This window comes from Pleurodeles waltl, chromosome 1_1 (assembly GCF_031143425.1).
Source record: "Pleurodeles waltl isolate 20211129_DDA chromosome 1_1, aPleWal1.hap1.20221129, whole genome shotgun sequence".
Classification (NCBI taxonomy): Eukaryota; Metazoa; Chordata; class Amphibia; order Caudata; family Salamandridae; genus Pleurodeles; species Pleurodeles waltl.
The window spans coordinates 797,687,798-797,831,976 of NC_090436.1; the positions used below are offsets into that span (position 1 = coordinate 797,687,798).

At 46.5% G+C, this 144,179-nt stretch overlaps 1 long non-coding RNA gene across 1 annotated transcript; it reads left to right on the top strand.

Annotated features, from left to right (window-relative positions):
* The first annotated feature begins 700 nt into the window (after positions 1 to 700).
* Positions 701 to 70,491, top strand: LOC138284610 (uncharacterized). The gene is made up of 3 exons (XR_011201433.1): positions 701 to 840; positions 45,102 to 45,276; positions 70,091 to 70,491. It is a non-coding gene; the product is annotated as an uncharacterized lncRNA (long non-coding RNA).
* Positions 70,492 to 144,179: the final 73,688 nt, after the last annotated feature.

Genomic DNA, 144,179 nt, shown 5'->3' on the forward strand with positions numbered 1-144,179 from the left:
AATTTTTTGTGGAGTTGACCTGTGGCAATTACTTATTTGGTAGAATGGAAACTATGCATTAGATTTGCTAATGTTCTGTTGTTCATTCCATTGTTCATTAAAAAAATAAAATTGCCCAAAACTTAATAATGGTGTACTATTTACATGGCACTTGCTGCCAAGTCCCATGTACACATCCACAGGTTCAAAGCTCTATTTACAATAGCATTACTAGTGCCTAAATCGATAGCATCCCTTTCTATAAACTTCTCAAAATGCCACAAAAAGTGGTCTGCCAAGTCTCGCATCGTGCATGAAATGAAGGCTGAACTCGGGAAGCCGTTCTCTAGTTGGGGCATTTTACCCTCACCTTACTTTTTCAACATGTTTCTCTTTTAGTGAGCGCTGACCCAGTCCAAACTCAGAAGAACATGAACATTTAAATAAAACAGAACCTCTTGGCAGGAGGTTCATCATGTTACAGTGCGGGGAAGGGCACTTTCTATTGGTGAGGTTTGCACCTTTGAGACCCGCCGCTCTCCCATCCAATAACAGTGCATGGCCTTTTGATTCACTTTTAATTGGCTCTGTAATGAGCAATTACAGTATACGGGGAGTCTCAATTTATTCATTACAAATTTTCCTTCTCGAGTCCTTTTGTTTATATCAAAACTGTTTTCAAGGGCTGCTTCTTCAAAGCAGTCAGTGGTGCATGCCGGCAATAAGATTGTTTACCAAAGGAATCACTCGGAAATTGCGGGGGGGCAGTGGGGGGTCCGATTCTGAAGCCATGGCTGAAAAAACAGCTGCTGAGTTGCCAGACCTGAGAGCATTTCGAGGCTTGCTGTATAAAACGAAAAGGTAAGAAACATTTCAATTTCTAAGCAATCAGCAAAGCAAACCTCACCTCTGGGCCTGTGGGGAACGGTAATTAAGAGGAATGGGGGAGGGGAGCTGTACCTTGGAATAAAGCCCTCTTCACACAACCCATGTGCGTAATTGGATCCTCGCGAGCCCCCTGATCTGAAGAGGTGAAGCCGCGTGGTGCTATTTGTCCATTTTGCATGAAGAGAAAAGTTGAAGTCAAGCAGAAAACTCCTACATTTGGAATGGGATTAAATAAACTCAGAGAGAGGTCCTCCCACCAGCTTCTTTGAAGGCCCTTTGTTTCCAAGTCTACAGGCAAAGCAAATTGCCGGGAGTGAGATTAGCGGGGAAAATTGTTTTTGGAACAATAATGCCCTTATTACTGGACTAGCGTGAGCTCCCTGTTTCATGCAGGGGAGTATGCGGAGGTGTGTGAGGACTTAATTGCCTACTTCTGATAAATTGGCAGTACGAGGAGAAATATATTCATTTGATTTGGTCCGGATCAAGTGCGCTCATTAATCAGAGAATAATTACTCTGTGAGCCCTGACAAGTTATTCACAAAAGAAACCCAGTGGCACGAATGACCTCATGTTTGTGGGGCTTTGCATCTTTCTCCATCCACTCCCTTCACTACGCACGTCCTATTTCAATGTACACCCCTCTGAAAGTTAATGAGGTTTGGGTCAGGCGTTGGCAGCCCAAAGGGCTTGAAGGGACTGGAACAACAAGTGCACATAAACGGACAACTGGGATGGCTCAGTACTTTGGCACAGGATTAGAGAACCTTCTAGCTCAAGGGCACAGGTTCAAGGAATGCCTGGGTGGCATGTCCTGGAATCTGCTACAGTCAGGCGGCCATTTTGGTGGCCTCCTTGGAAAGAGTTGGTGGTCTCGAGCATTTTACGTGTAGATGTTTTCTTCCCTCCTGGTACCAGCATACCCACCAGCATCAATGTCTAAGAGGGTAGGAAGTGCATGGCAGTGAAACTGAGATAATACAAGACTCCGCAAAGACTTTCTGCTTGTGCACACCTGCATGACTCATGATATGTGTCCTAGGCAAGTGGAGTAGTTACTCAGTAGGTGTTTCTCAGATATTAGCTCAAGCGCTGAACATATTGATTTGGAAAGCTTTGTGTAGACAGAAAATAATTGTATCCCATAAAAAAGTTGTAAGCATTGATTTGCGAAATTAATTAGAAATTCAGGGCCAAATTTACTATTTTTATTCAAGCAGCACAGCAACAAAAGGTTCTGTTTTGTGTAAAAAGGGGAAACAGCACAAGACCATAACTAGTAAGGTATGCAGCTGATGCTGTTATCGCCTGCCCTGGTGCACTTTCTTCCTGCCAAGTGCCATGCACATTCCTTAATATAACAGTACAGTGGTGTCTGTGCGAGTCTAGGATAGGTTTGTACTGAAAGAGTACCTTCTCAGTCCAAAAGACTAGCCTCAGACGTAGTTTAAACCTGTCCCAACTTTGTGTGTGTGCTGTATAGTACAACATGCCTACAAAGTTAGAAAATACTGAAGAAAATACAACTTTTCTCAAACTTTGCACCTGCCTTAAGGAGGTGTATAATTTTGGTCCTCAGTCCTGTCTACAAGTGTCCTTGGATGGGGCTTTGCATTAAAAAACCAAGGGCGTTGTTTGGTAGTGCTCGTGTACCTCCATTGTTATGCCCTCTTGGTGCAAATTCTGCAAAGTAGCCTAAAGCATCATTTTTGTCACTTTTGTTAATCTTACATGTGCAAATGACTTTGTGAATCGTGTGTGTGTGTGTGTGAGTAATTATAATATTGACATAGGACAGGACGCAGCACAGACTGAAACGTTTATTGGATCGTTATTCGCGCACCTTCTTCATTAGCTCCACATGGCTTTTCGCTTTCCTTTAAGAGTTATTCACACTGGTATTTATCATGTATTTGTTTCGGAACTTTTAAGGTGCGCTTTTCTCGCAAACCGCACATGTGTAAAAAGTTAAAGAACTGTTTTTGTCCGCCTTTGCCGTGGGCTGTGGTCGTTATCAAAGAGATGAATGGCCCTCTTAATCAAAACAGGTCAGCGTCGTTGCCTAGCTGCTTTCTCCACTTGATTTATATTTTTTGCCTTGCATCTACAGTACAATGCACCATTGAACATCTTATGAAATACATGTGCCACGATAAGTACTCTCCCATCATTAACTCCTGGGCACACTCGATCAAAAACAAATCTCTGGCAGCACCGTTCGACGGGTCATTTTTTAAAACAGAACCTGAAACAGTTCCTGAAGAGGTCAACCAAACCTTTTTTTTCCCCTCATGATCAGTGTAACCTAAAACAGATCACGGCTAGTACCCACTGCCTTTCTATATATTACATCATACAGGACTGGCGGGGTGAAAGCCAGGCCTCAGAAAAGGTGACCTTTTGAAAATGGCGGACGCTTCTCCCTCTCGATGGATAAAACCAGGGCTTTGAGTTGGATGAAAAAAATTGCGTGTGTGAAGGAGGGTTGGGAGGACATGAGGGAGAGTCCCGAAAAGGGGCGTGGTCTGTATAATTAAAGGCGTGGCTTAAATACCTAATAATGTCTGTGATTCCCACACCCTACCACCCAGCCAGTATGTTGATGCCTTTCTTCTGTTATTTTATCCAGATATATAACAACAACTAACATACACCTAACACCAGCTAGAACTATTGGCTTTGTCAATGGTTGTTAGCTGTTTAAGATAAACGAGTGATAACAATGATTTTTGTTGTAAATAATATTAAACATGTTTCACTTCTGAATTGGAGGCCATAAATTAATGATTACTGAAGCTTATGGAAAGGATAGTGGTCTTCAGGGTGACTCAATCCCTGCAGTATGTTCACTCTATGTTAGCTATGTTTCGCCCTTATTTCTGTACACACCTCTCTGCGCATTTTACACTTCACCTCGTTCCTCTTTGGCACCCTCGTCACTCTTTCCTGAATGCACTTTCTCCCATCTCTTGCACTTCACCACCTCCAAACACACAACACACCCACTCACCTGTATGCACCTTTTCTACTACTTTCGCCTTATAAATAGTTTTACAAATGTGTACCTTATTCACACACACGAACAAATCGCAATTGCAACTGGAGTATGTGACAGTTGCTCTGTGCCCTCTGCAGGGGTGCCAAGAATTGAATGACCAAATATTCTGAACACCTTTTTTGAACCACTAACAGACATTGTGAGAAAGAAACTGACACTGCCTCTGGCCACAACTCCACGGTTCTCAGTCGTGGCTGTTATAAACACCTGGAGTCAACCTAATTCAAAGTATGCACTATATAAGTGTAATAGGCTACTACAAAAAACACAGAAAACACAACATCCTGGAAATAGCTTACATAATCTTACAGTCCCTAATAGTGTTAAACTTGTGAATTATATCCAGAAACTAAATCGCTGAAATGGATTGCTGACATGGATTACTGTAAAGATTTTTTAATTCATTGTTCAGAAATGTACCAGTGTTTTGCCAGTAAGGTTAAAGACATGAACTTAGGGCCCGATAGGAACCCGTTTCAATGTTAGTTTTTAATTACTACGGGCCCTGAGACCCGGACGGACCCAGCCCACTTAAAGCACTACTTAACACATGCCTTTTCACTTACTGACTCCATCCATATACACTGTACTACAGTGGGTTGGCTTCTAATAGTACAAATAGGCAGCAATGAAAGGGACTTCGAAAGTAAACACTATTTGAAATTGTGTACTTGAGTGCTCCCTCGCCCTGATTCTGAGTCATTTGCTCACCTAAGTTGAAAGTAAGTGGCAGGTGTCTCGTTACCTGGTTTGTAGCCACAAAACCTGAATTTATACTCGCAAAAGGAATTACTCAGAGGAAAAATATTACATCATTGTGGTGTAATATTATGTAGAAGCAAATCCACTCCCAGGGACAGGAAGTGGGAACCCTAGTCAGGAATGTTTTGTAAATATGGAAAACACCTCTGAGTTTGCAGAGATTTACTAACTTTCAAAGACCTATTATCACTCTGGTTACTCCTGTCAAGGCAGGACTAAATCATTGTCCAAGGTTCCCTCCCCATTACCGCCATTGGTGGGGATGTAAGAAAAGTTATCTCTCTAAGAAAAGAGATATAGCTTCCCCTTGAAGAGTAAAAGGCATAAAAGTTATGAATCGCAGATGCACATTCCCTATGTGAATAAGTACATTTTGTACCTTTGCCCACTTGAAAATGTATATAATATATATCATTGAAACTGTCAAAGCAGCTTTGAATTTATTGTAAATTTCTTAAAAATCGTATCTACTCAAAATAGCTCAATAGTAAAGCAGCAGGAGTAAATTCGCGATTTTTATTGTAAATAGTGCTGAAGGCAGATCACATTATGTTACGTTTGTGCTATTTTTGCTGCTTACATAATATGAAAAGCAAAATGCGAGCCTAGCACCAAATTACTCCCTTTTGCGCCAACACTGAAAATGTAATCATTGGTTTTGCGCTGTTTTTATTGTTTTCACATGAAAAGATTTTTGGAAAACAAATGTCAAGTTATTAGCATTTGTGCGAGACTAAGTACGAGGTAAAATAACAGCCTCTCCTTCTTAGTGTGCATTTATTAAATAGACAACTTTGCTTCATCTTTGCACAGATTAGTTAAGGCCAAGGTTTTTGAAGCTATATCACACACTGAAAATGATTTAGAAACAATAAATATCACATACCTTTTCAACGATTTCCCATTCCATTGTCTCCATAACTAACAAAAGTTATGAATATTCCCTTAATATTGATTGGAGCAAAGTCTTGTCCTTCACTTCTCCATTACACATGCAGAAAAGTGCTTGAAAATATTTTTACATCAGTTCAAATGTTACATAATATGGCGAATGAATGACTGTTCAAAACATGGGAATGAGACAGTTTTTCTGCTTGCATTATAAGGTAGAGCACAAGCAAGGTTTGCTCCCAACTAATGTAATATGGCAGAAATATAGCACATGGATTTTGTGTGATTTGGTTTGCCGTTATACGAACTGAAATAATGCAGATGCATTTACCTCCACATAGGAATTTGTGAAAGGTGAGAAGAAATTTAAGGTAAATCAATTTCTGGCCGGCTTAAAAACAGTGGATTGTCCAATTCGCTTTAGGTTTTCGCAAAGGTTTTATAAGGATCATGAATTCTTTGTTAAAAATGTACCCACGTTTTGCAATGGTTTCACAAACTGTGTCCTCCGTTTTTCCGTTTTCGCTATATGTACATGTAAAAAGACGTGGACGTCAACTAGGTTGTGGAATTTCTTTATTTTCTGTAATACAGGTCCATACGAAATCTGTATGCTACATTCCCTAGCGGCACACCAGCAACAAAAGTTATGAATAATGGAGACCGATATACACAAAACAGCCCAAACCGCAGCAAACGTGTCATTTACAGCTGTGTTTCACCTTTAAGGAGATAAAAAAAAAAATGTCCTGAAGCCATCGAACTGCCTCATTCAACTGAGTCTTTGCTTTTGTCGTGTTGTTATGTCACGATGCGCATTCACAATCCTGTTTGATCAGTCCACCTGCAGTAAACAAGGAATCTGGCCTCTGCATTTGGATGACATGGCCATAGGGATCTGTTGCTTTCCTTTGTTTTATTGCATAAACCCCAGAAGCCACCCTTCCTAAAATGGGTACTGCGTGTCAGAAACTCATGTTGTGGTCATTTACGGACATATTCTGTGATAGAATTTATAGAAATTTACTCCGAGAACCCATAAATTGGGGGTCACGGTGTGGCGGAGGAAAAGGAAGGGAGTCATGAGGGGCGAAGCTTGAAAAGCAGAGTCTGGCAGTCACCCTATACATTTAATTTTTTAAAATCGGATGCAAAGGAATTGGCACCAAGCACATATGTAACAGTGAATAGTTTCTAGATTACTTAACTGGTCACAAAGAGGCTGCATGTTAAAACATCTTACATTGTTAGGACATCTGCTGCATAAATTGTGTGTCCAGGGATTTTGAGAGGATTCTAATAGCAGTAATATAACTCTAGAGGTTAACACTCTTCTTTGTTTTGAGCAGTCACGGTTTTGACTCATAATGTAACATAGATGTCGAATGTTCCTGCTACAAAGCACATTGTATAACATGCAGATCACAGATTTAAATTTTATTTAGATAGATAAGTGAGCCACTGCTTTTGACACTGAGATCATTAGTTTCAGTTCATAAATTGCAAGCATTCTAATGAAGCATAGTGATCTATTTACGTCATTCAGGTGCTGCATGCAAACTGTATGTGATGGGTTTAGATACTTAATAATTTTTTTCTCATTCTTTTGTTATTCTAAGATTGCAAAGAGTGCTTCATACAGGAAGTAATGTATTGTTGGTATAGACAACTACAACCACTGAGTTATGGTTTATATTCTGACTTTATGTTTCTCCCAACCATTCACTCATAACATATAATATCTACAAGTATGGATGATGCATGATTTCTACACCTTATAACCCACATTGTTTTATGTAACATTTCCTGTACATCGATTTGAACTCTTTTATGATTTATTGAGCCTCTGTTTGTGATGCAAAGCACTGTGTATCCTACACTCGCATGTGTAGCACTGTAAAAGGATTGAATAAAAAATAGCTTCATTAAAACTAATAATTGTGTAATTACTCACAAAGACAGATACATCTTACATTCTTACAGTGCAAGCACATCTCTTAAATAGGAAGTTGAACACATTTAAAAACCTGCCTATAAATCATAGTTTCTCCTAAGTACTTGTGAAGTGATAAAAAGCAGTGCTCCTTTGTTTCCTTCCATTGCATTGGCATCTAGTTCTTAGGCTCCACCTTGCTCCCAGCCAGGATAACTTGAGCAAAAGGAGGGCTGATGGTACTTTAAATCAGGCCTTTGTTAAGGCCCAGCTGGATGTTAAAATAAGAAACCTCTCACTGCCTGCAGGTTTCTGCTCTAGTCTGAATGCAGACAACATGGAGGCACGGTTGCATTTTGTCCTGTGTCGGAAATTGCACAAGGACAAATTCAGCATCTTTCCCTAGAAAGTAGGTGCAGGAACTGGGATCTGGTGAGTTCCCCCTACTTTCCAGCAGTGGCCGTATTACATAAACGTAGGGCCTTATTACGACTTTGGCGGTCTGACAGTAAGACCTCCGTGGTGGTGGCCGTTAAAAGACCGCCATGTTGGTGGTCATCCAACCTGCATATTAAGAGGCACACAACTCAGACCACCAAAAAACAACCAATATTCCAAAACCACCAGGACACTGGCGAACGGAAAGAGGTGGTTCGATCACCAGCACTGCCAGCAAAAATCTACCAATCGAATTACTATCCACAAATCACAAGAGCAGTTCTTCCATGGCGGAAAGCCATTGGTGGTGCGAAACCCGGCGATCTGAACTCACATCAGTCAGAACACTACACCACATTGGATAGTTTAAATACCCCACACCTGACACACATTCGCACACCCAACACACCTACACACTGCACTATGAAACACACCCCTACACAACCCACAGTCCTTTGCAACCAGACCACCTCTCACAGCCAGAGACTAGCAAAAAAATATGAATAACTAGCTAAACAAATCATAGGCATCCCTACACATTTCATTCAGCACTCACCCCACACTTGCACAACATACACAACACACAATTTTGCAACCCACACAATACACAACAACCGTCACCCACTCACATCACAGCACTCACACCTCATCACTAACATTTTGCCATCCTTTTTTTCACTACTTCACCCTCTTTACCACCATTACCTTGTACCCACAAAAACATCCACATTTCACTGATGATGAGTTGAGGGTCATGGTGAACAAAATTGTCAGGGTAGAGCCATATCTATTCGGATCACAGATCCAGAAAACATCAATAGCCAAGAAAATGGAGTTGTGGCAAAGAATAGTTAACAGGGTGAATGCTGAAGACAGTTACCCGTGCACAAGGGAGGACATCAGGAAGAGGTAGAACGACCTCAGGGGGAAAGTATGTTACACGGCATCCAGGTACCACCTGGCGGTCCTCAAGACTGGCGGTGGGCCCCCATCTCCTCCCCCACAGTTCACATAATGGGAGGAGAAGGTTTTAGACATCCTGAATCCAGAGGGCCTGACAGGAATACCTGGGGGAGTGGAGTCGGGGGAGTAAAAACAACATTCATGTTGCCATGTTTTGTCTTGCATGCTACCATGTTTTGTCTTGCATGCTCACTGATCATCTTTCCCCACCCCAATGACCACACCACCCACTGCCCCCTGTCCAAATCTCCAAATATGGCTCTCTCTGCCATGCCACATGTCAAGTAAACTCACCTTGGGCCACAGTGTTTGGGAAGGGCATGTGAAGTCCTGGGAATTGACAGCACTACAACTCCCAAAGGCACTGTTCCACCATTAACAAAACCAGAACAGTACACTAAACTTGAAATGTCTTGCATGTGAAACTAACAATCAAAGTAATCCATCCTGAAAGGTCCACCATTTAACAGTTCATGACAATGACAGCTATGCAGTGGCCCACTATCAGTATCATTACAAGCAAATCACAGCTACAGCTGTGTCCCATACCAAACTGGCCTCAGAGAAAACCTCCCTAATATTGTCATATACTCACCTGTGGGAAGGGACAACTAAATAGCAAACTGGAGCACTTGCAGTACACCCAGACAGAGGCCCAGGCCAAATAGTAACTCCTATATTGTGTGCCAGCTCTGACAGTATTGTGCAATGTTCAGGTTCTAGTTGGCTCAATGATGCCATACACCTTAATAGGAGATAAATGTGCATTGTCAAGTCTTTACTCAGACAAGATGTGAGGGTACCAGCAGCCATCTCAACACCAACATACTCAAGGAGCTTGGAGCATTCTGTATCCAATTGCAAATCTCTGTGTCCCACACTAACACAGATTTAGTAGCAGCTATCATTGTCATTTCAGGGGATCATGTAAAGGCAGTGTGTGCATCTCACATACTATGTTTAGTTGTCTAATTTATACATCACTTGTTGTATCACTTACAGCCACTGTGTGTTCCACTTCTCCTACAGGTAACCTTGCCATCCCCAACATGGAGAGGACACCAGAGACTGACACTACCTCTCTGGATGAAGGCCCCAGTGAGGAACCCCCCCTGGATGTCTGGACACTGAGGATGAAGCTGGCCCATCAGAGACACGTGGCCAGTCAACAACTGTCAGCCTCAATCTGCACACAACGACTCCTCCCAGCCCTGTTGCAACTACATCACAGGCAACTATCCCCCCCAATCCTGTGTCCCAAGGACAGTCTCTTCCATCGTGTGCCCCCAGTACAGATACCTAAGTCTCCTAATGTCACCCCTGACAATGATGATCCTGCTAGCAGTGGGAGGGGAGGGTGAGTAGGAGGGATGGTGTGTGCCAGAGGATGGGGGCTCCAAGGGACACAACTGACCAGGAGACCATCTCCCAAGTCCTGGGAGCCTACCAAAATTCCCAAGACATGATGGGCCAGGTGCTGACCATGATGGGAGAGATCCAGTAGCTGCAGAGGGACAACCACCAAGAAGCCATGCAGCAGTGGCAGGCCCAAAATGCCATCCTGGCTTCCATTGCTAGGGTGTTGAGGGACATGAGCACTACCCTGAGTAAGTTTGGCACCCAGCATCAGTCCTCTTCCACTAGCAATGAGACATCAGGCCCCTCTACATCTGTGGCTGCTAGTGGAATTGAGGCCCTGCCAGGGGAAGGTAATGCCTCAGACATCCCACCCACTGAAACAGAAGACCTCCCCCCATAAACGTGGACATCCAGGAGGAGCCGATGCCAAGACTAAACCCACTGCCAGGATGTGAACCTTTCCTGATTGGTTCCCCTTGTGTGTCATTGATACGCCCTGTTGACTGTTCTGATACCTAACTCCATTTTCCTCCTATGGTGCATGGACACTGGACTTGTGATTCCAAATGGTGTAGTAAATACCCTGATGATTTCATCCACCATGACTGAACCATTCACTGTTAACTTTGTATAGTTTCTGTTTCTAATCACTCATTTTGTTGTGTACTCTCCAATGAATACCCTTTAACCACAGATCCTATGTAAGTGTGATGTATCAATCATATACCACTGTCATGTATGACAACTATTGTAGCAAAATGCTCCTCTCCAATGTTAAACTTTTGTTATGGACATCAAATATGTACTGGATAACCAGGATACATATTGCATTGGGATTGTAACATAGACATGATGCACATCACCTGCATTGTACATCTCCACATATTTATTTGGAGAATGGCAATCAGCACATTGTGAAGTCAGGCGTCATTCACTACCAACACACAGAATACAGAATTTAGGGACATGTCAGTCTTTCACCATCCCAGGAGGCAGACAGGTTGGTTCAATGTACCATCAGTTAAAGCCTTATCACATACCCATACCTTATCCTTCCAAATGACCATACCCCATGAAACAGACAGAGGTCAGTACTAATCTCCCCAGTCATGGAACCGTTCACTTACCATGGTCATATATGTGTAGCCTTGCCACTCACGTATGTCAGTCTTCAGAAACATGCACATTGGTTTGCAATGAGAAAACACACTGACAGCTATGCACAAGTTAGTTCACATACACCACAAACCATAATGATGGTAGAGGATCTGGATACCACATTTTGACATGTGTGAGACACAAATGGAGACACAGATGGCTACATTTGAGACACCTCCATTACCAAACAGGTCTTTTTTGTGGAAAAGGTCACATCCAACCCACTGTCCTGACAGCCTGGGCACAGAGCTCATACACCAGAAATCTCATGCTAAACAGTACCTGGTTTAATCCACGTCCACTTCTCATGTCAGTCTGCAGATCACATCTGCCTGTGACACGGTCTGAGATTGCCAAATGAGGATGAGCTGAACAGCCAATCTGCACATCGGTGATTGACAAAGATAAGCTATAGGCCAGAGTGGAATACATACATGACATTGTCTATTTATAACTACAAATGTGACTTTGATTGTGCATTTTCTAAGCAATAGACTATACACATAACAATTCTGTACACAACTCCAAGTAACGTTCTGCATGAATATCTGAGGCATGGGCTTTGGAGCCACTTAAGAACACACTGATGGGGGTAAAAAGAACACTACATTGCATGCATAGCCTCAACAATACCCCATGGAATCTCTATTGTAACATCAAATCACATACCTTGAGTCATATGTAGTACTGATTGATGACATCTGCCCTGATGTCTGCAGCTTCAGCCACATCATGCTTATCCTCACTTGGCAAATCTATATTCCCACCCACAGGATCTGCTAGCTCCCTCTCATCTGGTATGAATGGTATCTGACATCTCAGGACAAGGTTGTAGAGCATGCAACAGGCAACAATTATTTGACATACCTCTCAGGGTAATTAGAGGAGGGCTCCTCCAGACTTGTCTATGCTGCAAAATCTTGTCTTCAGGAGCCCAAAAGTCTGCTCTATAACACACCTTGTCCTTCTATGGGCCTCATTGAAGAGGACTTTCCCGGGTGTTGTTGGTTACCTCACTGGTGTCAATAACCAAGGATGATTTGGGTGGCCAGGGCCCCTGTAAGGTATAATGACACCAATCCTAACATCAGTCTTGGACATCCACATATATGGTTGCAGGAAAAAAGGTACGGACACACATGACATAAATGACTTACCAGCCAGCCAGGCCCTCTCTGTGTATAGTTGTGTCAACAGCAGGGGGATATTGCTGTTCTGCACGATGAAGGAATCAAAGACTGATCCTAGATACCTTACACAAACTTGTAAAATGTATAGGTCAGCCAAACAGACCAACATGGATCTATGTTGGTCTCTATTTATGGAGTGAAGTTTTTCCTGTTTCTACATACCTGTTCATTGGCACTTGGGGGAACCAAGGTTACATGGGTGCCATCTATGGCTCCAATAACATGTGGAATGTGTCTCAAAGCATAGAAATCTGCCTCCACATGGGCCAAATCCTCACGCTGGGGAAATCTGATGTAGCTGTCCAGGTGTTTCAACATTGCAGACAATACAGCCTTCAAAACCAGACTGAAATGGGCTGAGACATCCCTGCAGTTAGGGCCACTGTATTCTGAAAGGACCCAGTGGCCCGGTAGTGCAGCACTGACATGACTTTAACAATGGGAGGTATGCTATTGGGATTGCGAATGGCAGGCATCAGATCTGGCTCCAGCTGACAACATAGATCCATAATTGTATGCCTATCCAGGCGATATATTTGGATTACATGTCACGCCTCCATGGTCTGCATGTCTGCTAGTAGTCGGTACACTGGAGGTTGTCTTTTTCTCCTGAGGCCAGGTAACTATGTGGGACAGTACTAGAATGTATGTGAATGACTCAATCTATACATCATGAGTATGATCACAACAACATCAAACATCTATCTAAATTATGTCATATTAAACAGTGAATATGTGGTACTCAGCACATAGCTAGGCAAGATATGGAAGTGTACTGGATTCAAATCTCCAAAACCCTTGCATGTTCTCTAAATGGAGATACGTCACTGACAGTAAAAGTTACATCAACCTAGTTGACATTTAACACATATTTGTTGTGCCTATACCATCTTCAGATTGTCATTTGTAAGGTGGCAACACTGTTTCATTTACATAACCCAAATTCCCGCATTTCATTCCCTCTACTAATGACATGAACAATTATACTTGTAAACAGTAAGCCCTTACTACATTGTCATAGATATGTTTTCAGTAAGTGACGCAACTTTCATAACTTCATCATACATATATGAGCCCTAAAATGGCAGCTGCTTGACCTACTGTACAGGACATCAGAAAGTGACCTGACTCCGCCGGCAGATGTCATCATGGCAGTAGGCATTTACAACTGCGGTGAATATTGCCATTGGAACACTCTGCTGCCTTTGGCGGACTTGGGCCAATGGTTACGTCCACCGGTGGTGACGGTCCTGTATGTGGCGGATGTGACCGCCATCTTCTGCACAATCCCTCACTTGACTCCTGACACTACTGCCAGCAAGACCTCCACGACCTGAGCTGTTGTGTAGTGCCTCTGGGGGCAATCATGCCACATCCTGCAGGTGCTAGGGCCCCTGCCTTCTCTCTGGAAGAGCTGGACAAGCTGGTGGAGGAGGTCTTACCCCTGTATGAACAGCTATATGGTTTACCAAAAGGAGCAGGCGAGTCCAATGCAATACCAATGGGTGAAAGGTAGAGTGTATGTTGATGTGTATGATGATGTAGATGAAATGTGCAGGAATGAAGGACTAAGTTATCATGTGTGGGTAGATGGACATGTGCACATGTGCCTAGTAAGACTGTTATCCCTGATACATAGTAGGTAGTGTGTGATTTATATACCCTGATCCACATATGTATATTACAGCATTAACATCAATGTTGGTGTGACAAATAGTTGTAGAGATGTACCATTTTAAGAACATTTTTGTGGTCTGGTCATATGTTTCTAGCCAAAACCTGGTACTGGGTATACATGTTGTATGCAACATTATGTATACATTGTTAGGTTCTGCCATATATCAACATTGTGATGTAACTTCAACATACTTACTTTTGCTATTGTGGATATGTTTTGAAGGCTTTTTGTATGGAATCCTACTGTTTGTACTGACTTAATTGTGTTGCAGGTGTGGTATGTCACCTTCACATGTTGTTGGAATGGTATGTGTAGTCAGTCATTTGAATTGCCTCAAGGTGTATGTCTCTATCATGTTAAGCTCAGAAGAGTGTTGTTACATTGTAATGTTTTTATACAGATGTAAGATTGCTCATGTCTGAAGTGTGGATAATGATGTTGCACTTGTATGATGGGCTACTGATGCTGCCACTCATCATGATTACTTGTACTGTATGTGGTCTTCATGCATATTTCTGGTGTTGGTATGGTACCGGGGTTGTTTGTGGGTTACTACTGTGAGCTAAGGTGGCCCTTATAAGTGTACATGACTTTGTTTACAGGTGGAGATTGACTAAGATGAGTAGCTCCACAACATATGTATTATTATTCCTACATGGCTATTGGGACATGTATTGGTGACATGTTTAGACTCTAGCATACTCCAATTTATGAAAAGGCAAATATAATTGTTAAATTTTTGCAAATATAAATTGTGAAAGTTGAGGACTCTGACATGAAATGATTTTGTCTTTTATGCAACATGCTGTCTTGTGGTTGGCATATGATTAGGTTGCTTTCCTGGTACATTACATCAGTTAATAATGTAGGTATGTGTGGAATTTGTGTATGTGATATGTTGAAATGAATGTTACCACTATTTCCCATTGCTTGGTTGTTGGTTGACTATGTTGCTGTGGATAGGGATTTATATTGACAAGTCAGGTTGTCATGGAATGGTTATTGTGACAGCTCTACTGGTATGATGGTATTGTATGTGTGCAATAGGTGGCTTAGCTAGTGTGTTACATTGTAGTAATGTAGGGGTGTAGATAGTATCCAGTTGTGACATGATGTTGACACTCACCTGGTTCTACCTGGGGGTGTAGTACAAGTGGTGGTAATGTGATTGATGTGTACAGTGTGATGTTAGTGTTTGATAAGCATACGATCACCCTACCTCTCTTTCTGTTTCCAGCATCACCCTCGGCAGGCAAAGTAGACGGGGCACATCCGAGTAGGGAAGCTGGCTGCCATGGGACCTCAAGTCATGATACCGCCTTCGAGGAGGGACCCAGTGGCCTGGAGGGTGAGGGGAGTGCCACAAGACACACCACAAGACACACCACCGGCATGCACACAAGCAACATTCAGATGCACACACAGCAACTGTTACAACCTGCCCTGACACCCTCACCACCCCCAGCATCACAGACAGCATACCTGACATACCTGCAGACACCACGCCAACATTCACAGATCCAGCCATTACACCCATCCTACCCACAGACAGCACCACAGCAGACCCTCAGACATCCACCCCAATCATCACACCCACAAACACCACAACAACTGACACTCCTACATGCAGCACACCCACCATACCTGCAGTCACCACATCAACAGTCACCCAGCTACCACAGAATCTCCCAGCACCTCCACTTCCCTCATCCCAAGACACATAAACACCCTCACACACCCACCCAACAGACATCCAGCACCCACAAGCATACCTCCCGCAAACATGCACTGAAGACATCCATACCAACACCTCAGACAACCACTCCTTCCTTCTCCCTCCACAGCCAAACCCTTTTGCTATGACCGTCCCTGTGTGTCAAAAAAAGCTTTCCTTTCAGAGTTTGCCCTTTTTGCCACTCCTCTCACCCGTAAGACCCCAAAACACTCAGATTCCTTCCCCAAATTTGTCCCTTCCTCCTCCAAGGCCTCCCGAGCCCCTCCTGTAAGTACCCATGCCCCTCCTACTTCCAAGAAGTCTACCCCTCCTAAAAAAAGCCAACCCTCCCCTTAGTCTAAACCCTCCCCTCCCAAGCCCCTCTTAAACTTAAGCCCAAATCCCACAGCCCCCAGACAATCCATGAGGTGCCTGCCTGCCCCCTTGATGCCCCTACCTGTGGAGGTTACATGGCAGTCGGGAGTCACGTTTGGGGCACCTATATGTGCATTGTGAGTATAGAGACTTTTGTATCTGGACTGGTCTATGGCCTTTGAGTTTAGCATTTCTCAATTTTTAATATATTTTAACCAACCTGTTGTTGGTTTAGAGGTAACATCTTTGTCATGCATTTCTTTTCCTAGTATGGAGTTGTTCCTGGCTGACATTGTTTGTGTGTCAGCATTTGTGTGTGTGTGTGTGGTGCTTGTACTACCTGTATTGATTGTGCAGAATGTGTGGATATGTGCAATGCTTTTGTCCCCAAGTGATAGGGTGTGGGTTGTGTGATGGGCATGTGTCTGCTAGAAACATTTTATTGTCATGCTATTGAGTGGTGTTTGTGTTGACATGTGTTAATTGCTGTGTTGTGTGCCTTAGTGTGCTTTGACTGCGTGCATGTTTAGTGCATGGTATGATAGATACGATGTGCTGTATGTGACGTGTCTGTCAATTGGTAAGTTGTATGGTTGTGTGATTGTGTGTGTTCATTGCCTGTTGGTTGTATGTTGTGTTGTATGTGTAATGTGTCCCTAGATAGTGTTTTTTGTGTGTGCTTGCCAACATATTGATGATGGTGTAGTTGTGGTGTTGTTGTAATGTGTTGTGGTGTTGTGTTGTATTGTGTGTGACTGGGCCTGTGATGTGTTTCCGTGCATATGTGTGTTTTTTTTATGTGTGTGTGTGTGGGTGCTGGCTGTAGTGTGTGCGCACACTGTGCGTGCGGTTGTTTGTGTGGCTGTATGTGAGTCTGCAAGTCAGTGTGTAGTAGCGTGTGGTTGTCACCCTTGCACCCACTTCCCAATGGTATATTGTGTGACTGTACAAACATTGACAATATACAACAGTTACAGGTAAGTGTGTGTGTACTTATGGTTGCTGGCGGCGGCGGCGGCGGCAAAGATTCTGTAGTCTGCGCGAGCAGGAGCAGCAGGATGATGCCTAGTTCTGGTTCCATGGCGGCTCTGGACGAGTATGGCTTCCTGAAAGTGAGTGTCTCCTTTTATGCAGTCCGTTTCCACCTGGGTTTCAATAGTGGTGCGATCGCTGTTGAAAGCTTGGCGGTGTGCTGCCTTGTAATCTTTGCAGTGGAAACAGGGTATCTGCCGCCCTGAAAGTGCCTTCCGTCGTCCGTTGCGGTCTGACCGCAGTGGCGGTGCTGGCTGTGGTTTGGCTGTATTCTGTTTGAAATACTGCCATGGTCATAATTTGGTGGTCTTCTCCACCAGCCTGTTGGCAGTACATCCGGCACCGCCAGCATGGCGGTCCTGAGACCGCCAAACTCGTAATAAGGCCCTTCGTACAGTTACAAAAGATCAAAACAAATCAATTAGCTGATGGTCCCTGTCTCAGGGTATTTTGAAACAATAGTTGTCCAAGTCAATACATTTGACTTGTGCATTCTGCTTGCACACTTCCACAGACACGCTCCAGCCCATGTATACTCTAGCTTAGCGTTAGCACTCACTGAAGCTAAACTTTGGTGTGCTACATTAAGTGGCACAAATAGCAGCGGCAATCAACTTTCATGTGCAAAAAAGAACTTTGGGGAAAACATTGACACAGCTGTAGTGCCAAAAATGGCCTGCATTGCATGTTATGAACACCCTTGCTTAGGGTGCATAAGGGGGGCACAGGGGATTCTAGCACAGCCATTGTTTTTGACACAAAGCTACCAAAATAACATGATCTGTTAGTGTGTGAAAAACCAAATCCCAAATTAAACCATTCCCAAACAATGTAAAAGTGTAATATTGTGTGATAGTCCCATGCCTACCATGTGTAATTTAAACACTGGAAAACTAATAACCTTGGGTTCTGGAGTAGCATGCTACTCGACATAAAGTCCTTCAACACCTCATCAAGGGTAGAAATAGCTATATAAATACAATTGCAATATATTAGGTGGATTGCTTTTTGCTGGTTATCATTGTGTAGGAACTTGTACTCCATGGTGTACCTCATCCTTGCACCAAGACTGGTTTAACCATTAAGCAAAATAAGCACATGCTTAGGGCATCAAGGAAAGGGGGGCGTCACAGAAATTTTCCATTGCCAGATTTACAAGTGACCATATAATGCTAAACAGCAAATGGTGCAGCTTATGTTGAATTTTTGGGACGACATTTTACAACATTTTCATAGAGTAAACCAAGTTCTACGGAATGAGGATGTGAACTTAAAAACATGTGCAGATCTGTATGGATCACTTGCTGACCAACTGTGCACTTCACAAGATGAATTCGAAAGATATGAAGCAGGTACAAAGGAAATGCTACGATATGTTGATTACAATGCAGCGCAAACGCGTAAATGTGTCAGAAAGAAGCTACCCAATGACAGAGATTAATTTTGTATCACCACCATCTACACAATTGTTGCCAAACTTGAAACTAAGATGAGAAGAAGAGAGAGAGATTTTCTTCTCTAAATGATGTGCCACATAATGTCACTTCATCATCTACTAAAATTGAAAGGTATTCTCAGTGTTGTCAAAAGCTCATTGATGCTTACCCAGAGGACTTGAACACTAATTTCTCAGCTGAGTATCAGCAGTTTCACTCATATGTGCGTCATAAAGTTGGTGCAGCAAAATATGTAAAAACAAGATTAAGTCATGCTGAACCTTATAACATAATTGTAGAATGCGATATTGACTGTGCCTTTCCAAATGTAGCCATTTTTTCATATATTTTTTAACATTAATGGCCACAAATTGCTCACCTGAGTGTTCATTTTCTCAGATAAAGTATATTAAAAATCCCAACAGAACAACTATGCAACAAGGCAGGCTGGGTACCTTATCTGTACTAACTATAGAAGTAGATGTGTTAGGTAAGATTCGTTTTGAGGATCTGTTCAAAGACTTTGCAGTTAGAAAACGTAGGAGAACACTTTTCAAATATAAATAAAGTAGAAGTATACAAAAATAAACATTATTTTCCTTCTTACTGTAAGTTTTGTTTCATTTAAAAAAAATAACTTTTTATTGTATGATTTGTTATTGTTTATATTTTGAACTAGATATATATGGGGGCACCAAAATCTTTTAAGTGCAAGGGTCTCTAAAGGTCTTAATCCAGCCGTGCCTTCCAGTATTGCGTATCCTTTAGCTACATGGATAACCAGCTTTTTTTGGAGCTAGCAAATGACAACATTTCATTCAACTCTTTATAGATTGAGCCTGTAGAAAATGTCTGATTTGTGCAATGCAGTGTGAACGTGTCTTCCCTTATTATAATCCTTTCAACCTTAAGAAAACCCCAGGCCAGCCTGCTACTACAAGGTGAAAAACATGTTGGCTGATGTTTAAGTAGAAAAACCTTTAACCATTTGAATACTGAAGCCTGAAATGTCAACATGAACACTCCATGGTTTTCAAGTGTATTTAATTTGTGAGCCTTATCTGATATTTTTGTCATGTACAGCTCACTGTTTTAGGGGGGGATAAAGTACTTTTGCCATTTATAGCATTCTATGATTTAAGTATATTTGGAATTTAATACCATCCTTACAAAACTACAATTCTTATTGTCACTTTGTGTTTTTTGTGTTAGAAGTATGATCAGGATGGCAGGTTTGTTAGTTTTGTTAGGAATATCTATAACCATGTTCAATATTGGGGCCTGAAGTGGGACAGAGGGGGAGTACTATCATAGCATAGTGGTACTGTATTATTATTACGTTATTGTGTTAATTGTATTTCTGCATGGTTGTATTAGGGTAAGGTACTACTGTATTATTGTGCTCTTGCGCTATGGTTATTCTATTTACTCTATTTCAGTAATAGTTGTATGTCTTAGGTATAGACATGAAGTATCAAGGATCTTCTGGACGTTATCCTAAATCTGAATGTCTCTCTTTCCTAACCTGCTTGACTTTTTTTTCTGAGTGGTATTACCAGACTTTAAGATGTATGTTGTACAAGAATCTTGAAGGTTTGTTATGTGCTCTCTGTATATCGTTCTAGAATATGGAAATAAAAAATTACAACACGACAAATGTAAATCCCCTATTGAATCATTCTTAACTGGGGATATTTAATGATCTACATATGTAAAGGCGGCTTTCAAGCCTACTATGAGCTCAGCTATCCAGCCCTTCACTATCTACAACTGGTGTGCAGCTGAGGAAATAGCCAACACAATATAACACAGTCAATCCTTTCATGTCCTTGCTCAGAGTTTGGCAATGTTCCTATAGAAATTCAGTTTGGTTCTGATGTTGCCGGCATGATTGAGAGGCATTTGACTCAGTGATAGAACCTGCTACAGTAGGACAGGTGCTGTGCTGGACACAAAGGTACCAGTAAATGCTCAGCTGTTAAAGGGCTTGGTTGGCTTAAACAAGATGAAAACAGCCTGGTTTGACAATGGCTGGAAGTTGCTCTCTAGAATCAATGGGAAAACCAGAAGACTGATGCTGTCAAAGTTCATATACTGAGGTCAATTTTGGGAACCAGATCTTATAATGCCAGTGAATAGGTTTATTGCATGTACCTGTCGGGAATAACACATGCATGTCAGAAAAGGGAACCTCTTTCTATGAAAACCTACATAAGTTTTCCTCCAGTGAAATATTTGACATGAGTACAAAAGGCAGCTTTATTTACAGCAGGCGAACAGAGTACCGGGCCTTTTGGCAGATTGCATAATCCACCCCGTAAAGGGGGCTAAAACAAGATTCTAACCAGCCTGCATCCCCTAAGTAACTCCCATCCTCAAAATCCCACCTCCAACTTCTCCTGAGCTGCCCACAAGATTTGAGGTGCCATGAGTCCTTGTGGTCCTCGCACATTAATCACTTTGTGGTTCTCACACCAGAACCCACATTAACTATCTTGTCGAGCCTTGCCGTTCATTGGACCAGGTGCTCGTCCTTGCCCCAAATCTTGTCTCCATTGCTCTTTAATCATTCCTACACCCTGCTATTTTCTCCCTATCAGCTGGACAGTTTGCCTTCCTGTACCAGTCCTTCAGCGACATCAGTACACAAAAATAACAGCCCAAGAGCACCTAGCCGGAACACACATTAACCACTTTGTGGTCCTCACACTAGAACCTATATTGCCACCTTGTGGTCCTCACCCATGTTCACCATTTTGTCGAGACTGCCCACTCATTAGACCAGGGCCTCAACTTTGCCCCAAATCTTGGCTCCAGTGTCTTTGCTTGTTCTTACACCTCCTCCTCCCTACGCTATCCCACAATCAGTGGAACAGTTTGCCTTCCTCCATCACTAAAAAAGGCCCTCCACCGAAGTGTCATTTCTGTCCCCCCATCTCAGACTTTCGTTCTTCATTCATCCACTCTTCGAAGACCCTCATCAATTCTTCCAAATGTAGGTTATTGCCCTGCTCGGACAAATGCATGGTATCATACCTGAACAGGTATGGTGACTCAAACAGAATGCTCTGTTGTGCTGCCTCCCACACCCATCTCACCCTGTAGAGGCCCGTCATCTCCCTATTCAGTGCCTACATGGCTCTGTTTATCACATGCAGTAGCTATGCATACTTCAACACCCTCCTAGGCAGCAGCCTAGTCTAAAACACATATGTGGAATCCCATCTGACCTTCAGCATCTCAACCCAGTGGATTGCATCAAGTCATTCTCCTCCATATCAATGACTAACACATTGGGCTTGCCACACTTTGCCTTGTCTTTGTATAAGGCCAGCACCAATTGCCCACAATGCATTCCACCAAGGTCACACCAATGGGCCCTGGCACCACTTTTTTCCAGCCCCAGCTGGTTTCCTCCAAATTGTCTCTCGGCCTGCATTCCAGCCCACTTCACCAAGGAGTGCCCACATATCCCATCGGTGAGACTCTGTGCAAGTAGCACCTGCCAATAAAGTAAATAGCCCATTAGTATTGGTCTTGCTGAACATACGTCCACACACAATTGCTTCATCACCTCCCCAAACCCATATGTCTGACCCCCAGCACCCCATCCGGAAGCCCTCTGTTGCTGCACCTGTCCAAAACGAGTGCATGTCAAAGTCCCATGTCAGCAGGCTGAAGCCTGTAAGCATGTTCTTTTACCTCCCAACATGTGCCCTGGGCTTACTGTTGTCCAGGCAAATGAGGTCATCACCCCAGCCCCTTGAGTCCAGTAACAGCATCCAAGATCACATCCATGCCTCACCTGAAAGGTGTAGGTGCATCACTGTCCCCTTTCCCGTCTGGTAAGCCTTGGACTTCCTCAAAAGTAGGTCCAAACCCTTTGCCCTCCTACCAGGTTGACCAGCACTATCCTTGAACTACCTTTCCCACTTACCAACTCCGAAACCCTAAAAGCTCCAAAGAACATCAGCCTGACTGAATATCACTCTGAAGCAGTGTGCCTTCCAGTTGGAAGTTCATGTGACTCTTGCCTGCTTCACCTTTCTCCTCAGGACCCAAATTAATATTGGGTACCTTACCTGGGGAACCTTGCCATGCAGTCGGGACCAGCCATCAATGTTATCCGGCCCAGATCTCTACTGCTTGGGTCATGCCCCTATCACATCTTCCCATAGAATTCAATACTTGCCAGCTGGCCCACTATGATAATCACAAATAACCCTTTCTCTATTTGACCCGAATGAATTCCAGCATATCTTTGTGTCTAAACCATAGCACTGTCTGGCACCCAGTGCTATGAACTCCCTCAATCCTTGTTGGAAAGTCCTCCTCATTCATGGCAGAGAGTATTTCACAAGTATGTAAACTTTCAAAGCCCAATGTTCCACAAAGGCCTTCCTTCATCACATATTCGGCCAAACCACTGTGAACAAGAAAGCGCATCAGCCACTCCATTGTCAGACCCACATTGTGCCTAGTTCGAAACCAGATTTTCATCTCTAAGCATAGCAAGACCAGTTCTCTCTGAATCTTCAACACCCAAGCATCAGAAGCAGTCAATTTACAGCCATATCATCACTCTGTTATATATCTCAAGAACCATTTCCAGACCAACAAGTCATTCCTCACTAGGCTGCTAGTTTTATGATGCAGTTTCACAGTCCCCACATTTCAAATGCAATACTCCTGCAAAAAAAAGCACCCCAGGTCAACTTACCTGCAAAATTCAAATGACCCAACACCTGTTATGCCAGATCTAGCTCACACTTCCTTCTCAGCCGCAGCTCTTCAATCACCTCATTTAGCACATTCTACTTGTCACCTTGCAGCTGTGACTTTATGACCATTGAGTCCAACTCAAACCCCAAAAAAGTCAGTGTGGTTGCTGGCCCCTCCATTTTTTTGGCTGCATGCGGTGTGCCAAATCTGTCTGCTACCACCTTCCACTGCAAGGGGGATACCCACCAGGGGAGCTCATACCAGACATACTGCATGATGTCACTGAAGGTTTGCCCTGGCCATAACCCACCCCAGGGCTGGCTAGCTACGTTCTGTCCCCTCCTTCCAACTGCACCCTGGTTCATCCAGGACTCCTTGTTCAATACCTGTCTGCCCCTCGGCTAGCATCACTGTCTGTAAGCACAGCATCAGATTCCGGGTCAATGGCACTTCTCTCACACTTGGGGGTCACAACACAGGCCAAAGTTGAACCCAAAAACATCTATGGAGGCAGCACAAAGGGGGTGGCCACCCTGAGTGATCAAGGCCAGGGCGAAGTTGCTACATTGCTTTCAAAATTGCAAATGCACACTGAATTTCGAGTTTTGTCGGGGAGATAGTAGCCATCTAATCACAGACAGTGTTAAGAATTAATGTCAATCTGGTGTAATGAGCAGTGTTGCACCCAAAAGAGTAAAAATCTGCCACTTGCATCCCAAATTAGGCCTTCCAAATAACTGTGTCAGAAATTCGGCAGCTCAAGGGATTTGCTTACACTCAGTGACGGGCGCAACACAAAGTGCACCTGCAGCTATGTGCACTGACGCCACGTGGGGTGGTCCTACAGTCGCCACATTACAGTGTCATTACACCCCTTCATCTCAAACCCACTCCCAAGGGGAAACACCCGGAACAACGAGTCGTAAACCACAAAGTTGTTGAAAACGAAAGCGAAACAACGCTTTTCCACAACTTCCTTGTTTTAGGGCCTTAACCACGCATGTGTGAACCACGTACATGCGTGGTTAAGGCACAGAAGAAGGGAGTCGACGCGGTCAAGGAGGAGGTAAGTTGGGCTGGGACTGGGGCTGTTTTTTTGGGGGTTGGGTGGGGGGCTGGGGGTGATTAGGGTTTAGGGGTGGGGGTCAGGGTTTAGGTTTTAGGGGTGGGTTGGGGTTTTGCGGTGCTTTAGGTTTTAGGCGTGGGGACTCGGGGTATTTTTAGTTTTTGGGGTTGAGTGGGGGCTCGGGATGATTAGGATTTAGGGGTGGGGGTCAGGGTTTAGGTTTTAGGGGTGGGTTGGGGGTTGGGGTGCTTTAGGTTTTAGGGGAGGGGGTTGGGGTTGTGGTAATTTTGGGGGTGGGGGTTGGGGTGGATGTGGGGGTGGGGGGTCACGGTAATTTTTAGGGGTGATGGGCCAGGGGGGACGCATGCTGGAACCGTGCATGCTGTTCACTAATGCCTTTACCAGGAATGCCTTTACAACGAAAAATCATTGTTAAGGCATTCGTGGTAAAGGCATTAGTGATAACAACAAGGACGTTGTTCCGATCTCGTTGTTGAGGCATGGGTGGTTGAAGCACTCATTGTTTCAACATATAATCACTCCCAAGTGTTGAGCATCTAAGTGCCACAGCTCATAACTGACAGTGCGACTGCCAGTCGGATTAAAGTGGTGGGCTAATATGTGACTAGCACATACCACAATCAAGGGACGAGGTGGTTGGCCTCATTCTGGAACTGTCTGTATAATACCTCTACCCTTTGCAGTTCCAGTGACCTTGAGATTTAAAGTTGGCACTTAATCCTAGTTCTCAATTTGTGGGAACAGATGAGTCCCTTCGGCAGCCCATGACCCATAGGCGATCATCCACCTAAAAAGTTATGACAGTGACCAGTCATTTATTAAATACAGGTCTTAATATCTATTATTTCAGCAGTGACTTATTATGGGTGCTAGCTCATTCTCATCACTAAATATCCCAGTGTTGCAACATTTTCCATCGGAGACTAGTAGGAGCAGTAACAATTTTTCAGTGCTTCTGTCACTGACCAATAAAGTCTTAATGTTCGTGTTTGCTGGACATTAGATTTGACTTCAGAAACCAGTCCATTGTCACCCTGAAATCATCATTTGTCTGTGAGTGAGAATCCCATTTCATAGTTAGTTACTTGTGGGTGGATGACAGCATATAAGCTTACTGCCCAGCCTTCTGGTGACACAGACCTGCAACTTTATTCGCACCATAATTTTTGCTCCACGCCTGGGTTTCAGAGAAACCTGAAAATGAACAAAAGGAGGATGAGATGTTACTTCTGTGTCATGATTCATGTACCTGGGGATGCAGGTGACACACTCCTGAAAATCAATATGTGTAGAGTACTGAGGGTCGTACTGGCATCAGTGGCCTTTTGGAATACTCTCCTATTGTCAGTTGCGGGCAGGATTGTGGTGGCCAAGATGGCATTCCTACTTAGGTGTATCTACATGCTCCAGAACACATAGGGGGTCATTCCAACCCTGGCGGTCGGTGTTAAAGCGGCAGCCAACCCGCAAACAGGCAGGCGGCCAAAAAAATGGAATTCCGACCCTGGCGGGAACCGCCAACACAGCCCGCCACTTTAAAACTCCGACCGCCACGGCGGTACAGACAAGCAGCGCGGCGGTCACCGCCAACAGACAGGCGGCAGACAATGTACCGCCCACCCTATCACAACTCACCAATCCGCCACCTTTTCCGGGGCGGGAGCCCCGCCGATAAAAACACGGCGGAAACAGACTACGAACGGGAAAACGCTCACCTCTACACACTCCACGAGGAATCTGGACAGCATGGAACCAGAACTACACATCCTACCAGCTATTGTCTACCTGCTCCTCTACCAGGAGCACTAACGCCGGCACAGAAGACAACGGTGAGTACTGCACCTACGACACACGGGAGGGGGAGGAGAAAAGATTACGGGCACACACATACGCGACCCCCCCCCAACTACCTACACACCAATGCAGAGCAACAACTCAGAGTGACACCCCCTAAACCCCCCGGAAGAATGCAAAGACAAAATAATAAGTAATTGTAATACAAATATATTGTAAGGCAAAGTAAATAAGTAAGACGAACATCCCATAACTATATACACATATGTATATTGTCCCATCAGAATTGGCTTTCTGTCATTGTACGTGGGCCAATGGTCCTCAACACATGGGCAAAGCCCACACATGAGACCCGAATCCATTGGAGAGAACACTGCAGGGGCATCAGATAGGAAAACTACAGGCACCTCAGGGGGAAGGGAAGGGGGGCCACCTCAGCCACATGAGTCCACAACGCCAGATCCACGAGGGGCCTCCACGGCCAATGTTCAATCCTGGGGAGTGCAAAGCCACAGTCTCTCAAGTCTCTACAGTGGGTGGGTTGCCCACTGTGCCATCCTGGGGAGTGCAAAGCCACAGTTTCACAAGTGGATGACAGACTCCAGCGGTACTGGAGGACTCTTGGTGCCCAGAGTGTATCGTGCAGCCCTGTCCGACACTGATCCGGGCCTGCCCCTTCTGCCAATGTGTCAGCGGCGCTTGAGATGAAGGGCCAAGCGGAGCGGTGCAGAGACGGCGGTGCCCAGCGGAGCGGTGCTTGAGATGAAGGGCCCAGCGGAGCGGTGCTTGAGATGAAGGGCCAAGCGGAGCGGTGCAGAGACGGCGGTGCCCAGCGGAGCGGTGCAGAGACGGCGGTGCCCAGCGGTGCGGTGCTTGAGATGAAGGGCCAAGCGGAGCGGTTCAGAGACGGCGGTGCCCAGCGGAGCGGTGCTTGAGATGAAGGGCCCAGCGGAGCGGTGCTTGAGATGAAGGGCCAAGCGGAGCGATGCAGAGACGGCGGTGCCCAGCGGAGCGGTGCTTGAGATGAAGGGCCCAGCGGAGCGGTGCTTGAGATGAAGGGCAAAGCGGAGCGGTGCAGAGACGGCGGTGCCCAGCGGAGCGGTGCTTGAGATGAAGGGCCCAGCGGAGCGGTGCTTGAGATGAAGGGCCAAGCGTAGCGGTGCAGAGACGGCGGTGCCCAGCGGAGCGGTGCTTGAGATGAAGGGCCCAGCGGAGCGGTGCTTGAGATGAAGGGCCAAGCGGAGCGGTTCAGAGACGCCGGTGCCCAGCGGAGCGGTGCAGAGACGGCGGTGCCCAGCGTAGCGGTGCTTGAGATGAAGGGCCAAGCGGAGCGGTGCAGAGATGGCAGTGCCCAGCGGAGCGGTGCTTGAGATGAAGGGCCCAGCGGAGCGGTGCTTGACATAAAGGGCCAAGCGGAGCGGTGCAGAGACGGCTGTGCCCAGCGGAGCGGTGCTTGAGATGAAGGGCCCAGCGGAGCGGTGCTTGAGATGAATGGCCAAGCGGAGCAGTGCAGAGACGGTGGTGACCAGCGGAGCGGTGCAGAGACGGCGGTGCCCAGCGGAGCGGTGCTTGAGATGAAGGGCCAAGCGGAGCGGTGCAGAGACGGCGGTGCCCAGCGGAGCGGTGCTGGAGATGAAGGGCCCAGCGGAGCGGTGCTTGAGATGAAGGGCCAAGCGGAGCGGTGCAGAGACGGTGGTGCCCAGCGGAGCGGTGCAGAGACGGCGGTGCTCAGCGGAGCGGTGCTTGAGATGAAGGGCCAAGCGGAGCGGTGCAGAGACGGCGGTGCCCAGCGGAGCGGTGCTTGAGATGAAGGGCCCAGCGGAGCGGTGCTTGAGATGAAGGGCCAAGCGGAGTGGTGCAGAGACGGCGGTGCCCTGTTCAGCGGTGCTTGTCTTGAAGGGCCCTGTTCAGCTCTTCTTGAGACGGCGGTGCCCTGTTCAGCGGTGCTTGTCTTGAAGGGCCCTGTTCAGCGGTTCTTGAGGCAGCGGTGCCCTGTTCAGCGGTGCTTCACATGTGTCTCCAGGGCACCAGATCCGGCCAATAGATGGTGTTCACTCGCCATCCGACTTCTTGCTTGCTGGGCCCTCCTGTGCTGGTGTCCCGTGCCCGTGGGTGTCCTCCTTCACACCCGGAATGGGGCTGGTGGGGCCCTCCTGGGCAGCTCGCCTGCTGCCGGACTTGTCGGCCGTGCTGCCCTTGCCATCCTTGCCTGATCCTCTGTGGCCCTTGCCTCCCTTTGGAGATGTGCCAGGTGGCACCCCACTCCCTGACGGTGCCAGGGTGGTGCCTGTGGAGGCTGGCGTCTCTGTTTTCTCGCGTCGGCCCTTGGCTTTTTTTGTTTTTTTCCCAGGGGGTGGGCTGGCTGTCCCTTTGCTGCTGGCCGATGTGGCTGCCCTCGAAGGTGGGGGACTCCAATATCCCTGGACTATGGTCCTTGTAGGTCCAGGGGTTGTGGTGGCTGAGGTGCAGATTGGACTTTTACGAGATGGAGGGGGTGGGTCAGGTGATGGAAAGAGGTTAATTTTGGAGAGGAAAAACTTTTTAGGAGCAATGGGAATTGTAGGTGCAGTGGGTATGGGAGTGGAGGAAGAGGATGTGGTTGTAGGAGAGTCAAGTGTGCTGTCTATGGGTGCAGATGCTTGTGACGGAGGCTGTCGTGAGGTGGATGGCTGTTGGGTGGGTGGCTGCTTGCGTTTGTGTGGTTTGGAAGAGGGGGTGACAGACACACTGGGAGAGGACACAGGGGACGTGTAAATGGCAGTGAGGGGGGTGACTGCACGTGTGCGGAGTGTTCTGGTGGGTGTGCTGGTGATGGACGTAGTGGCTGATGAAGTGGTGCATGCAAGTGTGAGTTGGGACATCACAGGGAGGGAGGAGGGAGACGAGGAGGAGGGGGACACAGAGGAGGCAGTGGCTGTTGGCATGTCTGCATGTGGATGTTGCTTGTGTGAATGCTTCTGTGATGTGTGGTGCTTATGTTTGGATGAGCTGACCTTGGGTGTTGAGGTGTGTGCAGGCTGGTCTGTAGGTGTGTCTGGGATAGGCAGAGGAACAGGGGAGTGGGACTGGGTGGAGGGAGTTGGAGGAGGGAGGCAGGAGACAGGGACAATGGCTGCCGTCAGTGCTGAGGCCAGAGCGTTGAACGATCGCTGATGGGCAGCCTGACCCGAATGAATGCCCTCCAGGTATGCATTGCTCCGATGCACCTCCCTTTCCACCCCCTGGATGGCATTCAAAAGGGTAGACTGCCCAACAATGAGCGTCCGGAGGAGGTCGATGACCTCCTCACTGAGGGCAGCAGGGGTAACTGGGGCAGGGCCTGAGGTGCCTGGGGCGAAGGAGATGCCCGCCTTGGTGTGCGAGCGGGCACGGGGCGAACGCTGAGGGGCTGCTGGGAGGGCGGAGCTGGTGCGCTGGGTGGCGGCTGTACCTGTTGTTGCGGTGGCCACGGATGTTGCCGCCACCACAAGGGAGCTCCCTTCCGAGGACGTGTCGGTGTCGCTGATGTCTCCACGTGTCCCCGTTGTGGAGCCCCCCTCGCCCTCCGTCTCACTGGTCAAATCAGAGTCCGTTGCATGGCCCTCCGGGGCCATGTGAGATGCAGCTCCCTCGTGCTCCAATGCCACTTCTCCTCCGCCAGATGATGCTAATGCACACATGAACAGGAAGAGCAGACCAAAAAAAGGGGGGGGGAGAATAAAGACATGTTGAGTGCATGCATTGGCAACACAGTTAGCGGAGAGGACAGACACAGAAGCCCCCTGCACTACGCCGCGCACTTGGGGTACACTACTCAATCAGTGGGACATGGCCTACAAGCCTATGGATGACAACTGCACACATAGGTGACACAGGGCCATGGAAAGCTGTACTTGGCACCCTACAGAGGAGGGGGGCGGGGCACAGGGCCATGCCTTACGGAGGGGCCTAGCCTACAGAAATTGCCCTGACCTAGGGATACCCACAGCCCTCCTCCCCCACCCAGACACCTCCACTGCGCGCATAGTCAGCAGAATGAGAGTGTACTCACCCCCTTGTGTCTGCTGTGATGTCCTCACGCGCCCATCCAAATCTGGGTAGGCCACCGCCAGGATCCGAGACATCAGGGGGGTCAATTGACGCGTGGCACCCCTCCTACGTTGGGAGGCCATCCCCAGCAGAGCCTCCGCGGTCTTTCTGCTCCCGCGGCGGATGTCCTCCCACCTCTTGCGGCAGTGGGTGCCCCGTCTGTTGTGGACCCCCAGGGTCCGGACGTCCTTGGCGATGGCACGTCAAATGTCGACTTTCTGATGGGCGCTGATCTATGTGACACGTACAGGGAGAGAAAATACAATATCAGAATTTTCGGCATGCTCGATGTGAGTGTCCCCCCATCCCCACACTTGCCATGTGGCACATGCTCTCATCTGTCGTTTGATGCATGCCTCATACGCTCCCCTCCGCACCATCGTTCATTCACCCCACTCAACCCAGGCATTGCCCACAAAGCATGGTCCCAGTGTACTTACCTGTTGGTCTGGAGGACCGTAGAGTAGCGCATACTGGGGGAGGACCCCATCAACAAGTTTCTCCAATTCCTCAGATGCGAAGGCAGGGGCCCTTTCCCCAGTCGCAGCAGCCATTGTCTCTTCCAGACCGAGGTCACTGCAGCACTTGCAGTATAGGTCCTCTCCTGTGGATGATCAGGTCTCGAGTGATTAAGCAGATAGAAAATTGCGGTCACGCCCGCGGCGGTGCGTACCGCGGTGGTGCGTACCGCGACCGCCGGCGCACATCGTCATTGGCTCCTGAGACCCATAGGGTTCAATGTTAACCAATGCTGCTTTGCGCCGCGGTCTTCGACCGCCTACCGCCACGGTGTGCCACGCCAGTGCATTGACCTCACATCCCATTGTCACACTTCACAGGTCAGGCAGCCGCCATTTCAAGGGCCCACATGGCTTAATTTCTACTGCGTCACACAGGCCTAGGCGTTGCATTGCCACTCATACAAGCCATTCAATGCATAGCGAATCGTGTTCTGTGCAAGCTGTGGTTACGTACCTGTGGGTTGCTTGACTCTGTGCTTCATGTTGTCCTTCCTAGGCACCATCCGCTGGGACTTGCGAGGAGATGGAGGAATCTTCCCGTGTACAGACCGCTGGTGGACCTGTCGACAATGGAAGAAAGACATGTCATACTGACATACAGACTTGACCGAGACACTATACAGGAACTGTGTGCCCAGCTGGAGCCAGACTTGATGTCCCCCATTCGCCAACCCACAGGGATTCCCCCTCTGGTGCAGGTGCTGTCAGTACTCCATTTTTTGGCAAGTGGATCATTCCAAACAACAGTGGCCATATCATCAGGGATGTCTCAGCCTATGTTTTCTAAGGTTTTGTCCAGAGTGTTGTCTGCCCTGATGAAATACATGCGGAGCTACATTGTTTTCCCTGAGGTGGGCGATTTGGCTACAGTGAAGGGTGATTTCTATGCCCTTGGACATGTCCCCAACATCATTGGTACCATTGATGGGACCCATGTGGCTTTGGTTCCCCCCAGTGAAAGTGAGCAGGTGTACAGGAACAGAAAAAGTTATCATTCGATGAATGTCCAGGTGGTCTGTTTGGCTGACCAGTACATCTCCCATGTAAATACCAAGTTCCCTGGGTCAGTGCATGACGCGTACATCATGCAAAATAGCAGCATCCCTTATGTTATGGAACAGCTACAGAGACACCGTGTGTGGCTAATTGGTGACTCTGGTTACCCCAACCTGTCGTGGCTACTGACCCCAGTGAGGAATCCCCGGACCAGGACAGAGGAATGGTACAATGAGGCCCATGGGCGGACTAGGAGGGTGATCGAGCGGACCTTCGGCCTCCTGAAGGCCATGTTTAGGTGCCTGCATATGACAGGTGGATCCCTAATGTACTCACCAAAGAAGGTGTGCCATATCATCGTGGCCTGCTGTATGCTTCACAACCTGGCTTTGCGACGCAAGGTGCCTTTCCTGCAGGAGGATGGTCCAGATGGTGGTGTTGTAGCAGCTGTGGAGCCTGTGGAGAGTGAAGAGGAGGAAGACGACGGGGACGACACAGACAACAGGGACACAGTGATACAACAGTATTTTCAGTAGCACACAGGTACGAATCAACCCAGCCATTTTACATTTACTTAAAGTCTCCTGCCTCTCTACTGTCTGTGTTTCCCCCCAGTTCCTGTTAACTGAGTTGTGACTTTCCCTTCCGTTTTCAGAGCTGTGGGCCCCACTGCGTGACCTCTGCTTTGTTTGCCCATGGACTACAGCTGTGTGACAGTGGTATGTTGTCATCACAATGTAACTGAACATTTTGGCACCGTTATGTCTAATACATTTGTTCAAAATACAAGCAGACTCCAGATTTTTTAAGTGCAATAAGTGATTTTATTAAAGTGCTAAATTTAGGGACATGATTGAAAAACGGTGATGGGTTATGGTGGAGTAATGTCCATGGCAGAGTCCAGTTTTCAGTCTCACAGGTGCATTGTCCATATGCCTGTGGAAGGATGGAGCAGGGGCAGTTTAAGTTTGGATAGGGTGACAATGTGGGACAGTGGGATGACATCAGGGGGTATCCTTTGCTGGCGGGGTCTTGGCATCCTACTCTGTCTTCTTCTGAGATCTCAGGTACCGCTTGCGGGGTGGTTCTTCTTCTGCAGGAGGTGGGGTTCTGGTGGCCTGTCGTTGTGTGGGGGCCTCCTGTCCACTAGCACCGGCGGAGGTGGTAGCCTGGTCTTGGTCCATGCTAGTGACAGGGGCCCTTTGTGGTGCCACATGGTCCCGCAATGTGGTGACTATCTGGTTAAGAGCCACAACGTTGGTCCCCATTGCGGAACTAATGTTTCTCAGTTCCTCTCTGAACCCCATGTACTGTTCCTCCTGCAGTACCTGGATCTCCTGGAACCTGGCCAGTACCATAGCCATTGTCTCCTGGGAGCGGTGGTATGCTCCCATGATGGAGGAGAGGGCCTCTTGGAGAGTCGGTTCCCTGGGCCTGTCCCCCCCATTGCACAGCAGCCCTCCCAGTTCCCCTGTTTCCCTGGGCCTCTGTCCCCTGGACCGTGTGCCCATTACCACTGCCCCCAGGTCCCTGTTGTTGTTGGGGTGGTGGGTCAACCTGGGTGCCCTGTAGTGGTGGACACACCGCTGATTGACGTGTCCTGGAGACACAGGCATGGGCCCGCTGGGTGGGAGCTGTGCTGGTGTTCCCAGAGGGGGTTAGGTCTGCTGTAGCCTGTGGCTGTCTGTGGGGAACCGACTGTCCCGAGGTCCTCGATGGGCCGGGCTGGTCATCTGGGTCCAGGGAGACAGAGCTGCTGTCATCAAAGGGGGCTTCTTCTGGGGGTGGGATGGACATCTCTGGACCCTCCTGGGCGGTGTGGTGGCGTTCGGGTCCTGCAGGGGTATAAGAGTATGGTTATTGCTTCTGTGCGTGCCATTTCGTGTAATGGGTGGGTGGCCGTGTACCCCAGTGCTGGCATTCCCTTGTGGGGGCTGTTGTGACGGTGGCTTGTGGGGGAGATGGGTATGTGCAGTGGGCATGCTTTGGTGATGGGTGTCCATGCTTTGGGGACGCATGCAGGGCTAGGTTTTGGGATGGGTGGGTTGTGATGGTGAGCCATTTGCAAGGAGTTGGTGTGATGGGGGTGGAGGTGAGGGTGGGGGTATGATTTGGCATGCAGGTAGGGTGGGGGGAATGAAGTAGTGAAGATTTGACTTAACAGAGTCCATTACTCCTGCGAGGCCCTCAGGATGCAGGATGTGCAAGACTTGCTCCTCCCATGCTGTGAATTCTGGGGGAGTAGGTGGGGGTCCGCCGTCAGTCTTCTGCACCGCGATGTTGTGCCTTGATACCATGGAACGCACCTTCCCCCGTAGGTCGTTCCACCGCTTCCTGATGTCGTCCCGATTTCGTGGATGCTGTCCCACAGCGTTGACCCTGTCCACTATTCTTTGCCATAGCTCCATCTTCCTGGCAATGGTGGTGTGCTGCACCTGTGTCCCGAAGAGCTGGGGCTCTACCCGAACTATTTCCTCCACCATGACCCTGGGTTCTGCGTCAGAGAACCTGGGGTGTCTTTGGGGTGCCATGGGGTGGTGTGGATGAGGTGAGGGGTGGTGTATGTGTTGTAGAGTGTGGTGAGTGTGGTGGTGTATGGTGTTTTGTGCGTGGATATTGTGTGGGTGATGTTGTGATTTGCCTCTGTGTGATGGTCTACTCTATTCTGTGCTGTCTCTCTCTGTCCTTCAGTCGCAATTGTGGTTGTAAGGGTTTGTGGGTGATGTGGGTGTGTGTTTTATATTGTATTGGGTGTGTGGGAGTGGTGTGTGTATGTGTCTCAGGTGTGTGTATTTTGAATTGTCCAATGTGGTAGTGTTTTGTAAAGGTGTGTGTATTTTGACCGCGGCGTTGTGTACCGCCAATGGAATACCACGGTTGAAATATCGCTGCAGGGATTTGTGGGTCGGAATGGCATGGGCGTATTTCTGTTGGCGTGACGGTGGAGGTTTGGTCATCGCCAGTTTTTCGCTGGCCGTTGGTGTGGCGGAATTTTGTTGATGTCGGGTTTTTGGCGGTTTGCCAGTTGCGGGTCAGAATGACCGTGGCGGTTTACCGCGGCGGTGTTATGGCGGTCTTCTGACCGGCGGTAAGCGCCTTTTACCGCTGAGGTCAGAATGACCCCCATAGTGTACTTATAGACTGCCATACATTCCAGAGACTGGATAGTCTCTTGGTAATGCATATACAGGTTGGTAAGTGTAGCAGGGTCAGCTTGAAAGTCTTTAAATTAGATCAGGAAGAGGGGAGGCTTGGGCTCCCAAAACTGGAGCTCTGTTATATACTGACCCAGGTCCAACATGCTGCCAAATGATGTGCGGCTGGACCCTATTTATCATTAATCTGGGGCAGTGTCAAAAGCAATTGGTGTTGCATGAAAACGCCCACAGCAACACCCATTGCACGCCCCTCTGCAGCAGAAAACTGGGTCTGAGGGGCCCATATATACAAGCCAGCGTTAAGCCCCAAAAGTGGCTTAGCTCCACCTAGTAAAAATGGCGCAGTGCACAGCGCCGCTCCGCTGGGCTAGGGGCTGGTAAAAATGCCCCCTAGTACTTCGAACTCTGGAACACCAATGATAAACTACAGTGCCCAACATATACAATGCAAAGTAACAACTGACTGTTCCAATACTTAGAAAAAAAAACTTCCATTGAAAGCCATTGAAAGCTAAATTGCATTCCAAGGGCAAGAATTTTAGGGCTAGGTGTATCTTTTTTTGAACAGCGATTCCCTAATTGCAATTTTCTGTGAATCCCAATTAGGTAATCACTATCTGAATGTATGAAACTCCTGGAGTTTCATTTAGCATTTTCCAATAGCTCTCAAATAGACCTACCTCTTTAATATTCATGAGCTAGGTCGCAATTTGCGACCCATTAGGAAATGCTAAATCACAGGGACGAAGGCCTGCTGGGCTCAGCAGACCACCATGTCTGTGATTGCCTCTAAATAAAGCAATATATATATTTTTCAAATGCAGCCCGTTTCCCTAAAGCAAAACCAGATGCCTTTAAAAGAGAAAAATGAAAAGTTTTCTTTTCATTTTTTAAGAGTAGGCACTTAAAAAACGTTTTGCATGCATTCACAAAGGGGAAGGGATTCCTTGGGGACCCCTTTCCGTTTGCGAATGAGTTACCACCTAATTGAAGTAGGTGATAAAATGCACATTTTTGTTTGCCAACCGTATTTCGTTCACAACACATTGCTACATACCGTTGCAATTTGGTATTAATAAGGGACACCCTTGACACACCCCTTCCGAATACCAAATCGGTAAGTAATCGCAATTCCAAATTGTGATTCGGTAAAATGTTACCAAATCGCAAATTGGAATCCATACATACCAAAATGCATTTTTGCACTCACAAACGCCCATAGTTTTTAATGAATTGTGATCTGTTTCAGCAAGAAACCTTTTATGTTGGAAACTGCAGCAAGGTTTCAATTATATGGCATAGTTATGTGGACAGCACGTAGCCACACACTACATAATTTCAGTGGAACTGATCTATCCACAAAGTAATAATCTAAGGATGTAAAAGTCACAAACTGAAAAAGTGACTCAAAAATTTGGATGACTATAGTATCTTTCTATATTTCATTGCAGCCAACCACACTTTGTGTTAATGCTTCAGGGATTATCTATTGTTGAAAAGCAGTGAACCCGCTTAGGCAACCTTGATAGCTGCTTTCCAGCAACACTCTGAGGCCTATTAACAAATTCTATATGTTTAGAAGTACTATGAAATTACTACTCACATACTACAAAATGCTTTTCACAAAGTTATGTGTGGCATTATGGAGAAAGGTACTTACAAGAGACCCTCATAGGAAATGATGCTTCAATAAATTCATTTATTTAAACTTCATAATAATATATACATTTAATCTAATGTAAAACATGATATTTAGTTAGAAAATAAATATTATTTTATTTTTAAATATTTTAATAACCTTTTAATGTAAATACAAATGTAACTAGGTTTGTTTAAAAAATAATGTAAATGAAACTCAATACTTTCACTAATTTTTTATACAAAATAAATAAATCTAAACGACTTACTTTGGGTGGGAGTTTTTCTTAATAATTCTATAAAATATAAATTATTATTATTATTTACAATAGATAGATAGATAGATGGATAGATAGATAGATTTTTTCCCATGTTTAGTAAACTTTTAAAATTGTTCCCTATTTCCCTATATTTTACTATAGGGAGATTCCACATGTGAAAAGTTGCTATTTATAACTTTACACTTGTGAATTAGGCTCCACCCCCTGGTTTCAAGGGGCGGGGCATGTAGGGCTACAGTTTGCAGTAAATTTAGACTTGTAAATGGTGAATTGCCAAAAGTACTACATTTACTACAAAGTGTCAGAATAAATGTACATATGTAGATTTACCCACCTGTAACTTTACCTTTGTGAATAGCACCCTGACTTCTCAAAAACCTGATATCTTACAAATCTCTACAGGGTATAAAAAGTAGTTCCACCTTCTACTTTACACAGGCCCTTATAAGTACATGCCTTGCAATGAAAAATGCTACCTATTTAAATACACTGGATATTGCAAATGGGTTACAGTTCTAAGGATCAAGCTATATATTTTTTCTACTTTAAACAAATTACTGTTGTTTGACTTTAAAATCTCTGCAAAATTTAGTATATGAATAATAGAGTGACCTGACAATTCAACTATTTGAAATTGACTCCCCATGATGCTGCTTCCCACATGATGCTTGAATATTTTATTGTTAGATTTCCAGTAAATGGGAAGGGAGTTATACATAGTGTCGTGTTATTCAGCCACTTTACTACTAGAATTTCTCATTCAACCAAAATGTCTTTTAATTCTTGCCATGAGAAACCCAAGTTTGGATGAATTTAGCTCTGGTGTTCCAGCAGTTCCCAATGGATCCACTGGATATCCTCACTTCCTGAATGTATTAAACATCTTTGGATGGGGCTGGCTGCATTTGAGATTTGTTCTTCTCCCTAACTTTAAGCAACTCATTTGAATTGTTTCCCTCTGATCTGTTCTAATTATCATAAATACCTTTTGCTGACATCAAGTTTACCATGTTTTTATTTTTTTTTAAAAGATTTTAATCCAGAAATGTAAACAAATATTTATTTACCCTGCTCTTGAGACCTAAATCATCATAACTGGCTGCATATTTCAAGGTTATCAGAAAGCATTGCCTGAACAACTATGTTATCAGTATCAATTGAGAACACTCTAAATACAGTTGCTCCCACCTCAGAGTAACTTTCAAAACATTTTTTCACAAGAATCCAGAATATTTAAAAGAATAAAATAATCTTGCTTCACATTGCACCATTCCAGTGTCAGCACTTGTCCACCAAGGAGCTTAAAAGATTGGCAATACATGAACTATGTCAAGCTCACCTAGTTGAGAGTACCAACCAACTCACTGTGTGTCATTTAGGGATCCAATTAATACCTCTGTTGAGGTGGGTCGGGTCTCATCCACCTGAATATGCAACAGATGTTGTTTAGGCACTTTTTAAGAAATGTGTGACTAATGCACTGAAGTAGAAAAAATACAAACTGACTGCAAATTGACAATTCCTGCAGCATTAATGGTACCACCGGGAGGATAAACACTGAAGCATCAGACAATCTGCAACATCAGACAGTCTTGTATGAGACAATCATACCACAGAACCTTCTATGATATTAAAACCCAAAATTTTCAACATCTGTTGTCCCTGTGCATCTTAGGAAGGTAGAATACTTTGAAATCTCAACCCTGGATAGTTTTCACTAGTGTAGGAAAGTGCCTTTTTGGATGGTCACCTCCACACTTTTTCCTCTAGATACTGTTGGTTGTGACTCTGAAAGTAAACTGGAGCCTGCTAACCAGGCCCCAGTGCCAGTGCTCTCTCCTAAATTGGTACATGTGAATTGGTATCCCCAGTTGGCAAGTACTTTAACTCTCTTATCAGTCGCTGGCATATGGTACCAGAGGTACACAGGGCATGGGTGTAAAGCACTGTTTGTGCCACCCTGAGTGACCCAAGTAAAATTCTGACAGCAGGCCTACCATTGTAGACTACAGGAGCAATGCAAACTGCTCAAACTCAACTGTGCCCACACCATGTGAGGCACAGCCAAAGGACTGTCTTTAATATATATCAGTCACCCCTAAGGAAGGCCTGAGCTCAAAAGACAGGGTGTATTATTTTACAGGTGTGGACATATAAGTGCATGCTTATATGTCTCTATGGTGATCTTTTCCATTAAAGGCTATTGTAAGGTCCATAGGATAACATGGGCTGCCACCTGGGCAAACCTGAGGTCGCTAGCTCAAAACATGGGCCATGTTTGGCATCAAACAACTTGCCTTCTCACCCCTGACATGAATCTCATGTTGAGGGTGATGTGGCGTAGAACCAGAGAACAACCTTAGAGGCTGCCCATTGTGTTACCCCACTTTGCCTGTGCCCTGGCTGTCAGCTCGCAGTTGCTGCTGCCAAGGCAGGATTCTGACCCACTCTGCAGTGGTGTGAAGGCTCCTAGGAGTCAGAACAAAAGTCCAGACGGGAAGGAGGTCACACCTCCCTCGTTCCCAGGAAGGCTAGTGAAGTGACACATCAAGGTGGTAAGCTTCAAAGAGCACACCACCTCTGGCATGCAAGCAGGCTGTGCCCCAATGGAGGACAAAGCCCTCCCTGTGCCCCCAGCCACATTTGTACCCCGGCAGGCAGGAAAATTAGTGTGGAGGTGTACAACCTCAGAAGGCTAGTCACACCTCTATGGTGGGCAGCCCGGTCTATACCAATGAGGAAGAATTCTGTGATCTTGAAAGAGGCAGAATAGAGGGTTCTGGGTAGAAAAGGTGCCACAACCCACGGGATGTGTTCACCTCATTGGCAGATTAACCACTGGGGCTCATAGCCCATTGGCTACTTGCATTCACACCTCTAATGCCCCTAATCTAGGATTTAAGGGGCACCCCTGGCACCAAAACCTCAGATCTCTAGCAACTTGTGAAGAAAGGACACAAGAAGACCCACATTGACGACAACAAGAACATGCACAAACCAAAGGCGTGATACCTTGAACCTGTGGCAATCTTCCTGGAACTGCCTGACTGCGGCTTGTCCTGGATCAAAGACTGTTTCCTACAGCACAAGGGAATCCTTTGGAGCCAAAGGCAAGACCAGATTCATTCGAACTAGTGGCATTAGTCCTCTGCAAGTAAAAAGCCCCTACCGGAACCGAAGAATCGCTGGCCATCGGGCCTTCTGAGGGATCGTCGAAAAGTAGATAGTCCAGTGCATTGTAGGAATTGTAGTCCAGCTCTCCACCAAGCTACAGCCACCTACCGTTTTCCCCAGGACCTCCAAAAGGGGAGATAGATTATCCAGCACTTTACCGCTGCCAAGGCTTGTTGGTGTCCAGCCCGGTCATTACCACCTTTATTCGACACTGCGACACAAGGGCACACCATCACACATTCATCCAATGTCACCAGTGGCTGTGTTGTCGAGTTTTTGCATCCTTTTCCTCACCTGCACCATCACAGTGGTAAAACCAGAAACCACAGCTCCTATTCAGCACCACGGATAGCCAAGCACACCTCTGCACCCAATACATCAGAGCTCGGTAGATTTGTTCTGTCTAGTGAACCCTGGTCCGGGGACCCATACAAGCTTAACCTCCATTGAGTTCCCTGGAACTCGACCTCCAAGTGACCATTTGTCACAAGTAGTATTTTTCAGCACTGAGTCTCCCGTTTTTCAACACCAAGGACAGCCAAGTCACCTCTCCACCCAGGCCCCACAAGCCAGGTAAAATTGGACTGACTGTCACAGCTTGGTCCTGGGACCCGCACAACCTTAACTACACATCGGTTCCTCTGAATTCACCGCGCAAGTGACCGAATGTCAGTAGTGGTTTTCCCAGTTGACCGCAATGCTAAAAGTTTGACAGCTTGAACTGCATTAAAATATTTTCCTTTGAAAATCCATAACTTTGTTATACTTATCTGATTTACTTTGTTTTGGTGTCTAAATTAAGAATAAGATCTGCTTTATTTTTATAAATTGGTGATGTATGTCTTTCGAGTCATGCCAATTACTTATTGTCCATGCTAGTACTCTAAAATGCTTAACACATGTTCCTTTAGTAAAGCTTGACTACTCTTTGCCATACTACCAGGACTGAGCTAAGGATTTGTTATTGTGAATTCAAAGGACCATCTCTGGATTATTGTGAGAGTATTATATAGTGAAGCTTAACCAGCATCACTGTATAATATTCCACTTTCCTACACCTAGACAATCAAAAATTCAGTACAGAAATGTCCTACAATTGTCTCATAATAATGTCAGTCTTGGGTTTTTTCTGATCATTGTTTAAATCTAAATGCACTTGAAGCAATATCAAATCAAATCTATACCCATGCACCAAATCCATGCCCATGCACTGGCTAGCGTATCACCATCTAAGGTAGGTTTTGGAGATGTCCATTACAGAAATCTATGTAAGCTCTGACTAACCCTTTTCTTCATAAATATACTGTACACATACTGAGTCACTTAGACCAATAAGCATTGGTTAAAATGGACCTAAATAGAACTTGTACCCGTTTAAGCATTTTCTTCCATTAGGATATGAGGGAAGATTGAACTTGCTCCAATTTGTGCACAGGCCTTTACCGTTTGTATCTCGTGCTAGTTACCTAAAGAAATAGAGTGCAAATGGTAATTATACACCCAAGATGGCCGCAAAACCTCTTTGCAAATGTTATTCCCCTTTACGTAATCCATGGTCAACACAGTCCTAGACAGAACTAATAAATAAATACATAAAAAATACACCGTACAACAGTGTAAAAGAACAAAATATTGGTTTTGTAGCAAAATCATGATAAATAACAAAGAGTAAATAATGCTATAAAAACATGAGCCTCTCTCCTGAGAAATCCCTGACGTCTACCAGTCCATCAATGTTTTTATTCATCCAGCCACTAAGTACAGCAATTTTTGTATTTGGTTAAGGCTGGCTGTGGAAAGGCAGGTTGCCATAGAAATCCTCGCTTGTTTACCCAAGCATGGCCTTCATAAGTGGTTATTGCCCACAAGGGCAATCATTTATGAAGTACTATTCCCACTTCAGTGCTCCACCAGTATAAGGCACACTCGTTTTGGCCAACACTTTAAAGAAGAAGTCACTGGAAATTCTTATTCACCTTGCTGCAGGCCCAGTTTATTAACGTCAATTCATTTGGGCAGACGTTACAGTGTTTACGTTATATCACTTCAGGATGTTTGATTTATTCAAGCCCTATGCCCGTTTCTCTCGAGACAATAGGGAAAGTAAAGTTCCTGCTTTGGCTTTTCGCTTTGCCGGTCAAATTAACCAATTACTTCATCTGACCTCAGGGGTCTGCATTTCAAAGACAGTCTAGAGACAGGCTTGGGCCTGCTGCAGCGAAGAATTCCAAAATACCCAATTACGGACCTCAGAAGCAGTCAACATTTTTTCAGATTAGAGTCACAGGGAGTTTGCTTCAGAAAGTTGCACCTAATCATATGCTGTGCTACACACACTTTTAACCTGCTTGTTTCGGTTAGCAGATAAACCATGACTGGAGGCAAAATGGCGCCCACCCGTCATTGAACGAAATTACACCTTTAATTGGAAACAGCAACATCTGCAGGGAAAATAAACTATAAGGATTTTAAGAACTACAAACGTATAATGAATAATAACGGTCAAACAGAGAGGTACTTTTAGCATGTTATGAGATCACGACTTCAGAAATGAGGGCACTGGTGATTCTGACAAGCATAGTGCTTTTGAGGACCAGGACTGCTCCAGATGGTAAATGTTAGCAGGCTTCAATTCATAATTTTGGCGCAAAGCCCGGATACTTACTGGCAGTGGCTGGAGATCATATTCATTTTGAGGGCGATTTAAATTGTGGGACCACGTGATAATAGTCCTATTAAAGTCGAAGTCACATTTCACATTTATGAATGTTGATATTGGTTACACCAAGTTTGCTTCCCGGCCCGAGGTGACGTATGAAATGCATACATGCCAGCATTTTGGAACAGAAAAGTGGGAGATTTTGAAAAACAAATCGGGAAAATTTAATTTCACGATTGACTTCTATTAAAGCAGAAGCACTTTTAGGCGGGAGACACCTAAAATAAAGAGATTTTGTCTGCAAAAATCGAGAGTAGCCCCTATGAAACAAGTCTGTTGGCATGTATGGAAATGCGTCCCGAGTGTGTTGACTGATGGAAGACAAAATGGTTTTCTGTTTCTCTTCGTGATACGGTCATTTCCTACACTGCTCAACATAGGGATTGTAAGCGCTACACTGCTACTGCACTGCAATTTATGAACCCAAATATATTTTCTTAAGAAAGGTCTATCTAGTTTTTGTAATCTTAGTTTTCTTTCAATCAAACATTTAAAGCGGCTTTAATTTGCAAATGTTTGTACAGGAAATAGTGAATTTTCGAGGAGAGTTTCTAATAATAGATGGTAGAGGATTAGAATACGTTTGTCCCCACAATCTGGGTTATTTTCAAAGGGCATTCAAACTTGTGACCTGCAGGTCATACATACATAGATGTAAGCATCAAGCTTTGAACCTAATGAACTATTTTGTGAACATTAGCGGTTTGGAAATCAAGAGCACAATAGCTGCGAATTTAGTAGAAAATCTCAGCAGAAAATTAACCTTTACCCTTGATGCAGTCTCTTGCGAAGTTTAAATGACATTCTATGACAGAAGCAACATTCCCGAATCAGATACTCATTATGTGATGGTAAGCTTAATGTGTTTAATTGTTGCTCGTATTGGGAATAGCAGGGGAGAAGGAGAAGGAAAAGAACTAAAACAGATCGGGGTGAATTGTGTCTAGAGGAAAGGAAAGGGCTGTGTAGACACAAATACGAGAGGGAGGAAGGGATGGATTGGGTGCACAGCTTCACAAGTGAAGTTATACACATTCTAATTGAGAAACTAGACGCCAATATTCTTTATGATAGAGTGAAATCAGACACTACGAATTTTGTACACGAGCCAAGTCACAGAAACGGTCTTGTGTCTCTCTAAATTTGGATTTTGTGATTATTGGCCAGATCATGTACACAAATGTGTCAGCTGAAAATTTCAGAGGGCTTGATATTAGCAAAACATGACCCATAGACTGTCTTTTCCATTTTTAGGTCTTGCCTACCAACAGCTTTTCTCTGTCTGTTGTTTAAGACCCATTCTGGACAGTACCAATTGTTTAGTGTGTTGTGTCAATCCATTGCTTACTATTGTGATTCTCATTTTCTTGCATCCTATTCAATGTTTTTCTTTCCTATTCTTGCATTTGAACCTACATCGGAGTATATCGTCTTTACTGCCCTTCTGATAGGATAACTTGTAACCTTCAACAGCTCCATATCAAAGAGCTACTTTTTACCTTTTGCTTCCAGTATTCCAGGAGAGTGCATGAGTTTTCTTGCTCACTCCATCATAACTACATCTACCATTTAATCACCTTCCCCCTTTGTTGTACTGTGTTGCTCACCTCCCAGCTCATTTGTTTTCACCAACTTTCACAATCTGGCTTTTTTAAACATTGTTCAATCCCCTCCCTAAATCTCCTATGGTGCTCCCTAAATTACCCCCCACTCCTGATGATTCCCCTCACCGTCCAATTGCTCCTCCATTGCTCCCTATCCCCATCAAATTATTTTACCTTTGTATTTGGAGGGCCTGGCATCCATAATTCAGTGCAAGGCTGCTTCTGTCTTAAAACATGCTTTTTGCACCCGTTTGTCCAGTGCTGTCCTCTGCATCCACCGTTGCCAATTCACAGTGGTGTTCACTGTTGCTCCCTCCACGACCCCACCTCCTCCTTGTTGCTCTGTACAACCCTCCACCATCTCCTCCATTGTTCCCCCTTCTGGTCACATTTCGTGTTTTTTGGGAGGGCCTGGCAGCGGCAATTTGCTGCTGGGCTGCTCCTTTCTTAAATGCTCACATTTTCTTGCTCACATTATATTCCAGTGCTTGCCCCTGTGTCCGCACCCACCATCGCACATTGCTGTCATAGAGAAGAAGCCAATGGGCAGGCCTGGCATACAGGCTCAAGATCAACTACCACTTCAGCATGAGGAACTGGTTGTCCTGGCCATCACACTACTGCTGGTCGCTGGGCCTGGCCTCATCTGCCACTATGAAGGTAAGGGTGCACAACACTCACAGACAAGCAGGGATGAGTGAAAGGTACTTTGCAGTTAAAGTATCTGAAATACCCAGTAAGTTGATTTCCAGGCAACTGTGGTGCAGTGATTATTGTGTCATGCTTTTGCAGTGTGCTCTGCATTATTCTGTGCTCTGGACTCATTTCATGTAATGTAACAAAAAAACAATGGAAATGTAAAGCTGACACGCATTATTCACATATCAATTTTCCAACACTTGCGTTCACAGGCAACTGTGCAATAGTGATTACTTCACTGTGTAATTGGATGTGGCATGGGGGTCGGCATTTGTTGTCTGTATATTGCAGCAGCGGCTCCTCTGCTGTGGTAGAGGAGTCACCCTCCCTCCCCCCAGCAGCAGCAGCAGCTGCAATTTGAAAACTAAACGATAATTAACAATGTTTATTATCGTTTTATTTTCCAAGGGATGGAGCCATGGAGGATAACAGGCAAGGAGGGAGAGTGGTGTGCACTTCCCTCAGCGCACATATGTGCTTGGCCAGCCATCTCAGGATGGCTAAACCCACATGCGCACTGAGCTCTCTCCAACCCGAGCTGTGTTGCTGGGTTAAAGACAGCAGACATAGGCTCCCAGTCTGCCTTGGAGCACAAAGCGAGGGTGTCCAGGCCAATCCTGATGCTGCTTCTCATTTTGTTGTCTTTGTTTTGTGCTTTGTTTTGTGCCCTGTACCCCGCTGCTTTGCCACGACAGGTGCTGCGCCTAGTGTATTGTAGTGTATAATATTATAATTGTACTTATATCATACTTCTACCCTTCACAAGGCTTTGAAGAACTTAAATGGTGGGTAGCACACTACTCTAGAACCCGAGGTTAGTGGTTATTCCAATGGTCATTATTAATGGCCATTCCTGACTAGTGTGATTATGCTTTTATTGTAAGGAAACTGTTCCATACGCTTCTTCAGTTTCTTTGTTGTAGATTAAATGAATAGGAGAGATCATGCAAACGGAAGATGGGATGGGTACAGAGGGTAGAGGTCGTTAGATACTGTTAGATTGCAGTGAATGGTTACACATAGGAGAGACTGTGATTTCTAAGAAGAGGTATAGCCAGTTTAAAGCAATATAGTAGAAAATGAGGCAGATAGGCATGCAAAAGAGTAAGCTACATTCAGAGATGATTCTGAGATGATGAGGCAAGGAGAGGATGTTGTGTGAGCAGGAGATCATTTGGTATAATGGAAGGCAGGAACCCCAATAGCTATAGGTCAAAATCAGTTTTCATGCTGGGTTTTAGGAATATAGTGGCAGGAGATGGCTTTTTGAGACAGCATGGAATTTCAGATTTGCGTAGCTGTTTGGTGAAGAAGAGTTCTGTTTTCATTAAAGACACAAATGTGAATGTTACAAAGTTTTGTCTTCTTGCTGTTTATTTCAGTAGCACAGTTTGAAAGCTAAGAACTACAACTACCAAACATCTTTTTGTCTATGCAGGATGTAGAAACACAGAGAAAGGAATAAATAAAAAGAAATGATCAGTGCTTAATTTGTAAAAGAATAAAAGGATGAGTGCCGGTGTCTGAAACTGTGCTCAGAAGCGCTCAGCTGGTTAAATCAAATGTTGATGCACTGAATGCCAAGGCTGCTTAGCCTTAAAAACACCTGATGCACTTTTAATCCACTACCAGATACTCTCTGTCCCTTTATCTCACTCTTGCAGGGTCCTTGATGGTTTTTGTTTTTCTCCTCCTCCTTCTTTCCACTTTGTATGTTTTTCCCTCTCTTGCACTTGCAAATGTCTGATGCAGAAAATAAAGTACCGGTACTCAAAAATGAGTATTGGTGGCCCCCACCAGAAACCAACTGCTCAAATTAAGCACTTGAAATAGAATAGATCCCAAAAGGGGCCATAGAGCTTTGTTCTTCTTATTATGCTCAGGCAAAATGGAACTGTCATGCTGGACCAGCAGATTTCCCACTTCCAGACCCTCTATCTTATCTAAATTAAAATTTAGCCCCTGGGCCATGGGCTGCAGAAGGGCTACGCAGCCCCCCACATTTCATTGAATATTCCAGGGGAGCGGGCGGACCCCTCACATTTCATTATATATTCTGCCCCGTGGAGGTGGCAGACCCCAGGGCTGTGGGGGGGCATTGGATGGCCCCCCTGCATTTCATTATATATTCTGCCCCGGAGAGGTGGCAGTCCCTGGGCTGCAGGGGTGCCAGGTGATCCCCCACATTTCATTATATATTCTGTCCTGGGAATGTGGGGGTCCCCAGGGCTGTAGGAGGGCTGGGAGGCCTCCCTGCATTTAATATTGTTTGGCCCCGGGGAGGTGGTGGTCCCCAGGGTTGTGGGGGCCAGGTTGCTCCTTGCATTTGAATATATTGTCTGCCCTGGACAGATGGCAGTTCCCAGGGCTGCAGGGGGCCAGGCAGCCCCCGCATTTAATATTGTGTTTGCCCCTGGGAGGGGGCAGTCCCCAGGGATTCAGGGGGCCGCATGGCCTCCCCACATTCAAAATGTCAATGCCCCCAGTACCTGGCCCACCCGGGGGCTGTTTATAAAACAAGAGATGGAGCCCTCACTTCTTTTTATTTTTTTTCATTTCACCAGAACCATGGGTATGCCACGACTCCCGCCAAACATTTTTAAGAAAATGTTATTTTGCATGGAGGGGAGTGGTCCCTCAGCACCAGAGTTAAGGGATCAGGGTGTCCCTGTCCTGGACCCTTTTCTTTTTTTAATCTTTTTTTTTCTGGGACCTAGCTGAAGTCAAGTCCCAAGATGGCTGCCAACACTTCCTTGTTGAAGTGTTAGTAGCCAATCAGATCTCAGCACAAGATCGGGAGAGTTTTTGGAGCCTTCGCATCCCTATACATACAAATTCGTTTTTTCTTAAATATTTAAAAAACTACTGAAAGAATTACACCAAATATCAAAAATGGCTCTTTCCGGAGCAAGAGCTAGCTTTCTGCCCAATTTGGTGTAATTCCGTTCAGCAGTTCGGCCTCTCTTCATGTTCAAAATCCCCATGGAAATTAGAATGGAGAAAATTTGTTTTGGGACCCCCCTTTTCTCTGCCCTCATTTGACAGATCACCCTGCAACTTAACAGACAGCAGCTGAAGTGAGAGATGTTTGGTTGGAAGATTTTGTGAAAATACATCAACAGGCACCAAAGATGTAGGCAAGTGAAAAAAACACCTTTTCTATAGAAAGTAAGGGCCTGAGTACAACCTTGGTGGATGGGATACTCCATCACAAACATGACAGACATCGCGCCCGAATTTTTACAAGTTCTATAGGATATAATGGAATTTGTAATACAGCAGGCGGGAAATCCGTCACATTTGTGATGAAGTATCCCGTCCGCCAAGTCGTAATGAGGCCCTTAGTCCTAACTATAACTACCTAGTAGTGACAGCCACTAAGTACAATATATCTATACAGCTGTGAGCAAGGCCTGTTGGTCGAAACGCGTCAGTGGTGGTTTTAGGTGTTGAAATTCTTTTGAAATAAAATGATACACTCTCCTGGAGTGCAGCGTACGAGCAGACTTTGTCTGAACATTAAAATGAGGGAAGCTCCGTCCCTAACGTCTGCACCAGCCCGAGAAAGCGCACCGCAATAGGACAGCTTTGTTTGATGATATATGTATGTATATATATATATATATATATATATATATATATATATATCAAAAACGAAGTTGTCCTCGTGAAAGCGCACTCTCAACAGGTTATATAAACGGGAAGAAAAAGCAAAGCCAGCAACTCACAGTGAATTCTTTAAGCAGTTTCATTATTCCAGGCCTTAAGTTATAAAATCATCTCTGGACACGTGTTTCTAGGTCAATCCTTTCTTCAGCAGAGAAAAATATAAAAGTGTTTCACCCTCATAGGTGCAGCCAGTGCTGGAAGTGTTCCAGGCATTTCTTTCTTACTGAAAAGACCGGCATGGCTTCAGCTTGTCTAATTACAGGCACCTGATTAGTCTCTTTAAATACCAGTCCGCCCCAGTGGGCCTCTCAAGTGAGCAGTGCATTCTGGTTGTGGTGGTCCTGCAATTTTTTCATTTTCCCCAAGTGGGTTGCTGGAGCCAAACGAAATAATGAACCAAAGTGCAAAACCTTTGTAGACTAATCCAAAGTAAAATTGTCAGATTTGCTGTGAATATCCCAACCTGACTGCTCTTATGTGACAATCCATTTTTAGTCACACAGACCTGCTACGATGTGCAGTGGTGCTGCTTTCCCGACTGGACAGGCCGGTTAAATATCAAAAACGAAGTTGTCCTCATGTGAAAGCGCACTCCCAACAGGTTATCACACTCGCCTACAAAGGTTTTGCACTTTGGTTCATTATTTCGTTTGGCTCCAGCAACCCACTTGGGGCAAAATGAAAAAATTGCAGGACCACCACAACCAGCATGCACTGCTCACTTGAGAGGCCCACTGGGGCGGACTGGTATTTAAAGAGACTAATCAGGTGCCTGTAATTAGACAAGCTGAAGCCATGCCGGTCTTTTCAGTAAGAAGAAATGCCTGGAACACTTCCAGCACCTTGGTGGAAACACTTTTATATTTTTCTCTGCTGAAGAAAGGATTGACCTAGAAACACGTGTCCAGAGATGATTTTATAACTTGAGGCCTGGAATAATGAAACTGCTTAAAGAATACACTGTGAGTTGCTGGCTTTGCTTTTTCTTCCCGTTTATATAACCTGTTAGGAGTGCGCTTTCACATGAGGACAACTTCGTTTTTGATATATATATATATATATATATATACATTTGTATATATAGATGTGCAGATAAAGACATATAGATATATATGTACAAACATATATATACTGATACTTTATACATATATATATATGTATATATACATTGACATATACATATATATGTATGTATATATATATATATATATATATATATATATATATATATATATATATATATATATTTAAAGTGTCAGTATGTATACATGTGTATATGTACTTATGATAAACACAAATTCCACTACCGAAATGCCAAACTCTAAATCTTCTTTCGTGATAGTGGACTCCCATAGATCATTTTTAAAACAAATAGTGGAAGACTCACAAGGTTGCAATTGTACTTATTCATGCCATTCAACAGACGCGTTTCGACAGAAGGTGCCTTTTTCAATGTTGATTGCTCACACAATAGTACAAAGCACCTGGCCAATTTTAAAACTGTCACTGCACTTCCCCATTGGAAGATAGTATGTGGCAAGAGAAAGCTTTAAGTTCTTCAATTAAAGTGTCACCATCATTGCGTATAGAACTTTTCCCGGTTTTATTCATTTAATGATTCCGTACCATTCCTCCTCCTGTAGAAATCACTTGCCACAATGAATGCAGGTCTCTCATGTATCCCTTTTATTGCTTGCATGATGATGAATTTCAACATTCTTAGAAGTGCTTATTTCAAACAAATAAACTTGTACTGCGCCCCTCGTCCTACCGCAATTGCCCTTTATCAAATGCTATATACCCACAAAACGCTGCATCATGATATAGTCATCATCACACTCGTGTATAGTGTAAAAGGCCATTTATTAGGACAGGATTGCTCTTATAACATAACATTTGCATAACTTTAAATTTTAACTTTATCAATTTTTGTACCAACCCTATTTGTGAACGCCCCCCATCTTTCAGTTTCCCCTCATTCCCCCATTTTTGCCTCCATTCACCCTGCCTCCACTTTCATTCAGCTACTATCCACCTTCCCCTCTCATCCCCTGTCTTATTAAGGCCTCCCCCACACTGTCATCCTTCACATGCTTTTTCCTCCCCTTGCTTGGAAGGATGGCCAGGCCAGCATCTGACTCTCCACCCTCCCCCATCTACTGTCATCCAGCAAAACCCCCAGGGCATTTTTGCTGCCCCACCAGAGAGACCACTGCAACACTACAATTCACTTATGCTGACTCACCGAGCCATACTTCTCGGCCCACAGATCCCACAGCAAAACCCTCAATTCTAATATGTAATGTGCTTTGCCCATATCCGACAGGTGCACTCCATCATCCCTGAAGAGCAAAGCCATTTCTTCTGTAATCCCCTCATGAGTTAACACTTTTATATCATGTGTCCAGCAAAAAACTTTCATAGCCCGAGTGAGCTTCCTCTTTGCTCTGTCGATAGCTCCATGTTTCACTGCCCCCCTCCATTTCCTTAGTGGCATGAATTCCAATTAGACCACGCAAGTCCCTGCCAAGCATTGACGTCGCAATGCCAGATCCCATTGCATGTGTTGCAGTAGGATGAGCCCCGATAGACTCACCAGGTCATTCTCTCCTAGATGCATTTCAGGGCAACCCCAATTTGGCAACATAGATGTTATGAAAGGAAGTAGATTGCCCCACCTCATTCCACTTTTCCCCACCACAAGACCTCATGACAACTTCTCAGCAGTCCAAGCGAACGTCCATATCTCTACTTCTCTGCATATTTAGCCACCCAATGGATAAAGGAATGCCTGAACAGCCATGTAACCACCTTCTCTCTCATGGGGCCCCTCATAGAACCATTCACAGGATTGCGAGCGCCACCTTTCAATTCTCCTAATCTGCACCCAATCCCACCCTAGCCGGGCAGCTGCAGTTGCAGCCTCAATCCACAATGAATTGGTCCCAAAGTGATCCGCCTGATGCCCAATCCTTCGCAAGACCTTCCGCAAAATCCTCAACAACTGGAAGGCTGTATGTTTTTTCCCATTAGCATGACAAAAAACTGCCCCCTCGCCCATCACCACCTGTGCTGTTGAACATCCCTATTCACACACCGGGCACGCTGCGTCGTCACCACTTTTGCTCACCCATATCCATTTACCCCTTCCAAGTTGGTCCGTCTTGGACCGGTGCAGCCAAATGCCCAGGCGTTCCTCCTGCAAGCGCACTTCCCCGTACCTGACTCCAGCAGCCTTCCCTACCTCCAACAACTCAGACACACAGAAAACCCCCAAAAACATCCATATCATGCACAAATGAAAGAGCGCCACCTCATATGCATCTGTACAGCAAGCGGGCAGTACATGTAGCAGCTCCAACAGCAACTCGAACGTAATCGCCTATCTCACCATAGTACTTGTCCCATTCCTTTCTTTGCCCCATCCTTTCAACATGCGCCCCAGAATATTATTTTTCACTGGGTCACATCTTAAAAACAACTTCCCATAAAAGGACCCTCCAGCCAACTTGCCTCCTATCATTGCTGGTGACAAACCTTTCACAATCAAGAACAGAACAAAGTGCAACACTTGTGCTTCAAGTGCACCCCGATCCAGCAACCAAAAAATCCCATCATGCAGCTCAAAAGATTGAAATTCCAACCATGCCAGCCGATAATTTCTCCTGGTGGACTGCACTAATGACTTCTCCAAAAGCCTAACAACCATCATGCCCTCCAATACCAAGTGTCTGCCGGGACAGCTGTCTTGTGCTCGTCTGCACCTGGTGCCAAACTGCGAAAACATTGCCACTGTGAACGAGACAGGGAATCCGCAATGGCATTGTTCACCCCAGGAATGTGTGCGACCAACCCAAAACAGCCCAAAACCAGAGTCTCCTGCGGTGTTTTCAATATCTGCACTTCTCACACCGTATCTGCCTCCCGAAACATCATGGAGACCCCATTGAACTGCGTAAGGAAAAGCTCCCAGACTCTGATGTCTTCCCTCAATGCCACAGACATCCTGATCCTGTGATGAGGAAGGGATACTCCTGCCATTGCCAGACTCATCCACCTGCAGAAAGTCCTTCCTCCCCGTACCACCCTACAGGCAAAATTGAGAAACCCCAAGAGCTGCTGTGCCAGCTGCAACTCAGTTTTATGCAGCCACGAAGATGCTTTGGGAAGGTCAAAATTTCATTCATCTTAACTGCCAGGAGACTTGCCATGGGTGTTTGTATGTCCAGTTCAATGCCCAAAAAGGTTAGTATACAGCTAGGGCCATTTTCTCTGGTGCCAAAGGAACCCTCATTTCCGATGCCAGTCGTTCAAAGCACTGCAAGCCCTAGAAGCCACCCTGCCTACAAAAAAGAAATCACCCAAGTAATATGACACATCCCGATAGCCACTGACCTTCGTGAAAACCCACGGAAGGAACGTTCTAAATGCTTCGAACAATGCACACAAGAAGGCACAACCCATGGGTAACACCCTGTCTACATAAATTGCTCCATCTAGCTGAATCCCCAGCAATGAGAAATCCTCAGGATGAATGGGCAGGAGTCGAAAAGCCACTTTGATGTCACATTTAGCTAACTTCACTTTCTTGACCACACGTTCGAATCATTCAAATGGCATTGTCTACTGAAGCATAGACAGTTCGCGTATCCTCGTGTGTGATGAAGTCATTCACCGACGACCCTTCCGGCGATGACAAATGGTGTATGAGCTGGAACTCCCCTTTTTCCTTTTTGGCACCACTCCTAGCTGCGAGATTATCAAATCTTCCATAGGCCACTTGTAAAAGGGTCCTACAATCCTACCTTCTTCCACTTCTTTCCTCACTTTCGTACCCTCCAACCAGCCCATCGTTGCACACTCGGACCCTGATACCACACCCAGAAACCTTCCCTGAAGCCCCATTCCAATTTGCGCACCATGTCCGTATCTGGGTACATGCGAAACCAAGGCAATAACCTGACCAGCCTAATTGGTGTAGGAGCCCTTTGGCCCAGGAGCTCCCTGAGCTCCCTGCCCCCTGGCAGCTCGCCATTGCTCGGTCGGGTTGGCCAGTGAAAAACATTGCATGACGGGGTGTTTCCTGCCGCATTTGGAGCACTCATGCTTAAACTTACATGGATGTCTGGAGCAAAACCCCTTATTAAAGTTCCAACAGGTTCCCGTACTGGGACTGGGGAGCATTGTGTAGGCCCCGCCCCCCCTTGGGCAGGGCAGTGTTGAAAGGGCTTATATATTACAGGCAACCCGCTTGCTGTGTGTGTAGATGCCGCTGAATGGGAAGACGCATCCATTGCATCCATAACTCCAAATCCACATCCCCCCATGGATTTTCCGGGTTCACACTCACCCTGGCCCTGAACTCTTCATCTTAATTCAAAAAAACGAATCCCCCAAAATGCAGCTGAGCCTTACGTATAATATCCATTTACTTGAACATTGCGATGGCCCTGTCCGGCTATTTATCGCAGTAAATGCTGGCATAAATTAAGAAAGGCAATGTCCAATTTTTAATTGTTAATGGGACCCTTGTGCTCTGAGTCAGCTCCCACTCTCCTTCCTTAGACCACTCTTTTGCCTGTATGTCCCTATGAAGCAATATGAATACATCTACGTATCCATGCTTCTATATCCTTGTCTTAGTCTTTTACCCCACATGGTAACTCAGTGGCATTGCTAAGTCCATGTATGGGAGCCACTTCTTATGCCCCCCTCCATATTTCTCCTCCCCTTCTGTCACCTTCTTCCCAGCCCTGTCAGCACATACCACCCCCTTGTCTGTTTCTTCATCTTTACCCATTGATATTGTTGTTCCTGCCTGACTCATGTATGGCTCCATCCTCTACCCCAATAGACTAATAAAGGGGTGTACTTGAAAGCTCTGTGTGTTATCCCACACAGACCACCATTCACCCTTACCTGTCATCCTCCCTGACTGGCTTCTTGTCGCTGCTATCCTTGCTATCCATCATCTTCGCCTCCTGTAAGGCACCAAAGGAAGAGGGGGTTGCGCCGATCTTGCGCCTCTTCTGCCCCCCTTTTGCCATGCTCACCTCTTCCTCTCGTAGCTCCCCCTCTTCCCAATCATCACTGTCATCCTCATAATCGAGCTCCACCACATTGTCTTCTTCCCTTGCATACCTCTATTCAACATGATCCACATTAACTTGACCGCGCCATTCCTCTGCGCCTTCTCCCCTCTGGCGTCTGCCATGTGACTGTCTTACCTGGTCCCGTGAGGTAGAGAAGGCCACCGAAGACCCCCCCTATTGCTTCAGACTAACATCCAGAGGCCGTGTTGCCCCCCGTCGGCATGGTGAACTTGCTGCCGGTCTCCTCTACTGGCCAGCCTCTCCCCATGACACCTGGCCACCCATACCACATGTGCCTCTATGCTGCCAGGCCCAACAGCCGCACAGGCTTCCTGCTCCTTTCCTCTCCCTTTGTGAGGTACCCATGCCCAACAACCTTGTTCTGTCTCGTAATCTTCTACGTTGTCTGCCACCACCACACCTGACTTCCGTTTTACCTTCCCTTCCCATGCAATAGCCATGGCTTCCTCCCTATCCTTTCACAATTGTGCCCACCAGTCCTCAGTCTCTGCCACCAGCCACGCTGCTCTTTGATCCACGCCCCATATCCACTGCTGACCAGTCAGTGGCCCCTGTTTGGCCTGTGTGTTTTCCCTGTGGTGCCCCCTCTATGTGGCTTGCCTGGTGCCCCCCAGTCAAAACCACATTCACTTTAGGAGTTGGGACCACCCCCTTCAAATCTGTCTCCTCATCCTGCCTAACTATGTGCCTGAATTTGCTCCTACACTTTTGGGGCCTGTCTAGTTTGTATGACCCCAGGCCTGTACCTCTGGCCCACCCAGAGGACAAGTCCAGAGGCTTATCAGTGCTTGTCATGTCCAGAGGCCCCTCTCCCACATCTCCTCACTGGCTAGAAAGGCATGAGCACTGTGTTCCCCAGCCTTCCCTGACAGGCCTCGTTCCAGGGACTCCACCACTTTATCCCCTGGGGCCTCACTACTCATCACAGTGCCCCTCTGGGCCTTCTCTTTTTTTGGGGGTGCAGACACTCCACGTCCTATCCCCCTCACCGGCTTCCTCTTGGTTTTTCCCGCTGCTGGTGAATGGAATGTAGCGACCGCTGCCGCCACGCAGTGAGCAGCAGAGCGCCTGGGAAACTCTAAGCCTACCCAGGCCTGTTCTAGGATGCCAGGCCTGAGCAGGTCAGCCCGGCCAGCCTCGCCCAGCACGTAGAGTGCGGCACGGCCCATCTCCGTGTCATAGTTAACAGCCATGTCGGTCCGATTTAATGCATATTTTCTTCAGTTTTTGTTGTTTTTTTCCAAAAAACTTTTCCCTACTCCTACCTTTCCCTGGTCAACTTCTCAGAGTGTGATCAGCCATCCCTTTCCCTAACATTTCTATATATACTCCCCGCCAACCCACTCCCCTGCTTCCCACTGTGCCAATCCCATCCTTGTGACACCTTCCATGTCACGAAGGATCCTGTGGAGAGACTAGACTGCTTCTCTACTCTCCATGGGGCCCTTCATTCAATAGCGGAGACTTTTCCATTGTAGTAATGTCCTGATCTTGTGTCAGCGGGTGTAGCTTTCCTTTAGGCAGCAGTGGTTCAGGCATTTTACGTTATACATAAAACACAAATTCCACAATGGAAATGCCAAATTCTATCAGACGGATTCTTCCTGTCGTGACAGTGGACTCTCGTTGATAATTTTTAAAGCAAATAGTGGAGCACTCAGTGGGTTGCAATAGTACTTAGTTCATTCTAACAATTCTAAAGACGCATTTTGGCAGAAGATGCCTTTTTCAATGTTGATCGTGCACACAATATTACAAGCACCTGGCCAGTTTAAAAAGGTCACTGTGCTTCACCATTGTAAGACAGCATGTGGCGAGAGAAAGCAGACTGTTCCTTTACTTTATGTTCTTCAATTACAGTGCCACCATCATTGCCCATATAACTTTTCCCAGTTTCACTCATTTAATGATTCTGGTAACAATTCTGCTCAAGTAGGAATCTGGATCTCTATATAGTGAACTAAAATATAGTACAATGTGCAGAGAGTCTAGTGGATTCCCAAAGATGTGCAAAGGCAAAAATAGATAGGTCTAGAGCTCTATTTGTAGTAGTGTGGGTGAGCAGCTATGCTTATCAAGGAGTTGTGTTCAGCATTTGTTGCACTCACAGAGGCAATAAATGAGACACACACTCAATAAATAAATCTGAGACCAATTTAGAAAAATAACATTTTCTTTTATACATGCTCTGAACCAAAGAACATCGTTATAAGGTAAGCAGTTTTCAAAATAACATACTTTTTCATTAAAAAAATGAAAACTGCAGTTTTGAGAGTCTCCAGTGTTAATGTATAGAAGGAAACAAAGACGTAGCTTCGCAGGTAAGTCCACAACTTACAGTGCCAGTATTCTGGGTTTTCGGTCAACACCAGGTGTGGTTCAGATCAGCACCAGGAGTGCACCCATAGTGGGACAGGGGGAACTGGGTACAGAGGTCGAATTCAGAGTCACCGGCATCAAAGGTTGGTCTCTAGGGGTTAAGGTAAGCACCGGGGAAGGGGGGCATAGGGCAGCACCAAACATACACTCTCAGCAGCAGAGGGGTGGCCGGGTGCAGAGTGCCAACACAGTGTTGGGTGTCCAATGTTACTCTATGGAGACAGGGGGTAACAAAAGATGTGCTGCTCCCAGGTGTGTAGAGCCATGTCAGGGGTCGATCTCCTGGAGCTGAGGTAAGTAAAAGAGGGCCACAAGGCAGCACCAAACTTACACACTCAGTAGCACCGGGGCAATTGAGTGCAGAGTGCCAATACAGGGTCAGGCTCCCAATGTTAACCAATGCAGGAGATCAATTTCAGAAACAGGCTGCAGGCTCTGGCCAGGAGGCAAGGAGAGGCCAAACCACAGCTGCCCAGGTAAGTTAAGATGCCAGGGGTCATAGGGACACCAATGGTATAGCTCCTCAAGGCCCAGGGGCTCGGTGTGCAGGGGTGTCTTTTGGCGTTGGAAACAGCTTACCAGGCAGGTCACGGTCGGGGGGGCCTTGGATTTAGGCTGCAGGCATTGCTGTGGAGTCCAGCAGGGGTCATCCCACAATGGACTCTGGGTCAGAAGTGCTGGGGAGCCTTCACTGGGCTGGTGGGCCACTTGGACTCGGGCCGTGGGCGTCGGGTGCAGAGGTGGTTCCAGGCGGTGGTTTTGTGGTTCTTTGGCAGACTTCTTTCTTCTTTGGAAATATGTATTTTGAACAGATCTGCTGTCCACAGGAGTTCTTGTTCTTTTTTGAAGGCAGACACTCCTCCCAAGGCTTTGGAGACCACTGGGCTGCAGGACAGTCATGTACTGGGCACAGGGTTCTTTGCAGGCTGCAGACAGGCCGGTAGGACTGGGGCCAAATCAGTTGGTGTCTTCAGTCTTCTCTGCTGGGCGACTTCTGTTTTGTCTGGCTCTTCTTAGGTCGACAGGAAGTTGATTCTAGGGTTCGGGGGTGCCACCTAAATCCTGCATTTAGGGATGGTACAGGGGTGCCAGGTGGTAGCCAATGGGCTACTCACCTTTAGGGTGACTACACCCTTCCTATGACCACTTCCTTTGGGAAGTAGGCATAGCCCTAACCCTGTTGGCCTAATTCCTTCCATGCAAGATGGATTAATTTAAAAAGTAGTGTCCACCTCAGCTCTTCCACCCTAGAGGTGAGGCTGGCATGAAGTAGGCACACCTCCTAATTTACTTAATTTTCCTGCAGTCCTGCCCCCAAAAGTGGGGTCAGGAACCTGGGGGATGGCCTCCTCCACAATTTGGAGAAGCTTAGGTCACATTTCGAAGGAGACAAGGCCTTTGAAGCTCCCCCACCCCGGAATGTCCATCCTGGCTAGGAGAGGAGGTCACACATCTGCCCAGAGCAGACCTTCACTCTGAGCCCTGAAGAGCATTGGCTCTCACCTCAGGGGGCCAGAGCTCTGTCTTAAGGTGGCTATGCTGGTTTTGACCAGTCAGTGCCCACACTAGAAGTTGGTAGGTTTGCAGAGGGGCCCTCTGAGTGCATGTATTCATAAACCCATCACTGGATTCAGTGAGGGTTTATTGATACAAGATGTTTGATACCAAACATCCCTATTATCACTGAAGGCATCATGTAGTTGGGGAACTCATAATGACCAGTGTCCCTCACATGTACTTAAAATGGCTTCACTGTTTTCTTACGATGTCTGAGAATCAACAAAGACATAGCAGGGGCATATCTGCTCATGCAGGAACGCCCTCTCATGCAATACTTGTTAGGGCTAAGAGGCCTGCCAGAGGGGTGACTTACATATATTGCATGCAGTGTGCAGGGGACATGGCACACAGACTGTGTGCCATTTTGTGTTTTCATATTAGGTCTGCACAAAGACATCCAGCCTGAGAAAGCAGCACAGGATGCACTTAGTGAGAGGGTCTCTGAGGGTGGCACAATCTGCGCTGCAGCCCTCAGGGGCCTTCCTTTAGAACACCCATGCTCTAGGTACCAGGGGTACCATTTACTCTGGACTTACAGTGGCAACTAAATATTTGCCAATTGGGAAAAATGACTGTGCAGTTTTAGGGAAATAGATCTGGCACTTGGGACCTGTTTATCAGGGACACAGTGCACCTTCACCTTTGAAATTACACCAGAAACCAGGCAAAAAGTGCAGAGTGGGGGGAGGTGACCATGTCAAAAGAGGCACTTTCCTACAGAATCGCTTGCCACAATGGATACGCGTCTCTCCTGTATTCTTTTTATTGCCCACATGAAGATGAATTTTGCCATTTTTATAAGTGCTTATTTCAAACAAATAAACTTGTAATGCGCCCCTCGTCCTACCCCAATTGCATTTTATCAAATGCTACATACCCGCAAAGCACCGCACTCAGTTGCTGAGGCCTTTCCATTGTAGTAATGTCCTGATCTCGTGTCAGTGGGTGTAACTTTCCTTTTGGCTGGGTGGTTCAGGCATTTTATTCAGGCATTTTACATTCTACACGAAACACAAATTGCAGTACAGAAATGCCAAACTCTAACAGAAGGGTGCTTCCTTTCATGATAGTCAACGCACGTTGATAATTTTCAAAACATATATATATATATATATATATATATATATATATATATATATATATATAAATATATATATATGTAATTAAAAACTGATAACCTGAACAATTGTTTGTATAATTAAATAGTGTCCAAACATTTTTTTGCATTCTTTCTGAAGAGAACCTCCTCACCTCAGCTCATTAGCCAGTTTCTGTTAAAGTAACAATTTTGATAAGGTGGGTTTACTCCCATTTACTAGTACCGAAAAAGTGTATTTTAAATGTGTATGGAATGTATAGACTTTAGTATTATGTGTGCCAGCGTGATTGTGGGCAGGTGCTCTTGTCCTTTAAAACGTCAATCATTGTTTTGCTTGTACAATGGATATTTTTGCATTAAAAGTATTTTAGACTTTTAGGTCTCTAGGGGCCAGATGTACAAAGCTTTTTGCATGTCGCAAACAGAGAATTTTGCTGTTTGCGACGTGCAAAAAGCACTATGCAATGCCCAAACCACGTTTTGCGATTCGGTAACCTGGTTATCGAATCGCAAAACAGGTTTGCGAGTCGCGATTAGGAAGGGGTGTTCCCATCCTAATTGCGAGCCGCAGTGCAATGCAGGATTGCTTTGTGACCGCAAACACAGTCACAAACCAATTGCAGTTTGCACCCTTTTGAAATGGGTGGTAACCCATTCGCAAAAGGGAAGGGTTCCCCATGGGACCCCTTCCCCGTTGTGAATGGCAGTGCAAACATATTGGACCACTGCCTGCTCTGAAAAAATGAAACGAAAACGTTTAATTTTTCGTGTTTGTAATGCATCTCATTTTCCTTTAAGGCAAACAGGGCTGCATTACAAAAAAAAAAACTGCTTCATTAAAAAGCTGTCACAGAGATGGTGGTCTGCTGTCCGCAGCAGGCCACCATCCCTGTGAGGGCCGCCATTCGCAAGGGGGTCGCAATTTGCGACCCACCTCATGAATATTCATGAGGTGGGCCTTTGCAACCCCCTTGGGATTTGCAGATGGTGTCAGGGACACCATCCAACATTCCGAATTGCGACTCGCAAATTGCGGGTCTATCTTACTCGCAATTTGCGGGTCGCAATTCAGAATGTTCCTACATCTAGCCCTAGATGTGTTGTGGTTTCAATACATAATTCTCCCTAATCATTAGTTTAAGCTTCCTTCATAAAAAGCACACTTTCATTATATTAGGCTAAGTAAAGTATTAATCAATAACATCCTTCTTCAAATTCCACCCTTAACTACACTCAAAAACCCATGCACCCATTCTCACATACAACAAACATAGAGTCTCATTATGGCCCTGGAGGTCTAATGACCACCAGGGTTGCGGTGGCGGTCAGACCATTGCCAATGTGGTGGTCTGAAGGCCATATTATGACCTCGGTGGTAGCATCGCGTTCGGACCTCCAGCACTGCCACATTACGACTTAAAGTCGGCCTGGCGGTGCTGGCTGTCCCAATCCACCAGGGCAGTGCTGGAGATTACTACTCCCTCCTCTGCCAGCGGTTTCATGGCAGTAGCACTGCCTAGAAACGGCTGGTGGAGACAGAGCACCAGGGGCGCCATGGGGGCCCCTATACTGCCCATGCACTTCGCATGGGCATTGCAGGGGCCCCCCTGGCCAGCCCCGTTGCAAGGTTCACTATCTGCTTTGCACTGGCGGCATCCTACCCATCAGAACGTCGGCGGAAAGGCTTTTCTATCCAACGAAGTTGTAATGAGGACCATAATAGTTATCTAGTGTACTCCCGTGAGTTAAAAAAAAAATTGTAAAAAATTAGCTATGGAGAAGATAACTATTCTGAAAGAAACAAAAATCAAAAAACACCCCAAGATGTAGTTGTTTGATAGCAGCCACTCCTCATTACTTTAATTATCTCCTGGTAAAAAGGTACATATTGCTAAAACTGGAAATATGTTATCTAAATGTGAGATATCTTGGTACGCACCGCCGCAGACGTGACTGCCATTTTCTATCTGTACACTCACTTGATACCTGACCTTCAACAGGAGAGGACCTACACTGCAAGTGCTGGTGTGACCTCAGTCTGGAAGAGACGATGGCTCATGTGTCTGGGGAAAGGGCCCCTGCCTTCACTTCGGAGGAGTTCGAGAAGTTAGTGGATGGAGTCCTCCCCCAGTACACGCTACTCTGCGGTCCTCCAGACAAACAGGTGAGTACACTGTGAGCATGCTGCATGGGCAATGCCTGTTTGGAGTGGTGTGGATGGAAGATACATTGGGGGGGTACTGAGCCCTGCATGAGCGGACGGCGAGTGTATGTGCATCAGGGCAAGGGTGGGAACGTGGGCCAATGACTGTGACAGTCCGGATGGTTAATGTTTTTCCTTTTCCCCTGTACTATTCCTGTAGGTCAGCGCTCACCAGAAGAAGGATATTTGGCGTGCCATCGCCAAGGATGTCCGGACCCTGGGGGTCCACCACAGACGGAGCACCCACTGCCGGAAAAGATGGGAGGACATTAGCCGCTGGAGCAAGAAGACGGCGGAGGCCCAGCTGGGGATGGCCTCCCAACGTTGGAGGGGTGCCCGTCGCACCATGACCCCCCTGATGTTCCGGATCCTGGCGGTGGCGTATCCGGAGTTGGATGGGTGCTTGAGGGCATCAAAGCAGCCACAAGGAGGTGAGTACAGTCACATCCAACTGACTCTGCGTGCATTACGAGGTGTCTGGGTGGGGGAGGTGGGAAGTGGGTTACCCTAGGCCAGGGCAAGCTTTGTAGGCAAGGTCCCCTTGTGAGGCAGGCTATGTGGCACCCCAACCCCACCAGTGGTAAGAGCCATCTACACCTTGTCAGGCTCCTGTGACTTCCATGTGTGCAGCAATCGGGCATAGGCCTTGTACCCCATGGCCCTATGAATAATCTAGGAACTATAAGTGCATGACGTAGTGCAGAGGGCTGCTGTGTCTATAGTGTCTGCCAACAGTAGTGGTATTGCATGCACTGAACTTGTCTTTCTTCTGTCTCCCCCCCCCTTTTTGTGGTCTCCCTGTTCTTGTGTGCAATAGCATCATCAGGCGGAGGATCAGTGGCACCGGAGCAGGAGGGAGCTGCATCCCACTTGGCCCTGGAGGGCAAGACAACAGAGTCTGAAGCCACCAGTGGGACGGAGGGCGAGGGGAGCTCCACAGTGGGGACAGGAGGTGACAGCAGCGACAGTGACTCCTCCTCTGATGGGAGCTCCCTTGTGGTGGCGGGCCCCTCTATGCCCCCGCATCAACAGGTACAGCCACCCCCCCTACTAGCACCGCCCTCCCAGCAGCCCTTCAGCATGTGTCCTGTGGCCGCTCACCCAGGAGGGTGGGCATCTCCTTCGCCCCAGGCACCTCAGGCCCTGCCCCAGTCAGCCCTGCAGCCCTCAGTGAGGAGGCTATTGACCTCCTGAGATCCCTCACTGTTGGGCAATCTACCATTGTGAATGCCATCCAGGGTGTCGAGAGGCATTTGCAACAAACCAATGCATACCTAGAGGGCATTTATTCTGGCCAGGCAGCCCAACAGAGAGCATTTCAGGCTCTGGCCTCAGCACTGATGGCAGCCATTGTCCCTGTGTCCAGCCTCCCCCTCCAACTTCCTCCACCCAGACCCAATCCCCTGCACCTCAGCCTATCCCAAGCACACCATCAGACCAGCATGCACACACCTCAACACACAAGGGTGGCTCAGGCAAACATAAGCACCACACATCCCACAGGCACTCACACAAGCATCATACCCATGGAGACATACCAACATCCACTGCCTCCACTGTGTCCCCCTCCTCCACGTCCTCCTCCTCCCTCCCTGTCTCGTCTCTACTCACACCTGCATACACTACATCTTCAGACACTACCTCCATCACCAGCACGCCCATCACCACACACCGCTCACGTGCACTCACCACCCCCACTACCATTCACACATCCCCTCTGTCCTCTACCAGTGTGTCTGTGAGCCCTCCTCCTAAAGTACACAAACCCAGGCACACACCCACCCAACAGCCATCCACCTCACAACAGCCTCCAGCCCATGCACCTTCACCCAAATTCAGCAAACGTACACCTCCTACAACCACGACCTCTTCCTCCACTCCCAAACCATCTACCCGTTCCAGTGTGTCTAAAAAACTTTTCCTGGCTAATATTGACCTCTTCCCTACACCTCCTCCCACCGTCCGTCCCCTAGGGCTAGGCTTTCCAGGTCCCAACCCAGCACCTCAGCCACCATATCACCAGGCACAGTGGTGCCAGCAACTACGGACTATTGGAGTGCGCCAACCATCAGGGATGCCAGTGTGCCACGGAGCAAGGGCAAGGACATTTCGCCACCTGCAAAAGTTAAAAAGTTGTTCACATCCAGGAGGGAGAAGCAGAAAACACCTGCCACTAAGGGCTCAGGGAAAACGAAAGGGGATAGTGGCAAGACAGCTCTGCCACCATCCAAGATGGGGAAGGGCCAGAAAATAAAGGGCAGTTCAGGAGAGGGCATGGTGGCACCGACAATGGGACCAGTGTCACACCTTCTGTCCATGTCAACGCCAACCTGTACGGCGGAGATGACCGCCACCTGCACCGCCACCTGCACCGCCACCAGCACCGCTGTCATTGAGGCCACCACCAGCACTGCAGTCACTGAGCCCACCACCAGCACTGCCGCCACAGAGCCCGCCACCAGCACCGCAGTCACTGAGCCTGCCACCAGCACCGCCGCCACAGAGCCCACCACCAGCACAGCACTGCCGCCACAGAGCCCACCACCAGCACCGCAGTTACTGAGCCCGCCACCAGCAATGCTGCCACAGAGCCCACCACCAACACCGCCGCCACAGAGCCCGCTGCTAGCACCGATGCCACGGAGCCCGCCGCCAGCACCGATACCACAGAGCCCGCCGCAAGCACTGCTGCCACAGAGGCCGCCGCCAGCACCGCTGCCACAGAGGCCGCCGCCAGCACCGGCACGACTGACACCGCTGCAAGCACCTCCGTGACTGACACCACCGTAAGCACCGCCAGCGGCCCCGCAACATCCTGAGCCAGTGGCACAACCGCAGACATGACTGCCATCCCCAGTGGTCAGTCGTCCGAGGCTGGTGGTCAGTTCCAGGAGCCTGGGCAGCTTCCATGATGCACCACTTTCAGTGGAGAAAGGCATCCACTACCTCAGTCCTTGGCAGGATGAAGCACTCTGGGCACAAAGCCCCCTCCAGAACCAGCGGAGTATCACATCCACTACCTCAGACCTTGGCAGGATGAAGCACTCTGGGCACAAAGCCCCCTCCAGAACCAGTGGAAAGATACATCCACTACCTCAGTCCTTGGCAGGATGAAGCACTCTGGGCACAAAGCCCCCTCCAGAACCAGTGGAGTATCACATCCACTACCTCAGTCCTTGGCAGGATGAAGCACTCTGGGCACAAAGCCCCTTCCAGAACCAGTGGAGTATCACATCCACTACCTCATTCCTTGGCAGGATGAAGCACTCTGGGCACAAAGCCCCCTCCAGAACCAGTGGAGACTGTTATCCACTTGAGAGACTGTGGCTTTTCACTCCCCAGGATACAGCAGTGGGCAACCCACCCACTGGAGAGACTTGAGAGACTGTGGCTTTGCACTCCCCAGGATAAAGCGGTGGGCAACTCACCCACTGGAGAGACTTGAGAGACTGTGGCTTTGCACTCCCCAGGATACAGCAGTGGGTAACCCACCCACTGGAGAGACTTGAGAGACTGTGGCTTTGCACTCCCCAGGATACAGCAGTGGGCATGGAGCCCCCTCGTGGAGAAGTGGCGTTGTGCATTCATCAGGCTGAGGTGCCCCCCCTATCCCACTGAGGTGCCTGTTTCATTTCGATCTGATGCCCCTGCAGTGTTCTCTCCGCTTGAAGTCTGGTATCATGGGTGGGCCTCGCACATGCATTTTGGGCCCAGTGGTCCACGGACAATAATTGGTGCACTATCCGGACTTGTGTAGTTGGTGTACATAATTGTATATACTGTATTTTGAGTTTTGACTACTGGATTTTTCATGATTACAATCGTTCAACTCATTTCCTTTTGTCCTTGTGTTCTTCCAGGGGGGGTGGGGAGGGTATATATATAATGTTGCGCCATGTATTTGTGTGTATGTTGTTGTGGGTGAGGGTAGGGGTGGGGGTGTTGCGTGTTGCATGTGTGTCACTCTCTTTTCCCTCCCCCCTCCCCTGTGTTGTAGGTGCAGTACTCACCATGGTCGCAGCCGCCGTCATTGGTGTTCCTGATAGAGGAGCAGGAAGACCATCGCAGGGGGTATCTGGAGTTCTGACTCCATGGTGTCCTGGTTCCTCGTGGGGTGTGGAGAGGTGAGTGTTTTCCTTTCCAAGTCCTGTTTCCACCGTGTTTTTGTTCGCATTGGTTCCGCCCCGGAAAAGGTGGCGGATTGGCATCTTGTGATAGGGTGGGCGGAACATTGTCTTCTGCCTCTCTGTTGGCGGTGACTGCCGCAGTGTTTGTTTCTACCGCCGTGGCGGTCGGAGTGTTAAAGTGGCTGTCTATGTTGGCGGTTTCCGCCATGGTCGTGATTCCATTTTTTTTACTGCCGGCCTGTTGGCAGTCTTACCGCCACTTTAACACCAACCACCAGGGTTGTAATGAGGGTCTTTATTTTTTTAGGGAGGAAGGGGACTGTGCAGCACCCCGTGCTAATCTCGGCCACAGGGACCCAATCTCCCAGGGCCCGGCCATGTCACCTGAGTGCCGCCAGGGCACCTAGTCAAAATGGTTGGGTACTGCGGGGGGACACTGAAGGCCCTGTGTTCCCAGCCGGCTTCTCACCTCCTGTGGGAGCCAGCAATGCTGTCACAGAGAGGGAGCTGCTAAGCATGGAGCTCCGTCTCTGTGAGAGCAATAGTTTCCTCTGTTTCCCTGCCTGCATCTCTGAAGGGGAAACAGAGGAAACCTTCACTTCTAGCAAGTGAGAGCTGTTTGACAGCTCTCACTTGCTGTAACCAGAGTGTTTGCTCTGACTTGGCGGTAGCTGTCAAAGCTCCCACCAATTCAGAACAAACACCTATCTCCTGGGGTGGGCACCCCAGAACATAGCAGGAGCTGGCCCTGGGGTGTGGCTGTACCCAGGGCCAGTATTGGCTCCAAGAGTGGAGCTGCGCAGCCCACCGCTAACATTTCTATTAACCCCGGGGAGGTGGTGGTCCCCAGTGCAGGAGGTCCAGAACGAACCCCATATCTTATTTAAATTCAGCCCGGGGTAGTGGCAGTCCCCAGTGTTGAGAGAAAATGTATATCTATTTTCATTAATATGTTGCACAATTCAATCTCCAACTCTCACAAACGCTGTCTCAAACCCACTCAGCTGCTGACCACTTCTCTCTGCACAAGCTGACAGCCAGCTCCTCTGCAGTGCTCTTTGAGTGGTATCACCCTCCTTCACAAACCTATTCTAGGTCTAAACTTAGGCTTGCACACTGGCCTCTCTGACACCTCCAACAGTTGTGCACACAAACCACTCCAAGACACCAGCCTTACTGTCTCTAATGGGCAATCCACAAGCAAGATCAAAGCTTCCTTTAGCTGGGTCCACTGTACACCTGTTTCTTATCTTTTGCTTGTAGGGCAATTTCTATATGTTATATTTGGCACTGTGACTTGTGCTCAATTTGCTTCACCTACATATTCTATATGTTTGCCCATGTTTGGCACTGAGCCTCTTTTGGTTTTTGATGATGCTGCTTTTTGTACAAGTACTCTGGCAGCTCGGGGAGAAGGAGTCTGGGAGCCTGATTATGCCCACTGCCTAACCCCTTGCTGGCTAGCAAGCTTTGATACCTGCAAATAAATTTGGTTGGTTTCTGTGCAACTGCTGTGTATGGTGTTTTCTATCGTCGCTCTCTAGGGAGGGTTGCAAATGCTTTCCCCAACAGATGGTGCCGTGACTCGGATGAGTGGAACATCACCCGGTGTGTGGTGAGTACCTTGCCACTGTGGCCGTCCAATGCATAAAGTAAAACAGGATTTTCTTTTTTCCTCCTCCCTGGTAGTGAACCAGGGGACTGAGGAGCAAAGCTATGAGTGTCAATAATTCGATGTGCAGTGGCTGATTTTTTGGGAAAATATAATCCATGCAGGAGAGCCTGAGCCAGAGGATATTTGGGAATATTATTAGGGCGAGAGGAGCATCTGGTTGGTGGGTTGCAACGGAACAAGGGGAAAAGATTTGCAGTGTGCAGAAAGAAAATGGGCTATTCATCAATGAGTTACATGCTGACTGATGGTAATGTGCAGCTGTGCTTTCCTTGCAATTTTTAAACAATTATATATGAAGAAGTGTATTATTGTATTGGGTAAACAAATTGTTTTATGTGTTGTCTCAGAGTTGTCACCAGCTGTTGAGTTTTTCTCTCTTGCTCTCTGTCCACTGCCTACCATTTTTTTGCAAGATACAATTTGTTAGGTTTATCTTTCAGGGCATAAATTGTGAGTAAAGGGCATAATGGGCAACCGTAATTCTAAAGGAAACAGGAAAGTAGTTATCTCTCGTGTGCAGAAAAAGACTAAAAATGTGTTTAAATAGCTGGCAGGAGAGAAAGGTTTTATATTACCACCAGGTAGCCCTTCAAGTTTTCACGTGTGGAGAATACAGGGTTGAGTGCTGAAGTAAAGAAAATGAGGAGGAACATGAGAGAATAGCTCAGCTGAAGAAGGAGGCGGATGAATTCCAGGAGGAGGTAAACACTGACAGGGAACATATACAACGCTCCATTAATTAACTTAAGGAGAAGATAGACAACAGGGAACGATTGATACTTACACGGTCATGCTCACAGGTACTAAAATGAAAGGGTGAAACCACATTTTCATATGAAATACTACTGAACACCATATTAAGTGTGCCAAAAAGAGTTTTGGGTGGGACAGCAATGTTAACGGCATGGGCTCCCTGAGAGGTGGCTCAGATGACTAAAGACGCGTTCAACCCATTCATAGCCAGTATGAATGGCTTCATAAAATATGCATTGCCTATATCCCACTTCCCAGAGACGTAGAAATGCTAGTAAAAATAGCATACAGTGGTAGGTGGTCTTTGGTCAAAACCTTGTTCCAAATTCCACAGGAAAGAGATTAGACCACACTGACTAATGATATCTATCTCACAGAAAGTAGGTTGATTACTTGGTTAGAGTCTATAAGGGACACAATTAATGGCTTAGCAGTGAAACCTGGTGAATTTTCTCTGGTTAATGCCACGTCATAGAAGGCAGATGAATCAGTTGCTGAATACATTCTAAGATACAATGAAGCATGGGACAATAGTGCAAGGGTACCATGGTCAGTAGAGGCCTATAAGGTATTAGCCACGCAGACCCTTATGAATGGGTTGCTAGCATCTGTGGCCCATAGCTATAAACTGCACCGCCCTGATTGGTACACTAAAGAATATCACAAGTTGTGTACCCTTCTGATAAATATGGAAAGGGATCGTATTTTCAAAGTATAGAAGGACACAGCTAAAACTAGCAAAGGGATGATGTTGCATCAAGTATAAAGAGAAGAGAGCCCATAGGGAATATCTCTTCTATTTTCTACCCTTTTTCCCCCACTTACCCAAAGTTATGTGTGGGAAACTGTTTAAAAGTATATGAGCATAAGACTGCTGATCTCAGAACGTCTTCAGCCTCCCAACTTTTAATTTCTTTTGGAAAACCCTATAAACCTGTTTCTTCTCCTACTTTAGCTCGTTGGATCAAATGGATAATGTCACTCGCAGGCATTGATACCTCAAAAACCTGTTAATACTGCAATTTCTCTGGTAATTAATATGCTTTAAACAAGCATAATAGGAGCCTCCGGTCTTGTCATAAAATGTAGATTTTCCAAATAATTTATGATGGAAAGTCTTAATTTTATTAAAGACACGGAGGAGAGTATTATCCCACCGCATTTTAACTTTGTTCTCTTATTACCCCCCCCTTTTAGTTTCTACCAACGCTCCATCGTCTACTTCTGGCTAAGACTCCGGATACAGTTAACTCTCCAAGCGTCACTCCTTTCTAATCAACGTTACGACCGGATCCTCTTCTTCATCACTCCATTAAGAACTACTCTTCTCCTGCCCTGAACAAAATTCCAGACTTGTTGGTTTTTATCTTAGCCACCTGTATAAGTGCTTGTATATTTCCAATGTTTAAATCCTTCACTTGACTATCTTGCAAAAGAAAAGAGGGCTGCTTGCAGTCAAGATTGGTATATCTTCAAGTGTATTGTGTCCTGATTGGTCATATTTTCTCCTTTGTTTCCCATTGGTTGCTCGTTCTGCAAACCTTATGGGATTGGTTGTTTTTTATTGACTGCAGCTGCTATTGAAAATAAAGCAAGAAAAGTAAGTAATAGGAGCCTCCGGTCTTGTCATAAAATATAGGTTTGTACATGATTTATGCCAGATAAACAACATCGTGTTTCCCTTAGCACCTTTTGTGCCTGACAACAATACTATATTATCTTCTATACCTATAGAGGCAGACTACTTTTCGTTCATAGGTCTCTCTTCTGTGTTTTTTAGCATTAGAGTCCATCCAGAGAGGGAGTTCCTCTTTGTCTTCATGCTAAAGTATGTCCAGTACACTTTCACACGATTATCTCAAGACTTCACTGAGAGTCCCACAGTCTATTCGCAGGCAGTAAAGAGAGACTTGGACAGCTTACACATGGAAGGTGGTAACGTTGTTTTGCAGTACCTTGATTTTCTCCTTATGGCATCTTCATCACTTGAAGCCTGTGAAAAAAAGACACTGTAGCTCTGCTGAACCACCTCCAGGATAGAAGACACAAAGCCTCATTATCGAAATTCCAGTGCTGCCAAAAAGATGTGCCTTACCTTGGTTATGTGGTATCCAAAGGTACATGCCACATTTCACCAAACAGAATAAAAATGATTCAGAGCATGCAGCCCCCTTCCACTAAGAAAGGAATGATGAGGGGAGAATCTCGATTGCCAGGGTCTTGGAATGAAGCAATAATAACTGTCATATTAAAATCTGGGAAAGATTCCTTGCTTTGTGAATCATATAGGCCAATTTCCCTACTGAATAATGATTATAAAATATTTACAAGTATACTTGCCAGCAGATTAGGGAAGGGTATTGCGCCACTGATCCATGAAGATCAGAAGGTTTTTTTTAAAAACAGGCATATGCATCAATTATCCCACAAATTAATTGGGGCAATTGATATGGCATCAGTATTGGATCTCCCTCTGGCGGTTATTACTCTTGATGCTACTAAGACGTTTGACTGAGTGAACTGGAGCTATTTAAATCATATTTTAGTACAGTTGAATTTTGGGCCAATGTTTTTAGGGGCTGTAAAAAGTATTTACGCCAATCCATCAGCGAGAGTTTTGATAAATCGGAGTCTAACTTCTCCTTTTTTCATTTCTAGAGGGACCAGACAGGGTTGTCCTCTTTCCCCCCTGCTTTTTGATGTGTATATAGAACCACTTGCTTGTATGATTAAAAAGGATGCTCTAATAAAACCTTTTGTTTCCATGGGGTGGGAGAAAAAGGTATCCATGTATGCTGATGACATTATAATCTATACTACAGACCTCCCCGCAACATGGATAGATTGGAGGGGTTAACACAAAACTTTGGCCAGGTATCCGGATAACAAATTAATATATCAAAGACGGAAATTATGACATGGAATATGAATATCCATCATAAACTAATAAAAGAGGAGATAAAATATCTTGGAGTTAAGATACCGCAGGATTTGGAGAAAACGCCGTCTGTAAACTTGAAATTTTTGACGCATCAGATAGATAAACGTTTATTAAGCTGGGTACACCTTCCTTTAACCCTATACTGGAGGGCGAATTTAGTAAAAATGTTTATTCTCCCGAAGCTCACCTTTCTCTTCAATATGATGCCGCTGGAATTTGAGGAAAAAAGGATACAAGATTTACAATCAAAGATAGATAGTTTCCTATGGGCTTACCAGGGAATCAGGATTGCCAGGAAGAAGCTTCACAGAAGTTATGTCAAGGGAGGGATTGCCCTCCCGGATATCCAGTTATATGCATGGGCATTCCAGATAAAGAAAGTTAAAGATCTATTAGTAGCAGAGGAGGTCTCCCCCCAGAAGAAGGCTATGCTGAATGGTGAAGGAAAAGGGGAGCGGAAATTCCTGTATAAATTTGGCCACCCAAGATTTTATAAAAAAGTAAGGCTGAAATCACTAAAAGCGGCGGCTTCTTTGTGGGCCAGGATAAGAAAAATCACTAATCTATTGTATTATAGTATTCATGCTCCTATCTGTGATTCCCCTGGAACCCCGGATTGTCTGAAAGATGCTTTAGCTCGCCCTTTGAAGGAGGCAGGTATTATGGAATGGGGACAAGTACTACAGGATGCAGTGTTGAAACCCTGGGGAACATTTGCCTCTGTGAGTCACTGTTCGATGTCTAGGTTCAAATATTATCAATTACATGCATGGGTAAGATCTTTAAGAATAGCGGAAAAGGAGACCAATGATCTAGTGGAGTTATTACATAAAAATCAGTCATGCAAGAAGGAAGCTGCTGTCTATTATAGAATACTTTTGAAGTGCCTGGATAGTTTAGATGACGAACAAAATTTTCCTGGTTCTATATGGGAGGAAGTGGTGAGCAAGGAGGTGATTAGCATATTATGGGCAGGTTCTAGGCAACGTCTTTATAGGGTGGTCAAGACTGTCGCTCTTAGAAAGAATCATTTATTTGTGATACATAGGGCATACTATACCCCAAAGAAGTTAAACAAATTCAATAAAAATGCCCATGCAGCTTGTAAAAAGTGTGGACTAGTGGGGGCAGATGACACTCATATGTTGATGCTATGTCCTCGGGTTTCAAATTTCTGGGGGGATGTGTTTGAGACTCTATCCTCTGTGATACAGGCCCCACTGGTAGCTTCCCCAGCCTTAGTTTTATTTGGTGGTACCTTAGACCTGCAAAACCTCTCAAGTGTTCATAGGAATTTGTTATTCTATTTAATACTTTTGGCTAGGCGGGAGATCTGCAGGCATTGGATTTCTTCTATTCCTCCAACGTGGTGGGAATCGGTGGATGCCGCAATGAAAATTTGTCAATTAGATCTCTGTAGAACTGGACCCAATAATGTTAAAGAGTTATGACAATCCTGGGTGAATTGGTTTTCTCCGAGCACTAGCTCTTAGGCATATTGTCCAATGATTATTTCAAATGGAAGGGCGGTATACAGTTTCTCCCACCCTCCCACTACTGGTCTTCCAGATGAGGCTGGCCTTTCGTCTGATCCAGTAGGGATTGGAGTACATTTCGGGTCTGGTCACAATGGAAGTACTATAAGAAATATGAGGACGAGAAAAAAAAAAAGAAAGGAATGATGTCCTTCCTGAGGATGATGAACTACTGCCACCAGTGGATACCTGAGTACAGATCTATGATGACATCTTGAGACAATGTACACTAAAAGATGCGCCCAACAACATTGTACGGACTAATGAACTGGCAGACTGTTTCAAAAAACTGAAAGAGACATTTGGGCTGCCTGATTACAAACAGCCCTTCCAAATATCATTACAAATGGTGTGCTGACACAGCAGCATAGCTCTGGAACATGTCCAGTGGCATACTACTCTGTGCCTTTGCCTTCAGCAGTGATTAGGCATCCGGCTTGTTTGAGAGTGGTTGCCGCGGCAGCTGTGATGGTGCAGAGGACAGCTCCCATTGTGTTGGACTATCCTTGTATTGTTTATGTGGCACATTCGGTACAGTTGTTGTTGTCATCTGCCGCAACACACTTTTCGGTGGCCAGGAGCACATATTATGAGGTCAGGGTGTTGACTAACATGAATATCAACATTAAAGGATGCCCACCTATTAATATGGCAACATTATCACATGCAATATGTGATCCTGATGAGACCCCCGGCCATGACTGTGTTGAGGTTGTAGATACATGCACCACACCAAGACTAAACTTACAGCAGACACCATTAGAAAAGGCAGAGTACTAGTGGTACACTGATGGTTCCTCCAGCAGACTAACCAACACTGATTACAGAACAGGGTATGCTATTACAACACCATACTCGAAAGCCCAGCTCTGCCACCTGGCACATCAGCCCAGAAAGCTCAGCTGTATGCTGTAATAAGAGCATGCATCCTAGCTGAAGCGAAAACTGTTAACATTTATTTACACTGACTCTCATTATGCTTTATGAATTGTCAATGATTTTGGCCAACTTTTGATTTCATAACAGCAGCAGAGTGTCCTATTCAAAATGGTCCTTTAGTAAAGAAGTTGTTAAAAGCAATACTACTACCCCTGAGGACACCGGTAATAAAGTGTGAGGTCCACACAGGAGCTAATACTAAGACAGCCAGAGGTAATGCTATGGCTGGCACAGCAGCAAGAGAGAGCATGTTACAGCCAGTGCAGATGGTGCCTTCAATGGTGAAAAGTATACTGAAAATTCAGTTAATTCGGAGACAGTTGCTGCTAGCTGATGTGAAGGAAGCTCAATGGTTTACAACACCAGATGAGGTAAGAGTGTGGATTGATGCAGGATGTGAGCAAAATGAAGAGGGATTATGGGTTGACTGTGATGGAAGGCCTGTGGTCACATGTAGTATGTTCCTTCCCCTTACAAGGCTTACGCATTGACACACACATATGGCACAAGGTGGATGAATGAGATAATTAGACGGAATGGTTTGCAATGGGGATAACACCGTTCACTGCACAATTCTGTTCTCAATGTCTTGTCTGTGCCCAATATTCTAAGGATTGGTCCCACGCAACAAATGATCACTTGCCAGTACCACAGGGTCATTTTACCAACATGCAGGTTGACTTTGCATATATGCCCCCAGTGAATGGATTGAAATATTTGCTTGTGTGTGTGGATCGGTTTTCAAAATGGGTGGAAGTGTTTCCCACAAGGAAGAATGATGCAGCAACTGTTGTGCAATGCTTGATGAGAGATATCATACCCAAGTTTGGGGTCCCGCAGGGCATAAATAGCAACAGAGAGGGTGAGTTTCTGGCTGCAGTTGTGCAAAAAATGTGTGACTGACTGGAAATAGAGTGGAAACTGCATGCCCCTTACCACCCCCAAATTTCAGGTCAGATGGAACAGATGAACTTCACAATAAAAAAATAGATTAGCCAAGACAACTGATGCAACAGGCCTTTAGAGCCTGATGCTCTGCCTTGCATGCTGCATGCCATAAGGGTGACGCTGTTCAGAACAACTCTTTCATCCCCCCCATGAGGTACTGATGGGGCAGCCTCTGTCATTGGGGTGAGGTTGCCTCTCACAGTGTCTCAAGCAGCACTGCTGTGGATTAATGAAAACATTTGAGACCGTGCTGTACGGTTGTCACCATCTCCAGGTGAAGGTAGCTTTGCCCTATCTCTCCTAAGAGCCCACACACCCTTTTAAAGCTGGAGACATGGTAATGGTAAGAAAAATAAAGGATGTTTCTCTTACTTCTGGTGGACGGGACCACACCCTATGTTCCTGGCAACACAGACTACAGTGAAAATAGAGGGACGTCCTGAGTGGATTCATGGGGCAAAATGCAGAGATACGCCAACAGTGCCTGAGAAGGAAGCACCAGTAACTGATTAACATCTGCCACCAGAGGAGCTGCGTGACGTGTCAGAAAAGAGGAACACAGACTTGACCTCTTCCAGGAGCCATGCTGAAGGCCCATCACCAAGTGTCACAAGGATGATGACACCAACTGATGCTGTTGAGTGAAGCACACAACAAAGTCTTGAAGAAAGGTAACGGTGTGCACCAGCAGAAAACAAGACTGAAGAGGACACAGCAGGTTCATGAAACCGCCCCTGAATAAGACAACTTCGGACCATGAGGAGAAGCAGATGACAGCACACTGCGTGCCTTTGCATTGCTGACACTTAGGCCCTCATTATGATCACTGCGGTTCAGACTGCCATGCCGGTGGCGGCGGTAAATACCGCCACCGGCATCGCGGTCTGTACCTCCATATTATGAACAAGGGAGGGCCACCGCAAGGCTACCGCCGACAGGCAGCCTGACGATGGTGGATATCATTGTCCGCCAGGGATAATGAACCCTGTTTCCTCCAGCCTTCCAAGGAAAATAACTGCATCTTAGATAAAAACGTATGTATAGCAATAACGAGGTTGATAAAACACAATAAAAAAAGCATGTGACCAGAAGTGTAGAACACAAAAACAGTCCTACCATACTGTCAAAAGGGGTATGGATCTATAATTCTTCTGCCTACGCTAAGTATGAGCACAGCAAACTAAGCCTAATCTGTCCTTTGGGTTTCCCCTGGGAGAACATCATCCCTGATACCTGGAGATGAGGCCTGTAGTCTAGAAAGACACCGTCCCCATATGGATCAGGGGTTTGGCCATCTAAGCAGGTAGCTGTAGCGAAGCAATCAGCAATCAACATACAGTTGTGGTCATCTGGCTGGAATCTCCCTCTAATGTGTTTGGGACAAAAGGGTGTTCTTATAAAAAAACAGCTAACATTATAAGAAATAGTCCTCCCTTTTTGTGAAGGCTGGAGAAACAGCATACCACATTTGTAGGCAATCCTATCTAACTGTACCCTTGGAAAGAGCACAGAGCCTCTGCTAAGAACGCAATGTTTTCCTAGACGAAAGGACAATGTGATGGAAATAATAAAACAGCACTGCAAAAGTGGCTTTTGCTAGAAAAATAAAACCATGCTGAAGAAAATGTATCTAGGTGAAAGTGCACAGCTGCAGGCCTAGGTAGCTAAAACAACATATATAAAATAAGGCTAAAATAGCTATACAACACTATTTTGAGAATAAATGTGGAAAAATAGCAAGTGATGTAGCACAAATTAAGCAGGCAGTTCAAATATTCAAAAGAGCAGAGAAAATGACTGATTCAGGGGACTGGTCCTGGCTGTGGTCCTGGCTACCAACAGGATGGCTGTAGAGCTTAGTTCTAGCACCATAGGTATCATTATTGCCATAGTTGTACTTCTTTTTTGTCTTTAGTACTGTTGCTCAATGGGAAACCAATTCTGTAATAAGGGCATCCTTTCATTTTTATTACCAAGCAGATATCTTGGAATACAGCAGGGAGTAGAGGAAGCACAATATGGTGGTCATTACAACATTGGCGGTAAATGCCGCTTACCGCCGTGCAGAAATCCGCCAACACACCGCTGCGGCCGCGGAAATCCGCCACAGCTATTATGACCCACAGCTCGGAATCCGCCAAAATTCAGACACCCACACAAGTCCGCCACACCAAAAATCAGTGTAAACTGGCGAAAATAAAACCTCCACCGTCACGCCAACAGAAATACACCCACACTATCACGACACACGAATCCACGCGGCGGTCTTTCAACCGCAGTATTCCATTGGCGGTACACACCGCCGCGCTCAAAATACACACATGTTTACAAAACACAGCCACATTGGACAATTCAAAATACACACACCTGATACACATACACACACCACTCCCACACACCCATTACAATATAAAACACACACCCACAAACCCCTACGACCACAATTACAGAGAGAGACACCACAAACAACTACCAAGCATCCACAGGCACACAATACCATCACCCACATAACTTCCACGCACCTCACACAACACACCACTAAATATCACCCCACTTATCACTACACACACCACCCCACACATCACCCACCCCACCCCATGGCACGGCAAAGACACCCCAAGTTCTCTGCGGAGGAGCTCAGGGTCATGGTTGAGGAAATTGTCTGGGTAGAGCCACAGCTATTCGGATCACAGGTACAGCACACCTCCATAGCTAAGAAGATGGAGCTATGGCGCAGAATAGTGGACAGGGTTAACGCAGTGGGACAGCACCCAAGAAATAGGGATGACATCAGGAAGAGGTGGAACGACCTACGGGGGAAGGTGCGTTCCGTGGTCCACAACTAACAACATGGGAGGAGCAGGTCTTGGCGATTCTGCATCCTGAGGGCCTCGCAGGAGTAGATGGAGGAATGGACTTTGGTAAGTCAAATCCTAACTATTACATCCCCCACCTTACCTGCATGCCATCACATACCCCCACCCTCACCCCCATCACTCCAACTCCTCACCAATGTCCCAACATCACTAACCACACATCCTAACACCAAGCCCTGCATGCATCAACAAAGCATGGACACCCATCAACAAAGCATGGCCACTGCACATACCCATACACCCCCCTAAACCACCATCACACAAGGTCCCACACAGGAGTGCAAGCACTGGGGTACACGGTCACCCACCTATTGCACACCATGGCACACACAGATGTAATAAACATCCTTTTATACCCCTGCAGGACCCCTACCCAACGTCACCGGACAGGAGGGTCCACACATGTCCACACCACCAACAGAAGAGGCCCACAGTGATGACAGCAGCTCTGTCCAACTGGATCTAGATGACCAGCCTGGCCCATCGGGACATTGGGACAGTCGGTTCCCCTGACACAGTCACAGGCCACTACAGAGCTCCCCCCTCTTGAAACACCCGCACAGCACCCACCCAGCGGGTCCATACCTCTGTCCCCGGGACACGTCAATCAGCAGTGTGTCCACCACTACAGGGAACCCAGGCTAACCCACCACCCCAATAACAACAGGGACCTGGGGGCAGTGTTAGTGGGCAAACGGTCCAGGGGACGGAGGCCCAGGAACACAGGGGAACTGGGAGGGCTGTTGTGCGACAGGGGGAGGACAGGCCAAGGGAATCCACTCTCCACGAGGCCCTCTCCAACATCATGGGAGCCTACCACCAATCCCAGGAGACGATGGCAACGGTACTGGCCATGTTTCAGGAGACCCAGCGCCTGCAGAAGGAACAGTATTTGGGCTTCAGGGAGGAACTCAGATCCATCAATTCCACCCTGGGCACCATCGTAGGGGTGCTGAAGGAAGTACTCAACACCAGGAGGGACACTGTGGCACAACAAGGGGCCCCTGACACTAGCCTGGACGATGAACTGCCCACCACCCCGCCAGCGCTAGTGGACAGGAGGCACCGCCACAGGACCCCCACACCAGCACTCCACCCCCTGCAGAGGGAGAAACACCCCGCAAACGGTCCCTGGGATCCAGGACAAAGACAGAGAACGATGCCAAGACCCCCGCCAAGAAATTAGACCACCCTCAATGTCATCTTTCTGTCCCACTTTGTCACCCTGTCCATCCTCAAACTGCCCCAGCTCCACTTCCTATGCCCATTTGGGACAATGCACCTGTGAGACTATTAGACTGGACTCTGCCATGGACATTCCTCCACCATCACCCCTCACCATTTTACAACCCCCTCCATAATTGAGCACTTAAATAAACACCCTTGAAGCACAAAACAATCTGGAGTCAGTCTGTGATTTCAAAATAGTGTATTAGCAATTACAGTGTCAAAATGCTCTTTCAAATTTAATGTCAACATACCTATGTCACACAGCTCTAGTCCATGAGGAAACAAAGCAGATGTCACACTGTGGGACCCACATCTGTGAAATCGTAAGGGAAAGTGACAACTCAGTGACCATACACTGGGTGAAAACGACAGACAGTAGAGAGGTAGTAGTGTTAAAGTACATGTAGTAGGCAGGTTTGTATTCTTACCTGTGTCTCACTGGAAATATTGCAGGATCACCGAGTTACTGTTGTCGATGTCCTCTTCTTCTGCTTCCTCGTCTTTACTGTCCACAGCTCCACAGCTGCAACAGCACCGCCATCTGGACCATCCTCCTGTAGAAAAGGCGCCTGTCGTTGCAAAGCTAAGTTGTGAAGCATACAGCAGGCCACGATGATCTGGCACACCTTCTTCAGTGAGTAGAATAGGGATCCACCTGTCATATGGAGGCACCTGAACCAGGCCTTCAGGAGGTCGAAGGTCCGCTCTATTATCCACCGAGTTCGCCCATGGGCCTCATTGTAGCACTACTCTGCCCTTGTCCTGGGATTCCTCACTGGGGTCAGTAGCCATGACAGGTTGGGGTAACCAGAGTCACCTGCAAATGGCGAGGGACAACTGTTAGACACACACTTACCTGGAGGGATATCCCCAGACCCAGACAACCATTCCCACTGACTTGCTTCCAGGTGCTCACCTAATAGCCACACACGGTGCCTCTGGAGTTGACCCATCACATAAGGGATGCTGCTATTCCGCAGGATGTAAGTGTCATGCACTGAGCCAGGGAATTTGGCATTAACATGGGAGATGTACTGGTCTGCCAAACACACCATCTGCACATTCTGTACACCTGTTCACTCCTGCGCGGGGGGTACCAAAGCCACATGTGTCCCATCAATGACACCTATGATGTTGGGGATATGTCCCAGGGCATAGAAGTCACCTTTCACTGTAGGTAAATCCTCCACCTGAGAGAAAACAATGTAGCTCTGCATGTGTTTCAGCAGGGCAGACAACACTCTGGACAACACGTTGGAAAACATAGGCTGGGACATCCCTGATGCTATGGCCACTGTAGTTTGAAAAGACACACTTGCTAGGAAATGGAGTACTGACAGCACCTGCACTTGAGGGGGGATTCCTGTGGGATGGCAGATAGCTGACATCAGGTCTGGCTCCAGCTGGGCAAACAGTTCTAGGATTGTGGCATGATCAAGCCTGTAGGTCTTTCCTCCATTGTCGACAGGTCCACCAGCAGTCTGTACACCGGAGGATGCCGCCATCTCCTCACATGTTCCAGCGGATGGTACCTGTGAAGGACAACAGCGAGCACAAAGTCAACCAACTTGTGTGCTCCCTGCATCTACAGGTACAGATGCCATCCCCCTACCAGCACCGCCCTCCCAGCAGCCCCTCAGCCTTTGCCCCGTGCCCGCTCACCCAGGAGGGTGAGCATCACCTTCGCCCCAGGCACCTCAGGCCCTGCCCCAGTCAGCCCTGCTGCCCTCAGTGAGGAGGCCATTGACCTCCTCAGGTCCCTCACTGTTGGGAAGTCTACCATTTTGAATGCCATCCAGGGTGTAGAAAGGCAGTTGCAACGAACAAATGCATTCCTGGAGAACATTCATTCTGGTCAGGCGGCCTTTCAGTGAGCTTTTCAGACTCTGGCCTCAGCACTGATGGCAGCCATTGTCCCTGTCTCTAGCCTCCCCCCTCCAACTTCCTCCACCCAGACCCAGTCCCCTGTACCTCAGCCCATCCCAAGCACACCTTCAGACCAGCATGCACACACGTCAACACACAAGGGAAGCTCTGGTAAACACAAGCACCACACATCCCACAGGCACTCATGCAAGCATCACACACATGCAGACACACCAACATCCACTGCCTTCACTGTGTCCCCCTCCTCCTCCTCTCCTTCCTCCCTCCCAGTCTCGTCTACACTCACACCTGCATGCACTACATCTACAGCCACTACTTCCATCACCAGTACACCCACCACCACACCCCGATCACGTGCAGTCACCACCCCCACTGCCATTCACACGTCCCTTGTGTCCTCTCCCAGTGTGTCTGTGACGCCACCTCCCAAGATACACAAACGCAGGCACACACCCACCCAACATCCATCCACCTCACGACAGCCTCCAGCGCATGCACCTTCACCCAAAGTCACCAAACGAACACCTCCTACAACCACAACCTCTTCCTCCACTCCCAAACCCCCTCCAGCTACCCATCCCAGTGTTCCCAAGAAACTTTTCCTGTCCAACCTTGACCTCTTTCCCTCACCTCCCCCACCCCGTCCGTCTCCTAGGGCCCGACTCTCCGGGTCCCAACCTAGCACCTCAACCACAACATCTCCAGGGCCAATGGTGCCTGTAGTCACCGGAATCTGGAGTGCACTGGCCACCAGGGCAGCCAGTGTGGCACGGAGCCACAGCACGGACAGTCCCCAACCTGTGAAGCATCAAAAGTTGGCCAGTGCCCGGCGGGACAGGAGATGACTCCAGCCACCAAAGCCGCTCCCAGGGGTACATGTGGGAGTGTGGAGTTAGCTGCAACACCTTCCAAGGTGGGGAAGGGCCACAAGAAAGTCAGCAAGTCTGGGAAGAGCAGCACGGCTGAGAAGACCGCCCTCATCCCCGCTGCCCAGGAGGCCACCCTCAGCGCCCGCCCAGCTGCCCAGGAGGCGACGCCACCAGCCCTGCTGCCCAGGAGGTCACCCACACCAGCCCTGCTGCCCAGGAGGCCACCGCCACCACCCCTGCTGCCCAGGAGGCCACCGCCACCAGCCCAGCTGCCCATGAGGCCACCGCCATCATCCCCGCTGCCCAGGAGGCTACCGCCACCAGCCCTGCTGCCCAGGAGGCCACTGCCACCAGCCCAGCTGCCCAGGAGGCGACCACCATCATCCCCGCTGCCCAGGAGAGGCCACCGCCACCAGCCCTGCTGCCCAGGAGGCCACCGCCACCAGCCCAGCTGGCGACCGCCATCATCCCCGCTGCCCAGGAGGCCACCGCCACCAGCCCTGCTGCCCAGGAGGCCTCGCCAGCACCAGCCCAGCTGCCCAGGAGGTGACCGCCATCATCCCCGCTGCCCAGGAGGCCACCACCACCAACCCTGCTGTCCAGGAGGCCACCGCCAGCACCAGCCCCGCTGGGCCAGACTGGACCGCCAGCACCAGCCCCGCTGGGGCAGACAGGACCGCCAGCACCAGCCCCGCTGGGCCATGAAGGACTGCCAGCACCAGCCTTGCTGGCCCAGACAGGACCGCCAGCAGCTGAGTCACTGCAAAGGACCCCGCCGCCACAAGCACCAGTGCTGAACAGGCCACCGCCGCCACAAGCACCGCTGACCAGGGCACCGCCGCCACAAGCACCGCTGAACAGGGCACTGCCACAACAAGCACCGCTGGCCCATGAGCGCCAAGGGCACTGACGCTACTGAGTCTGTCACGAGCAGGATGAAGCACTCTGGGCACCAAGCCCCCCCTCCAGAACCAGTGGAGTATCACATCCACTACCTCTGTCCTTGGCAGGATGAAGCACTCTGGGCACCAAGCCCCCTCCAGAACCAGTGGAGAAAGGCATCCACTTGAGAGACTGTGGCTTTGCACTCCCCAGGATGGAACAGTGGGCAAACCACCCACTATAGAGACTTGAGAGACTGTGGCTTTGTACTCCCCAGGATTGAACTGTGTGCAAACCACCCACTGTAGAGACTTGAGAGACTGTGGCTTTGCACACCCCAGGATTGAACAGTGGGCAACCCACCCACTGTAGACACTTGAGAGACTGTGGCTTTGCACTCCCCAACTCCCCAGGATGGAACAGTGGGCAAACCACCCACTGTAGAGACTTGAGAGACTGTGGCTTTGCACTCCCCAGGATAGAACAGTGGGCAACCCACCCACTGTAGAGACTTGAGAGACTGTAGCTTTGCACTCCCTAGGATGGAACAGTGGGCATGTGGCCCCCTCGTGGATTTGGCGTCGTGCACTCAACCGGCTGAGGTGCCCCCCCTTTCCCTTCCCCCTGAGGTGCCTGTTTTATTGCTATCTGATGCCCCTGCAGTGTTCTCTCCGTCATGTTCGGGGATTGAGTGTGGGCCTCGCCCATACCGTGTGGGCCCAGTGTTCCACAGAATTTTAATATATTACAATGGTTACACTCATTTTCTTTGGTCTTTGCATTCTTCCAGGGGGATTGGTGGGTGTAACTGTAATGTATCATGCTGTATTAGTGTCTGTGTTGTCGTGGGTGAGGGTGGGGGTGGGGGTGTTGCGTATTGCATGTGTGTGTCCCTTTTTTTTCCCTCCCTCCCCCTGTATCGTAGGTGCAGTACTCACCGTTGTCTTCGCCGCAGGCGTTCGTGCTCCTGGTAGAGGAGCAAGAAGATAGGGGCTGGCAGGATCTGGAGCTCAGGTTCCATGGCGTTCTGATTCCTCGTGGGGTGTGTAGAGGTGAGCTTTTTCCCTTCGAAGTCCTGTTTCCGCCATATTTTTGTCCACGGTGAATCTGCCCCAGAAAAGGTGGCAGATTGGTAGGTTGTGATACTGTGGGCGATACATTGTCCTCCACCGGTCTGTTGGCAGTGACCGCCAAGCTGTTTGTTTGTACCGCCGTGGCGGTCTGAGTGTTAAAGTGGCTGTCTTTGTTGGCGGTTTCCCCCACGGTCGTGATTCCATTTTTTTCCGCCGGCCTGTTTGCGGTTTTACCGCGGCTTTAACACCGACCGCCAGGGTTGTAATGACCACCAAAGTGTTTTTCGAGTTAATGGCTATTGACATATTGCAAATAGATGCATTCAATACTACTATATCATTGTGTATTTGTTTGAATATCAATTCCATCATAAATGTGTATCTGTGTGCCACTATATGCATTTTCTATCAGCAACAGGGAATGCCATCCAAAGCTGTGTGCTTTATTGTTAGGTTTCTTGATATATATGTATATATATATATATATATATATATATATATATATATACATATGTATCTGTATATACAGGGAGTGCAGAATTATTAGGCAAATGAGTATTTTGACCACATCATCCTCTTTATGCATGTTGTCTTACTCCAAGCTGTATAGGCTCGAAAGCCTACTACCAATTAAGCATATTAGGTGATGTGCATCTCTGTAATGAGAAGGGGTGTGGTCTAATGACATCAACACCCTATATCAGGTGTGCATAATTATTAGGCAACTTCCTTTCCTTTGGCAAAATGGGTCAAAAGAAGGACTTGACAGGCTCAGAAAAGTCAAAAATAGTGAGATATCTTGCAGAGGGATGCAGCACTCTTAAAATTGCAAAGCTTCTGAAGCGTGATCATCGAACAATCAAGCGTTTCATTCAAAATAGTCAACAGGGTTGCAAGAAGCGTGTGGAAAAACCAAGGCGCAAAATAACTGCCCATGAACTGAGAAAAGTCAAGCGTGCAGCTGCCACGATGCCACTTGCCACCAGTTTGGCCATATTTCAGAGCTGCAACATCACTGGAGTGCCCAAAAGCACAAGGTGTGCAATACTCAGAGACATGGCCAAGGTAAGAAAGGCTGAAAGACGACCACCACTGAACAAGACACACAAGCTGAAACGTCAAGACTGGGCCAAGAAATATCTCAAGACTGATTTTTCTAAGGTTTTATGGACTGATGAAATGCGAGTGAGTCTTGATGGGCCAGATGGATGGGCCCGTGGCTGGATTGGTAAAGGGCAGAGAGCTCCAGTCCGACTCAGACGCCAGCAAGGTGGAGGTGGAGTACTGGTTTGGGCTGGTATCATCAAAGATGAGCTTGTGGGGCCTTTTCGGGTTGAGGATGGAGTCAAGCTCAACTCCCAGTCCTACTGCCAGTTCCTGGAAGACACCTTCTTCAAGCAGTGGTACAGGAAGAAGTCTGCATCCTTCAAGAAAAACATGATTTTCATGCAGGACAATGCTCCATCACACGCGTCCAAGTACTCCACAGCGTGGCTGGCAAGAAAGGGTATAAAAGAAGGAAATCTAATGACATGGCCTCCTTGTTCACCTGATCTGAACCCCATTGAGAACCTGTGGTCCATCATCAAATGTGAGATTTACAAGGAGGGAAAACAGTACACCTCTCTGAACAGTGTCTGGGAGGCTGTGGTTGCTGCTGCACGCAATGTTGATGGTGAACAGATCAAAACACTGACAGAATCCATGGATGGCAGGCTTTTGAGTGTCCTTGCAAAGAAAGGTGGCTATATTGGTCACTGATTTGTTTCTGTTTTGTTTTTGAATGTCAGAAATGTATATTTGTGAATGTTGAGATGTTATATTGGTTTCAATAATAAATAATTGAAATGGGTATATATTTTTTTTTGTTAAGTTGCCTAATAATTATGCACAGTGATAGTCACCTGCACACACAGATATCCCCCTAACATAGCTAAAACTAAAAACAAACTAAAAACTACTTCCAAAAATATTCAGCTTTGATATTAATGAGTTTTTTGGGTTCATTGAGAACATGGTTGTTGTTCAATAATAAAATTAATCCTCAAAAATACAACTTGCCTAATAATTCTGCACTCCCTGTATATATATATATATATATATATATATGATGTCTCAAAAAACAAACAACTTCAACCACAAAAGTCTCAGTCCGCTTCAAAGAACGGTCAGCCAGCCTGCGTCACAATTAATTGCATCTTGGTGGTGGGGGCTTGGGTTTTGAAGGGGGTCCTTAGGTTTAGGTTTGGAGGGGGGTCTTTTAGTTTGGGTTGGGGGGTTTAGGATTAGACTTCGATTTTTGGGGGGCTTGGGTTTGACTTTTGGGAGGGGTAATCTTGGACTTTGTGGGGGTAGAAGTCTTAGGTGGGGGAGGGGCATGGCTTGTACCAGGGAGACCTTGGGAGGACTGGGGCGTGGAAGACAAGGGTCTTGGGAGGGTAACAGGGCGCTTGGGGGGACCAGGGACTGTGTCAGTGGAAGGGAACAGGGAAAATTCTTGAAGGAAATGTTTTTTAGGGGCACAAGGTTCGTCTTGGGATAAACGTTAAGGAGTGGAGGGAGTGGTAGTGGTTGTGAGGTGTGTACAGTGGGGTGCCTTGGGTGCAGGTGCGAGCGTGGATGCCATGTGTGTGCTGTGTGACTGTTGGGTGGATGAGTGTGGGTGTTCAGGTGTACTGGGAGGAGGGGGAGGAGATTCAGGGAGATGGCAGGGTGGATGTGTGAATGTATGTTGTGGTGTATGGGGTGCATGTATTGGGGTCTGCTATTGCGTGATGGTGGGAATGAGGGCACTTTGTGGCAGGGTCTGGTAGTGATGATGTGGTGACTGCAGGAATGAGTGGTGTAGTGTCTGTGACGGGGGAGGTGGTGGGGGAGTCTGTGTAGGGAAAGGATGTTGTTGTGCATGCATGTGCCTGCATGTGTCTTTTGTGTGTGTGCATGGCAGTGGTGTCTTTTGCGGTGCTTGTGTTTGTCCTTGCGAACCGTGTCTGTTGATGTGGATGCATGTTGATATGAAGGTGTGCCTTGGATGGGTGAGGGGAGAGAGCTGTGGGATTTGGAACAGGTAGTTGGGGGGGTACGGAAGAAGAAGGGACACTGTCTGCCATCAATGAGGAGGCCAGAGCCTGAAAGGATCTCTGCAGGGCAGCCAGGGCACTGCGAATGCCTTCAAGGTAGGCATTGGACTACTGCATCTGTGATGCCAGACCCTGGATGGCATTCACGATGGTTGACTGCCCCACAGAGATGGACCTCAGGAGGTCAATAGCCTCCTCATTGAGGCAGCAGGGCTGACTGGGGTAGGGGCAGAGGTGCCTATGGTGAAGGAGATGCCCAGCCTCCTGGGTGAGCGGGCATGGGCTAATGGGTGGAGAGCTACAGGTAGGGCAGTGCTGATAAGGGAGGTGGTGGACAAGGATGGTGCTGGGATGGTCCCGAACGGGTCTGCCACCACCAGGGAGTGCCCATCGGAGGAGGAATCAGAAGATGTTGTTGTTGATCCTGTCTCCCCGTGGCACTCCGCTCACCCTTCATCGCACTGGTCCCCTAGGCTCCGCTGGTAACTGCCTCCTGGGTCCTGTGGGCTGTAGCTTCCCCACTCGCCGGGGCCCCTTCTCCTTCGTCTGATGATGCTGATGCACACAAAGACAGAGGAGGAGAGAGAGGGAGGGTGGCAAAGAAAGACAAGGTGCAATGGGTCAATACCAAAACTAAATTCACACAGAGTACAAACATCATTATCTGCTGCTATGCCAGGGCAGGCCATGCCATAACCTATACATGCAACAACAGTAGGACACCCTGGGGGATACTACAGCAATGCAGATGTAAACTGCTGATGGTGGAACAGTAGCACTCATGTACTTGATGAGGGTCATACTAGTCACACTTGCCCAGTGCCTGGCACATTCTCATGGTCGTGTATGGAGACATTTCCTGTACTCCTTACTCAACAGAATCCTGTATGGGTAGGTAGCATTCCCACTAATCCACTGACAAATAGCACAGTGCCATCTGGGCCAACTGTGGCTATTTACACATACATTACATGGCAGCTGACTAGGGACTCTCTATTAACCCCTGTCTCAGTGGTAGGCTGAAACAGATGGCAATGCCCTGACACCTCAGGTACACTGATGCTGATGTTAAGAGCTGAACTCTTAAACCTTGTTGAGGGTGACCACACTAATCCCAAACTGAAAGTAACTGCCCTCATGAGTCACTGTCTGCATGGTATGGGCACACATCTATGAAACCAATGCTGCCAGGGTGGCTGATACCCATAGTCTGCGTGCAAATACCAGTGACCTACAATACATCTTCCCACTAGTAGTCAACCCAAAGCCATACAAGCATAACAGTGATTGTGTACTTACCCCTTACGGCTGCTGTGCTGCCCTCAAGTGCCCATTCACCTCAGGGTAGGCCACCACCAAAATGCAGGCCGTTAGGGTTGTCAGGGTCCTACGGGCACCCCTCTTCATTGGGAGGATGTCCCTAGCTGGGCCTCTGCTGTCTTACGTGCCCAGCGTCTCAGGTCCTTCCACTGCTTTCTGCAGTGCGTGCTCCACTGGCTATGGACCCCAGGGTCCCCTTTTTCTGAAGGAAGCGTACCTCCATGGGTGACACAGACACAAGGACAAAGTCATGTAGAGTGGCATTACAGGGTCAGCAGTGGACGTCACACATCAGACACATCTTTTGACCACACTCATGTGTCATCATATCACTAACGCTCAGACTCCTCACACATCTCCATGCAACCACTCCATCTTCCTCGTCCCAACACCTTTCATCCTCACACACATCACTATCAAACAGGATAGTGGCATAAGACTCACCTGCTGCTCTTGTGCCCCATACAACTACCCATACAGGGGTAGGACCCCCTCCACAAGCCTGTCCAGCTCCTCTTGGGTTAAGGCTGGGGCCCTAACTCCTGCAGGACGTGGCATATTAGCTTCCAGAGTCAGAACACAGTAGCACACGCAGTGGAGGTCTTGCTTGTACGAGTGACACTGGAAGAATGAGGTCACTTCGATCTGTCCTGTGCATGCAGGACAGGCGACTGCCATTTTACATGCAATAAGTGATTAGTAGATGAATTTTAGGTGCGTCATGGATGAAATATAGTGACTATTGCATAGACTGACAATGTCCACACATTGAATACATCAACTTTTGACTTCTCTTCTCTCTTATTCTCAGATAGGGTGCAATGGTGATGATGAGACATGCCCCTGTGTCCCGGCCCCTAGTCAACCTTGCTACCCTGGAAGAGAGACACGTCATACAGACATATCATCTGAACCGTCAGCCCATCATTGAGCTGTGCAACCAGTTAGAGCCTGATCTGTTGCCTGCCATACATCATCCCTATGCCATCCCTCCCTTAGTACTTGTGTTGTCAGTTCTCCACTTCCTTACCACAGAGTGGTTTCAGATAACAGTGGGCTTGGCAGCAGGGATGTCACAGCCGATGTTCAGCAATGTGTTGAAGGATGTATTGTGTGCTTTGCTCAGACATCTGCACTTCTAAATCAGGTTCCCCCAGCTTGCAGATTTTGCCACTGTTAAAGCTGCTTTCTACGATTTGGCACATGTCCCTCATGTGATAGGGGCCATAGATGGCACCCACATTGCCTTGGTTCCACCCAGGATAAATGAACAAGTGTACAGGAACCGGAAAAACTTTTATTCCATAAATGTCCAGGTGGTGTGTATCGCTGACCAATATATCTCCCAGGTTATAACAAAGTTTCCTGGTTCGGTGCAGGACACATACATTCTGTAGAACAGCAACATCCCACACATAATGGCACAACTACAGAGTGGCCGGGCCTGGCTCATCAGTATGTATACAATAGTATGTGTGACCCTGTAATCTCACCTCTCTTCACAATCTGCCCTGTGTCCCCACCAGTATTGAGATGTGCCCTACCTTTCTGCACACAGGTAACTCTGGCTACCCTAACCTTCCCTGGCTGCTGGCACCTGTCAGATATCCGACTACAGATGGTGAAAACCGTTTCCGTGAGGCCCACAGCAGCACAAGACATGTCACCAAGAGGACCTTCGGGCTACTGAAGGACCGATTCAGCTGTCCACACTTCTCCAGACGTGCCCTATTCTACAAACCACTTAAAGTCTGCCAGATCATTGTTGTCTGCTGCATGTTACACAAGCAGGCCCTGAGGCGTCACATCCCATTGCTGGATGTAGAGGAGGTGGCAGCTAGACCAGTGGCTAATGGAGGGGATCAGTGAGTGATGAGAAGGAAGATGATGAGGATGCAGCTGACTCTAGAGCAGAGTTAATTTAACAATACTTCCCATGAGAAACAGGTATGTGTCAACTGTTTTTTATGTGACCTGTACTCCTGTCTGCCTTGTGCCATAGCTCCTTCTGGTGTCTGTCATCATTGGAGGTGTTGAGTGCAGCTCTCCCTGTGGGTGAGTTTTTTTGGGGGGACATTTTACCCATCAGAGGAGGTGTTTCTGTTCAAATGTCAGTGCTATTTTCACTCTGCTGTTGTGTTGCATCACTCATGGAATTTATTGTTTTTGTGCTATGTTCCCTCTACTGCTTTGTCAACTGCAATTGTAGTGCCACACATAGTGGTGTCATCAGTATTGATACTTATCCTCACAATGGGAGAATGTATAACCCAACTGTTACTGACTGTAGAACATGCCTTTAGTTGAGTTTTGTCGTCTGTGAGGGAAGGACCATTGGGTATGTATGTCTGAGAAATATAGATCTGACTCTATGGTCTGAGATTCCACCTGCCAAATCACACTAGGAATTGAGACATTGCACTGCTTGTGTGTTAAGTGGCCAACATTGACTCCTATCGTGATAGATGTCACTGTCTTGGTCTATTTGTAGGGCATTCGTGTGGTGTAACTCTGGTTCCTGCCTTGCCTGGTGGCTCCCTTGACACATGTATCCAGAATATGTCTGCTCTACTATCAACCTGGCTGCATATTGCTCCTCCTTCTGTCTATCTCACACACTTTTGCAGGGCAATGGTTTGAAATGTAATGACATGTTTTACAACAGAAAATCTTTACTTATTACAATAAAGACACATAGGCAGTAGCTGTGTTCAAAGGTGTTTAATGTTATTTACAAGCGCAATGGGTGATGAGTGGGGTCATGGTGGGAGAAATCATCAGAGTTGTTCTCCCAGCTGTAGGTAGTCAAGGTCCAGTGTCCAAATGGCCATGAGAAAATGGAGACATGACAGTGGACAGTCAACAGGGTGTGTCAGTGGCAGACAAGGGACAATCTTCAGGAGAGGGTCACTTACTGGCAGTGGTCTTGGTCTTGGCATCAGGGCCTGCAAGATGTCTGGATGGACGTCCTCGCTTGTGTGGAGGTTCCTCATCTACGGGGAGAGGTGCTGGTGGTCTGCGGGCCCTCTGGCAGGGCCTCCTTTCCACTAGCTGCCACACGTGTGAAAGACTCTGTTGGGATGTGGCTAGTGGAAGGGACCTGCTGGTGGTTGAAGGATGCACGCAGGATGGTGGTCAGTTCCTTCAGTACCCCTGCAATGGAGGCCATGGTGGCATTGAGGGTCTGCCACTGCTGCATGGCCTCCTGGTGGTATTCCTTCTGCAGCTTTATGTTCTCCAGCACAGTTGCAAGGATCATCCCCATAGTGTCCTGGGACTGGTGGTATGTTACCAGGATTTGGGAGATGGTCTCCTGACCAGTTGTTTGGTGTGGGTGTCCCATCTTTTGGACCACAGGTGCCCTCTCACTGCCCCAGGCCCCCTGTGCATGTGCCCCTGGCACAGTGTGCCCACTCCCAGTTGCACCAGGACCTTCATCGTCTTGGGTGTGTGGCCTTGAATCTGGTCCCTGTACTGTGGGGCACACTGCTGATTGATTTGTCCTTGGGACACAGGTTTGGGTATGAAGGGTTGGCTGTGCTGTAGTTGCCCCAGAGGTAGGGGACTCCGATGTGTCCAGGGTGGGGCTGCTGGTGGTGGACTGACCAGTTGTCTCAGAAGACCCAGGCAAGTCATCAATATCCAGACATCCACTGGGGCCTTCATCCTGGGGAGGCCTGTCTGTTTCTGGCATCAGCTGCCAGGTAACAGTGGCAGCAGAACCTGCATAATGGAAAGGGAGGGAGTTACATTGTGGAGATGTACTTGTTTGTATCATCCTCTGATGCATGGAGCAGCTTGACTTACTTCCCAGTGATGGCAATGACTGCAGACATTGCTTGTGGGTTACAAATTGTGACATTGTTTCCATTTTCCATTGAGGATTGATGATTGCGGATAGCATTGCTGTCATTGCCATGCGTTGGAACGCAGTAGAAGCATCCAGTAGGTGCGGCATGTGCTATGGATTTCCATGCATGTGTTCCACTGTGAAGTGGGGCTGTGAACTTTTGATGTATAGGGAGAGCTGCATTGTGGGATTTGTGGTGCTTGGCATTGTGATTGGTATCCATGCATTATGGAAGGACTGTGTGGCAATAGTGCCAGTGGGGTAGTGTGGCATGCAGGAGAGGGGAGCGGGTGATGGGGGGTGCAGAAGTGTGAGATGGGGTGGATTAGAGAGTGAAGCGTGGTAGGGACACATGCTGGACAGGAGTGGTTGGTGCTTGAGGAGTGTTTTTGATTTACCAGAATCAAGTCCTCCGATGATTCCAGTCAGGCCCTCAGGATGCATGATGTCCAAGACCTTCTCCTGCCACGCTGTAAACCCAGGGGGAGGAGGGGGTGCCCACCGCCAGTCTTGAGGATGACAATCTGGTGACGTGATGCCATGGAACACACCTTCCCCTGTAGGTCATTCCACCTCTTCCTGATGTCCTCCCTTGTGCGTGGACGGTTGCCCACTGAGTTGACCCTGTCAACAATCCTCCCCCATAACTCTATTTTCCTGGCTAGTGAGGTTTGCTGGACCTGAGCTCCAAACAGTTGTGGTTCTACCCTGACGATTTCATCTACCATGACCCCTAACTCATCATCTGTGAAACGTGGGTGCTTCTGATGGGACATGGTGGTTGTGTTGTGGGTGGGTGTGCGTGTTGTGTGTGTAGGGTGATGTGTAGGGTGCTTGTTGAGGTGGGGGTGTTTGGTTATGTGTGCCTGTGGTATTTGGTGTATGTGTGCAGTGACAATGTGTGTATTGTGTTGCTGGTGCAGTTGTGTGGTGTGTGATGCGTGGGAAGTCTGTTGGTGCCTATGGTATTGACATGCAGTGTCCTCCATTGGTGTGCTCCTCAATGTCTCTGTTAGTAGTTGTGGTTACAAAGGATTGTGGTGGTGTGTGAGGCTGTGTTATATAGTGCAGTGAGTAGGCGTGTGTGGTGTGTGTCAGGTGTGTGGTATTCAGACTGTCCAATGTGGTGTCGGGTTCTGGTGGAGGTGAATTTTAGACCGCAGCGATTTGTACCGCCAATGGTTTTCTGCCGTGCAATGACAGCCGTGCTGATTTGTGAGTTTGTACTATGGAGAGCGGGGTGGTGTCGGTGTGGCAGTGCTGGTGGTGGGACTGTCTCTCTCCGGCCCTCCCTCGGTCTGGTGGTTTGGGATTTGTGGCTGTATTTGTGCAGTCTTCAGTTTGTGACTCATAAAATGACAGTCACTGTACCACCATCACTGGCAGTCTTTTGGCAGCCGCCAGCACAACGGTCTTGTTGTGCTGGCCTCTAGACTCATAATGAGGGCCAGGGTGTTTTTAAAGGAGAACAATGCCCTCCTGCCAACACCAATGAACATGAACATGAACAGAACACTAGAAAACACCATACAATACAGTTACTTTGCAGTTCCACAATGTTGGTGAACACCCCACAGGATATAACAATTAAACATCATTTAAAGCTATTATTGAACATGTTTCCTCTATGTTGTATTCCATATTTCTCTATCTCTCTTGGTTACCTTTCCTCTAATTCTTTAACATTAAATTTTCCTTGTTTCCTGTTTTATTCCTGTTTTCCTACGTATATACATATATATTTGTATTATCTATGCTGGTGTTTGATATATATCATAAAGGGGGAATTGTTGGGAGAAATATATATATATATATATATATATATATATATATATATATATTCATATTTATGTGATACATGACGAACTCCCATTCTCACACACACTATCTCAAACCAACTCAGCTGCTGAGCACTTCTCTTTGCACGAGCTGGCAGCCAGCTTCTCCGCTGCACTCTAGCAGCTTGGGGAGAAGGAGTCTCAGAGTATCATTCTGCCGACTGCCTTCTCCCTTACTGGCCAGCAAGGCTTGATATCTGCACATACATTTTGTCTGTTTCTGCGCAGCAGCTGTGCCTGGTGTTTTTCTATCATCTCTCTCTCGGGAGGGTTGTAAATGTTTTCCCCAAGTTCCGGGGCTGTAGGCGGGCTGCACGTCCCACCTCACTTCATTAAATATTTGCCCCGGGGAGGTGGCAGTCCCAGGGGCTGCAGGGGGGCAAACAGGCACCTCGCATTTAATACTATCTTTGTCCCCGGGGAGGTGGTGGTTCCTGGGGCTTCAGGGGGGCTAGGTTGGCCCACCCATTTCTTTGTATGTTTGCCCCAGGAAGGTGGTAGTCCCGGGGACTGTGGTGGGGCTGGGTAGTCCTCTGTATTCCTTTGTATGTTTGCCCCAGGGAGGAGGTGGGCCCCAGGGCTTCAGTAAGCCCGGGAGGGGGGCCCATTGCAACCCCATCCTTATTTTTACCATGCCCTCGGGCCCTGCCCACCCAGGGGCTTCATTTAAACATTTAAACAAGCACTGGAGCCAGCCCTTGTTAAAAAAAATAATTCACTGGATCTGAGGATCCGCTGTGACTTTTGGAGAATTTTTTTTAAAAAATGCTACTCTGCTCGGTGGGGGTGCTCTCTGGGACCCCAGCACCAGAGCTAAGGGGTCAGGGTGTCCCTACCCAGTCCCCTTTTCTTTTTTTAAGCTGAGTCCCAAGATGGCCAAGATGGCAGCCAACACTTCCTTGTTGAAGTGGTGGCAGCCAATCAGATCTCAGCATGAGATCTGGAGGGTTTGAGGATCCTTTGTGTATATATATATATATATATATATATATATATATATATATATATATAAATTTGTTTTCTCTTTAATTTCTCAAAAACTACTGAACAGATTTACACCAAATAACAAAAAGGCCGCTTTCTGGACCAAGACCTTTCTGGCAGATTTCTGGCGCTATCTCTGTTGAAAATCCCTATGGAAAAATGCATGGGGAAAAAGTGTTTTGGGACGACGCCTCTTTCTCAGCCCCACTTGATGGATCACTCCAAAACTTTCCAGACAGATGCTGAAGTGAGTGCTGCATTTTTTCGGAAAATTTTGTGAAGATTCCAAAGTTATTAGCCAAAGTTATTAGCACCAAAGTTATTAGTAAAACAAAAAATGCTTTTTCTATAGAAACTAGGGGCCAGATGTACTAAGCAGTTTGCACGTCACAAACAGCGAATTTCGCTGTTTGTGACGTGCAAAATGCACTTTGCAATGCACAGACCTCGTTCTGCGATTCGGTAACCTGGTTACCGAATCGCAAAACGGGTTTGCGAGTCGCAATTAGGAAGGGGTGTTCCCTTCCTAATTGCGAGTCGCAGTGCAATGCACGATTGCTTTGTGATCGCGAACGCAGTCGGAAACCAATCGCAGTTTGCTCCCTTTTGTAATGGGGCCGCCATTCGCAAGGGGGTCGCAAAATGCGACCCACCTCATGAATAAACATGAGGTGGGCCTTTGCGACCCCCCTGTGAATCGCAGATGGTGTCAGTCTGACTCGCAATTTGCGGGTCGCAATTCAGAATTTTGCTACATTTGGCCCTAGGTCCTAACTATAACTATCAATGTATACATTTCCTACCTACTGGTGGTGCGGCCAGTGCCTGCAGACAACTTTCTGCATGCAGCCAACCCCCACACCACACATGGCCAAAGGCCAAGCACAGCGGGGTTTGGTCACAAGGCCTGGCATGCAGCAAGTCCCTGTGGTCAAGTCCCCCACCCAAAGGCAGCCAACCTGCAGCCCCCCTCCCCGGGCTGGTTTTAGCATCAGAATCCCCATGTCCCGTGGCTGGTGCATTTTTTAGATGAAGGGAGCACACAGCCCCCCTCCCTGGGCCGATTTTGAACCTGGGGACCCCATCTTCCAGGGTCCGGCCATATGCTAAAAGGGTGAGGGGGCTCATAGCCCCCCTCACTGTGCTGATTTCAGCTCTGGGAGCTGAATCTCCCACTGCCCAATATATTTTGGGGGGAATATGTCCCACTCATTGGCCATTGTAGGTCCCAGAGACCCCATCCCAGCACATTTGTTTGGGGAGAGGGTTTGTTGCTCCCTTTCCCAGTTTGTTTTTAGCCCTGGGACCCCATTCACCTTGGCCCACCATTATATTTATGGGGGAGGAGGGCATGCAATCCCCTTCCCTGGGCTGATTTCAGTCCCAGGGACCCTATCCCCCAGATCCGGGCCTTATAAAAATGTGGAAGGCGGCACACAACCTCTTTCCGGGCCATTTTCAGCCCTAGGGACCCCATCCCCTGTGGCTCAGCCAAAGGTAATAAGGGGAAGGGGGACACACAGCCCCCCACCCTAGACCAATTTCAGTCCCAGTGACCCCATACTCTGAGTTCCAGCCAATTACCCTGTAGCCCCCTCCACAGGCTGATATCGGCCCCGAGGACCCATCCCCTCAGGCCCAATTACTAAAGGGGGAGGGAGGCACTCAGCCCATCATCCTGAACCAATTTCAGCCCCGGGTGTCCCCAGGGCCAATAATTACTCTGAGAGGGGGGGCCACATGCCCCCTCACTTCTATTTTTAAGACTGGGCCCCAGATAGGGGGTCCCCAGGGCCAAAAATCAGCATGGGGACGGGGACCAAGTGTGCCACCTGTTGCTGCGTATCCTCAGCAAATTTGCAGCAAATTTAAAAAAACAAACCATTTTTGGCCCCTTTGGGACCCCACCACCAGACCTAGGAGGTCAGGTTATTTCTATCCTGTCCCCTTGTGTTTTTTTTGTTTTTCTTCGGACTTGCGAGTCCGGGGCTTCAAGATGGTTGCCACCTCTTCCTCCAAATAAGATCTGTTGGATCTGTGAACCCCCCTCGTCTCTAGATATAAATTAATTACTTAAACACGTCTGAACAGATTTACATCAAATTACAGAAAAACACTCTTTCTAGACCAAGATCTAGCTTTCTGCCAAATGTGGTGTAATTCCATTCAGCGGTTCGGGGTGTAGTTATGTTCAAAATCCCTATGGGAAATTGCATAGAGAATTTCTTTTTTGGGACCCACCCTCTTTTTCAGCCCCAAATTGACGAATAACTGCAAAACTTTCCAGACAGCAGCTGAATGACTGGCACACTAGTTTTGAACATTTTGTGACGATTCATCAAACAGCCCCAAAGTTATTAGCTAAACAAAAACTGTTTTCCTATGGAAACTAGGTCCTAACTATAACTACCTACTGGTGACTGCCATATATACATTTTTGTAACTTGCTTTAACTTGCTTGGCTTTTTGCTTCGAATGGGGTAAAGTACGCTGACCAACTTGTTCTGAGTTTCAATTGTAAGATCTGTGATATGTATATTAATTAATAATTATAATTTACATTATGCATTTCAGCTGAAACTGTAAGTTTGTCCCACAAGCAAAACAATATATGACCAATTTAGGATATCGATTTGAGGGTGCTTGATTTGAGGACACTACTGCCCAGTAGGTTACAACAGGTGATCCAGCTGTTGATAGTTAATATTATTTCATTATTTGTAGATGTTTCTGATTCATCTTTCAAAAAACTGCATCTCATTATTTTGTGTAACATAGTGTTGGCTTTCACACTGAAAATACCAACATCTATCACACTCAGATTTTGTGACCTGCATCTGTAGTTTCACTTTCTTTAAATTAAAATCTTGTTCTCAAATGATAAATCCTTCAATCTCAGTTTCAGGCCTTTTCCCTCACTCTTTGCACATCCAACTACAACCGTAATAACAAAGATGAGATTGCAGGTACTCCCCATTATTAAGGACATTCAGTCTGCTATGGAAAGTTGACCTCCTAAGCCCCCTTGACTCTCTGGGTAGCTTTGGTCAAAATTCAAAGCTTAGCTCAAAGGAGGTGGTGTGAAGGATGAGTCGAGGTAGAGCGTAACACAATCATCACTGGTGCAATAAAGATGAGACCGTCTGGCCAAAGCTGCTAGTTTGCATAACACACCCAAATGTTAATAATACCTCAAAGTTTGAACTATCTGTTCAACATAAATAATTGCCAAATTATTAAAACTGCTCAAATCACACTTTTAAACTGGTGATGGGATGGTGCTCACACCTCACTATTGAGTTTTGTTTAACTATACTCAAGCTTTTAATTTGCTCTGTAATTTTGACTATTTTCTAGACTCACAATTCCCTCCCTCTTTCTGTATGTTATACATTCTTTTAGTTTCTTATTATTTTATAATTATTCTGTTTGTAGATGTGCTTTATCTTTCACACTGATTTTCCTATGGCTCTAGGGTTTTCAAATGGATGATTATATGTGTGTTATCAGCTTAGTTGTAGCAGATGGGTTGAAAACTGTTGATAAGATTTTGTGATGGTTTCATGAATTTGTTGAAAAGTAGATGTGAGATGAAAGATTCTCGCGGAACATCTGTCTTTTTTGCAATAAGGATCTGGTGAAAAAGGGAATATATGAATCAGGTATGACCTGTTATTTAGAGAAGAGTCAATTCAAGTAAGGGATGCCATCTATATAGACGTCTTTGAGCCTCAGAATTAGGGTATCATGGTGTACTATGTCAAAGCTGCTGAAAGGTCTAGGAATAGTAATACAGCTACTCCATTTTGCCAACAGTGTTTTTAGGTCATCTCAAATTGCGATTAGGGTAGATTTGGTTCCTTCTTGGGAAGGTAAAGAGGCACTTCCTGGTTAATCAGAGAACAGATGGTTTTCTTCTGAGAAATCTGTGATTTGTCAAAATGCTGCTTTCCCCATATGTTTGCCACAGAAGGGCTCATTGGAGATCAGTCCGAAGCTGTTAGGAAGTGGTGGGTTCAAGTTTTTGTTGTTATTGAATTGTCCTTCTTCAATACCTCTGAGAAAAAAACTGTGTTTGAATAGTAATTGATAATATTTCTGACTGGGATAGCTGCGGATGTTAATAGAAGAGTCTTTTTGTGAGGAGGCTATTAACCTCCTGAGCACAACCTGGCCTTGAGACACCAGGTGCCTTTTCTGCAGGAGGATGAGCCTGGAGATGGTCGTGTCGCAGCGGCGGAGCCTGTGGACAGTGACGAAGAGGAGGCAGAGGAAGAAGATGTGGACAACAGAAGTGCACTCATTCAACAGTACTTCCAGTGACACACAGGTAAGACACTGTAACTTCACCTTCCATTGCAGTATTGTGTTTGACATTGGACATGGCAGCCTGATTTCCCTAATTCTATGGCCACTTACTGTACCCTTTGGTATCTCTATTTTCAGATCTCTGTGTCCCACTCTGGCTCCTGGTGTGTTTACTGCTTCCCACTACAGGTCATACCGATGTTAATATTACAGTTGATTGGAATTGCAATGTTTACAGTTTGTGCAACTAATACATTTATCATATAATCCACAGACTCCGTACTTGAATTTGTTCAAGGGGTGTTTATAAGTGTAGGGGGTATTGTAATGGGCTGGGTTGCTGATGGAGGAAAGTCCAGGTTAGAGTCCAGTCTATTTGTTTCACAGGTGCATTGTCCAAGGGGGCAGAATGACAGTTCAAGGTGGACATGGTGACAGAGTGGGGCACAAGGGTGACATTCAGAAGAGTCTTATTTCCTGGCGGGGGGTCTTGGCAATCTTCTCTGGCTTCTGCCTGGATCACAGGGACGGTTTGCGGGGTGGTTCTCCTTCTGCAGGGGGTGGGGTGCTGGTGGCCTGTTGGTCTTGTGGTGGGGCCTCCTGTCCACTAGTGCCGGCGGAGGTGGAGGGCTGTTTATCAGTGTGGCTAATGTCAGGGGCCCGTTGGTGTGCCACTGCCTACCTCATAGTGTTGGCCATGTCTGCCAGCACCCCTGCAATGGTGACCAGGGTGGTGTGGATGTCTTTCAGGTCCTCCTTGATCCCCAGGTACTGTCCCTCCTGCAGCCGCTGGGTCTCCTGCAACTTGTACAGTATCTGGCCCATGGTCTCCTGGGAATGGTGGTATGCTCCCAGGATCCCTGCAAGTGCCTCGTGGAGAGTGGGTTCCTGGGTCTGTCCTCCCCCTGTTGCTCAGCAGTCCTCCCAGCTTCCCTGTTGTCCTGTGCCTCTGTCCTCTGGACCGTGTGCCCACTGCCACTGACCACAGGTCCCTGATCGTGCTGTGTTTGTGGGGTTGCCTGGGGTCCCTGTAGTGGTGGACACACTGCTGATTGACATGTCCTGGGGACAGAGGTATGGGCCCGCTGGGTGGGTGCTGTGGTGGTGTTTCCTGAGGGGGAGGCTCTATGGTGTGTTGGGACTGTGGCTGGGTAACTGACTGTCCATTTGTTGGTTGCAGAAGCTGACATTCATTGTACGACCTGCTATGTGGGTGAACCCAAAGACGATATATTGTAAGTTTTGTACCTTTAGTCCAAGGTTCTGCAAAGTCGGTCCTGGAGAGCCGGGTCCATGACAGATTTTAGCATATCTACATTTAGAAGAATGTAGATTTCTGAAACATCTTTTTTCTAAATGTGGATATGCTAAAAACCTGAGGGGGGAGGCTCTATGGTGTGTTGGGACTGTGGCTGGGTAGCCGACTGTCCAGAGGTCCCTGATGGGCCAGGTTGGTCATCGTGATCCAGGCGTGCAGAGCTGCTGTCATCACTGTGGGCCTCTTCTGGGGTGGGGGGACTGGATGTTGCTGGCACCTCCTCACCAGTGACGTTGAGTGGGGGACCTGTGGGGATGTAAATGCAGTGTTATTGTATCTGCGTGTGCCATCTTGTGCATGGGTATGTTTCCCTCTATGGTTGTTATTACCAAGGCAGCTTTGGCTTGTGTGAGTTGTGCTTGGTTTGGTTAAGTGATTGTCACTGGTGTGCATGCTGTGGTGATGGGTGTCCATGCTGGTCTGTGATGGGTGTCCCAGCATTGTTGTTGCATCCAGGGCTTGGTATTGGGATGGGTGGGTTGTGATGGTGGGGTATATGTGAGGTGGTGGAGTGATGGGGTGAGGGTAGGGGTAGGAGTTTGTGATGGCATGCAGGTGGGGGGGAAGTAGTAAAGATTTGACTTACCAGAGTCCTGTCCTCCTGCTACTCCTGCGAGGCCCTCAGGATGCATGCTCGCCAAGACTTGCTCCTCCCATGTTGTTAGCTGTGGGGGAGGAAGTGGAGGTCCACCACCGGTCCTCTGTACAGCTACCTGGTGTCTTGCAACCGCGGAACGCACCTTCCCCCGTAGGTCGTTGCACTTCTTCCTGATGTCATCCCTTGTTCTGGGGTGCTGTCCCACGGCGTTGACCCTGTCCACGACTCTCTGCCATAGCTCCATCTTCCTAGCAATGGACGTCTGCGGCACCTGTGATCCAAATACCTGTGGCTCTACCCGGATGATTTCCTCTACCATGACCCTTAGTTCCTCCTCAGAGAACCTGGGGTGTCTATGTGGTGCTGTGGGTGCAGTGTGAGTGGTATGTGTGAGGGTGCGTGGGGAGATGTGTTGGGGTGTGTGCTGTGAGGTGCGTGGATGGTGTATGGGTGATGGTGTTATGTGGCTCAGATTCAGTGGGTGCCCCTGGCGTGTCTCTCTCTCAGTTGGCAATATTTTTTTTCGTTGTAAGGGGTTGTGGGTGTTGTGGGTGTGTGTTCTACATTGGGTTGGGTGTGTGGGTGTGGGGTGTGTATGAGTGTCAGGTGTGTGTAGTTTGAATTGTCCAATGTGGTGTAGTTTTGTTAGTGTGTGTGTATTTTGAGCGCGGGTCATGGGTCATGATGCTGTGGGCTTATCCCTGTTGGCGTAACAGTGTGGGTTTTGGTACCACCAGTTTCTCACTGACCTTTGGTCTGGCGGACTTGTGTGGGTTTCTGTATCGTGGCAGATTTCTCTGTGTGGGTCATAATACCCCTAGCGGTATACCGCTGCGGTCATGGTATGTTGGCGGCCGTCAGCACGGCGGTAAGCGGCATTTACCGCCAATGGTGTAATGAGGGCCTTTGTCCTCAGGGTCCTTGGATCTGTCCTAAAGTGTTGAGATTTTATCTTTTCAACTCTTCTTTCATCCAAGGAGTCTTCTTCTTATTTTGCCTTGTTTTGGAGTTCTTTTGGGGATTAGTATGTCAAAGACTGTGGTCATCCAATAATTGCGTTTTACTATTGAGTTTATTGTCTGCAATTGAGTATTTGTGGTTTGTTGAGATTCCAACTACTGCATGTTTAATTTATTCCATTGTCTGTAAGTTGTTGTGGTGTGGTGGAATTAAGTTGATATTTTATTTGGATCTTGATTGAGAAGGTGATGATGTGATGGTGTTGTTACATTTTGTTGATTAGAGATTATTTGTAGATTACAGAAGCTGAAATTCATTGTACGACCTGCTATGTGGGTGAACCCAGAGACAATATATTATACGTTTTGTGCATTTAGTCCAGGGTTCTGCAAAGTCGGTCCTGGAGAGCCGGATCCATGCCAGATTTTTTGCATATCTACATTTAGAAGAATGTAGATTTCTGAAACATCTTTTTTCTAAATGTGGATATGCTAAAAACCTGGCATGGACCCGGCTCTCCAGGATCGACTTTGAAGAACCCTGGGTCCTATGATTCCATTATAACACATGGACATATCATACAAGGACATATAGTACACTTCTGATGGGATAAGACAGAGCAATGTCATAAGTGGCATAATTTTGTAAAATAGGGTGAGAGAGGTAATTCAAATATGTAAGGGTATAATAGATGACTTTTATAGGTAACCCCTTGTACTGAATGAGACTTGGAGCACAGTTAGACACATTGGGTCCAATTCACAAGCTACATTTTGTAGTACGTAAAGTTGTTCTACAGTAGTACTACTCATGTGGCATAAAATGTAAGTTACAAGGCTACAGCCGGAGACCTCTGCCTCCACTACTCATATCTTTTCTAGAAGGAGATCTCCGCCACAGTGGTAGAGCTGTACATACACATAGGAATGTATTGTAGTAGTAAACATGAAAGAGACCTTGGGGAGTGCAGGAAAATGAAGAATGTTTACTACTGAATGGGAGGCGCTAAGGAAAACTTAAGGAGTGGCATGGTAATACAAACACAGTTTCAAAAAAGAGAAAGACCATTGTTATTTACAAGTTACACATCTGTAATGTAATGTGACGTGGATTTGTAGAGTGCGAACTTGTCACCCATGAGGGTATCCAGGCTCTTAGTAGGTGCGGGCTATGCAAGCAGGTTCAGTTGAACATCCAGGTTTTCACTTTGTTGCAGAACTTCATAAGAGACATGGCTGTCCTATTGTGCTTGAAAGGAGGGTTGTTCCAGGATTTTGGTTGCCAAGTAAGAGAACGCCCTGCCAGCTGTCTTGTCTCTATGGATACAGTGGGTGTGGGCGAGGGCGAGTGAGGCCAAGCGGAGGTTCCTATTTGTTTGGTGAAAATGTAGTTGGTGGTTGAGGTAGGTGGGACAGAGGTTGTGTAGTGCCTTGTAGGCGAATCTTGGCAGCATTTCTGAATGGAGAGCCAGTGAATATGTTTGAGGTAAGTTGTGATGTACGTGCAGTGGGGAAGGTTGAGAACTAGCCTGTAGGCAGTGTATTGAGATGCTGTAGTAGAGGACGTTGCCGTAGTCCAGTTTTCTTGTGATGAGGGCCTGAGGGACGGTGTTTCTGGTGCCAGGAGGGGGCCATTTGATGATTTTTCTGAGCATGCAGACTATGTGAAAGCAGATGGAGGTGATGGCATTGATCTGATGTCTTAATATGAGTTGGTGTCCAAGATGATGCCCAGGTTTCTGGCATGGTCTGAGGGCGTGGGGGTGAGGCCTAGTTCTGTGGGCCACCAGGTGGCATCTCTGGGTGAGTTCTTGTTGCAGACTATCAGAACTTCCATCTTGTCAATGTTGAGTTTGAGGCAGTTTTCTCTCGCCCAGTTGGCCAAGTTGGTCATGCATACTTTTAAGTTACTTGTAGTGGTGTTTGTGTCTTCTGAGAGGGGTAGGATGAGTTGGGTGTCGTCAGCATAAGATATGATGTTGGGTCCGAATGATGCTTGCCAGAGGTGTCATGTACACGTTAAAGAGAGCGGGACTGAGTGAAGATCCTTGTGGAACTCCGCAGATCAGGTCCTTGGGTTCTGAGGTGAACAGAGGGAGCTTGACCTGTTGCAATCTTCCACTTCCACGCATTATCCACTTGGAAGCTGGTCCCTGGATTTCGGTTTCTAGGAGTCTGGAGATGAGAATGTGGTTGGAAACTGTGCTGAAGGTGGCAGAAAGGTGCAGGAGGATGAGTGCAGCAGTTTGGCCTTGATCTAGTATGGTGTGAATGTCATCTGCCGTTGCGATGATGGCAGTCTCGGTGCTGTGGCTGCTGCGGAAGCCTGATTGGCAGCTGTCCATGAGTTTGTAGTGTTCACATGTAGTGAGTGAGCTGATGGTTGATTCCTTTTCAATGACTTTGGCTAAGAAGGGGAGCAGGGAGATGGGTCAGTAGTTGCTTAGCACTTCGGGGTCCAAGGATGGTTTCTTGATGAGCACGGTGACTTTCACATGTTTACAGGCATTCGTTAAGGTGGCTATCGCGATGGAGGTGTTTATGACGGTGTTGAGTGCTGTGCTTATCTTGGGTTTCCCTGTGTTTAAGGTCTAAAATTACAATAGACCTAAAGATGTCAACATATGTTTAAAGATACTCCAGCCCAGTCTTAGAGTAAATCAAGCACCACACATGCCCAATTACTGACACCGCAAAACAGTCCCACAGAAAATAATAGCAGCAGCTCAATAAAATAAAACCACATAGGAACTAATATTAAATAAATTAAATTGGTATGACATTTCCATTTTTTCTCTCTCCCTCCCCCTCTGTGTATATATATATATATATATATATATATATATCCATATATATATTCAACAATTCTCTTTCCACGCAAACTTGTGAAGGAGAAGCCGGCACTCCAAACTCATTCCACAATAATCACTTTATTTATGTACCGACTGTACAAACTGAAAACTATTAAGGCTTGGGGCAACGCGTTTCAACCAAATCGGTCTTCTTCATAGCCCGCCTTATTTAAAAAAAAAAAAAAAACTACAACACCCTTAACATTATATCCTGTCTGTTAATAGACATAAAAAAATCCTTGCTCAAAAACTTTTTGACTTTTTTGCTCATCCCTCTCAAATCGTATTACAAGTGATCTTATAAATCCACCATTCTGTCATCCTTTTACTACATTATTATATTTTATAAATCTATATATATCCTTAGTTCATTTCTACAATTTCATGATCATTTCTAATTTTTTTATTTCTTAATTCTTAAATTTCTTAATATCGTTCAGCATCTCCTGTCCATCGAATAACATTCAATTTTCTCCTTTAAGCCCCAATTTCAACATTTTAAAACAACCCCTGCCTTATATACCTCTTCTAGAAGAGACACACTTTATTATCACCAACTGTGTAATAATCACATATCAACAAAATAAATCAATATCCATACATGAATTCATAGGGCGGTGTATAATATATCATTGAGCACCCGCTCTACCTTGTCTTCCTCAAATACGTCATTTCATCCCACATGTACATACAATTCTTCATCCTGGTTAAACCCCCACGGGGCTCTGCTATTAAGTCTAATTATGTATTCAGATTCCATCTTCCTTAAAACTCGTTCCCTGTCTCCTCCTCATGAGGACAGCAAAACCTATTTCTTCTTCCGAGTCTGTTGTAAATATCTCCCATGTTGTCCAAAATCTTCTTCCAGTCGTCCGCCATCTCCTATTCCTCTTCCGTTGCAGTTTCCTCTTCCTCTTGGGGGTTTTCTTTGAGGTCGCTGATTCTTTTGTAAAAAACGATATTCCTCAGCTGTTGTTAATGGCACCCCCACATTTCCACTCGGACCTGGTTGGTCCTCCAAATCCAAAATATTATCTGAACTTGATCCCATTGAAGCTGATTCCTGTTGCTGGAGAGACTCATTACGTCAAAATTATTTTCCTCGTCAAGTCAAATCTCTCTGTAAATGTCAGAACTCTGCCCATAGAACAGTCCATCTTATCCCTTAAGAATTTTTGTTTTTTCCCTAATTTCATCCTCATATTTAGCCAATCTTGTCTCCATTTCTTTCATAAAACTATTCACCCCCTCCTTTACTGGGCTGTTCTCCAAAGTTGTTCTCAGCTTCTTAGGGGGTCATTCTGACCCTGGCGGCCGGTGACCGCCAGGGCCACCGACCACGGGAGCACCGCCAACAGGCTGGCGGTGCTCCCACGAGCATTCTGACCGCGGCGGTTCAGCCGCGGTCAGAAGCGGAAAGTCGGCGGTCTCCCGCCGACTTTCCGCTGCTCGGGGGAATCCTCCATGGCGGCGGAGCGCGCTCCGCCGCCATGGGGATTCTGACACCCCCTACCGCCATCCTGTTCATGGCGGGAAACCCGCCATGAACAGGATGGCGGTAGGGGGTGCCGCGGGGCCCCTGGGGGCCCCTGCAGTGCCCATGCCAATGGCATGGGCACTGCAGGGGCCCCCGTAAGAGGGCCCCGCAAAGTATTTCAGTGTCTGCTTTGCAGACACTGAAATACGCGACGGGTGCAACTGCACCCGTCGCACCCCTGCAACTACGCCGGCTCAATTCTGAGCCGGCGTCCTCGTTGCAGGGGCATTTCTGCTGGGCCGGCGGGCGCTCTTTCGGAGAGCGCCCGCCGGCCCAGCGGAAATGTTTAAATGGCCGCTGCGGTCTTTTGACCGCGGTGCGGTCATTTCACGGCGGTACCTTGGCGGACGGCCTCCGCCGTCCGCCAAGGTTAAAATCACCCCCTTAATCTCCTCACTCGTTTCTTTTAATTCAATTGCTGCATATTTCGACAAAAGTTCCAACATACCCTTGCCAGTGGATGCCATTAAAAGAGACCATTCCTCCAATAACTTCGGATGAGGGTGAATAACATTCAATTTTCTCCTTTAAACCCCAATTTCAACATTTTAAAACACTTTAAAACAACCCCTGCTATCACATGCCCCCACCCTCACCCCCATCACTCCAACACCTCACATATGTCCCACTATCACAAACCACCCATCCCAACACCAAGCCCTGCCTGCATGCAACACCAAAGCATGGACACCCATCACCAAAGCAAGTCCACTACAGATACCCACACAGATGACCAAACCAAATATCACACAAGGTCCTAGACAAGAATGGAAGCACTGGGGTACAGGGTCACCCACCCATTGCACACAATGGCACACACAGATGCAATAATCATGCCTTTACACCCCTGCAGGACCCCTACCCAAAGTCACAGGAGAGGAGGTTCCAGACATGTCCACCCCACCCCCCCCACAGAAGAGGCCCACAGTGATGACAGCAGCTCTCTCCAACTGGATCTAGATGACCAGCCCGGCCCATCTGGGACCTCGGGACAGTCGGTTCCCCACACATTGCCACATGCCACCACAGAGCCTCCCCCCTCAGGAAACACCAGCACAGGACCCACCCAGCAGGCCCATACCTCTGTCCCCAGGACACGTCAAGCAGCAGTGTGTCCACCACTACAGAAAACCCAGGCAAACCCACAAACCCAAGAACATCAGGGACCTGGGGGCAGTGGCAGTGGGCACATGGTTCAAGGGACAGAGGAACAGGAAAACAGGGGAACTGGGAGGACTGCTGTGCGACAGGGGGAGGGCAGGCCCAGGGAACCCACTCTCCATGAGGCCCTCTCCAACATCATGGGAGCATACCATCATTCCCAGGAGACGATGGCAACGGTACTGGCCAAGTTTCAGGAGACCCAGCGGCTGCAGGAGGAATAGTATTTGGGGATCAGGGAGGACTTGAAGTCCCTTAACACCACCCTGGTCACCATTGTAGGGATGCTGAAGGACCTTGTGAACACCAGGAGGGACACTGTGGCACAGCAAGGGGCCCCTGACACTAGCCTCGATGATGAACTGCTCACCACCTCCACCGGCGCTAGTGGACAGGAGGCACCGCCACAGGACCACGACATCAGCACCCCACCCCCTGCAGATGAAGAACCACCCGCAATCGGTCCCTGAGATCCAGGACAAAGACAGAGAACAATGCCAAGACCCCGCCAAGAAATGAGACCACCCGGAACATCATCCTTCTGTCCCACTTCGTCACCCTGTCCATTCTTAAACTGCCCTAGCTCCACTTCCTATGCCCCTTTGGACAATGGACCTCTGAGACTAATAACTGGACTCTGCCATGGACGTTCCTTCACCATAACACCTGACCATTTTCCAACCCCCTCCACTAATTTGCACTTAAATAAACACCCTTGAATCACAAAACAATTTGGAGTTAGTCTGTGCTTTCACAAATGTGTATTTGCTATAACTAATGAAAATAGCAATGTCCATTGTATTGTCAACATACCTATGTCACACAGCTCTAGTCCATGAGGTAACATAGCAGAGGTCACACAGTGGGACCCACATCTGTGAAATGGAAAGGCAAAGTGACAGGTCAGGGTCTATACACTGGGTGAAAGTGACAGACATATGATAGGCCTAACAATTGTATGAGATGTAGGAGGCAGTGATGTCTTCTTACCTGTGTCTCACTGGAAGTATTGCTGGATCACCTTGTTTCTGTTGTCGATATCCTCTTCTTCTGCCTCCTCTTCTTCACTGTCCACAGGCTTCACAGCTGCCACAAGACCTCCTTCTGGAACATCCTCCTACAGAAAAGGCACCTGTCGTCGCAAAGCCAGGTTGTGCAGCATACAGCAGTCCACGATAATCTGCCTCACCTTCTTTGGGGAGTAGTAGAGGGAACCCCCTGTCATATGGAGGCACCGGAACCTGGCCTTTAGGAGGCCGAAGGTCCGTTCGATCACTCTCCTAGTTCGTCCATGTGCCTCATTGTAGCGTTCCTCTGCCCTTGTCCTGGGATTTCTCACTGGGGTCAGTAGCCATGACAGGTTGGGGTACCCAGAGTCACCTACAAATATCGAAGGACAACTGTTAGACACACACCAACCCTTAGGGACAACCCCGACAACTATTCACAGGGTATAGGGTCCTTGTCCTCACCTATTAGCCACACACGGTGCCTCTGGAGTTGCCCCATCACATAAGGGATGCTGCTATTCCTCAAAATGTAAGCATCATGCACTGAGTCTGGAAACTTGGCGTTCACATGGGAGATGTACTGGTCAGCCAAACACACCATCTGCACATTCATTGAATGGTGGCTTTTCCTGTTTCTGCACACCTGTTCACTCCTGCGGGGGAGTACCAAGGCCACATGTGTCCCATCAATGGCACCTATGATGTTGGGGATATGTCCCAGGGCATAGAAGTCACCTTTCACTGTGGGCAAATCCTCCACCTGAGGGAAAACGATGTAGCTGCGCATGTGTTTCAGCAGGGCAGACAATACTCTGGACAACACGTTTGAGAACATTGGCTGGGACATCCCTGATGCAATGGCCACTGTTGTTTGAAAAGACCCACTTGCTAGGAAATGGAGTACTGACAGGACCTGAACTAGAGAGGGGATTCCTGTGGAATGGCGGATAGCTGACATCAGGTCTGGCTCCAACTGGGCACACAGTTCCTGGATTATGGCACGATCAAGTCTGTAAGTGATAATGATGTGTCTGTCTTCCATTGTCGACAGGTCTACCAGCGGTCTGTACACCGGAGGATGCCGCCATCTCCTCCCCTGCCCCAGCGGACGTGCCCTATGGACGAGAACAGCGAGCACAGAGTCAGCCAACACTGAGGTAGTAAGAAAATAATTTATTGCACACATTTGTCAATCCGCTATGTTCCTGTCACTGTGTGTATGCAAGGCCTAGATAGGTGTGACACATTTAAAAATAATGCCATGTGGCTACCTGAAAGCGGCTGCCTGACCTGTAATGGCGGACAAGGGGATATAAGGTAACTGCGCTGGCATTGTACACTGTCGCGGTAGGAGGTCGAAGACCGCGGCGCAATCCTGCATTGGTTAACATTGGGCTTTATGGGTCCCAGGAGCCAATGACGATGTACACCGGCGGTGACGGTACGCACCGCCGCGGACGTGACCGCCATTTTCTCTCTGTTCACTCACTTGATACCTGACCTTCGACAGGAGAGGAACTACACCGCAAGTGCTGCTGTGACCTGTGTCTGGAAGCAACGATGGCTCATGTGTCTGGGGAAAGGGCCCCTGCCTTCACTTCGGAGGAGTTGGAGAAGTTAGTGGATGGGGTCCTCCCCCAGTACACGCTACTCTATGGTCCTCCAGACAAACAGGTGAGTACACTGTGAGCATGCTGTATGGGCAATGCCTGTTAGGAGTGGTGTGGATGGAAGATACGGGGGGACTGAGGCCTGCATGAGCGGACGGTGTGTCAGGGCAAGGGTGGGAACGTGGGCCAATGACTGTGATGGTCCGGACGGTTAAAGATCATCCTTTTCCCCTGTACTATTCCTCTAGGTCAGCCACCACCAGAAGAAGGATATTTGGCGTGCCATCGCCAAGGACGTCCGGACCCTGGGGGTCCACCACAAACAGAGCACCGACTGCCGGAAAAGATGGAAGGACTTTCGCCGCTGGGGCAAGAAGACGGTGGAGGCCCAGCTGGGGATGGCCTCCCAACGTGGGAGCGGTGCCCATCGCACCATCATCCCCCTGATGTTCCGGATCCTGGCGGTGGCGTATCCGGAGTTGGATGGGCGCTTGAGGGCATCACAGCAGCCACAAGGCGGTGAGTACAGTCACATCCATCTGACTCTGCGTGCATTAGGAGGTGTCTGGGTGGGGGAGGTGGGCAGTGGGTTACCCTATGCCAGGGCGAGCTTTGTAGGCAAGGACCCTTTGTGAGGCAGGCTATGTAGCACCCCAACCCCACCAGTGGTAAGAGCCATCTACACCTAGTCAGGCTCCTGTGACTTCCATGTGTGCAGCAATCGGGCATAGGCCTTGTACCCCATGTCCCTGTGATTAATTTGGGAACTCTAAGTGCATGGCGTAGTGCAGAGGGCTGCTTTGTCTGTAGTGTCCGCCAACGGTAGCGGTATTGCATTCACTGAACATGTCTTTCTTCTTTCTCCCCCCTGTTCTTGTGTGCATTAGCATCATCAGGCGGAGGAGCAGTGCCACCGGAGCAGGAGGGAGCTGCATCCCACATGGCCCTGAAGGGCGAGACAACAGAGTCTGAAGTCACCAATGGGACGGAGGGTGAGAGGAGCTCCACGGCGGGGACAGGAGAAGAGACCAGCAACACCGACTCCTCCTCTGATGGGAGCTCCCTTGAGGTGGCGGGCCCCTCTATGCCCACCGCATCTACAGGTACAGCCGCCACCCCCCCTACCAGCACCGCCCTCCCAGCAGCCCCTCAGCGCGTGTCCCGTGGCCGCTCACTCAGGAGGGTGGGCATCTCCTTTGCCCCAGGCATCTCAGGCCCTGCCCCAGTCAGCCTTGCTGCCCTCAGTGAGGAGGCTATTGACCTCCTGAGATCCCTCACTGTTGGGCAGTCTACCTTTCTGAATGTCATCCAGGGTGTAGATAGGCATTTGCAACAAACAAATGTGTACCTGGAGGGCATTAATTCTGGCCAGGCAGCCCAACAGCGAGCATTTCAGGCTCTGGCCTCAGCACTGATGGCAGCCATTGTCCCTGTGTCCAGCCTCCCTCTCCAATTTCCTCCACCCAATCCCCTGTACCTCAGCCTATCCCAAGCACACCATCAGACCAGCATGCACACACCTCAACACACAAGGGTGGCTCAGGCAAACATAAGCACCACACATCCTACAGGCACTCACACAAGCACCATACCCATGCAGACATACCAACATCCACTGCCTCCACTGTGTCCCCATCCTCCACGTCTCCCTCCTCACTCCCTGTCTCGTCTCCACTCACACCTGCATGCACTACATCTTCAGCCACTACCTCCATCACCAGCATGCCCATCACCACACACTGCTCACGTGCACTCACCACCCCACTACCATTCACACATCCCCTGTGTCCTCTCCCAGTGTGTCTGTAAGCCCTCCTCCCAAAGTACACAAACGCAGTCACACACCCACCCAACAGCCATCCACCTCAGAACAGCCTCCAGCCCATGCACCTTCACCCAAAGTCGGCAAACATACACCTCCTACATCCACTAACTCTTTCTCCACTCCCAAACCCCCTCCATCTACCCATCCCAGTGTGTCTAAAAAGCTTTTCCTATCAAATGTTGACCTCTTCCCTACACCTCCCCCCCGTCCGTCCCCTAGGGCCTGCCTTTCCAGGTCCCAACCCAGCACCTCAGCCACCACATCACCGGGCACAGTGGTGCCAGCAATAGCAGGATTTTGGAGTGTGCCAAACAACAGGACTGCCAGTGTCCCAAGGAGTGAGGGCAAGAACATTTCCCCACCTCCAAAACAGAAAATGTTGTCCACATCCCGGAGGGAGAAGGAGAAAACACCTGCCACCAAGGGCTCAGGCAAAACAAAAGTGGAAAGTGGAAAGACAGCTGTGCCCCCATCCAAGGTGGGGAAGGGCCTAAAAATCAAAGGCAGGTCCACGTCAACGCCAACCTGCATGGCGGACAAGACTGCCACAGGCACCACCACCTGCACCGCCGCCACCGCCACCAGCACCGCAGACACTGAGCCCTTCACCAGCACCGCAGACACTGAGCCCTTCACCAGCACCGCACACACTGAGCCCTTCACCAGCACCGCAGTCAGTGATCCCGCCACCAGCACCGCTGCTACTGACACCGCCGCCAGCACTGCAGTCAGTGAGGCCGCCACCAGCACCGCAGTCAGTGAGCCCGCCACCAGCACCGCCGCCACAAAGACCGCCGCCAGCACCGTTTCCACAGAGCCCGCCACCAGCACCGCTGCCACAGAGCCCGCCCCCTACACCGATGCCACAGAGCCCGCCGCCTACACCGATGCCACAGAGCCCACTGCCTACACCGATGCCACAGAGCCCACCGCCTACACCGATGCCACAGAGCCCGTTGCCAGCACTGATGCCACAGAGTCCACCGCAAGCACTGCCGCTACTGACACCGCCGCCAGCACCGCCACTACCAAGCCCCCTCCAGAACAGTGGAGAAAAGCATCCACTACCTCAGTCCTTGGCAGGATGAAGCACTCTGGGCACAAAGCCCCCTCCAGAACCAGTGGAGAAAAGCATCCACCACCTCAGTCATTGGCAAGACAAAGCACTCTGGGCACAAAGCCCCCTCCAGAACCAGTGGAGAAAGGCATCCACTACCTCAGTCCTTGGCAGGATGAAGCACTCTGGGCACCAAGCCCCCTCCAGAACCAGAGGAGAAAGGCATCCACTTGAGAGACTGTGGCTTTGCAGTCCCCAGGATAAAGCAGTGGGCAACGCACCCACTGAACAGACTTGAGAGACTGTGGCTTGCACTCCAAAGGATAAAGCAGTGGGCAACCCACCCACTGAAAAGACTTGAGAGACTGTGGCTTTGCACTCCCCAGGATAAAGCAGGGGGCAAACCACCCACTGAAAAGACTTGAGAGACTGTGGCTTTGCACTCCCCAGGATAAAGCAGTGGGCAAACAACCCACTGGAGAGACTTGAGAGACTGTGGCTTTGCACTCCCCAGGATAAAGCAGTGGGCAACCCACCCACTGGAGAGACTTGAGAGACTGTGGCTTTGCACTCCCCAGGATACATCAATGGGCATGGTGCCCCCTCGTGGAGCTGGCATTGTGCACTCATCAGGCTGAGGTGCCCCCCTTCCCTTCCCTTCCCCCTGAGGTGCCTGTTTCATTTCGATCTGATGCCCCAGCAGTGTTCTCTCCGTTTGCACTCTGGTATCGAGTGTGGGCCTCGCCCATGCATTTTGGGCTCATGGTCTACGGACTTTGAATGGTGCACTATCCGGACTTGTATAGTTGGTGTACATAATTGTTTATACTGTCTTTAAAGTTTTGACTAATGGATTTTTATTGATTACAATCGTTACAATCATTTCCTTTTGTCATTGCGTTCTTCCAAGGGGGAAGTACTCACGGCAGTACTCACCGTGGTCGTCGCCGCGTCTTTCGTGCTCCTGGTAGAGGAGCAGGAATACTATCGCAGGGAGGATTTGGAGTTCTGGCTCCATGGCGTCCTGGTTTCTCATGGGTTGTGTAGAGGTGAGTGTTTCCCCTTCCAAGTCCTGTTTCTGCTGTGTTTTTGTTTGCGTTGAATCCGCCCCGGAAAAGGTGGCGGATTGGCCTCTCATAATAGTGTGGGTGGTACATTGTCTTCCGCCTGTCTGTTGGCGGTGACCGCCATGCTGTTTGTTTGTACCGCCGTGGCGGTCAGAGTGTTAAAGTGGCTGTCTATGTTGGCGGTTTCCGCCATGGTAGTGATTCCATTTTTTTTACACCTGGCCTGTTAGCGGTCTCACCGCCGCTTTAACACAGACCGCCAGGGTTGTAATGAGGGCCTATCTCTTGCCGATACTATTGGTCTCTCGGGCGGATTGTTCCTATTTTTGATCAAACCACTCCAAGAGCAAAGAATGATAAGACTTTATAGAGGCCTTATATGTCATTATGGTTGAAATCTCATAACATTGTGATAATTCCAAGTGTTTCCTTGCCTCTTGTTTGTATTTATCTACATCCCATAACACCACATTGCCCCCTTTATCAGCTGACTTGATAACAAAAGATGTAGCATTTTTTAAGGTATCCAGCACTCTCCTTTGCCCCTCTGTTAAGTTACTGGCCCAACATCTCCTACTCTTTTTCCATAATTGTAATAAATCAAATCCTACTGTCTCATGGAAGGCATCAATATTGTCATGTGGAGTGGTTGGATTACATTTAGATTTTGGCTTGAAGCCACTCCCACTCTGGCTGTCAATATCCAAACCCAAATCACTTAACAAATCTCTCTCAGTCTACCACAACCTTTCTCCTACCTCCAATTCTCTCAAAACAGCTAAACCCTCAAGGTCTCCTATACATAATTCCTCTGATGGTATTGCTTCACCCCCATCATCCTTCTTCACTTCTTGTACTCTAGATTTCTCTTTTTATTGTGTAAATATCTTCAACAGTTTCCACTTCTAACAAACTGAAAAACATCTATTCATGTCTTTACATAATCAAAATATGCAACAGGACAGAATGACAGACCCAGTTCTAATAAAGAACGTTCATCCTGAATTAAATCATGAGAAGAAATGTTCAACACTGTAAGTTTGTTCTCACTATTTCTTCTTCCGAGTCTGTCGTAAATATCTCCCCTGTTGTCCAAATTCTTCTTCCAGTCGTCCGCCCTGTCCTATTCCTCTTCCATTGCCGTTTCCTCTTCCTCTTGGGGGTTTTCTTTGAGGTCGCTAATTCAATTGTAAAAAAATATACTCCTCAGCTGTTGTTAATGGCACCCCCACATTTCCACTCAGACCTGGTTGGTCCTCCAAATCTGAAATATTATCTGAACTTGATCCCATTGAAGCTGATTCCTGTTGCTGTATGGGATGAAATTACGTATTTGAGGAAGACAAGGTAGACCAGGTGCTCAATGATATATTATACACCGCCCTATGAATTCATGTATGGATATTGATTTATTTTGTTGATATGTGATTATTACACAGTTGGTGATAATAAAGTGTGTCTCTTCTAGAAGAGGGATATAAGGCAGGGGTTGTTTTAAAATGTTTTAAAATGTTGAAATTGGGGTTTAAAGGAGAAAATTGAATGTTATTTGATGGACAGGAGATGATGAATGATATTAAGAAATGTAAGAATTAAGATTTTTTTTTTTTAAATGATTATGAAATAGTAGGAATGAACTAAGAATATATATAGATTTATAAAATGAAATAACGGAGTAAAAGGATGAGAGAATAGTGGATTTATAATATGACTTGTAATACGATTTGAGAGGGATGAGCAAAAAAGTCAAAAAGTTTTTGAGTAAGGATTTTTTTATGTCTATTAACAGACAGGATATAATGTTAAGGGTGGTGTAGGTTGTTTTTTTTTTATTTGAAATAAGGCGGGCTATGAAGAAGACCAATTTGGTTGAAGCACGTTGCCCAAAGCCTTAATAGTTTTCAGTTTGTATAGTTGGTACATAAATAAAGTGATTATTGTGGAATGAGTTCGGAGTGCCGGTGTCTCCTTCGCAAGTTTGCATGGAAAGAGAATTGTTGTATGTCTACGGAGCCTGCATCCGGAGCCGAGCACCAACCTCGTAGGCGGTAGCAGTCAGCTGCTGCAGGACGCTTGTGGAAATAAATATATATATATATATATATATATATATATATATATATATATATATATATATAAATATATATATACATATTTTAAAGCTAACATATTTACAAAATATACTAAAGAGTGAAAACAATTATTACTGAGATTGGGTATTGTTTTAAAATGATTGGTTACAAAATATTAATTGATATGAAACATTTAAAATGTTGTATTATTTCATAAATATTTAATTTGATGAGTTAATGTGCTGTAACATTTTTTATTAGTTGTAATGGTGCAACCATTTATAAATCAGACAAAAACTCTTGAATATAATGTGGTCTGCCTCTGTAAGACAATGAAGGAATCCGTAAGGCGTGGATACATGGTCTTGATTACGAATGCCATCCACAGCTCTGATGGCAGCATTCTATTCCCTTTGTAGTCATCCTAGTAAATGATTAGGAGGTCCTGCATAAACAGCATACAGTAGTCCAGGTAGGCATATTTACATTACATTTAATCCTACACTTAGTAGCACAATTCTTGATGGAAAGGAAACTGAGTAAGGGCTTGGATTTGTGATTTTTTGGTTGAAACTACTACTGATGACAGCATGGAGTTGAGGATTCATGGTGCCTTCTGTATCAAATACAAAACCCAGGATTTTTACTTTATTAGTTGGGGTGGTAGGTAGATCACAAATGTTAGGAATGCTGTCAGTAAGCCTTGCCTGCTTTAGAAGGGGTTTCTCAATCTTAGGGGCATTTCCAGTGAAAAAGTGTGCAATGGGGGACTTTTTCTTGAAGAGAGGAGCTTACAGACAGAAGTTTTATGTCTTGCAATGTGCTGTCACCAGCCATTGTAATTTATTTGTGTAACGGTTTATAAGTGATGAATGTTCACTTGTAAGTGCTTCATGCTTATGCCGGTAGCCATTTAGGAGAAGCCATAATCAGTGTGGTGTTGTAGGAAGTTGGCTCTGTATGTGCTATTTCAAAGTAAGGAATAGCATGCACAGAGTCCAAGGGTTCCCCTTAGAGGTAAAATAGTGGTAAAAATAGATAATACTAATGCTCTATTTTGTGGTAGTGTGGTCGAGCAGTAGGCTTATCCAAGGAGTAGTGTTAAGCATCTGTTGTACATACACATAGACAATAAATGAGGTACACACACTCAGAGACAAATCCAGCCAATAGGTTTTTATATAGAAAAATATCTTTTCTTAGTTTATTTTAAGAACCACAGGTTCAAATTCTACATGTAATATCTCATTCGAAAGGTATTGCAGGTAAGTACTTTAGGAACTTCAAATCATCAAAATTGCATGTATACTTTTCAAGTTATTCACAAATAGCTGTTTTAAAAGTGGACACAGTGCAATTTTCACAGTTCCTAGGGGAGGTAAGTATTTGTTAGGTTAACCAGGTAAGTAAGACACTTACAGGGTTCAGTTCTTGGTCCAAGGTAGCCCACCGTTGGGGGTTCAGAGCAACCCCAAAGTCACCACACCAGCAGCTCAGGGCCGGTCAGGTGCAGAGTTCAAAGTGGTGCCCAAAACACATAGGCTAGAATGGAGAGAAGGGGGTGCCCCGGTTCCGGTCTGCTTGCAGGTAAGTACCCGCGTCTTCGGAGGGCAGACCAGGGGGGTTTTGTAGGGCACCGGGGGGGACACAAGCCCACACAGAAATTTCACCCTCAGCAGCGCGGGGGCGGCCGGGTGCAGTGTAGAAACAAGCGTCGGGTTTGTAATGGAAGTCAATGGGAGATCTAGGGATCTCTTCAGCGCTGCAGGCAGGCAAGGGGGGGATTCCTCGGGGAAACCTCCACTTGGTCAAGGGAGAGGGACTCCTGGGGGTCACTCCTCCAGTGAAAGTCCGGTCCTTCCGGTCCTGGGGGCTGCGGGTGCAGGGTCTCTCCCAGGTGTCGGGACTTAGGATTCAAAGAGTCGCGGTCAGGGGAAGCCTCGGGATTCCCTCTGCAGGCGGCGCTGTGGGGGCTCAGGGGGGACAGGTTTTTGTACTCACAGTCTTAGAGTAGTCCTGGGGTCCCTCCTGAGGTGTTGGATCTCCACCAGCCGAGTCGGGGTCGCCGGGTGCAGTGTTGCAAGTCTCACGCTTCTTGCGGGGAGCTTGCAGGGTTCTTTAAAGCTGCTGGAAACAAAGTTGCAGCCTTTCTTGGAGCAGGTCCGCTGTCCTCTGGAGTTTCTTGTCTTTTTGAAGCAGGGGCAGTCCTCAGAGGATGTCGAGGTCGCTGGTCCCTTTGGAAGGCGTCGCTGAAGCAGGATCTTTGGAAGGCAGGAGACAGGCCGGTGAGTTTCTGGAGCCAAGGCAGTTGTCGTCTTCTTGTCTTCCTCTGCAGGGGTTTTTCAGCTAGGCAGTCCTTCTTCTTGTAGTTGCAGGAATCTAATTTTCTAGGGTTCAGGGTAGCCCTTAAATACTAAATTTAAGGGCGTGTTTAGGTCTGGGGGGTCAGTAGCCAATGGCTACTAGCCCTGGGGGTGGGTACACCCTCTTTGTGCCTCCTCCCAAGGGGAGGGGGTCACAATCCTAACCCTATTGGGGGAATCCTCCATCTGCAAGATGGAGGATTTCTAAAAGTTAGAGTCACTTCAGCTCAGGACACCTTAGGGGCTGTCCTGACTGGCCAGTGACTCCTCCTTGTTGCTTTCTTTGTTCCCTCCAGCCTTGCCGCCAAAAGTGGGGGCCGTGGCCGGAGGGGGCGGGCAACTCCACTAAGCTGGAGTGCCCTGCTGGGCTGTGACAAAGGGGTGAGCCTTTGAGGCTCACCGCCAGGTGTCACAGCTCCTGCCTGGGGGAGGTGTTAGCATCTCCACCCAGTGCAGGCTTTGTTACTGGCCTCAGAGTGACAAAGGCACTCTCCCCATGGGGCCAGCAACATGTCTCTGGTGTGGCAGGCTGCTGGAACTAGTCAGCCTACACAGACAGTCGGTTAAGTTTCAGGGGGCACCTCTAAGGTGCCCTCTGGGGTGTATTTTGCAATAAAATGTACACTGGCATCAGTGTGCATTTATTGTGCTGAGAAGTTTGATACCAAACTTCCCAGTTTTCAGTGTAGCCATTATGGTGCTGTGGAGTTCGTGTTTGACAGACTCCCAGACCATATACTCTTATGGCTACCCTGCACTTACAATGTCTAAGGTTTTGCTTAGACACTGTAGGGGTACCATGCTCATGCACTGGTACCCTCACCTATGGTATAGTGCACCCTGCCTTAGGGCTGTAAGGCCTGCTAGAGGGGTGTCTTACCTATACTGCATAGGCAGTGAGAGGCTGGCATGGCACCCTGAGGGGAGTGCCATGTCGACTTACTCGTTTTGTCCTCACTAGCACACACAAGCTGGCAAGCAGTGTGTCTGTGCTGAGTGAGAGGTCTCCAGGGTGGCACAAGACATGCTGCAGCCCTTAGAGACCTTCCTTGGCATCAGGGCCCTTGGTACTAGAAGTACCAGTTACAAGGGACTTATCTGGATGCCAGGGTCTGCCAATTGTGGATACAAAAGTACAGGTTAGGGAAAGAACACTGGTGCTGGGGCCTGGTTAGCAGGCCTCAGCACACTTTCAATTGTAAACATAGCATCAGCAAAGGCAAAAAGTCAGGGGGTAACCATACCAAGGAGGCATTTCCTTACACAACCCCCCCCCAAACGAAAGAGGATGAGACTAACCTTTCCCAAGAGAGTCTTCATTTTCTAAGTGGAAGAACCTGGAAAGGCCATCTGCATTGGCATGGGCAGTCCCAGGTCTGTGTTCCACTATAAAGTCCATTCCCTGTAGGGAGATGGACCACCTCAACAGTTTAGGATTTTCACCTTTCATTTGCATCAGCCATTTGAGAGGTCTGTGGTCAGTTTGAACTAGGAAGTGAGTCCCAAAGAGGTATGGTCTCAGCTTCTTCAGGGACCAAACCACAACAAAGGCCTCCCTCTCAATGGCACTCCAACGCTGCTCCCTGGGGAGTAACCTCCTGCTAATGAAAGCAACAGGCTGGTCAAGGCCATCATCATTTGTTTGGGACAAAACTGCCCCTATCCCATGTTCAGAGGCATCAGTCTGCACAATGAACTGCTTAGAATAATCTGGAGCTTTTAGAACTGGTGCTGAGCACATTGCTTGCTTCAGGGTGTCAAAGGCCTGTTGGCATTCCACAGTCCAGTTCACTTTCTTGGGCATTTTCTTGAAGGTGAGTTCAGTGAGGGCTGTCACAATGGATCCATATCCCTTCACAAACCTCCTGTAATACCCAGTCAAGCCAAGGAATGCCCTGACTTGAGTCTGGGTTTTTGGAGCTACCCAGTCCAGAATAGTCTGGATCTTGGGTTGGAGTGGCTGAACTTGGCCTCCACCTACAAGGTGGCCCAAGTAAACCACAGTTCCCTGCCCTATCTGGCATTTGGATGCCTTGATAGAGAGGCCTGCAGATTGCAGAGCCTTCAAAACCTTCTTCAGGTGGACCAGGTGATCCTGCCAGGTGGAGCTAAAGACAGCAATATCATCAAGATAAGCTGTGCTAAAGGACTCCAAGCCAGCAAGGACTTGATTCACCAACCTTTGGAAGGTGGCAGGGGCATTCTTTAAACCAAAGGGCATAACAGTAAACTGATAATGCCCATCAGGTGTGGAGAATGCTGTTTTCTCTTTTGCTCCAGGTGCCATTTTTATTTGCCAGTACCCTGCTGTCAAGTCAAAGGTACTTAAGAATTTGGCAGCACCTAATTTATCTATGAGCTCATCAGCTCTTGGAATTGGATGAGCATCTGTCTTGGTGACAGAATTGAGCCCTCTGTAATCCACACAAAACCTCATCTCTTTCTTTCCATCTTTGGTGTGAGGTTTGGGGACTAAGACCACTGGGCTAGCCCAGGGGCTGTCAGAGCGCTCAATTACTCCCAATTCCAGCATCTTGTGGACTTCCACCTTGATGCTTTCCTTAACATGGTCAGACTGTCTAAAGATTTTGTTTTTGACAGGCATGCTGTCTCCTGTGTCCACATCATGGGTGCACAGGGGTGTCTGACCAGGGGTTAAGGAGAAGAGTTCAGGAAACTGTTGTAGGACTCTCCTACAATCAGCTTGCTGTTGGCTAGAGAGGGTGTCTGAGTAGATCACTCCATCTACTGAGCCATCTTTTGGGTCTGATGACAGAAGATCAGGGAGAGGTTCACTCTCTGCCTCCTGATCCTCATCTGTTACCATCAACAGATTCACATCAGCCCTGTCATGGAAGAGCTTAAGGCGGTTCACATGGATCACCCTCTTGGGGCTCCTGCTTGTGCCCAGGTCCACCAGGTAGGTGACCTGACTCTTCCTTTCTAGCACTGGGTAAGGGCCACTCCATTTGTCCTGGAGTGCCCTGGGAGCCACAGGCTCCAGAACCCAGACTTTCTGCTAGGTTGGAACTCAACCAGTGCAGCCTTTTGGTCATACCAAAACTTCTGGAGCTGTTGGCTGGCCTCAAGGTTTTTGGTTGCCTTTTCCATGTACTCTGCCATTCTAGAGCGAAGGCCAAGTACATAGTCCACTATGTCTTGTTTTGGCTCATGGAGAGGTCTCTCCCAGCCTTCTTTAACAAGAGCAAGTGGTCCCCTTACAGGATGACCAAACAGAAGTTCAAAGGGTGAGAATCCTACTCCCTTCTGTGGCACCTCTCTGTAAGCGAAAAGCAGACATGGCAAGAGGACATCCCATCTCCTTTTGAGCTTTTCTGGGAGCCCCATGATCATGCCCTTTAATGTCTTGTTGAATCTCTCCACCAAGCCATTAGTTTGTGGATGGTATGGTGTAGTGAATTTATAAGTCACTCCACACTCATTCCACATGTGCTTTAGGTATGCTGACATGAAGTTGGTACCTCTGTCAGACACCACCTCCTTAGGGAAACCCACTCTGGTAAAGATACCAATGAGGGCCTTGGCTACTGCAGGGGCAGTAGTCGACCTAAGGGGAATAGCTTCAGGATACCTGGTAGCATGATCCACTACTACCAGGATATACATATTTCCTGAGGCTGTGGGAGGTTCTAGTGGACCAACTATGTCCACACCCACTCTTTCAAAGGGAACCCCCACCACTGGAAGTGGAATGAGGGGGGCCTTTGGATGCCCACCTGTCTTACCACTGGCTTGACAGGTGGGGCAGGAGAGGCAAAACTCCTTAACCATGTTGGACATATTGGGCCAGTAGAAGTGGTTGACTAACCTCTCCCACGTCTTGGTTTGTCCCAAATGTCCAGCAAGGGGAATGTCATGGGCCAATGTTAGGATGAACTCTCTGAACAGCTGAGGCACTACCACTCTCCTAGTGGCACCAGGTTTGGGGTCTCTGGCCTCAGTGTACAGGAGTCCATCTTCCCAATAGACCCTATGGGTTCCAGTTTTCTTGCCCTTGGACTCTTCAGCAGCTTGCTGCCTAAGGCCTTCAAGAGAGGGACAGGTTTCTTGTCCCTTACACAGCTCCTCCCTTGAGGGTCCCCCTGGGCCTAAGAGCTCAACCTGATAAGGTTCAAGCTCCAAAGGCTCAGTTCCCTCAGAGGGCAGAACTTCTTCCTGAGAAGAGAGGTTCCCTTTCTTTTGCTGTGTTGCAGTTGGTTTCCCAACTGACTTTCCTGTTCTCTTGGTAGGCTGGGCCATTTTTCCAGACTCCAGCTCTACTTTTTCACCCTGTGCCTTGCACTGTGCTCTTGTTTTCACACACACCAGTTCAGGGATACCCAGCATTGCTGCATGGGTTTTTAGTTCTACCTCAGCCCATGCTGAGGACTCCAGGTCATTTCCAAGCAGACAGTCCACTGGGATATTTGAGGAGACCACCACCTGTTTCAGGCCATTGACCCCTCCCCATTCTAAAGTAACCATTGCCATGGGATGTACTTTTCTCTGATTGTCAGCGTTGGTGACTGTGTAAGTTTTTCCAGTAAGGTATTGGCCAGGGGAAACCAGTTTCTCTGTCACCATGGTGACACTGGCACCTGTATCCCTCAGGCCCTCTATTCTAGTCCCATTAATTAAGAGTTGCTGTCTGTATTTTTGCATGTTAGGCGGCCAGACAGCTAGTGTGGCTAAATCCACCCCACCCTCAGAAACTAGAGTAGCTTCAGTGTGGACCCTGATTTGCTCTGGGCACACTGTTGATCCCACTTGGAGACTAGCCATACCAGTGTTACCTGGATGGGAGTTTGGAGTGGAACCTTTCTTGGGACAGGCCTTGTCTCCAGTTTGGTGTCCATGCTGTTTACAGCTATGACACCAGGCCTTTTTGGGATCAAAGTTTTTACCCTTGTACCCATTGTTTTGTGAAGAGGCTCTGGGCCCACCCTCCTGTGCAGGTTTTTGGGGGCCTGTAGAAGACTCTTTACTATTTTTAGTTTTGGTTGTCTCATCACCCTTCCCCTGGGGAGTCTTTGTGACCCCTTTCTTTTGGTCACCCCCTGTTGAAGTCTTGGACACCCTTGTCTTGACCCAATGGTCCGCCTTCTTTCCCAATTCTTGGGGAGAAATTGGTCCTAGGTCTACCAGATGCTGATGCAGTTTATCATTGAAACAATTACTCAATAGGTGTTCTTTCACAAATAAATTGTACAGCCCATCATAATTACTTACACCACTGCCTTGAATCCAACCATCTAGTGTTTTCACTGAGTAGTCAACAAAGTCAACCCAGGTCTGGCTCGAGGATTTTTGAGCCCCCCTGAACCTAATCCTGTACTCCTCAGTGGAGAATCCAAAGCCCTCAATCAGTGTACCCTTCATGAGGTCATAAGATTCTGCATCTTTTCCAGAGAGTGTGAGGAGTCTATCCCTACACTTTCCAGTGAACATTTCCCAAAGGAGAGCACCCCAGTGAGATCTGTTCACTTTTCTGGTTACACAAGCCCTCTCAAAAGCTGTGAACCATTTGGTGATGTCATCACCATCTTCATATTTTGTCACAATCCCTTTGGGGATTTTTAACATGTCAGGAGAATCTCTGACCCTATTTATATTGCTGCCACCATTGATGGGTCCTAGGCCCATCTCTTGTCTTTCCCTTTCTATGGCTAGGAGCTGTCTCTCTAAAGCCAATCTTTTGGCCATCCTGGCTAACAGGAGGTCATCTTCACTGAGAGCATCCTCAGTGATTTCAGAAATGTGGGACCCTCCTGTGAGGGACTCACTATTTCTGACTAACACAGTTGGAGACAGGACTTGAGGGGTCCTGTTCTCCCTATTTAGGACTGGAGGAGGGACATTGGCCTCCAAGTCACTAATTTCTTCCTCTGTGAGGTCATCATCAGAGGGGTTGGCTTTTTCAAACTCTGCCAACAGCTCCTGGAGCTGAATTTTGGTAGGCCTGGAGCCAATGGTTATTTTTTTGATATTACAGAGAGACCTTAGCTCCCTCATCTTAAGATGGAGGTAAGGTGTGGTGTCGAGTTCCACCACCTGCATCTCTGTATCAGACATTATTCTGCTAAGAGTTGGAATACTTTTTTAAGAATCTAAAACTGTTTCTAGAATCTAATTCAAACTTTTAACAACCTTTTAAACTCTAAAAGACAATGCTAAACAGGGACTTAACACACAAGGCCCTAGCAGGACTTTTAAGAATTTAGAAAACTTTCAAATTGCAAAAATGAATTTCTAATGACAATTTTGGAATTTGTCGTGTGATCAGGTATTGGCTGAGTAGTCCAGCAAATGCAAAGTCTTGTACCCCACCGCTGATCCACCAATGTAGGAAGTTGGCTCTGTATGTGCTATTTCAAAGTAAGGAATAGCATGCACAGAGTCCAAGGGTTCCCCTTAGAGGTAAAATAGTGGTAAAAATAGATAATACTAATGCTCTATTTTGTGGTAGTGTGGTCGAGCAGTAGGCTTATCCAAGGAGTAGTGTTAAGCATTTGTTGTACATACACATAGACAATAAATGAGGTACACACACTCAGAGACAAATCCAGCCAATAGGTTTTTATATAGAAAAATATATTTTCTTAGTTTATTTTAAGAACCACAGGTTCAAATTCTACATGTAATATCTCATTCGAAAGGTATTGCAGGTAAGTACTTTAGGAACTTCAAATCATCAAAATTGCATGTATACTTTTCAAGTTATTCACAAATAGCTGTTTTAAAAGTGGACACAGTGCAATTTTCACAGTTCCTAGGGGAGGTAAGTATTTGTTAGGTTAACCAGGTAAGTAAGACACTTACAGGGTTCAGTTCTTGGTCCAAGGTAGCCCACCGTTGGGGGTTCAGAGCAACCCCAAAGTCACCACACCAGCAGCTCAGGGCCGGTCAGGTGCAGAGTTCAAAGTGGTGCCCAAAACACATAGGCTAGAATGGAGAGAAGGGGGTGCCCCGGTTCCGGTCTGCTTGCAGGTAAGTACCCGCGTCTTCGGAGGGCAGACCAGGGGGGTTTTGTAGGGCACCGGGGGGGACACAAGCCCACACAGAAATTTCACCCTCAGCAGCGCGGGGGCGGCCGGGTGCAGTGTAGAAACAAGCGTCGGGTTTGTAATGGAAGTCAATGGGAGATCTAGGGATCTCTTCAGCGCTGCAGGCAGGCAAGGGGGGGATTCCTCGGGGAAACCTCCACTTGGTCAAGGGAGAGGGACTCCTGGGGGTCACTCCTCCAGTGAAAGTCCGGTCCTTCTGGTCCTGGGGGCTGCGGGTGCAGGGTCTCTCCCAGGTGTCGGGACTTAGGATTCAAAGAGTCGCGGTCAGGGGAAGCATCGGAATTCCCTCTGCAGGCGGCGCTGTGGGGGCTCAGGGGGGACAGGTTTTTGTACTCACAGTCTTAGAGTAGTCCTGGGGTCCCTCCTGAGGTGTTGGATCTCCACCAGCCGAGTCGGGGTCGCCGGGTACAGTGTTACAAGTCTCACGCTTCTTGCGGGGAGCTTGCAGGGTTCTTTAAAGCTGCTGGAAACAAAGTTGCAGCCTTTCTTGGAGCAGGTCCGCTGTCCTCGGGAGTTTCTTGTCTTTTCGAAGCAGGGGCAGTCCTCAGAGGATGTCGAGGTCGCTGGTCCCTTTGGAAGGCGTCGCTGGAGCAGGATCTTTGGAAGGCAGGAGACAGGCCGGTGAGTTTCTGGAGCCAAGGCAGTTGTCGTCTTCTTGTCTTCCTCTGCAGGGGTTTTTCAGCTAGGCAGTCCTTCTTCTTGTAGTTGCAGGAATCTAATTTTCTAGGGTTCAGGGTAGCCCTTAAATACTAAATTTAAGGGCGTGTTTAGGTCTGGGGGGTCAGTAGCCAATGGCTACTAGCCCTGGGGGTGGGTACACCCTCTTTGTGCCTCCTCCCAAGGGGAGGGGGTCACAATCCTAACCCTATTGGGGGAATCCTCCATCTGCAAGATGGAGGATTTCTAAAAGTTAGAGTCACTTCAGCTCAGGACACCTTAGGGGCTGTCCTGACTGGCCAGTGACTCCTCCTTGTTGCTTTCTTTGTTCCCTCCAGCCTTGCCGCCAAAAGTGGGGGCCGTGGCCGGAGGGGGCGGGCAACTCCACTAAGCTGGAGTGCCCTGCTGGGCTGTGACAAAGGGGTGAGCCTTTGAGGCTCACCGCCAGGTGTCACAGCTCCTGCCTGGGGGAGGTGTTAGCATCTCCACCCAGTGCAGGCTTTGTTACTGGCCTCAGAGTGACAAAGGCACTCTCCCCATGGGGCCAGCAACATGTCTCTGGTGTGGCAGGCTGCTGGAACTAGTCAGCCTACACAGACAGTCGGTTAAGTTTCAGGGGGCACCTCTAAGGTGCCCTCTGGGGTGTATTTTGCAATAAAATGTACACTGGCATCAGTGTGCATTTATTGTGCTGAGAAGTTTGATACCAAACTTCCCAGTTTTCAGTGTAGCCATTATGGTGCTGTGGAGTTCGTGTTTGACGGACTCCCAGACCATATACTCTTATGGCTACCCTGCACTTACAATGTCTAAGGTTTTGCTTAGACACTGTAGGGGTACCATGCTCATGCACTGGTACCCTCACCTATGGTATAGTGCACCCTGCCTTAGGGCTGTAAGGCCTGCTAGAGGGGTGTCTTACCTATACTGCATAGGCAGTGAGAGGCTGGCATGGCACCCTGAGGGGAGTGCCATGTCGACTTACTCGTTTTGTCCTCACTAGCACACACAAGCTGGCAAGCAGTGTGTCTGTGCTGAGTGAGAGGTCTCCAGGGTGGCACAAGACATGCTGCAGCCCTTAGAGACCTTCCTTGGCATCAGGGCCCTTGGTACTAGAAGTACCAGTTACAAGGGACTTATCTGGATGCCAGGGTCTGCCAATTGTGGATACAAAAGTACAGGTTAGGGAAAGAACACTGGTGCTGGGGCCTGGTTAGCAGGCCTCAGCACACTTTCAATTGTAAACATAGCATCAGCAAAGGCAAAAAGTCAGGGGGTAACCATGCCAAGGAGGCATTTCCTTACAGGTGTGATCTAGTTTTCTGGTTCAGAAGTGGGCAGGACATTGCACTGCTTTGAGGGAGGCACACCTGCACTTGAGCAGACCTGTGACTAAAGCAGTGCCATATTTCATTCACTATATGACCCAGGCCTGAACAATCTGTTTCATGTTTGCTGTCTTGAGTAAAGGCCTGATATTCTGTATGAACTTCAGTGGATAATTAGCATTCCAGGTTTATTTTTATCACTGCCGTCCTTGTGAGTTTGGCAGCCCACTCATCCACCAGTTAAATGGAGGCTCCAGCCTTTGCTTTCCTAGTGAAGGATCTTTCTAGGTATTATGGCATCTCAAGATGCCTAGCACGAATCTCTCTGCTTTTAGTGAAACTGCCATTGCAGCATTTGGCTGAGCAGTATACCAAGCAGATATCATGGTTTCTTGGTCCTCTTCATCATACTTTTTTAGATTTCCAGAACACTGAACCAAAGTAGGAGTTTGTTTTAGTAAATAAAAAGAAGCGGGTCTGACACACAGGCACATTTTCCAGCCAGGGACCTCCATGCATCGCATGCCTCATCCTAGACAGGGCAAGACGACCATCATTGTCTACTGACAGAAATTCTTCAACCTCTAAATGGGATGGGGGAACCACAAAGTTGGTGGATGGGGCATCTACTATTATTGGGTGAATGCCTCTATCTACCAACCTAGAAATAAGTTCTCTAATTCCGATTTAAGCATATCTGCGATATACAGAACTCATCTGTTCCCAAAATAGTATATTGATGGATTGTGGTGAGGTTCTTCATCATGACAGAAGTAGCTCGCACAATGGTGAGGTAGTTGTCTTTATCCCAGAGGATAACAAAAGTCAGAACCATGAATCAAATATTCAACCTGAATATCTATTTGCTAAATATTACAGTTACATGCACAACAACTCTTAATGTCATGCATCATGCTCATGGAATTGCGGACACGTTTCAAATGTCAAAAAATATAATTCAATAATGTGCAGAATTAAAATGTAGGCTTTAATGAAAAATGTGTGCTTTTAAATGCACAAATTGTAATAGGCAACCATATTTACTCGTACTCGGCCTGAATAGCTGAAGCCGCATTCTCTGAAAAGCTGCTCTGGCTGAAGAATGCTAACCTTACATGAAATGTTTATTTTCCTAAGCTTTCCATTGACATATCTTTCATTATGGATCTTATATGCATAAAATATTTTAATTTAACTCTGAAATGTTTCTACTTACACTTACAATCCTGTACACTAATGAATGGAGACTTGTCATTTAGTAAGGTAATGAAGAACTTTACACATGAAGATGCAGCTTTTCTAGAGTCATTGAATGGTATGAACTGATAAGGATAATAACATTTTATATGATAAGAAATGTTTCACTCAATATTGCTGTCTTTGGAGTATTGTATTCCTGGTGAGAAGATGAAGAGTAATTCTGTTCCCATGAAGGCTTTGAAAGGTGACTGGCTGGCTGCAAACAGAAGACGCCACATTTTGCAGAATCGTAGATTGTGATGTTACTATCAGTGTGTGTTCCTAGAGTAGATTATTCCATTTTCCTCATAGACACTTTACCAATATCTATGCTGCTCCTGCTCGGATGCTACTGATTTCTTGAACCTCTCTTTATGGGAAGTTCTGCTCTGAATGATTTTTGAATTACTGAGCTGATATTCTGGTACTGAAGCTTTATGGTTATTAATCTCTCTCTCTCTCATTGGAACTCTTTATGGGTTCTAACAGACACCTTTTTCATTCCTGTTCCTAGAATAGGGTTTCTTTCCTTTAAAGAATGTGCTTAATGCATTTATTATGATTTATTGATTAATTATTTTGAGATTGTGATAACAATTTAACTTGATGAACTGCTCCTGGTTAATCTCAGCCAGAGTCAAAGATCCAATGGCCCAGTGAACAGCTGGGATTTCGATCTGATGATTGGTAAAATATTTCTCGTAAACCTATAATTTAACTGAGATCCCCATTTCCGCAAAGTTGGTAGTGAAAGGATGGTTTACATTATGAGGATAAGGAGCTGTCATTAATTGCACTGACTTAGTGAGATGCCCATGTCCAATAGCCCAATGCATGAATTTTGAAGATTGATGGAGTGCGGTTTCGGAGGCGGTTGCAGAATTGAAAGTGTGGTTATCAATAGGGTCACCGCTGCAACTGCTTTGGGTTTTGTGGTTTTTGTTCAAGTAGTTGTTTTTATGTGAAATGGATTGGTGATTTTTATGCGCTTATTGTAAAGAAGTGGAAGAGGTTATCAGACTCAGATGTAGTTTAAGGTCCCGGGATAGATATATAAGGGTTGATTTATCATTCTTTGGTCTGATAAAGATTTGTGGTGCAGGTCTTGAGGTAGCATCGACTACTCAATTGAGATAGGGACAATAACGGTTTGTTGTGATTGTACTAATATTCATTGATGTTAGCAGAACCTATTGTACAAAGTTGAAGCGGCATTGATTAGGGTGATTTCCTACTGGTCGAGATTTCATCCGCATGTGTGAAAAATCTTTTTGAGTGAGAAAATTCATAGGGCATTAAAACCTAAATATTTTGGTTGTTGAATTGCCTTTTTGCTTTCTTTAGAGGAGCAAACAAAGATTGTTTATTTTGTGGGCACTTAAAGTTGTAGAACTGTGTCTATGAGAAAATTGTAAAGGAGGGTGAACTGCTGCAAGGAGTGAGGAGCTGCGCCATTTGTGCCATGATGGGATTGGTCGGTTGGTGTAAAATGCTACGTAGTGATTGGATGGTCTGTGTGTAGAACTGTTCTGAGATTGGAAGACAGGCTTTGTAAGAAACAAACATTTATAGAATAGAATCAAAGTATTGGAGATTTGAATTATGCTCTTTGCCATTTGTTGAATATATCTGAAATCATGAAATGTTTTAAAGTTCTTAAAGGTTTTATGAGAGATGATGTGACAATTTCAGAATGGGAAGATGAAGAGGCACCTCCTGAAGGTACACCAACAAATTATACGGCAACAAGTATTAGTTTGCATATGTTTGTGGCTTCGTCAATGGTGCAAGATCACTGAAAATGAGGGTCCCTTGAGTTTCCCAAGATATGGTACATTTGAATTAAGAATTATTGAAACACTGAAAGAAAAGCTATATGAAATGAAGCCACCACCTAAACCTACACAGTATGAAGCATTAAATACCCTGGAGAACAAAAGCCCATGCTAAAGAGAGGGGAAAATGTCAGAACAAGGCTAAAAAAGCAGTGTGTAATTATATAGATGGTAGTTGGAATGAGCAACAGCAGAGGTTGTGGAAAGCAATAGTTGAAGGAACTAGATTATACCCAGCAATTACTAATAATGAAATATCTGAGACGTCAAGAAAGATGAAAGCACGGAGTAATGCTTGATCTAGATCGCTGAAAAAAAGAATGAGAAAGGTGGCACAAAAGAGAGTAGAAACAATTTTAAGAATGAATCCAGCCAGAAATCAGAGAGAAGTCAGAATGTTCCTGGGAGTGGTTTGCTACTGTAGACAGTGGACACAGGCAAATTATTCCCTAGTGGCTAAGCCTTTACTGAGGCTGACACACATAGATTGTGCCTGATCCGCTTCAATGGGACAATGAATGCTTGAATACTTTCCAGGAGCTGAAAAAAAGTCTTTGTCGTGCCCCGGGACGGGCTAGTAATGCCAGATCACAGTAAGGGGTTCACATTGTTTTGCAGTAAGAGGCAGGGCTGTGCTCTCTCAGTGCTTACTCAGATGCATCAAGATTCTCGAAGACCTGTAGCTTATTTTTCAAATGCCCTTGATCCTGTAGCCTAAAGACGGCTTAAAGCAGTCACTGCAGTTGGTGTCAGTAGAAAGAGATGTGAAAACATAGTGATCGGGTATCCTTTAACTGTCATGGTCTCTCACTCCATAGAGATCTTGCTTACCAGAAGAACAACTCAGTGCATGACAAATAGTAGATTTACAAAGTACGAGCAGAAAATCCTTGCTGCAGAAAATATCATCCTTAAAAGGTATCAGACATTGCATCTAGCAACACAACTACTGCTGCCTAACAATTATTGGGCTAGTGGGGAGGTTGAGCATGAATGTCTAGATGTTACGGATTTATGCACCAAAGCAAGGCCAGTCATAAAAAATGAACCTTTGATTGAGCCTGATTATGTAATCCTTATGGAAGGTTCATGTCTGAAAACAAATGAATGTGTCTTGAGATCAGCTTACGCTGTTTGTACAATTCAAGAGGTTGTGGAAGCTTCATGGCTTTGAGGTATTACCTCAGCACAAGTTGCAGAACTGATTGTCCTTACGAGAGCTTGCAGTCTATCAACCCAATTAAGAGTGACTATGTTTACAGATAGACTAAATTAACAGGGGGGGAGGGACCGGGAGTATTAATGGTCCAGTGTACAATCTCCCAACAATAGTGATTAAATAAAGGTACACTGTTCCAATAAAGATCATCAAACCAGGAGACCCATGTTCTCAGGAGCTAGAACCCTCAAGCATCACACTGGATGACTAGCATCATCATCAGGAAATGCTCCTCGCCAGGCCGGCACTGCAATGCCTGGTGGGCACCCTGATGTGGGGGCTCTCAGCCGAACTCTTATGATAGTGACTGGTAGGTTCAACTATGCAGACTACGATGCTTAAAGTCATCACCAATACACACAAAGAGAAAAAAGAGGTTAAAATTGGTTATTCATCCACTGGACACCATCATTTAATCAATCTGATATAACAAGGATGAAGACCAAGGTTAAAATCAAAAACTTGAAAGTAAAAATTTGAGAATTATGCTCAAAGCCTTTCAAAAATAAAAATGTTACAGAGAGTCCTAGTTATTAAAGAACCTCTGTGCTATAGTCGACATGTTTCGCGTCTAGTGGTCCAGCAACAGATAGTCAATATGGTTTTGGTGATGGCCATGACTTGACATTTATGGTCACAGAGGGGTTTTATTACCTTGTCTGGCACTCCACTCACAAATGGGGAACATGTAAGGAAGCTGCTTGATGTACGGCAGATGCCTACTGAAGTTGCAGTTGTTTAATGTGCAGCTCACAAAAGTGGCAATGGAAATGCCACAATTGTAAACTGATTTTCTGGAATTGTGCAATTGTGGACTGCACATTTACCGGGCTATCACAAGTGAATCCGAAGAGGACATTGCTTTTTACATATTGTTGTCAGTAGCTGATACATGGAAAGAGCTCCAAGAGATTACAGGAGGATGTTCCAGAAGCAGAACAGCAGGGTTGGATCAGAGCAAGATGTGGGAAAAACACAAATTACATTTGGGTTTCAGCAGATGGAAGACCAGTGTTTCCAGACAGTTTTTTTTCCCTATGACACAACATCTCTATGGCCCTAAATGACTAGGAAGAGATGTAATGGTCAGATTATTTAGACAGAATTGGTTTAACCCCAGATTTAGGTTGCTTGCATTAGATCTCTGCCCTTGATGTGTAATGTGCCAGTAGATGAACATAGGAAAAAGGATATCAGTTACACTAAGCCATGTCAGAAGTTCAGGTGGTCCCTTGAACCGATTGCAGATGGACTTCATCAAGATGTCTGTTTGTAATGGGCTGATATATGTCATAGATTTACTGTGCATTTTCTCTCAATGGGTAAAAGCCTACCCAACATGGAAAAATGACAGTCTCGCTGTAGCTAAACTGTTGTTGTGAATACACTTGTGAACATTATAGATGACATGATACTCGATTACTTAGAAGGATTGGCTGATGTGGTGCATTCTCTTTCTCGACCGGTTGAAGATGTCACTCCAAATCCACATCAGGATCAATGTTATGACCTCAGTCCTGGCGACTGGGTCCTAATCAAGAAGCACATGCGAAATCGTGCTTGGAACCAAGATAGAAAGGCCTTCTCCAGGTGATTCTAATAAACAATACTGCTGTTAAGTGTGCCAGAGTACCAAGCTGGATGCATGCTTCACATACCCAGAGGATGAGAAAACCATATGAAGAAAGAGTGTTTTGTGAACCAGAACCAAGAGCACTGGTGACAGTACAACCACAAGCTGTTCAACTGCAAGGTACAATGCCACAAAAGGCACAGCAGCAGGAAAGAGAAAGGGGTGAAGAACCACTGACAGTCACACCAATCCAAATTCCTGTGAGTTCACAAAGTGGCATTGAAGTTTCTGGTGAAGGAGAAGGAAAAGAAGAAGAAAAAAGAACTCAAACTGGGGTGACAGTTGCGACTCCACCAGACCAACCGGAAGGGATAAGTAATGAATCAGGGAGAGTCACTTACAATGCTGAATGGCCACAAAACTATGGTCAGAAGAAATTGAGATCAAGTGTGTCAGCTGAATGAATACCAGAAAGAATGGTGAGGAGACAGAATCAAGCGGTATAAGTGGCACAGAAGAAGGAGCTCACCAGGCTCCAAGATCAAAAAGAGCAAAAGTATCTTGTCTGAGGTATGTTGCCCCTAAATGGACTTACTAAATGAACCAAGTGCTAAACATACCAATATCAGATGTAATTGATGTGTTTTCAGAACTGCTTGAACACCCCATGACGTTACACTAAAAATAGTACAGGGAAAAAGCTAACGAAAACGTAAAAAGATTAAAGAAGACTTCCCAAGGCCTAAAGCTGCAGTAGATGAGTAGAGATAACATTTTAAAAGAAGACAGAAAAGGGGTAGGGATGATTACACAAAGCTTGCTGTAAATTAAGCTAAAAGAACTAACTATGAAAAGAAGAAATCTGAGAAGCTGCTTAGTGCAAAAAGTCTGAAACTGAATTATTGACTTTATGTGCTTCAATGTTTACTTAAGAATCAGACTTTAGACAAACATTGTGTTTTCTAGCTAGAGATAGATGCAAGACAGTTATGGGTATTATAGTTTTAGTAAAAGTATTAATGACTATAGTGCTGTTTCTAGTGTTACCCTTCACACCACAGACAGAGAATTCTACATTTGCATTTCCTAACACGACATCTGCACATTATCAATTAGATGAAGATAAATTGAAACTTCATTTGTAGATCAGACTGCACAACAAACCTTTATTCTAGGTTAGTTCAAGAATACACACAAGCTTTCGATGAAAAGGACTGTTATGTTTGCGCACACTTACCTTTATCAGCTGCAGGGGAGGTGACATACCATCACATAACTTTGTCATATGCAATTACATGTAGTATTTTGCCTAGCTTAGTAGATAGGCAAGAACAATTTGAATATTAATATTCTAATTTTTACATGATTCTTTCAAACTTTCCTTTACAGAAGAGCATGAACTTACATCAACAAGCAAGTGAAATGGGGAAAGCTTATCATTATTTTAGACCATTCTTACCTAGAGACACTGTTAAGGAATGTAAAAACATTTGACATGTGTTGTAATGAGATTTATGTATTTCCAGCGTGCGAGCTCTTGACGGTTCCGAGGTTCTGTTACCACGGAGATTCCTCCGTGCATTGTGGCAGTTACGAGGAGCCGGCAAGAGGGAGGCGCTGAACCTTGGCACAGAAAATAAACATTTTAACCACAATCACAATTCTGACTTGGACAATTAATCACAACAACATGCCTAATGAGACCATTAAAAATACATTTATCATGATGTCAGAAGAAAGGAGGGCACACATTTCACACAGCAAAAACAAGAGGAAGATGTTTTGAAAAATGTTTGCAAAAAAGAAGGAAGATGATTTCAGGAAGAAAATTATTTATCATAAATTAAAATTAGAGAGAAGACAAAGGGGCAAGCTATGTTTTTCAGAAGAAGAAACCAAGTGAGAACGAGACCTGTAGGATATGGTAATTGTGAATTCACATTCAAAATATTGGGAGGTTCATGAAAGATTTTACCAGGTGAAGCGACAGTCATTCCAGGAGTTTATTTTGTTTGTGGACACAATGATTTTTTTTTAATTGCCAGCTAACTGGGAGGGTATTTGCTACTTAGCTTTAAAGTTTGCTAAAATGTATCATGTAAATATTGTAGCTGCTTTGACAATGACATCATTACATAGACACACTTACTATAAGTGATGTCACACAATTATTTTTTATTTTTTAATTTTAATATTTTTATTTTGTAAGAGTCCTCATATATAGACAAATACAGACAAGATAAACCACATCACATTCAGAACCAGGGCCTCGGCCTGGTGGTCCACCTGGGCTCAGATAGCGAAAGGCCCCCATCAGCCTTAGGGGGGAGGCAGAGCTAATCTGCCCCCCAACCTCCAGATTATTGGATCTTAAAGGCTTAATCACTGGACTCTTACAAAAACCAAAACACAAGCCTAGTTATTTCCCACTGGCCTCATGCCTACTGAGATGGTTCTATAAAAAACAAAAAGGGCTCCCACATTCTAAGGGACCTATCCGAGCAATTACTACAGTCTAAATCAGAGATTCTCTTAACTGACAACCACCAATCCCTATGAGTGGGGGGAGACCAGAGATCCACTTAATACATATTTCCCACCAGGTTATCAGAACTAAATAGCAAAAGAGATGCATCAAAGGCCTCTCCAATCTATCACACAGACTCCTCTCGGCAGTCTCGAATAACCCAAATACCACCATTGGAAGAGTTATCTTGTTACGCCTATTTATAATAGACGAAATTGAGTTACCCACTTGTTCCCACTTGAATCCATAGGCACTGCCACCAAAGATGTATATCATCTGCCCCCTCTAGGTTACACTTTGGGCAGCCGCTCTTAACTTGGGAAGTTATTTTAGCAAACCTTTTAGAGGTTCAGTAGGCCCAATATATGGTGAACAAGTGTTTCCGCCTCAGGGGGGCAGATTTAACCACAGACCAGAGGATCTTCATAGAGGTCTGCCAGACATAAGGGAGATCAAGTGCAGGAAACGCCAAGTCCCATCCCTCTGTAGAGGGTGGGCAAGATGCATCTTCAGCTTGTATAAGTGCCCAATACCTCTTGGAAACCTCTTTTTTTTGGCTTAATGGGCCAGTAATTTCCTTCTCCCATCCTGTAGAACACCCAGCCTCAGATTCTCCTTGCAACCATCTTTTAATTTGCATGTATTTAAGCCTAAATAATTTAGCGTTAGTTACTTCAGATAGGGATTCCCAAGAGCTAACCAAGCCCCTACTGACTAGTTGTCCCCACTGCACAATTCCTCCCTCTATCAGTGACTTAGCTAGTACATCCTGGAGACACATCGGAGTACCTGGAGAATTCAAGGTTGGGGCCAACTCACTGTAATATGGGATACCCAATCTTCTTCTTACTGCATACCAGATACTACAGGCAGTAAAGAGAGTTTTGAGTCTAACTTTTTTGTAATACTTAGGATGACCATATTTATAAACAAACTGCGTACACTGGTCTCAGAAACACCCTATCAGAGCCTGGAGTCGGAAGGAGAGGTATTCCTTATAAAGAAGTGGTCTAACATTTTTCAGTTGGAACGCCCAGTAGTAAAGTTCAAAATCCGGGAGTGCAATTCCCCCATCTAGCTTTTTCTTTCTCAATTTTTTCCATGCTATTCTAGGTTTTTTATAGGACCAAATGAAGCTAACTAAAACCCCCTACAATCGCCTTAGCCATTCCTTTTTAAAAGATAGAGGGATAGTGTTAAAGATAAAGGTGAATTTTGGTAGTACCATCATCTTTATTAAATTAGTTCTGCCTAGGATAGAGAAATGTAGATGAGACCATTGAAGGAGTAGCTTCTTTGTTTCCCTTTGATGATGCTCAAAGTTCACCTGAGCCATCTCTGCTAAATTCTTGACCACTTTGACTCCTAGATATCGAATTTCGCCTTTTTCCAATGGATTGTCCAAAGGGCCATTCCAAGTCATTACTTCGGATTTATCTGCGTTAATTAAGTAACCTGAAATTTCTCCAAAACTGGCAATGATTTCCAAAAGTGCTGGGAGAGCACATTGGGGGTTCTGTGTGTATATCAGAAGATCGTCCGCATATAGGGCTTCCTTCAGGACCCAGCCTTGATAATGAGAAGGTGTAATTCTCTGGTCTGCCCTGATTCTCCTGGCCAAAGGCTCAATATAAAGATTAAAGTGAAGAGGGGAGAGAGGGCAACCCTGTTGTGTCCCCCGTTCGATCCTATAGTGTGGGGATAAAATGCCATTAAACCAGAACCCGAGCTGATGGGGCCTTGAAAATAGTTTTAATTGCATTAAGAAAATTGTCACCCAAGTTATTACGGTCCATAACCGCCTGCAAAAAGAGCCAGCTCACTCGGTCAAAAGCCTTGCCAGCATCAATTGTGGAAATAGTTAAAGGCATATTAAAGGTGGATGCAATATCAATTGCAGCAACTAGATCATGGGTCAGATCCCCTAAATGTCGATTTCTCATAAAGCCTTTCTGGCTAACATGGACCAGATCACTGATCACTTTATCCAACCTCTTTGCCAACAGTTGCCCAGAAATGTTATAATCCTTATTAAGCAGAGAAATAGGTCTATACAACTCACATTTTCTAGCATCTTTCTGTGGCTTTAGTATTAAAGTAATAATAGCTTCATTCCAGGAGGACGGAACCGGTGAAGAATCTATAAAAATCGAGTTCATTAGTTGAATCAGGACTGGCGCAAGCTCGTCTTTCAGGAGTTTATATACTTCAGCAGGTATTCCGTCTGGACTGGGAGCCTTCCCATTTTTCAAACCAGCCATAACACTGTCTATCTCACAAGGGAGAAAGCATTGATTGAGGCTCAGCTTCTTAACTGAGTCTAAACTGGGAAGTGTGTCTCCCTTCAACCATTCTTCAATCGCCTCTGCTGAAATCACCGAGTCATCTCTATATAGTTCAGAAAAGAACTTGACAAATTCTCCTATAATGTCTTGGTCTTCTGAGAAGGTTCTGCCAGTTTCGCCTAGTATTACTCCTTTGATCCTATTCCTAATGTTATCAGACCTAGTCTTCCAAGCTAATAACTTGCCACAGCCTTCGCCATGCTCAAAATGTACCAGCTTGCAAGCTTCCCATCTACTCTTCATAACTGATTCTAGCAAGACCTCGAGTGAATTTTGGGCTTCCTGGATTTGATACTGTAGGCCTGCCTGCGTTATTGGGTCCTGAGAGGATAGCCTTTGGGCTTGCAAATTATGAAGTTTATCCTCAAGAGTCTCTATTGTTATTCTGGTTCTCTTGTCTCTGAAAGCAGCATAGCAAATTAGTTTTCCACAGAGAAAGGCCTTATATGTTTCCCAAACCGTGGCTATTGGAGCAGAACCTAAGTTGATCTAAAAAAATTCCTTGGAGTCCATTTTCAACTTTAAAACAGTATCTTCTTCCCTCAGAAGGGAGCGATCTAGTGTCCATCTAGTGCAAGTACGAGAGACAGATAGACTTATAGTCAGCTGAACCGCAGAGTGGTCCGAGAGATGGCTTGGCTGGTGGGAGACTGCTGTTAGGTTATTTCGAAGTTTAATGTCAGTCAGAAATAAGTCAATTCTGGAAGCATGCCCAAGCTTCTTATTCCGGAAAGTGAAGTCTTTGGTTTGACCCATTCTGCTTCGCCAAGGATCAATCAGGCCAACATTTTCCATCATATTGTGTAAGCAAGCTCTCATGCTAGGTGTGCTAAAAGCCAGTCGCGGTGTAGACCTATCTAGGGAAGGATTAAGCAACACATTAAAATCTCCGCCAGCAATTATTATGTTCTGAGCTCTTCCAATCAATTGCTCATAAAGATCCCTAAGTGGGCCTGGGTCGTCCACATTGGGACCATAATAGGATATTAAAGTGTATTGGAGCCCTCCTAACTTAATATTTGCTAAGACCCATCTCCCCCTAGGATCAGCACTGATGTCTGTCAGCTGACTTCGAACGCTATTCTTTACTATAATCACAACCCCTCTCACATTGCAAGATTGATTAGTGCAAGCAAAGTGGGTGATCCATCTTTGTGACTTAAGAATTCTCATCCACTCCTCATATCTTAAATGGGTCTCCTGCAGGAGAATGATCTGGCTATCAGACAATCTTAGGAACTCCAAAATTCTCTTTCTTCTACTGCTCACTCTAAGGCCATTCACATTCCAGGTCAAAATTTTGAGTTTAACTATATCACCAGGGTGCACCATCTTGTTTTACCCAGTTAATAAAAAACTCTTGTCTGACCTCAACAGTTGTACAATTGTGCAAGGACTCAATTTCTTTTTCTTTTTCCCCCCATCTGCTCCCCACCCATTGTGACATAAATCGAATCATTAAGACAAATAGTGCACTGCCCTTCCCCAAATCCTCCCTGGGCAACCCTCCTTGAAACTTTATTGGGTGGCTCATATTACCCTTAGGCCCCAACCCTCCAAAAACCGCTAGCTCTCTCCTTTTATCTGAGGAACACAATTAGTGGGAGATTTTTAGCGGGGTAATCATCCATCAGTGGGAGCTGTTTTAAATAGTGAGAAAATTAGAAAACTTTCCACAGTAGTAGACAAACTAGCAACAAGTGCTTCTGGAGCTTTATCAGTTAACACAGAATTAGTGGCTGTTAGATCAGTGGTTGTACAAAATCGATTAGAGTTAAACATTTTGCTCTTTGAGAAAGTCGGGAGTCTGCAAGATGCTGAAAGCTCAGCATTGCTGCACATTTGTACCTGATGAGAGTAAGAACATTTTGGAATACACAAAGAATACTTCTGCACTAAATCCTGAGTTAGAATCATAAGAAACAACCAGTGTTTTAAAAAGTTTAGGTAACAGTTTTTTTGCAATTGGCAACTTGTTAAAAAAAAAACTAGAGGACTGATTTTTAAAACAATATTAGTACCTACACTAATTTTTGGTATTTACTTCCTGATTTCATTAGTGTTTTACAACGGTATCAAATGTCAGAGAAAGAAACAGACAGATAAGGAGGGAAATCAGATCACATTATCAAATTAATCGAGAATATAAAAGTCTGAAGGAATTGTAGAGTTTAAAAAGAAAGAGAAAAGACTCAACTGAAGATGAGAGTGATCTTTAAAGATTCATTTGTGAAGACATTATGATGGATGATTACCATCGCAAGGAGGAGGTTGTGAATGCATTTTAAATGTCACGAAAAATAATGCAGAATGAACGTGTAGGCTCTAATAAACAAGCATTTACAATGCAACGGGTCTCGCGTTTGCTCATTTTAGAGCTGATCGCGGTTGTATACTCCTAACCCGACTTTTCACCTACCGGGCAAAAGTGCATTTATGTACGTAGCCCGAAAAAGTGAAATTAACTATGTAAAGCGCTCGATTTCTGCCAAGCGAGATCGCGCTCGTAAATTAGAGAAAAAGAAGTCCACGAGCCCAATGGAAAACAGCGAGCCTCGCATGTTTTCTGTACTTGGTCGCTGCGCTCGAGGAGGGCTAGCCACCGGAAAAGGCATGACGTATGCGTGCCTTCGACTAATGAAAGCAAGCAGATTTTATTAGGCAAGCCCACGAACCAATAATAAACACTGACGTGAAGTGGACAGGGCTCCGAGCCCTATTCTAAATACTAAAGCGTCTCGCTGCGATACGCATGCGCGAGCGCATGCAACGCAGGCTCGACCCTATAAATGAGTGCTTTTAAATGCAAAAATTGTAGTAGACAACCATATTTACTCGTACTAGCCCTGAAGCAGCATTTTCTGACAAAGTAACCTTGCTTAAGAATATTAAACTTACCTGAAATGTTTATTTCCTTGACCTACCCAAGAATATATTAGTAGCTACATTAATTTTTGGTGTTTACTTCCTGACTTTATTGGGGTTTTACAATGGTATCAAATGTCAGAGAAAGAAACAGACAGATCAAGAGGGAATTACAATTAAATTATCACATTAATTGAGAATATAAGAGTCTGAAGGAATTGTAGAGTTTAAAAAGAAAGAGAAAAGACTCAACTGAAGATGAGAGTGAACTTTAAAGATTCATTTGTGAAGACATTATGATGGATGATTACCATCGCAAGGAGGAGGTTGTGGATGCATTTTAAATGTCACAAAAAATAATGCAATAATATGCAGAATTAACAAGTAGGCTCTAATTAAAAAAAATAGCGCTTTTAAATGCAAAAATTGAAGTAGACAACCATATTTACTCGTACTAGGCATGAAGTAGCATTTTCTGCCAAGGTAACCTGGCTTAAGAATATTTAACTTACCTGAAATGTTTATTTCCTTGACCTACCCAAAGACATATTTTTCATAATGAATAATAGTTGCATAAACTGGTTTTATTTAACTCTGCAAATGTTTATCCTTACACAAAGAACACTGTAAACTAATGAATAGAGACTTACACATGAAGATACAGCTTTTCTACAGTCAATGAATGGTGTGAGCCAGTAAGGATAAGAACATTGTATTTGATAAATGTTTCACTCACTATAGCTGTCTGTGGACTACTATATTCCTGGTGAGAACATGAAGAGCTATCCTGTTCCCATGAAGGCTTTGAAATCTGATTTCTTGATTGAAGAAAGAAGAAGCAACAAGTTGTGAAATCTTAGACTGTGATGTCTATATTAGTGTGTGTTTCAAGAGTAGGTTATTCCATTCTCCCCATAGCCACTTTACCCACATCTATGCTGCTCATGCTGAGACTCAACTGAGTTTCTTGAACCTCTTTTTATGAGAAGTTCTGCTTTGATTGATTATTGAATTACTGAGCTGATGTTCTGATGCTAAAGATTTATGTTTATTGCTCTCTCTCTTATTGGAACTCTTTATGGGTTCTAACAGACACCTTTTCATTCCTGTTCCTAGAATAGGGTTTCTTTCCTTTAAGGAATGTGCTTAATGCATTTATTATGATTTATGGATTAATTATTTTGGATCATTGACAACAACTAATCATTGATATTGATGACTTTGTATGCTGATTACAATAAAATCACAAACAGATCTCATCAATAAAACTCTTAGAAACTCATATAAACTTTAATTATTGACTAAAATATAATTAAGATTGTGATGACAATTTACTTGATGAACAGCTCATGGTTAATCTCAACCAAACTAAGGTGGCATGCTTCACCACTGGGCTTGCTTCTCATTGGGCAAGTGCTGCAATGTCTACTGGGTCCCGTGAGAGGGCACTTTACCGAAGATCTTTCAATCGCCAATCAGTGAGTTAAAATCAGCTATAGACCTGGTGAAGATATCACTTTAGCAAGTATCCAGGTGTATGTTGAATTGGAAACAGTACTACCAACTCATTAACACAATGATCCAAGTCTCTCAAAGGAAAAACCTTCCACTGGTGTGAGGACCCTCTAAGACACATTAGGTCACCCTCCCCCCATTCCCAAAAGATTAGTTATGTAACCATATAGACCCTGAAAAAATGCCAATTGATCAACCATTGACTTACTAAGGCATGAAACCTGTCGACCAATAATTAGGATCAGTGTGATTCCACTTGATCCTATAACATTTAATGTATCTCTACTTTTGCTTTTCCTACCAGAGATTTGGATTATTGTGTCCATGAATCTCTCACACTCTTTTTAATTCCCAGCGACAAATTACTAATCCATTTGTTGCTGGCAGCTACAAGAACGCTGCCATGAAAATTTGACTTACCCAAAAAATAATCCATATGTTTGTGGTAGGTACCCGGAGTGTTGAACACATTTGTAATGGAGAACTGGAAGCCTCTATTCAAAATGAAAACTATGAATATACATAAATATGATTCCTGATATGTAAATATGTTGGGGTTAGGCCCAGGCTGAATCTTTTAAAATAGATCTGTGGGAATCAGAGATCTTAACTGGAGCAAGAAAGATTCCCTTGGTTTCATTAGGTTTAGTGGCTACTTCAAAATGTTGTCAGAAATCATTATGGAACATCACGTGAAATATATTTTTTGACGAGCCACATGAGGGAAAGGAGACACCACAGAAGAGTGTGCCTCTTTTAACTCTTTTGGCAAAGGCAGATCAATTCAGAGAATTACATTTTCTAAGTTATTGAGGGAGGTAAAGCCCCTTTGAAGAAATAGTAAGTACAAGTTAAAAATACATTCTATAAATTCTTACCTGGTACCAACCAGGTCTCTCATTCCAGCTCCATGCCAGGTGGGTTGCAGGGCTAGTCTGTTACTATCTGTATCTTAAACAAACTGATTACACTTCACAGACAGGGAGGGTCCCTGTTCTGGTAGACAATTTATAGACAGATGGAGAATGTGATCGAGTCAGTACCAGCTAAGCACAACCTGAGCAAGTACTGCCAAAGCCAAATTGTCTCACCTTTTTTACCTATTTAGATTTTTATGGCAGTACTGTTTG